The sequence below is a fragment of the Apteryx mantelli genome, unplaced genomic scaffold (genome assembly GCF_036417845.1).
Source record: "Apteryx mantelli isolate bAptMan1 unplaced genomic scaffold, bAptMan1.hap1 HAP1_SCAFFOLD_20, whole genome shotgun sequence".
Taxonomy (NCBI): Eukaryota; Metazoa; Chordata; class Aves; order Apterygiformes; family Apterygidae; genus Apteryx; species Apteryx mantelli.
Genome location: NW_027118553.1, coordinates 3,244,113 through 3,386,388, shown reverse-complemented (window position 1 = coordinate 3,386,388; position 142,276 = coordinate 3,244,113). Strand labels below are relative to the sequence as shown.

The window sequence follows — 142,276 nt, the reverse complement described above, 5'->3', positions numbered from 1 at the left end:
AAGCACAGCATTCAGGTGCTTCAAGCATACATAACTGAACAGGAAACTGAAAAAGGAAAGCTACTGATAGGAAGAGCTCTTTGGGGACATTTTCATGGCATCCAGCTGGTGTTGCAAGCTACCAAACTGGTGCCTATGCTGGACTGTTCTGTAACAGTGTCGTAAATGTAGCTTTCAATGAGAGTCCAAGAGCCTCCCACTGTACACGGACATGTGGAATATAAATGATAGTTGGTGCTGTCCTTTGGGCTTCATGGATGCTGGTGTCCAAGTCAGTCTGGAGCACAAGCAGCACAGCACAGGCAGGAAAGCTGAGGGCAGGCACTGTCAAAGCAGCCTGGTTATGAATCATAATTTCAAAGTTCATTTTGTAAGAGGTGACAACCTTCCACTTGTCTGAAGAGCTCCCCAGCTCACAGCCTGCTGTCTCATTTCCAGAGGCTCCTTCCAACCAGGTTCCTTGCTCAGGAAGATCAACAGCCATTGCCTGCAGGTGGTACCTCAAGCACACAAGCAGACAACCCTCTTGCAATGGAGAGAGGTTTATGAGCAGCATCTTCCAGCTCCCTGAGCTGACAGCAACCTCCTGACTGTTGAATTTGGAATGGAAACAATGGTCATGCACAACAGCATCATTTGATGTCATTCAGTCTAAAAGAAATGTGGATTTTCAGGCAGAAACAATAGGAAGCACATTAAAACCAGGCCACCTCCTTACCAGGAGTTCCACCTACCTCACTTGAATCAATGAATCCTAGGCGATTAAAGAAGTGAAAAGGTGCCGGTGTGCATCTTTCTTCAGGGGAGGTGGTGCTAGCAAACAGAGTGGACAGGCCCAGGGTAGGAGCTGCCAACTTCTCCAGAGCACCTATTCCTGCAGGCTCCAGGGGAGACCTTTGCCTGTAGCCTGGCTCTCCCGCTGTTTAGAGCCCTGGCCTCTATCATGCTGGGTGGCAATCAGCATTTCCAGAACAATAATCACAAAACAAGATGTTTAAAAATAAAGTTACCAAGGAAGACAAAGATATTAATGATTTTATCTTTTCTTTCCTCCCTACCCCCCCTCGCCCCCCTGGCTGCTGGTCCCCACCATGCTGGCTGGGCAAGTAATGGTTCTCACAGCACATCGCATGGGCGTTGGCCTGCCAAATGCAGGCAGGGCAAGGGGTCAGGTAGCCGATATGGGGGAGAATTACCACTTTCTCCCTCAGCACCCACCTGTCCAGATCCCTTCATCACCCCAACCCTCATTTTCGTGATGCCTAGAGTTCAAAAACATGGAGATCTCTACATTTGCCATGTTCAGCTGAAATTGGTCAACAGTTAGCAAAGAAGGTGGGAGGGGAGGAAGGAGCAGAACAGCATTTTTAGGCAAAAACTTAACATGGGCATTGAAACACAGGAGCTGTATGTAACAAACTGCAAATTGGATAGGCAAAGTTCCAGCATTATCACAAGTACATACACAATTTTTTTTGTGTTATTTCACTCATTCCAATGGTTTCATCTTTCCTTGTGTGCTGCCTTCTAATCCAGACTGCAAATAAACTCTCCAGTGATCTCGCTGTCGTGTTATGAAACACACTTGTGGGCAGCATTTCCTTTTTGCCACCACAGCACTGCAGCACCTTTGCTGGCTCAAGCCAAAGGTCCTGGAGACATAACTGAGTTCAGTAGGTCAGAAGATTTCCTGGCCAGCACAGTAAGAGCAATGGAGAAAAATAACTGGGACAACGTAACCTCACTTTTCAGCTGTGGGTTTGAATGACTTCCACATTGAAATATCAAAAGATTAACATAAGCTTTGTGGCCTACAGAGAAACAAATGCAGACATCGGTTCAAGTTTTCTCTTATGCTGCTTTAACAAACTCTTTCTCACTTTTGTTCCCACTACATAATTCACTACTGTTTTAACAATCCTGGAAGCCTGAAAGGCAAAGAGGGCCACGCAAATCCATGCAGATCTTTTATCTAAAAGGATAGACAACACATTTCCTTGGTCCCGAGTCACTTAAGGAATCGCATGGACTGAATCAGCGCACATTAATCTTTTGTGGATCTTTTTGGTGGAGGAAGAGGAGGCTGTGTCCTTCAACTTGGTCAGCAATAACAACGTACTTTATTGGTTCTCCAGGACCGAGTTTCATCTTCACGCTTACTTCTTCCATGTATTGATATAAACCTCCCTCCCTGACAAACTTTTCTTTCTCCTCTCCCACCCTCACTCTTACAACAGCCAAGGCTGTTTACAAGGACCTGTGGTGGAGTGCAACTACCTCCACCCCCATCTCGGGCCCAAAGTTCAGTGGAGCACAACTATCCCCTCTCTGCCCTTATCTTGGGCCCCAGCTGACCACAAATACCTGGCAGCGCCCAGGGCTGACCAGGAGGAGCTAGGCCATACTGGTTGCAACTGGTGAGGCCAGAAATGGGCATGAGATCAGCAAAAAGGGGGTATATTTTCCCCAACACAGCATGAGGTCAACAAAAAAAGGTACATCTCCGCACCAAATATTGTATGACCATGAGTCAAACTCCGTGCCCATAAATAGCGCTGCAGCCTAGAGCCCGTTGAGCTCTCCTGCACGGCAGCGGGCTGCACGGCGGTGAATCTCCCCTTGAGTTGGGACGCCTCTCGAGGTTACTCTCCGGGAGTTAAGAGAACCTCTGAAAAGAAACCGTTGGAGTGGTAAGAAACCGAGACTTGGGCACTAACAAATGTGCAGTAAGATTCATTCGCTGTGAGCACACTGTATCTCCATCTGCAATAAATCTCTTTGCAATAAACCCAGAGATGATGATGATAATAATAATAATAATAATAATAATAATAATAATAATAATAACCCCCCGTGACACACTCACCTGGAGGATGTCTGCAGAGGAGACCAAAGTAGAGTGGTGCCAGTCAACGTGCCCAAGCATGGGGCAGCCATCCAGAGGGACCTTGAAGGTCTGGAGGAATAGGCAGCATGCAATCATATGACATTCAGCAAAGATCAATGCCAAATCTCGCCCCCGGGAAGTAAGAACCTCTTGCAACAATACAGGCTGTGGACAGATTTCAGGCAGCAGCAAGGGCCGGCTGCTCCCAAAGGGACAGGGAGCCGGGAGTCAAACATGATGACAAGGCCAAAAAGGCAAGAGCTTCACCAGCCAGGGTCAAGCCCCACCAAAGCTCAGTGAGGCAAGCAGGGCAGACCTGGAGATGGTAGCCAGGTTCAGCCAAGACTCCAGATCACCAGGAAAGTTCTTGGTGTCAAGACAGCTCCGAGGTCAAGCTGGGATCACATCTTGGCAAATCAGGATCAGGTCCAATGACAGTAACTAGGGTCATACAAAGCCCCCTAATTGCAAGGCAAGTCTAAGGTAGAGCTAGAAAGTTAGGCTATGCTTTGGAGTCCAGATCAACAGGGTCCATGGGCAGGAACAGGCATACCTGCAATACAGCTGCAGGCAAGCCCACCTGCAACGTAGCTCCAGATGGGACTGAAGGCCCAGGCCTGAGCTTAGATGGGGTTTCTTGGACATGTGTGTGGAGGCTCGTGGTGAGGCTGGTCAGGGCCATGAAGCCCTGACAACAGCCTGGCCAGGAGCAGCTCTGCGGAAAAGGTCCTGGGGGTCCTGGTGCACGGCCAAGTGAACGTCAGCCAGCAGTGTGCCCTGGCAGCGAGGAAGGCAGCAGCTTCCAGGGCATGGCCAGGAGATTGAGGGAAGTGATCACCTGCCATCACTCAGTGCTCGCTAGACCACATCTAGATGCCACATCCAGTGTTGGGTCCCAAATAGAGGCAAGACAGTGACCAGCTGGAGCCAATTCAGTAGAAGGCCTTCAAGATGCTCAGGCAGCTGTCGCACAAACTTCTGTGTCCATGGGACCAGCCGCTCCTGCCCCTACAGCCAGGACAGAGGGCAAGGAGACTGCATCTCACGACAGGCAAGTCCAACAGGGCTGAGAGGAATCATGTCCGGTGGCAACTATTGCTGCAACAACAGGAGCAAAGGAGGCTCCTGGGAACCTCCAAGGTAAGAGGTGGACAGGAACCAGGAGGAAATATCCGTAGCTTTGCTCTCTTCAGCCCCTGACATGCCAGGCCGCTGTGCTCCTGAGAGACATTGGGGGGCCCTCTCCCCTCAAGCCTGGTACCTGAGGGGGACTCACCCCATCCCCAGGACAAGTCTCCATGGCTGGGAAGAAATGCTGGGTGCTCGACCTCTTCCTCCCCAGTGACCATCAGAGGAGGCCGGAGGGACCAGCTCAGGTAAGCAGGATTCTCTAAACCTGAGAGAATCAGGGAACAGAGAGTCGCATGCAGGGAGGTGAGGGGAATCCCATTTGTGGGATCTCTCCTGACTTTGAATCATGACTTTGGAGGAGGCCTGATGATTTCTCTGCCTCAGTTTGCTTTTCAAAGCAGCATGTCCCAGAGTTTGAGTGACCAGAGTTATGGGGAAAGCTGTATGCCAGGAAGTGTTCACAAAGTTTCCAGCAGCTCAGAAGTTTCAGTCTCCTTTGAGAGCCAATTCTGCACTGCTCACTCTCTGCAGTCCCTAGGGAGAGCCCAGCTGCAGCAGGAGCCTTCAGAGACTCGTTAGTGCTTTAGCCCTCAGGACATTCCAGAGGGCAGGGGACATTCAGGTGTTGTTGGACATGCACCCCACATGCTACTGGTAGAAGACAGCAAGGGCAGAGCAATGCCTGAGCCCTGGGTGGTGGTTTGCAGAGAGCTCGGGGAAGAGAAGGACGTGGTGGGGAAGAAGCAGAGGATGAGACCCCGACCTGGATCATCATTGCCCGGCACCATCAGTGCAGAGTTCAGCACGTCATCCTGAGTACTGCAGGTTTGTGCTGTGTCTTCTGAGTCAGGTCTGCTCCTTTTTAGCTGCTGAGATTTTGCATGGTGGCATCTATGGGTGAGAAAGGTGATGGGCATTTCCCTTCCTGGGAGTCTTCTCCTGCAGCTCCCTCTTCCCTCCACACATTTCTTCTGACTCCCTTGTTAGCTCGGCAGAGTCCTGGGGAGCTTGCCAGTCGGTGCAGAGTTAGAGTTTGTGCCTTTGCTGCCCTGAGCCAGCCCAGAGTCCTGCCGAGGGGCACCAACACCTCACCTGGGAGGTAGGATCCAGCAGAGGGCTGTGTTTCTCAAGCAGGAACGTTCCCTAGCCATGCCCCCAGGCATGTCGCAGGCATTTACCGCAAACAGGACGGGAACAATGCTCCTCCCTAACCTCACCCACCGCTCACCATTGAGACACCCATCCTGCGACACACTCACTGTCACAGTCTGAGCGAATGCTTTCTCTCCTCTAACTCCACTCCAAGCATGAAATGAGCACCTCCGCGGGACAGCTCACCTCTGTGGTTCTCCTAGGAGGGGCTTCTCTTTAGATGCCTGCTTTAACTCTCTGGAAAACCCCAGTTCCCTCCTTTCACTAGGCATGGAGGCCATAAAGGGAACACAAATGTAGTCAGAGAAGTGCCAGAATGTATGTTCTCTCTGACAGCAAAGTCCTTCATGATTCTTCTTTACAAGAAGGAAAGAATGAAGCAGATGTTCTTTCTTGTAGGTTGCCTTTCTGGCAAAAGAGGAATGAGGGACCTGTGGCGCTGCATGGAGAAAGGGGAATGGGACAATCATACATCACCAGTGGAGTTTATACTGCTGGGAATGGGCAATGTCCCCTCGCTCCAGACACTGCTCTTCCTCCTCTCGCTCATCATCTACTTGGTAACAATGGCTGCAAACATCCTCATAGTTCTGCTGGTGGTGGCAGACCGGCATCTGCACACCCCCATGTACTTCTTCCTGGGCAATCTGTCCTCCTTGGAGACCTGCTACAGCTCCACCATCCTCTCCCGCTTGCTGGCCAGCTTCCTGACAGGGGACAGCACCATCTCTGTTCACGGCTGTATGGCTCAGTTCTACTTCTTTGGCTATTTTTTAGTCAGTGAGTGTTACCTGCTGGCCATGATGTCCTATGAGCGGTACTTGGCCACCTGCCAGCCCCTGCTCTATGCCAGCCTCATGACCTGGAAGGTCTCTCTACAGCTGGCAGCAGCGTCTTGGCTAGTGGGATTCTTTACCTCTACGGTAGTCACTTCTTTTGTATCCCGTTTAAGGTTCTGTGGCCTCAAGGTAATTGACCACTTCTTCTGTGATTTTACCCCATTGCTAGAGGTTGCCTGCAGTGACACCAATGCAGCCAGACTGGTAACTTTCACACTAGCTGTCTTCAATCTAGTCTTCCCTTTCCTGTCCAACCTGGTCTCCTACGTGTGCATCATAGCTGCCATCCTGAGGATCCCATCCAGTGTGGGCAGGCAAAAGGGCTTCTCCACCTGCTCCTCTCACCTCATCGTTGTCACTGTTTTCTATGGCACCCTCATCATTGTCTACCTGATGCCCAGAACCCCCCAGCTGAGGCAGCTCAACAAAGTGTTCTCCTTCTTCTACACTGTCCTCACGCCCCTGGTCAATCCCCTCATCTACAGCCTGCAGAACAGGGAGGTCAGGGAAGCCCTGAAGAAAGCATTTAGGAAAGCTCTGGCTTGCACTCAGAGCTCATGCTAGGTGGTTGACACTGAGCACAAATCTCTCTCAGCTCTTTCACAAAGGCAAATGTAGGCTACCAGGGTCATCTTCAGAAAGTGCTTAGCATTGAGACTGCCTGTGGAGTGGCACAGGCATGAAAGGGAAAGATCCTTGGAGAAAAAGATTCTTATTTAGAAGCGAATGTGAAAAATGCCATGGCTCTGCATTTTCCTTCATAATAAAGAGATCGTGGCTTTATATATTTCAGTGGCTGAGAGCTTCAAGGTTTGTTTTGTTTTGTTTTGCTTTTCATTAAGAAGATAGATAGAAGAAGGAATTTGGAAAGACATGTGAGTGCCTTCCAGGTGCAAACATGGGGACGTCTTTCTTGCTGTGGCTCCCGGGGATGGGATCCATCTCCCTCAGTGTTGTCTATTTCCGGGGCCAGTATTCAGCTTTCAGCGAAGGTCCCCTTCCATTGCCCTTCCAGCAGAAAAATGGACCCTCTCCATTTTGGGGGCTTGTGATGGTGTGCTCCTTTCCCCCCCACTGATGTGCTCTTTCCCCCTCAACCTGACCTCCCTGTAAACAGCACAGGGACTAATTGAGCATGCGCCAACTAAGACCCATCTAGCGTGCAAATATGACTATGAGTCAATCGTCCCTCACTCCCCCCCCCCCCCCCATCAATAGCGGGCAGCCCAGAGCCCATTGAGCTCTCCTGCACAGCAGCGGGCTGCACTGCAGAATGTCCTCTTGAGCAGGGATGCCTCTCAAGGTTTCTCCTCAAGGTTGAGAGATTCCTGACCCGTGACAGATCCTTGGCAAGTGATTAATAGCATGCTGAACTTTTGTGAACTTCACGAAACTTTGCTGAGTTATACCTCTGATTAACCGTGCACATAATCCCCTAGACATAAACCGTTGACCAAGTCTGAGACTAGGATCAGATCCAGCCGCACCCAGGCTCCTCCGAGGGGGAGTTTGGAAAGCAAGGGGGTCCAGTCTGAACCTCATGACTCAATGGGAGGGTCCCCTTCACACATACTCCTTTAGACATGAACCATTGACCAAGTCTGAGACTAAGACTGGATCCAGCCACACCTAGGCTCCTCTCAGAAGCAGTTTAGAAAGCAAGGGGGTCCTTTCTGAACCTTGTGACTGAACGGGAGGGTCTCCGTTGCACATGCATCTGACCCTGTCCTTCATGCAGTAAATAACTGAGTGAACCTTGCCAATTGAACCTCATTAAATCATTCTTATTTATGATTGAACTTTGTTAAGTCGCTATCTTACCACAATAAACATAGTGCTGCTTCCCTCTTATGAGTGAAGTGCATCACTCCTTCGTGACAGGGCTTTATGTGTTACTCCCACCCAACCTCCCCTCTGGTCAGGCATGGCCTCAAGAACCAGCTGGAGATGCAGCAGATGGGCTGGCGAGGTAAGAGGCCATGGTTTCTCTGGTTGCAAGAGGAGCAGGAGAGGCTGGGGTGAGGTGGACAGTTCCTGTTTTGAAGGGCTAAAACAAGAGGTACAAGCAATGCCTTGGATCTCCCTCCCCTGCCACTAGGGACTCAGCAAACCCCCGCTCCATTTCTGTTCCCCTGGCTCCAGCTGCATTTCTGCTCCTTACTCCTCACCTTCTTTTAAGGAGATGGGGACAGCCATGCCTTGTCCAGTTCCTTTTCCCTTGGAGGAGCTGGCTTCCCTCCTGAGCCTTCTTTCCCTGCTGGAATGTCTTTAGCCACCTCTCCTCCAGAGCTCATGGTGGGGTGGGCTTTGGGGCCTGGTTGCCCACAGATCTCAACACCCTTAGCCAGAGGCATCTTAGGAGACAAAACTAGGCTGATGGCCTTGGCCACCAGGGCACACTGGTGACTCCTCTTCAGCTTGCTCACCAAGAGCCCCAGGTCCTCTTCTGCAAAGCTGTTCTCTCAACACTTGGCCCTTAGCGGACCCTTTGCATGAGGCTATTGGGGTTACTACACCCCGGGTGCAGGACACCACACTTACCTTAGCTGAATTTCAGGAGGCTCCTATAAGCCCCATTCTTCAGCATGTCGAGGTCCCTCTGAATAGCAGCCAGACCCTCCAGAGTATCAAGCAGTAGGTGACAGAGACTGGAACTCTCAGGTCACTGATGGTGGGCATTGAAGGAATCTCCCCAATATAACCCTGCAGAGGGTCAAGCTGACTCTGTCACTGATCACAGGGAGACAAAAGTATCCCATTAATTACGGGAATTGTAGTGCATGGGCCAAAGGCAGGGAGAGGAAGAGATGAAGCTGAATCAAAGAGGAGACAGTGTGAGAAAATGGAGAGGAGGGATGACGAAAGGGAGTAGTGCCATGTAAAAGTGCTGCTGCTCAATGCACTTGTCCAGCTGTGCCCTGCCCCCGGTTACTGCTCTGCTTGAAGGTGGGTGTGGTGTTTGCCTTTTTGCAGCCATCACTTCCACTTCCCGAGCATCATGACCTTTCCAAGATGAAGGTGAGCAACCCCACAAGGACATTCCCCTGCTCCCATGGACATGTGTGTGTGTGTCTAGTTTGCTCCAGTGCCTGAAAGCTCCCATGTCCTTTCTAGGAAGCCAGTATGCCAGGGTGCCTCTCTGAAGTGCCTGCACACTAGCACATGCAGCATGGGGAAAAAAAGAAAAGAAAAGGAAAAAAAAAAACAGGAGGAATTAGTCTGTGTGCAGTTACAGGGCTATGATCTCACTGGGATCGTGGGAATGTGGTGGGATAGCTCACACAACTGGAATGCTGTGATGGGTGGATTGAAGCTCTTTAGGAAGGACAGGCTGGGAAGGTGAGGAGGGGGAGCTGCCTTTGTGTGTGAGAGCAGCAAGGAGGCCTGGAGCTCTGCTGAGATGGGTGAGAGGCCAGCTGGGAACTTATGGGTCCAGATTAGTGGGCAGACCAGCATGGGTGACATGGTAGTGGGTGTCTGCTACAGATCACCACATCAGGAAAAAGAAATGGATGAGGCCTTCTTCAGGCAATTGGAAGAAGCCTCACTTTCACAGGCCCTGGTTCTCATGGGGGACATGAACCACCCTGATATCTGCTGGAGGGACAGTACAGCAGGGCACAAGCGGTTCAGGAGGTTTCTGGAGTGCACTGAAGGCAACTTTCTGACACGGGTGATTGAAGAGCCAACAAGGAGAGGAGCTGTGCTGGACCTCATGCTTACAAAGAAGGAAGATCTGTTTGGGGACGTGGTAGCTGGGGGCAGCCTTGGCTGCAGCAACCACAAGATGGTGCAGTTCAGGATCCTGAAAAGAGAGAGCAGGGCAAAAAGCAGAATCACAACCCTGGACTTAAGGAGAGCTGACTTTGGCCTTCTTGGAAGAGCCCCATGGGATATGGCCCTGGAGGGAAGAGGGGTCCAAGAGAGCAGGCTGATTTTGCAAGGATGCCCTACTCCAAAATCAAGAATGGTCCATCCCAAGAAGCAGGAAATGCTGCATAGGCAGCAGCAGGTCTGCATGGATGAACAAAGAGCTCCTGACAAAACTCAGGCATGAAAAGGAAGTGTACAAGAGCTGGAAGCAAGGACAGACAACCCAGGAGGAATACAGAGACATGGTCCGAGCATGCAGGGATTGGTTAGGAAACTGAAAGCCCACCTGGTGTTCAAACAGGATGTGAATGTTAAGGGGACAAAGAAAGGCTTCTGCAAGTACATAAGCAGGATGAAGGCCAGGGAAAATGTGGACCCGCTGCTAAATGTAGCAGAGGCCCTCCTGACAATATTGATTTCCTTCTTCACCTCAGGCTTTACTGGTAAGACCAGCCCTCAGGAAGCCAAGGCCCCTGAGATCAGAGGGCAGTCCGCAGCAATGAAAACTTTCCTTTGGTGGAAGAGGATCGGGTTAGGGAACACTGAAACAAACTGGACCTACGCAAGACCATGGGTGCCAATGGGATGCACCTGTGAGTGCTGATGGATCTTTGAAAGGTTGTGTTGCCTGGGAGAGGTTCCTGAGCACGAGAAGAAAGAAAATGCCACCCCTATCTTCAAGCAGAAGAAGAAGGAGGATCCAAGAAACCACAGGGAGTTCAGCCTCACCTTGATCCCTGGGAAGATGATGGAGCAACTAATCCTAGCTACTATTTCCAGACACATGAAGGACAGGAGGGTGACTCGGAGTAGTCAGCATGGATTTACAAAGGAGAAATCATGTTTAATTAGCTTTCTGTGATGAGGTGACTGGCTCGGTGGATGAGAGGAGAGCAATGGATGTTCTCTACCTTGACTTCAGTAAAGCTTTCAACACTGTTGCCCATAACATCCTCATATACTAGCAGATGAAGGATGGGCTAGATAAGTGGTCAATGAGGTGGACTGACAACTGGCTGAAGTACTGGGCTCAGAGGGTTGTCATCAGTGGCACAGAGTCCAGCTGGAGGCCAGCCACTAATGGTGTCCCCCAGGGACCAGTACTGGAGCCAATACTGTTTCTTCTCTTCTCCAGGCTAACCAGGCCCAGCTCTCTCAGCCTTTCCTCACAGGAGAGATGCTCCAGTCCCCTAATCATCTTTGTAGCCCTTTGCTGGACTCATTCCAGTAGTGCCATGTCTCTCTTGCACTGGGGAACCCAGAACTGGATACAGTACTCCACATGTGGCCTCACCAGGGCTGAGGAGAGGGGGAGAATCACCTCCCTCAACCTGCTGGCAACACTCTTCCTGATGCCCCCCCTAGGATACCATTGGCCTTCTTGGCCACAAGGGCACATTGCTGCCTCATGCTTAACTTGGTGTCCACCAGCACTCCCAGGTCCTTCTCCGCAGAGCTGCTTTCCAGCAGGGCAGCCCCCAACCTGTACTGCTGCATGGAGTTATTCCTCCCCAGGTGCAGGACCCTGCACTTGCCTTTGTTGAACTTCGGGAGGTTCCTCTCTGCCCAACTCTGCAGCCTGTCCAGGTCTCTCTGAATGGCAGCACAGCCCTCTGGTGTATCAGGCACTCCTGCCAGTTTTGCATCATCAGCCAACTTGCTGAGGGTGCACTCTGTCCCTTCATGCAGGTCACTGATGAATAAGCTTTCCTGATAGCTCTTGTGGGATGGAGGGCAGCAGGATTTGAGAGACCTCTCCCAGCCAAAGGGGAGATCCTGGGCACTCAGGCAAAGATTTCAGCCTGGGACCTTAAAGTACTGGGTGGCTGAAGACTATGAGATGCCTCCAGTGTGTGGCTCACAAGGGACCTGAGTCACATCACAGTCACCATTGAAGCACCCTCAGAAGCAGATCCCATAACATCTCACCTGAATGAGACCTGCAGTATTTCTCTGCTTTTCTCCCTAAACCTGAAACTTTCTTTTTAGCTCCTCAGCACTGGGAAGTGCACCTAGGTGTAGGAGGACCCTATATGCAAAATTTCATTGTGTTGAACTAAACCAAGTCCCCAGGGTGCTCCCTGCAAGCATCTGGATGGGCACAGATGGGCCTGGCCCTTCCTGTTCCTCCCAAGCATGTGGCTGTGATAACAGCCCTGCACACACTTCCTTGGCCAGGCACTTGGGGACACACAGCCAGCAGTGCTTATGGGAGTCCATCAGGACCATGCCTTCAGGATTGGCAAGGAGACCTGAGGCTCTTGTCACCCTGTTGGAGAGCAGCTGGCCGGTCAAAGGGCTGGAGGGAGGAGGGACAGGTCCCATGAATCACAAGGGGAAAGAGCTGACACATGCCTGGGGCCAGGGCACTGCTACTGCCTAGGCCCTCCCCCAGCTCCTGCGATGCCACTGCAGAAGCAAGCAAATCTTGGGGAAAAACCCTTCCCCACCTTCCAGAGAGTCAATGACAGGGTCACTTCTGGGTGAGAACATGACGGGCCAGCAGCAAGGACATGGCTGGGGATTGTGCTTGTGGGGTCACGTCTGCCTGAGGAAATGATAGGCCCAGGCACATGACTCAGATGTGGGCCTGTAAGGTCAGTGCCACTTCAGTACCTGATAGACAAGAACCAGGCACATGGCTTCAATGCTGACTGTGGGCTCACTTCTTTCTCTGCAGCTGATAGGCCATCAGCAGGCTCTTGGTGTAGGTTCCTGTGAAGTCACCTCTGCCTGTGCTGCTGTTAGGCCAGAAGCAGTTAATGGCTTCACTGTTGTCTGTGAGGTCAGTGATGCATGAAGAAATGACAGGCCACTGGCAGGCACAGGGTCAGGAAAGTGGCTGTGATGTCATTCGAATGTGAGAAGCTTGTAGACCAACAGCAGGAAGATGGCTGTGAAATGTATTGTGAGGTCACTTCTGCCTGAGCACCTGATAGGCAAGTAGCAGGAAGGTGCTTGGGATGTTGACTGTGAGGTCACTGCTGCTTCAGTACCTGATCTGCCAAAAGTGGGGACATGGTTCTGATGCTGAGAGTGAGCTCACGTCCTTCTCTATAGATCGCATGCCGTCAGCAGGCCCTTGCTTGCTGTCGGTTCATGTGAAGTCATCTCTGTCTGCTGCTGTTAGGCCAGAAGCAGGTTTATGGCTTGAGTGTAGGCTGTGAGGTCACTTCTGCCTGAGTCCCGGACAGGCCAGCAGCAGGAAGGGCATCAGCAAAGCAGCTGTGAGGTCACTTCAGTCTGAGCAGCTGAGCAGCAGCAAGAGGGCTGTGAAATGGCTGGTGAGGCCACTTCTGTCTCTGAAGCCAACAGGCCAGAAACGCGTTGGCCTTGCAGGGCTGTTCCCTGCTGGGCTGGGGCTCTCCAGGGAGGCCTGAGCCACCCCAGGCTGCACTGGGCAGGGGGGCTTGTGCCGGGATCCCGCTGCCATGGATCCAGCAGGGTGCCTGGAGTGCGTGGAATAGACTCATCACTGAGTTCATGCAAGGAGGGATTTGGATGGCTTCTTTGGGACTTTTTGGACACTGGAAGAAAGAGCCTGCTGTTGCATTTAGAAAGAAACACTTATCAGCTGGTGGAAATGAACTGCACGCAGCACAGAGCTATGAAACCACAGTTCCTGCCGTTGTGTGGAGAGTCTGTTGTTCTATACAACAGCTCTGTCATGAAATATATATATATATAATCAATATACACTCATATATACACACCTATATGTGGATATACATATATGCATATCACAGATATGTGTGTGTGTGTGTGTGTGTGTGTGTGTATTCTTTAAGTGTCTGGGAACTACAGAAGGCATTCCTGATCATCATCTATTTTTTTTCTTGGGAAAAGAGGTGTTTTCACCACTGGGGAAGTATACTTAGCCAAATGAGGATATTCAGGAGAGTTTTGCAGAGACTTGCACCGTCTAATGTGCTGCGTGTTAGGAGGAAGACTTAAGAATGTAGCGTGTTCCCATTAAATCACAAAATGCAAGAGAATGTATTTCAGCACTAATTTGGAAGCTGTACTAGTGCAAGTGAGGGATACGGACTATTCAGGGAAGTTAACCAACATCTCTTGTCTTTCAGGTGGTGTTAATCACATTTTAACAGAGGATGCAATGTGTAGTGATGAGGAATCACCTTCAGGGTTCTGAAGATGAATTGTCTCATCAAAAGCCTACTAGACAAGAGGAAACATTCCTTAACTCCAACAGGTAAATGTCTCTGTCCTTTGGATTCAAACTGCTGGGTCCTTGTAAACAGCCTTGGCTGTTTTAAGAGTGAGGGGATGGGAGAATAAAGAGTAGAGAAAAGCTGGTCATGGAGGGAAGGTTATATCAATACATGGAAGAAGTAAGCATGAAGCTGAAGCTCAGTACTGGAGTTCCAATAAAATACGTTGTTATTACTGACCAAAAGGAAGGACCGAGCCTCCACCAGAAAGATCCACAGACTCTTAGTCATGTTGACTTAAAACACAGCATTCCTGAAGTGACTCAAAACCAAGGAAATGTGTTGTCCATCCTTTTAGGTAAAATAAATAAATAAATAAATGAAATATGGGTTTGTGTAGCCAAACAGCTGGAGAGCCAGGCTACAGGCAAAGGTCTCCCCTGGAGCCTGCAGGAACAGGTGCTCTGGAGAAGTTGGCAGCTCCTACCCTGGGCCTGTCTGCTCTGTTTGCTAGCATCACCTCCCCTGAAGAAAGATGCACACCGGCACCTTTTCACTTCTTTAATCGCATAGGATTCATTGACCCAAGTGAGGTAGGTGGAGGGGGACCAGAACTGCCTGAGCGTTGATGAACTGATCAGACACACAGAGAAATGCATCCTGGGAAAGGATGCTTGGAACTCCTGGTAAGCAGGTGGCCTGGTTTTAATGTGCTTCCTGTTCTTTCTGCCTGAAAATCCACATTTCTTTTAGACTGAAGGACATCTAATGAAGATGTTGTGCATGGCCATAGCTTCCATTCCCAATTACACAGTCAGGATGTTGCTGTCAGCTCAGGGAGCTGGAAGATGCTGCTCCTAATCCTCTCTCCATGACAAGAGCTCCTGCTGGTCTCATTCAGACAGTGGTTTTTGTCTCTTCGTAAGACTCTGTAGCTCCCAGGAGGTGGTTCTGCATCAGCCTGACTGCAGTTCATGCCCTTCTCCTAGCTTCCTTTTTTGTAACGCTGCCTTTTTTTTTTTTTTTTTTTTTTTGCAGGAGGTGGGGGGAAGAAATGTGTTTCCTTTCTTTCATTGTACTTAAGAGGAACAGTTATTGTACACTTGTTGATGCATATAAACACTTCCTTTATTTGGGTACAGTTACCAAATATAAACAATGCCACAGCCTGAAATGCCCCATTGGAGGCACTAAAAGCATTTCAGCACTTCTGTTTGTACATCTGTGCCTTTTTCTTAAGGAGGAGAAAAATAAAGCATGAATAGACTTGGTGCTATTCTGTTCCTTTTTGCTTTTAGGCAGGAAATGGATTCTGTTCTTTGACATCCCTGTATTACAGCATCTGGACCTTTAGTGGAAGTACTTGAGAGCCATTAAAGCATGGACAGACATGTTACATGGTTGGATGCTCATCTGCCACATAAGACGATTATCTCCCTTTGGGTTATGTGATGGCTGCCTCTGTGGTCATCTACCAGCAATGTCTAGTCAGTGACCACATCTACTGCTAGCACTTTCCCCCTGGAGACCAGAACTGCCTAAGTGTTGCTTATCTGATCAGACACCCAGAGAAATGCATCCTGGGAAAGGATGCTTGCTGCTTTGGTCATGGGGTAGAGGCTTGTCTGCTTGTGTGCTTGAGGTACCACCTGCAGGCAATGGCCTTCGATCTTCCTGAACAAGGAACCTGGTCGGAAGGAGCCTCTGGAAATGAGACAGCAGGCTGTGAGCTGGGGAGCTCTTCAGACAGGCGGAAGGTTGTCACCTCTTACAAAATGAACTTGGAAATTATGACTCATAACCAGGCTCCTTTGACAGTGCCTGCCCTCAGCTTTCCTGCCTGTGCTGTGCTGCTTGTGTTCAATGCTGACTTGGACACCAGCATCCGGGAAGGCCAAAGGACAGCACCAACTATCATTTATATTCCACATGTCCATGTACAGTGGGAGGCTCTTGGAGTCTCATTGAAAGCTACATTTACTACACTGTTACAGAACAGTCCAGCATAGGCACCAGTTTGGTAGCTTGCAACACCAGCTGGATGCCATGCAAATCTCCCCAAAGAGCTATTCCTATCAGTAGCTTTCCTTTTTCGGTTTCCTACTCGGTTATGTATCCTTGAAGCACCTCAATGCTGTGCTTTCCCAAGCAAAAGGATACCATCATCACGAGGGCACCCTACCTGAATCTTCTAGAATTTGCTGCAGCAGAAAACAGTGAAAACATTTGTGCAGAGTATTTTCTGAGTCCAGATAGTCACTCAGACCCAGCCTTCCCCCCATTCTCCCACACACAAGCTTTTTAGACAGATGTATAATTTTGTCTGGGAGCATAATTCTGGTGATTTCAAGACAGTTATTTATATCTTGAGCCAAATGTATGCAATGTTTGCCACGTACAAGGCAATCAAGATCTGTTGACCAACAGTATGTCTTCTGACAGTCTGCCATTGCAAAAGATGGGTGTCACAGTGTTCGTAACAGGAATGGATTTAACATTTCAGTGCCTTAACTACAATATCAGTTCTTTCTTCATAAGGGCCAAATCCTTACAAATTAGGAATCTGAATTCCATCTTTTGTTTTGGTAACTTTGACCGATTTCCATCAGCAGACTTCAGTAGGAGTACATCCTCCACTTTCTAGACTTCTGGGAGTTGGCACTGAAGGAAGGTGTTTAAAAGATGAAGCAGGTTACACTTCTGGTGATGATGTTCTCCTGAATAGAGAAACACAAACCTTAATTGGATGTGTTTATCCTGCATCCTCTTCTGCAGAGCTGCTGCCCAGCTGGGCACTGCCCAGCCTGTATCACTGCAGGGTGTTGGTCTGCCCCAGGGACAGGACCTGGCATTTGATTTTTGAATTTAATAAAGTTCATAGCAACCCACTCCTCCTGCCTGCTGAGGTCCGTCTGGATGGCAGCCCTTGAGTTTATGACTGTTTTCCTGATTAAGTGCCATCTGCAAATATGATGAAAGTTGTGTTCTCTAGGTCACTGATGAATGTGTTAGACAGGACAGGTCCCAGTAGGGAATCCTGTGTGCTCCACCTGTCACTGGCTTCCAGGTAAAGCACCACTCATTCACAAAAGCCCTCTGAGCTTGATCATCCAACCAGCTTTTAACCCATCTGGTTGTCTGCCCAGCCTGTCATAATGCCCTATTAGTATACAAGAATATTCTTGGAGACAGTGTCAAACTCCTTGCTAAAATCATCGTAAATGACACCCACTGCTCCCCTCTCCTCACCAAGTACAGATCTTTTATCACAGAAGGCAATCAGGTGGGTCAGGAATCATTTCTCTGCACTAAATCCATGCTGGCGGTTCCCAGGCACCTTCTTCTCCTTCAGGTGCCCAGAAATGTGATGCAAGATGATTCACTCCATGAAACACTCCTCACCAAAGAGAGGCTGAACAGCCTGCAGCCCCCTGGGTTGTCCTTGTGGCCTTTTCTGATGATGGGCACAACATACTCCTTCTTCTGGTCACTGGGGCCTCCCCTGATCTCCACAACCTTTCAAAGAGGATAGAGACTAGTCTTGTTGTGAGAGCAGCCAGCCCTCTCAATGTCCTCAGGTGCAGCCCATCCAGTCCCATAGACGTGTATGGGTTGAGTTCTTGCAAGTCATCCCTCCCTCAGTCATCACCCAACATTGTTTGCTTTTTTTTCCCCCTCTGGACTCCTGACTAGGCACAACAGCCTAGAAGACCTTGTTGGTGAAGACTGAAGCCAAGAAGGCCTTGAGCTCCTCAGACCTATCTGCATCTGCTGATAATAGATCCCTTGCCGGATCCAGCAGTGAGCCAACATTTCCCTTTTTACTTTTTTCCTGTAAATGAACCTGTAGCAGCTCTTCTTCCTGCTCTTGATGTTCCCTGCAATGGGCAATCCTAGGGGAGCTTTGGCTTCCCTAACACCATCCCTTCTCACTGGACAATATTTCTAAATACCATCTTGCAGCCTCGCCTTCCTTCTGCTTCCTTATTGCCCTGGAGCTCAGTCCTGAGTTCCCAGTGTAGCCAAGCCGATCTCCCAAGATGTCTGCTAGTTTTACTGAGAACCACTATGGACTTTTTTTGTGCTTGCTGGGTGCTGTAATCAAAGACCTGCTGGCTTTCCTGAGCTGCTGGTTCATTCAGAACTGCCTCCCAAGGGATCCCCCACCAGTCCCCTCAACAGGCCCAAGTCTGCCCCTCCGAAGGCCAGGGTCTGTGCTCCACTACTATCCTTCCTCACTCCACTCAGGATCTGGAAATCTACTTTTTCTTCATCACTGGAGGCAAGGCAGACACTGACTGTACCATCCCTAATCAGTTCCTCCCTGTTTGAAGTTTTCAGATACAAAGAAGCATCACAAATCGTGCATTTGTGCTAAGAAGCTGTCCCTGATGCCCTCCAGAAACCTCCTGGCCTGCTTGCACTCTGCTGTTTGGCCTTCCAGTTCATGTCAGGGGGATTAAAGTCCCCCCGATAAGAACCAGGGTCTGTGATCCACAGAATTTCTCGCATTGCTTAAAGGGGACTGCATTCACCTCCCCTCCTTGATTGGGTGGTCTGTAACTCCCATTGCGATGTCACCCTTGTCACCCACAAGCTCGCACCCAAACCCTTGCCTCTCCCATGGAAGAGCTCCACATGTCTGAGCTGTCTCTTCACACAAAGGGGCATCCCCTTTCCTCATCTTCCCCATTGGTCTCTCCTGAAGAGTTTGTATCCTACCATCAGGGCTCTCCTATCGTGCAAGTGATCCCACCACACCTCAGTACTCTAGCAATGTTTCAGTCAGATTGGTCATGGTGCAACCTGTTATCAGGAGTCAAGGACACTGTGCGTGCGATGGCCCCACTTCAGAGCAGAGCAGAGCCATGCTGGCATAGATAGCAGGTGGCAATGTCATGGTGAATGGAGGTTCCCACTAAGAGAGCAAAGCCTGCAGGGCCCAAGGCCAGGGAGAAACAGAGCTGGGCTGTGCAGGAATGGCAGGAAAGGGGTTTGCTGCCTGAGCTGACTCTGCAGCGCCTTGGGGCCTGTGACAGAGGTGAACCAATGTCCAGGCAGGATGAGGTGCCAGTGAAGAAGTCCCTGTCCTGGACAGCCTGTGATCCAGTGACCCTGTGGACCTCCTTAGCACAGTCCCTGTTTATGTCATCTGGGGGTGAAAAGAGGGTCAAAGAGAAGAGAACTAGAAGGTTTCAAGAGTGCAGGGACATGAGTGGAGACCTTGGTGTGATGTGCCTCCCATTTATGCAGCATGCTTGAATGTGGGCAGTACAGACTGTGCCCGAAGGCAGAGGTAGGATTCATTTGTTTGGGCACAGGTAGGAAACGCAAGATGCCCTGGGGCACTTGCTCAGCACCACTCCAAACAGGCATGGCTTTCCTGTAGGGGCCATACTGTGTGTGCTAGAAACACGCACTTGTGCTGGACACCCCAGACATCTGACATGGCCCTGCCAGCCTTTTTTATGTCATTACATGTAGTGTCTGCACTGGATTACATTAGGATTTTGCACTGTAGGGATCTGCTTGTGTCACAGCTTCCTAGTGAGTGGTGCTCTAGCAGTATTAGGCATCTGGGGTCATTTGAGATGGCCAAGGAAATTCCCCACCTGGCCCCCACCTCATGCTCCAGAAGGATGTGGGTCTCTCAGTCGCTCCATCAGAGCAAGCAGACACTGGCACATGCCTTGGACCACCTCTGTCTCTTCAACTGTCCCCAGGTGTTTGTGTGGGAACAACTGACTCCCACCCTCCATCTCAGGTGATTATAACGTGAGCTTAGACAGGGATCTCACATGCAGACATCTATTTTGGGTACACTTTGACTTAGGCAAGGAGAATCCCACCTCCTTCTTTTTTTTGTGGAGTTCATGGGAGAGAGCTGAATCCCACTGCATCTTGGAGGCTTCTAAATAGGCATGTGATGCCCAGATTGACTCATCTGAATCAAAACCTGAACCATGGGGAAATGACCTCCCTTCTTGTCCTCGAGTAGCTTCCTGCCTAGTTAGGAGTGAGACGTTTCCATCTCTTGCAGATAACCATCCTGTGATGAGACTAATTGTAATGCTGGAATCAGTTTCCCTTCAGTGTTGAGGAAGAGACCAATGGTGATGATTTTAGTCTACTTCAGGGAACATTTCCCAGGAGGAGGGAGCACAAGGGACAGAGGAAGTCAGGACTTCAGCTGGGCCCCTGCTCCTGGGCAGGGCCAGGCTCCTGCAATGGAAGGAGCTCAGGGCAACCTGGCAGCACTGCTGAGAGACAGCTGTGTGCAGAGGCAGCTCCTCTGCAAAGGGCAGCAGGGCTCCAGGCACTGCCTGCTGCTGCTGCCATGAGATGAGAGAAGACAGCGAGAAGTGAAAGGCAGTGTGGAGTGGGAGGAGAGAGGAGAGCTCATTGTGGGAGGAATTTTCACAGCTCCTGACACAGTAAGTCTCTGGCTGCAGGGCAATGCTCCTGAGGTTCCTGGAGGGATCTTCTAAACCCATCCCATCCTATGACTGATAGATTCAGGCATGAATTCAGTGACCTCTGGTCTGTGAGAAACTTCATCAACCCCTTCAACCCCACCTCAGCCTACAGACAGCACTGGCAGCACCTTGACTTCTTTATAAGAGTTTTTCTGACCTGCTCTTTAGCACCTGTGAGAACAGAGATACCTGTGCCCAGTGCCCTGTCCTGGGTGGTTTCTGTAGGGCAGAATGGAGCCCACAGAGTGTGGGATGGGGTCTGTGAGCAGCAGCAAGGAAAAGATGTTGGGACAGAATAAGAGCTGGCAGCAGGGACAGTGCCGGGTGGCAGAGATGGGCAGGGAATGAGAGGGAACTGCGAAAAGAATCGTCATGGGAGAATGGATTTGAGCAAGTCTTGCTCAGTCCCTCCAATGCAGACAGCTTCTTCCGAACAAGCCCCCCATGTCTCTTCTCTGACCCAGCAGAGCGTCTGTCCTGACAGCCATGGAGTCCAGGGTCTGAGAGCGACTGCCCTGTGTTGTTACCGTCTGTGAGGCAGCATGCCCAGCTGGGTAAGGTGAGGGCTTTCCTGAGTGCCCATCTGCCCCTCTCTGCTTCCCTCCCTTGGCAGCAGGATCGTGGTGTTGCTCCTTGTTTCCCCTTCTGTCCATGCTGTTCCTGTTCTCTCGGGCTCCCTGGGGTTCAGGGTTTTCAGCTGCAGTTCAGACACCTGCCCTGCGAGTTGTGCAAGAGAGGGGTCTTCTTGGGAGTGAGGTGTCTGCAGCCCCCTTCTAGCCTCTGTGGCTGCAGGAAATGCAGTGTGTGGGGTTGGGAAATGAGCTGACTCTCCCTTAAGGAGAGCCCATCTTCAGTCCTAACGATCCTTTGACTGTTTCCCAGTGGTGTCCTGCCAGGCTGCAAGTGCCCTCCAGAAAGGCACTGCTGTCTCATAGCACCTCTGTGATATCTGAGAGACAAATGAAGAAGGTGCAGAGCTGCTGAGAGTATGGAGCTGGTGGTGGGAGGCTGTATATGGGCATCAGAAAGAGCCCTGTGTGTCCTTGGCTGGAAGGACAGTGTGGAGAGCTCCCTCAGGTGCCTGGAGAAATAGTAAGAAATTTGGAGATCTGCACTTCGAAACTGGATTCATCTGCTCTCAGCAGTGGCTGGATTCTTTCTAGGGCAACTTATGAGTGTCATCATCCCCCAGCTCAAAGAGATGCAAGCACAGGACAGCTGGGAACAAGACTAATATACAGACAAGCTGTCCTCACTCTGCAGAAAGGGACAGTGAATGCGTGTTTCTCAGGACTCAGCAGAAATGCTGAGAATTGCTGCCTTTGAGGATCACTCCCCAGGGGTGACAAGACCATCTAAAAAAAAATAAAAAAAAAATCCCCCAAACTCTGTTCCTCAAACCTCATTCTTTAGAATTGGGAGTGAAGATGCTGAAAAGCCCTTCCACATGCTGAATGGATTTCACCTGACAGAACCTGTGAACATCAGAGCTAGTCATCCCCATTCCCCTGTGCCCACTGCTTTACAGCCGGACTGACTCCTCTGGAGCTCATGGGCAGAGCTCCCTGCTCCTCACAGCACACTCAGCGAGCACAAACTGGAGCTCAAGCAAGGGAGCTGCACAAAGATCCTGTCAATAAAGAGAGAGGCAATGTGGGCAGTTGTAGGGGAACTGGAAGATTTGGCGGCTTTTTTGCTTGAAATGTCTCTCCTAACTTCTCAATGTCTTTTCTTCTTTGCACAGTCCCCCATGCCTGGAGATAGAAAAATGTTCAACAGCAGCTCCCTCAACGACTTCCTCCTCCTGGCATTTGCAGACACACGGGAGCTGCAGCTCTTGCACTTCTCACTCTTCCTGGGCATCTACCTGGCTGCCCTCCTGGGCAACGGCCTCATCATCACAGCCGTAGCCTGTGACCACCACCTCCACACCCCCATGTACTTCTTCCTCCTCAACCTCTCTGTTCTGGACCTTGGCTCCATCTCCACCATTGTCCCCAAATCCATGACCAATTCCCTGTGGGACACCAGGGCCATTTCCTACTCAGGATGTGCTACACAGGTCTTCCTGTATTTCTTCTTGTTTGGAGGAGAGTATTTTCTTCTCACAGTCATGGCCTATGACCGCTTTGTTGCCATCTGCAGACCCCTGCACTACGGGACCATCATGGGCACCAGAGCTTGTGTCAAAATGGCAGCAGCTGCCTGGGCAAGTGGTTTTCTCAGTGCTGTGCTACACACGGGGAACACATTTTCCATACCTCTCTGCCAAGGCAATGTCGTGGACCAGTTCTTCTGTGAAATCCCACAGATCCTCAAGCTCTCCTGCGCAGACTCCTACCTCAGGGAAGTTGGGCTTATTATGGTTACTGCCTGTTTAGACTTTGGGTGTTTCGTTTTCATTGTGCTGTCCTACGTGCAGATCTTCACTGCTGTGCTGAGGATCCCCTCTGAGCAGGGACGACACAAAGCCTTTTCCATGTGCCTGCCTCACCTGGCCGTGGTTTCCCTGTTTGTCAGCACTATCCTGTTTGCCTACCTGAAGCCCTCCTCCCTTTCTTCCCCAGCTCTGGATCTGCTGGTGGCTGTTCTGTACTCAGTGGTACCTCCAGCAGTGAACCCCCTCATCTACAGCATGAGGAACAAGGAGCTCAAAGATGCCCTGAGGAAAGTGATCTCTTGGACATTTTTCAGCGGTGGTAACATTGTCATTTCTCTCCACAAATGACTTCCACTGTATCCCAGACCAGGACTGTGCATTGTTTGTTCACTGTATTTTTATTATTACTTATTATTTTTCCTATTATTATTATTATTATTTGTTGCCATGTTGCTGCACAAATGCTTGGATTCTTTCCATCTTTACTGGGGCTGCTCTGTCTCACCTGATGCCTGTATAAAATTGTGTCTAATTAATAATAAGTCGGTCAGAGCTGCCTCCCTCACAGTATCTCTGTAATAAAATAGGTTCTACCCAGTGCAGTGCCTGAAGGCTGGGCTTTTCTTCCAAAGCTGGTGTCAAGAACAGGCCTAAGGAATTGCATGTCAAAAGGGCCTGCTGGGCAGCGTTGTCCATGGGTTTGGAAGCACAAAGCTCATAACCATGTTATGATCTCTTAGTGAACAAGGGCTGGATTTAGTACTTGCCCATCGCTGTCCAGTAGCAGCAGAGATGACTAATGTCATTGACATACTGAGGGCTGTCCCATATGTTAAGGCACAGTGTCAGGTGTCCATCCTTCTGGAGGGGAATCTGGAGGTGTCAGGAGAGCACAGGGCATCTCCTAGGACAGCATGTGCGTGGGGTGGGCAGTGAGAGGAGCTTCACACAGGGACAGGTCCTCCAAGGTGGAGTTCCCTAAAGGCAAAACACTAAACTGAGATATCTGTGGGCAAAGGAAGACTCTGCCATCCCAACAGAGGCAATAGGGACCCAGCTGACATGGAGAAGGGAGACTGGACAGTGATTCATATCACCCTCTGTGAAATACCAGGGGCAGGATCTAGAGGCACACCTGGTCACAAATAGTAACCTTGGAAATGCTCCATAGTGCCTCCAAGCACCTGCCATATCTGCAGACCCCTGGAGGGATTAGAGGCCCTCATCCCCATTTGGTTGGGTCTGCTTCCCATCCTGACCAGCACGGCCAGTGCAGAGTGACCCTGTGGCCCTGTGACTTCACAGCCCACTTGCTGTGCAGAGCAGCACCATCACCTTGGGGCCCTGCAGGAAAACAGGGTGTGGGTGTGGGAATGGCCAGCAAGATCAGAGGGGGGACTGGGAGAGATGAGAAGGAAATGGAACTGGGCTTGGAGAGAAAAATGCTGACATTTAATCCAAGGCGATGTTCAGAGTGTGGGTACATTAAAGCAAGCTCATGGTGTGGAGACAGAAGTCTTTGCTGTCCAAGCTCTCCACATGGTCTGGGAAGTGCCTGAAGAAGGATTAACCCTCCCCACCCTCCCAGCTCCTTGTGCCATCATCCCCCCTGACAGGTGGCACCAAAAGGAAGGCTGGGAGCCCTTGTGGGAGCTTGTGTTGAAGGAAGCAGCACCCAGGAGCCATATCAGTTTGCTGCTGTCCCTCAGGCCCTGTCCCCACCACATGTCCTTCAGATAATCTGTGTGTCTTCAGACACCCTGTGTGCTGGTCCACACCTCCAAAGTCACCCCCAGACAAGGCTCCATGCCCAGCTGGAGGACGGGGCATCCAGCTATGAGCCCTGGGAAGATGAACCCTCGCCTGGGTCCTCTGCAGGGCTGCCAGGGAGCATGCAGAGGAGGTCTTGGGGCCATCTACTGGGACCGTAGACCATCCTCCTCCCATGGGGGACTTCACACAGGGTCCGTCAGAACAAAGATGCAACCCAGCTTGTTGTTGCATGAACAAAGAGGAGAAACTGCCCCAGGAATCTCCTCCTAGACCTAGCCCCTCTTACCAGCCATTTCCAGCACTGGCCATTCCCCATGGTGCTGATGAGGGGTGATCTTGGAATGTGACCAGCTCTGTCTGCCTGCTGGGCTCAGCACCTGCATGGGGGAATGGCCATCCTTCCTGGCCTCTCTCCCAGGGCCCAGGCACCAGCAGACCCCAGAGCATGGTCGTCTTCTAACCCTGATGGGGGACAGGATGAGGGCTGGGCAGGCACTGGAGACTGATGGGAGGCTGCTGAACAGGAGGGCCATAGTGGCCAGGGCACCAAGGGCTGGGCCAGCGCAGGGATGAGGTGCAGATGGGAGCCACAACACTCCAGAAGCTCCCAAAAGTCGTGGAGGGGACTCACTGCTGTCAGCAGGGCTGGGGGTCTCTTGGGGGCTGCAGCCATCAGCACCACCTGCCAGGACTCCCAGACCCGGCACAGATGCTCAGTGCTCAGTACCAGAGTTTACGGTGCTCCCCGTCTCTTGTGTCACCATCCTCTCTCAGGAGCACTGCTGGGTGCATCACTCCCTGCCTGGGTGTGGGAAGGAGCTGCTGGAGCTTCTCTTCTCAGCCCTGCTGACCCCAGCTCTGCCTTGGTGTCAGCCCACAGGCTCTGCCCTGGGTCATGCTAGGTCTCCATACGCTCTCCTCTGAGACCATGTGGGGACCTGCAGCATGTATGTCTGCTTAGAGCTGGCCACCACGGCCCACCTGCATGGTCCCAGGAGATCCCAGCAAGGCTGTGCTTGGAGGTGAGGCTGTGATTGTCCTCGGTCAACATAGACAGAATGGTGTGGCTGGGGGCCAAGGGGAGGAAAGCACAAGGGACAAGTTTAAGAAAAAAATAATAATAATCACCATGATAGTGGAGCAGTAGTGGGGCAGGGACCAGGAGATCTTTAAAAACTCTCCTGGAGAAAGCACTTACCAACCTTATCTAACTGTAAAGTTAGACCATCTCAAAGCAGATCAAGGTGCTGGAGATCTTCAGCAGGAATCTCCAGGGCTGGAATTCAGAGCAGTATCCCTGCACCCCGGGGTGCTGTGTACCCGGGGCTGTGACTCTGCCTCCTGCGAGGGTCAGCACTCAGCCTGCCCGCGGAGCTCCCCACAGCACTGCAGGGCGAAGCTCTGGGTGGGAGGGGAAAACCACAGGAGGGCTGGTTCATTCTCCTGTTGAGAGGGTGCTGCGTGGATCAGGGCTGCTCTCAGCTCCAGCTCAGCCCCACGATATTTCCAAGAGGCCTTTTCTAGAGGACAGTCAAGGCAGGGACAGGGGTTACCTTAAACAGAAGGGGTCTCCTGAGTCGGTGCTTTCATTTTCCTCCTGTTTGCAGAGTGCTGGCAGGGAAAAGCCATGGGAGAGAGAAACAGCTCCCAGGAGGAAAAGCTCCGAGCAGTGAAGAAATGATCCGTGAATGAGAGGAAACTAGAACCATAAATGCTGTGGGAGGGGGAATTTGGAGACCTCCCTGTCATGCCCTTCAATGCAGACCTCTTCCTCTAAGCAAGCCCCCTGGGTCTCCTCTCCCACCCAGCACAGCCTCTGCCCTCAAGGCCAGGGGCTCCAGGGCATGAGCTGCATGCTCTAGCCTGAGCTGCAGCAGAGGAGAGGGGCATCTCTTCTGCAGCGTGCCCATCTTCCACTGTGTGACAAAGGGGCTGAGAGCGACTGTCCTTGTCTGTGCAGGTCTGGGAGGTGGTGTGCACAGCTGGATGAGGGGAAGGCTTTCCTGGCTGCCCATCTGTCTCTCGCTCCTTGCTTTCCCTGTGGTAGGAGCATCACAGTGTTGCTCCTTGCTTCTTCACCTCTCTGTGCTGGTCTGCTTCTTGCTCTTGTACCCTCTGGGCTGAAGGAGGGGGGTTCAGCTGCAGTTAAGGCATTGACCCTGTGGGTCCTGCCAGGAGTTGTCTTCATGGCAGTGGCATGTCCAAGTCCCCTTCCAACCTTCCAGGCAATACATTTCATCTGGTAGGGGAATGATCTCATTCTCCCTTAGAAGAAGCCCCATCTTTAGCCCTCTTGACTGTCTCTCTAGGGTGTCCCAACAGGCTGCAAGCTGCCTTCCAGAAGACCACAGCTCTCCCGTAACATATGTGTGATAGCTGAGAGTCCTTGTGCTGGTCATGTGAGTCAGAAACATCATCAAACGCTCTGAAGAGCTCTCCATAGCACTCTCTCCACATGTGGGCTGAGAGAGAAGAATCTGAAAAGCTTCACTTTGAAACGGAACCCCTCCCCTCTCAGGTCCATCCCGTTTCTTCTTAAAGTAATTTGTGAGTGTGACTGTCCTTTAGCTGGGAGAGTTGTGAACACAGGGCAGAGAGGGGCAAGACTCATGCACAGACCAGATCCCCTGACTCCGTACAAAGTCACCGTGAGCCCTTTTCCCTCTTGGGGTGCACAAGTGCTCATGCTGAGAGCAACTGAAATGCCAAAGATTTCTACGCCATCCAAGAAGGCTCCCAGGGTGTGATGGAGGCATCTGAAAACTGAAGAAATATAGAAACAGACCCCTCCACTGCAGCCCATTTTCTGGAGAAAATCACTGTTTACATGTTCACAGCCTTTCCACAAGACAGGTGGGTGTAATCTGCTGCAGGATGTGCACCTCAGAGCTAGTCACTTCCCAGTGCCACTACAGTGCCTGGAGAAAGAGGGAAGATGGTAAACTGACACGAGGACAGGGTCCATCTCATTGGGACAGAGGTGTCTGGAAAGGGTCGGGCCAGCCCCTGCCTTCACTGCACTGCTTCTCTCCCTTGGCAGGGTGGGAGCTGCTGTGATTGATCCAGAAACAGACACTTCTGTTGAGGAGGGCAAGATTTGGAGAGATGAATCCCTCAGAAGGATCTTCTCTTTTGGAGTCAGCTGCCATGAGTGCTGTATTTGTCTCTGACAAGGATAAAAAGAGACTATTGCCACTGAGTCATGGGACATAATGCCCTTCACTCAGCTCATGATGCCCATCCCCAGGGATGCCCACCAAATGCACAGGGCAGTCTGACATCTCCATTTGCACCCCCCAGCAGAGCAGGGCTGACTCCTGTGGAGCCCATGGGCAGCGGCCCCTGTGCTACACACGCAGCATGAGCCAGAAGTCAGGAAAGGGATCTGAATGAAGGCAAAGGGGAGAGGCAATGTGGGGGGGTGCTATGAGGAGTGGACTGCGTTTTGCTCAGAGAAACATGTTCTAACTTGTCAGTGCCTTTTCTTCCTTGGACTGTGCCCTGAACCAAGACAGAGCAAATGTCCAACAGCAGCTCCTTCAATGATTTCCTCCTCCTGGCATTTGCAGACACGAGGGAGCTGCAGCTCTTGCACTTCTCACTCTTCCTGGGCATCTACCTGACTGCCCTCCTGGGCAATGGCCTCATCATCACAGCCGTAGCCTGTGACCACCACCTCCACACCCCCATGTACTTCTTCCTCCTCCACCTCTCCGTCCTCGACATTGGCTCCATCTCCACCACTGTCCCCAAATCCATGGCCAATTCCCTCTGGAACACCAGGGCCATTTCCTACTCAGGATGTGCTGCCCAAGTATTTTTGTTTGTCTTCTTGTTTACAGGAGAGTTTTCTCTTCTCACTGTCATGGCCTATGACCGCTATGTTGCCATCTGCAGACCCCTGCACTACGGGACCATCATGGGCAGCAGAGCTTGTGTCAGAATGGCAGCAGCTGCGTGGGCCAGTGGTTTTCTGCATTCATTGGTGCACACTGCTCACACATTTTCCATACCACTCTGCCAAGGCAATGTCGTGGACCAGTTCTTCTGTGAAATTCCCCAGATCCTCAAGCTCTCCTGCTCAGATGCCTACCTCAGGGAATCTAGGCTTCTTTTGTTTAGTGCCTGTTTATTCTTTGGGTGTTTTGTTTTCATTGTGCTGTCCTATGTGCAGATCTTCACTGCTGTACTGAGGATGCCCTCTGAGCAGGGCCGGCACAAAGCCTTTTCCATGTGCCTGCCTCACCTGGCCGTGGTCTCCCTGTTTGTCAGCACAGTAATATTTGCCTACTTGAAGCCCCCCTCCATCTCTTCACCAGCTCTGGATCTGGTGCTGGCTGTTCTGTACACGGTGGTGCCTCCAACAGTGAACCCTCTGATCTACAGCATGAGGAACAAGGAGCTCAAGGATGCCCTGAGGAAAGTGGTTTTGTGGACATTTTTCAGCACTGGTAACATTGCCTTTGCTCTCCACAATTGAATCCCAGGGTATCCCAACCAGCCCTGAGCTTTGTTTGTTCACTTTATTTTTACTTTTATTGCTGTTATTATTATTTGTTATCATATTGCTACACAAATGCTTGGATTCATTCCACTTTTACTGAGACTGCTCTGTCTCACCTGGTACCCACAGAAAATTGTGTCTAATGCTGAATCAGAGCTGACTGCCTCGCAGTATCTCTGTAATAAAGTAGGTTCTTCCTGGTGCAGTGCCTGAAGGCTGTTTTTTTCTTCCCAAGCTGGTGTCAAGAAGAGGCCTAAGGAATTGCATGTCAAAAGGGCGTGCTGGGCAGAGTTGTCCATGGGTTTAGAAGCAAAAAGCTCCTAATCATGTAATGATCTCTTAGAGACCAAGGGCTGGATTTAGGACTCACCCATCACTGTCCAGTGACAGTGGAGATAATGAATTGTGAATGATGATGTGCACACCCAGGGCCGTTCCACATGTTAAAGCACAGTATCAGATGCCCGTCCTGCTGGAGGGGAATCTGGAGGTGCCAGGAGAGCTCTGGGAATCTCCTGGGACAGTGTGTACCTGGGGTGGGCAGTGAGTGGAGCCTCACAAAGGGAGAGGTACTCCAAGGTGGAGTCACCTAAGGGTAAAGTGCTAAACCCAGGTATCCGTGGGCAAAGGAGGGCTCTGCCATCCCAGCAGAGGCAGTGGGGACCCATCTGGCATGGGGAAGGGAGACTGGAGAGCGATTCATGTCGTGAATGTGATACCAGGGGCAAGATGTAGAGGCGCACCTAGACTCAACTAGTACCCTTGGAAGTGCTCCATAGTCCCTCCAAGCACCTGCCACATCCACAGTCCCTGGAGGGATTAGAGGCTGTGATCCCCATTTGGTTGGGTCTGCTTCCCACCCTGACCAGCATGGCCAGTGCAGAGTGACCCCATGGCCCTGTGGCCCCACAGCCCGCTCACTCTGCAGAGCAGCACCATCAGCTTGGGTCCATGCGGCAGAAGAGGGGAGGGGGTGTGGGAATGTCCGACGAGATCAGAGGAGGGATTGGGAGAGATGAGAAGGAAGTGGAACTGGCCTTGAAATTGCCGACCTTTAATGCAAGATGATGTTCAGAGTGTGGGCACACTGAAGTGAGCTCCCAGTGCAGAGCCAGAAGTCCTTGCTCTGCTGGCCCTCCACATGGCCTGGGAAGTGCCTGAAGAAGGATTAATGCTCCCCACCCTCCCAGCTCCTTGTGCCATCGTCCCTCATGACGGGTGGCACCAAAAAGAAATCTGGGAGCCCTTGTGGGGGGCTTGTGTTGAAGGAAGCAGCACCCAGGAGCCATATCAGTTTGCTGCTGTCCCTCAGGCCCTGTCCCCACCACATTTCCTTCAGACAATCTGTGTGTCTTCAGACACCCTGTGTGCTGGTCCTTACCCCAAATGTCACCCCCAGACAAGGCTCCATGCCCAGCTGGAGGACTGTGCATCTAGCTGTGAGCCGTGGAGGATGAGCCCTCTGCTGGGTCCTCTGCAGGGCTGGCAGCAAGCATGCAGAGGAGGTTCTGGGGCTGTCTACTGGGCCTGTGGACCATCCTCCTCCCATGGGGAGGCCTCATACAGGGTCTGTCAGAACAAAGATGCAGCCCAGCTTGTTGTTGCATGAACAGAGAGGAGAAACTGCCCCAGGAAACTCCTCACAGACCCAGCACCTCATGCCAGCCATTTCCAGCACTGGCCATTGCCCATGGTGCTGGTGAGGGGTGATCTTGGAATGTGACCAGCTCCATCTGCCTGCTGGGCTCAGCACTTGTGTAGGGGGGATGGCCATCCTGCCTGGACTCTCTGCTGGCTCAGTGCTCAGCAGACCCCAGCACATGGCCTTCTGCTAACCCTGGTGGGGGACAGGATGAGGGCTGGGCAGGGCTGGGGACTGGTGGGAGGCTGCCGGGCAGGAGGGCTTTGGGGGATGGGGCACTGAGGATTGTCATGGGGATCGTGCTAGGGGAGTGTTTCCCCACCCCTGAAAATACCCTCTCCTGTGTGGTGCCTGCACAGTGGGGCTGTGGGGCACATGCAGGGCAGCAGGGCTGGGTCAGCACAGAGATGGGGCGCAGATGGGAGACACAACACTCTAGAAGCTCCCGACGGTCATGCAGGGGACTCACTACTGCTAGACGGGTCGGGGGTCTCTCGGGGGATGCAGCCAGCAGCACTGCCTGCCAGGACCCCCAGATCCAGGACGGATGGTCGGTGTCAAGCACTGCAGCTCACACTGCGCCCCCGTCCTGTGTCATCGTCCTCTCTTAGGAACACTGCCGAGTGTGTCACTCCCTGCCCAGGTGTGGAGAGAAGCTGCTGGAGGTCTTCTCTTCCTATGGCTCCTGATCCCGGCTCTGCCCTGGTGTTGGCCCACAGGCTCTGCCCTGGGTCATGCTATGTCTCCATACGTTCTCCTCTGAGACCACATAGGGACCTTGAGCACATAGCTCTCCTTAGAGCTGGCCACCATGGCCCACCTGAATGGTCCCAGGAGATCCCAGCAAGGCTGTGCTTGGAGGTGAGGCTGTGATTGTCCTCGGTCAATGTAAATGGGATGGTCTGGCTGGGGGCCAAGGGGAGGAAAGCGCAAGAGACAACAAGGAGAAGATGAAGCAAAGTAAATTTCTAGTGAGTTTAAGGAAAAAACAAAGAAATGACCACGATAGCTGAGCAGCACTGGGGCAGGGGCCAGGAGATTTTTAAAAACTCTCCTGGAGAAAGCACTTACCAACCTGATCTAACTATAAACTCAGCCCAGCTCAGAGCAGATTGTGGTCCTGGAGATCTCCCAACCCAAATCCTCTAGGAGGAAGGGGCTAGGAAGTGGAGTCCTGGGCAGGGGACACTGCTGCGGGGTTGAGGTCTTGCTGCCATTTGTACTGCCCGGTCAAGCCTGAGCTCAGAGTCACACAGTGAGAGAGTTCATCCTCCAAAGGAGTCTCTCCTCCATGGGCAACAGGAGTCAAACCAGTGCTGGGAGACTGCAGAAAAATTCTCAGGAACATGCCAGGCATTCAGCCCCTTTGACTGCTGACGTGTCCCCAGGCCGGTGCTTTGCATCCTGGGTCTGAAGGGCTGAGAAATCGTTAGAGCCAGAGCAGATCGGAGTCCCACCTCCTGGGCTCATGGGTTACAGGGCATCAGCAGGGCTGTACTGGCTGCAGGGAGGGAATCACTGGCCAGGGCATGAGCAGATCCCCCTCTGCCTTCTCCTCTCTCTTCACTGCCCGGAACAGAGATCATGTTTCCCGTGTTGGCCCTTCCTGCCGGGCTGTATTCCCAGCCAGAGGGGATGCAGGCTTCCCACTGGGGAAATGCAGGAGAGCCCAGTCTCATCTAGAGGAGCAGGGTCCCACCACACCTGCTGGGTGGCCAGGGCTGCAGGCTGCACACCCCACTGTGCTCCCCGCACACCTCCTGCGTGGGGCTGCAGGGTACCCAGCAAGAAGGCAGGCATGCCTGGGGGTCTGGTGCCATTGGGGTGGTGGCCTTTGCACCAGCCTCTGTCTGTAAGGGACATGGAGCTTCTCCACCTCCATGTTAGTGGCAAAGTTAGTGTCCCAGCTTATTCTCTCTGGGGAGCTGAGGATTTAATTCTCTGGGGAAGGGGAAAAACAAAGCCTTTTTTCTGTGGGACTTATACCACCCTGTCAGCTCTCTACTGTCTTCTCCTGCTATATCACCCCAGAAGTCCTTTGGCAGGGGCATTTTTTGGTTTCTGACCCTCCATCTGACCCTGCTGTGAGCAGCAGGTTGCATACAGGCCTCCTGTGGTCCCTTCAAGCTGAATTCTCCTAAAAGCCTATGACCTCAATCCCAATTTCGAGCACAGAGCAAATGTTCCTGGGACAGGAGTCACCTGTGCTTTCTGGACCATTTAAAAGAAGGTGGTGAACACCTCCTCCTTCTTCCTCGTTGACTGTAAGAGTAGCCTGGGAGGCACTGCCTCAAACATATCTGCATTACCCCGAACTTCTTTGCATCCACCTTTAACCACAGAGAAGTCCACTGCCTGGATCCCCTCAATGGTGAGGGGAGAAATGCAGGCTTTTCTGCAGGGTGAGTTCTCTACCTCTGTAGTTGCACCTCTAGGGAGATGGTGCCATGCTGCCCTTTCTTTCTTGCCTGAAGCTCAGGCTGGATGGGGATGTGAATGTGGAGGTTGTCTGTCACTGCAGTGACCATGAGATGGTGGAGAGGTAGGAGGAACAACAGAATCACCACCCTGGACTGCAGCAGAGAGGATTTAATCTTGTTCAGGATCTGCTTGTCAGGACCCCACAGGTGACTGCCCTGGAGGGCAGAGGAGCCATGCAGCCCTCTTGGATCTCGGGGACAATGTCATCAAAGCACAGGAACACTCTAGTCTGCCGGAAAGTCCATCAGGGCCTGGCCTGGGGCTGACACGGATGAGCAGGGACTTTGTGATTTAGGACTTGAAAAGGCAGAAGGAAGTGCACAGAGGGCTGGAAGGGCAATGGGCTACCCAGGAAGAAGACACAGCCATTGCCTGTGGTGGAAGGGATGGAGTTAGGTAAGCCAAAGCTCAGCTGCAGCTGGAGCTGGAGGTGGAACTAGGAAGGGATGGGGAGGGCAACCAGAAGGGCTTCTGTAAGTACATGAAAAACACAAGGCAGGCAGCCAAGGAAAATATGGTCTCCCTGCTCAGTGGGGCAGGGGACGTAGTGACAAAGAGAGGGGAAAGGCTGAGGAGCTCATTGCCTCTTTTGCCTTGTCTTTTCCTGGTATTCTATACTGCCAGGCCTCCCTGGCCCCCAAGTCTATTGGCAGTATCTGTGTTAGCAAAGCCTCACCCATGGCAGAGGAAGATACTGCTGGGGAGGACTTTTGCCCAGTGGGCACACACAAGCCCATGGTAACGGATAGGAAGCACCCCAGGGTGCAGGGAGAGGTGTCTGCAGCCAGTGCAAAGCTGCTGTTGATCGTCAGGGTAATCAAGGAGGTTCCTAATGACTGGGAAAAGGCAGACATTGCACCCATTTTCCAGAAGGGCAAGAGGGAGGATCTGGGCAACGACAGGCTGGTCCTCTTCATCTCATTCCCTGGGAAGGGGATGGAGCAAATCCTCCTGGAAACCATCTCCAAGCCTATGAAGGACAAGGCCTGGAAGAGGCAGCATGGGTTGACCAAGGGGAAATGGAAACCATGCCTGACCAACCCGATTGCCTTCTGCCATCAGATGAATGGCTCTGTGCACAAGGGGAAAGCAGGGGATTTTGTGAAGCTTCCCTTTAGCAAGGCCTTTGACACAGTCCCTCATAGTCTCCTTATAGGCAAATTGTTGAGACCTGCCCTGGATCAATGGACCATAAGGCAGGTGGAAGTTTGGCTGGACCATCAGGCTGAAACACTGTGATCAGTGGTACAAGTTCCAAGCGGCAGCTGGTTAGTAGCGGCATCCCTCAGTGATCACCATGTGGGGCAGGACTGTTTAACATCTTGATGAATGGCCTGCACAGTGGATGGAGCACACTCTCAGCACCTTTGTGGACAAGGCATAAGTGGGGGGAGCCCCTGGGCAACCTCATCTAGTTCCCTCTGCATTGACCAGGGAGGCTGGGACTAGATGATGTCCAGAGGTCTCCCCCACCCTAAGTGCTGTGATTCAGTGCACCGTTCCCTGGAGAACTCTGTAAAGACAGAAGAGGCAGAGGAAGCAGAATGGACAGAGAAGCAGAAGAAGAGATCTGAAACGTGTACATTTAAATAAAGTAGTTCCTCAGAACAAATTTTCTCCATGCAGAGTAAATGCCAGCAAATGTATTTTCATGAATAATGTATCTCTCTCTATATATATGTTTACACTCGCATAGACAGACTAATTCCTGTAGTGCATGAACATGGTGCTGCCAATGAATAAGAAAGAAAAAAAATATTTGGCAATGGTAAAAACTGTGGGAAGTTTTGGAAATGAGGCTTTTTTTTTATCAATTACTGCATTGAAGATGTTTTAGAGACTCCTTTAAAACATTGCTTTAACACAGGTATGTTGAGATTTGTGCAAATTTGGCCATGGAAAATTGGAGCATTTCCTTGAAGCTGGTCACCCTGCTTTCCTTATCAGTCGAGGGAGCCCAACACCTCAGAGTGAGATGTGCTCTATGCAAAGAGTGAGGGGTGGCATGGACAGCCATGGGCAGGGAGTGGTCTTCTGAGCACCGGGCTCTGTGTGAGACACAACAATATCCTGTTTAGTGGTGTAGGCCTGATTATAACAGAAAAGTTTAGAAAAGGACATTAAAAATGAAACAAGAAAGAAATTAAGACAAAGATTGAAAGCAAAGAAATGCTTTGTTATACTTTCCAGCTTTTCATTTTTTTGTGTTCTTATTGTCTTTCCTGATTTGTTCTGTTTTAGCACACTAGTCTTTCGGGGAGATGATGCATTATCTTTTTGTGTGAAAAGGACAGTGATTTTCAGAACTGGGGTGGGATGCAGTCACAGGGTCATGGAGGGGTAGTGCCATTGCAGGTGCCCTGGTCCCCTCTGCCCAGTCTCCCTTTGCAGCTCCAAGGAGCTCTGTTCTCCCGCAGGTCCCCTGTGAGAGCTGCCAGGCCCAAGCAGGTCCCTCAGAGACACCGGAGCCTCTCCAAGTGCCACTGGGTGCTTGTGGTTGGAGACGTGAGCTCTGCCTGGAAAGGTGAAGAGCTGTTCTCAACATTTCAAAAATATGAACACCCTTTCATCATTTTGAATGATTGGCTAATTTTAATGTCAGTGTTTTCCTATGATGAAAGAGTGGGAATCTTCCGGAAGGGTATTAATCTGGGGAGAAGAAATATTGATTTGCCCTGGACCTTGTGTTTCTACTGCTCTGTCTGTGATGCTGTGGATGTAGTCTCAGTGATCTCTCACATATTTGCACATGCCCAGATTAATCTGATCATTTCTAAAGTCATCTTTGCATCAGACGGTCTGGGCATATGCACTTTCCACAGTTTTCTAGTCTTTGTCCTCCCCTTGCTCTTTAGCATTCAGGTACCTCTCAACACTCCAGTTGCTGCTTTAAGCTTGAGGGAGTCTATAGCTTGCCTCCTCTTTCAGGAGTCTCATTATCTCTTCAATCAATTCCTGCACTGTGCGTCTATCCAGCCTTTCGTATCTATTTGTGAAGAACATTTCAAGGAAGGTTATTTCTTGTAGACTGTGGACCTCACTGGAGGCACCTTGGACTTGACATACAGTTGAGGAGTGTGTTTTATTTCTTAGGACACTGGATCAAATTTATTTGTGTTTGATCGCAATTAAAGCAAAACCTTTTGTGTCTCTTTGCAGCTAGTTGTCTCAGGAAAGCAGGCAGGAATTGGTGCACATGAGCTGTAACATTCAGCTGCAGCCTTGAGTGGCAAAAGGTTAGATTTGAACAGGAGTGATCGAAGTCCCTAGTGGCTGATGATAGAAATGGCAGGGCTGGGGAGCTGGGGAGAAAGGTTGTCCATACACTGTCTGACCTCCAGGATGGTGCTTTTCCTACATGTCCAGACCTCATTAGGAGACACTCTGGATCAGTATCAGTTGGAGAAGGTGGATATCACTCTAGGTTGTAAGCTGAAAAATAAGGAAAACTTTGAAAGCACAAATCCATTTTTTTTTTTTTTGATGCTCATTGAAATCTTCCTCTTGTAAATACACTGCTGAAACCTCTCCAATTAGCCACAGCACAAGAATTGAAGAGCTGAAGAAAATTATGGGGAGAGGCATGGCTCCTTAGGGGGTTTTGCATTTTAATGACCCCTTGTGTGTCTTTGGTGCTGAGCCCATGAACCTCAGATGCTGAGAGGAGACTGAAGAAGCCTCTCAAGAAGTTTACGTCAGAAGCAAATCCCCAAGTTTCTTGGCGCGTTAATGGGTCCCACTGAGGGCCATTACCAACAAAGGCTCCCCAGGGGCTGATTAGAGCAGAAAGTTGCAGGCCCTGATTGCAGGTAGGCAAAGGCAATGTGAGGATGGCTGTGATGCCAAGTCAGCCTTGATGTGTGTTATCAAGCAGAATGAGCAAGACCCACAACCAGCCCCTGGGTAGGGTGATCCTTGTCCTCACATGTTGCTCAGAGCTCTTCCTGGGGGCAGTGTCAGGGTGGGGGGGGAGCACAATGCCTAATGCAGGACAACAATATGTCACCTCCTGGTCTCCATGGAGGTGAGGAGGCAGCAAGGCCACAGTGCTGTAAGGAAACCTCATCTTCTCGTAGGCCTCTGTGGCAGAGACACTAGCCATAGCAAAGGGGAACAAAGACCTCAGTTCTTTTGGAGGCTTTCACCGTTGGCATTGCTCTCAGTCATCTCCACCACAGGCTGTCCTATGCTGTCCCAAAGCTGCGTCTGTTTCCCTGCAGCCTGTAGACACCCAACCTGCTTCCCCACCTTGCTCTCACTGCAGGATCTCCCCACCTTTACTGACATCCCTCTGTCCTAGCTGGCTGTTCCTTGAAACACAAAGCCTGGGGCTGAGCATGGAGTCCCTCTGGGTGACCTGTTGCACCACAGCACTACCCTGCAAGTGACATTCTTGTTATGTGAAGTGCAGTCTGAACCTCTCAACATGCTCTTTCCCCTTCTCATGCTGCTTTCTACTACCAAGAAAAACCTCCATTATCTCTGAAACCACCCTGTCACAGGCAGTCACAGGTGACTACTGTATTGGCCTTAGCCTCCACTTCAGCAGGCTAAAGAAGCCCCAGGTCCCTCAGGCTCTCCGTACAGGCCATGTGCTTCAGGCCCCCAACGCCATCTTGGCAGACCTCCTCTGGACCCTCTCCAGTTGCTCCACATTCCTCCAGCACTGGACAGCCCACACTGGAACACACTGTTCCAGACATGTGGCCACAGCAGTGCTGAGTGGAGAGGGATAAGAACTGCCCTTGCCTGGGTGGCCACGCTCTTCCTAACACAGTCCTGTATGCAGCTGGCCTCATTTGTGGTGAGCATGCACCACTGGCTCATATGGCATCCCTCATAATGTCCAGGCCTTCTCCTTGGGGTCACTCCTCTGCTGGTCAGGACTCTGCCTGTCCTGATGCACGTGTTGTTCTGCCCTGCTGATGAGGTTTTCAAAGAGGACAGGATGTGGTGTAGACCCCTGCATACCCCACCTTTCCCTGGCTTCCTGGTCAAGCATGACACATTCATGAAACACCTCTGAGCTCCATCATCCAGCTATCTTTTTGCCCATCTAGATGTCTAAAGGACATCCACTACTCTCCTCTCCTCCACAAGTACAGCTCTTTCATCACAGAAGGCAATCAGGTGGGTCAGGAATGATTTACCTTCAGTAAATCCATGCTGACTGTTCCCAGGCACATGCTTCAGGATGTGCCCAGAAAGGTGATCAGAGAGGACTGGCTCCATGACACACTCCTCAGCAACATGAGGCTGAATGGCCTGCAGCTCCACAAGTTGTCCTTGTGGCCCTTTTGGAAGATGAGCTCAACATATTTCTTCTTCTGCTCATTGGGACCTCCCCTAATCTCCACAACCTTTCAAAAATCACACAGAACAGCCTTGCAGTCAGAGCAGCAAGCTCTCTGCATGTCCATGAATGCCAGCCATCCAGGCCCATAGACTTGTATGGGTTGGGTTCTAGAGACTTATGCACCATGGGCTGGTTTTCTCCTCAGGAGTCCTGACTCTAGGCACAACAGCTCAGGAGACCTTGTGGGTGAAGACTGAAGCCAGGAAGGACTTGATTTCCCCAGACCAACCTACATCCACTTTTGCTAGAATCCCCGCCCCTTTCAGTAGTGAGCCCACATTTCCTTGTTTATTCTTTTACTGTCACTGAAGCAGTAGCAGCTCTTCTTCCTGTCCTTCACATCCCCTGCAAGTGTCTCTATGCCAGGGGAGCTTTGGCTTCCTTAACACTATCCCGAATTTGCTGGACAATATTTCTAAATTCCTCCTTTGCAGCCTCTGCCCTCTTCCCCTATCCATATGCTGCCTTACTGCCCTGGAGCTCACGTGGGAGTTCCCTGTTTAGCCAAGCTAGTGTCCAGAGACGTCTACTGATTTTACAAACTGTTCATTATGGAGCATTCTTGTGCTTGACGGGTGCTGTCTTTAATGACCTGGGGGGTTTCCTGAACTCCTCTGCCCTTCAGAGCTGCCTCCCTAGGTCCATGCCATGGAAGAGCTCCGTACATGCAAGCTACCCCTTCACACATAGGGCATCCCCCTCCTCATCTTGCCTGGTGGTCTCTCCTGACGAACTTGCACCCTGCCATTGAAGGACTCCATCATGTGAGTGATCCCAGCACATCTCAGTTATTCCAACCATGTGGCACTCCTGTGACAGGCTGCATATGTTTGCATATATTTTGGCTTCAGCATCTCAGCTGTGGCACCGACTGAAGATTTGTCACAGGGAAACATGTTACGAAGGACCTCATGTATGCACAGGCTTTGATTGCAAGTGATGATGTGCTGGCATGGATAGCAGGTGGCAATGTAATGGTGAAAGGAGGTTCCCACTAAGAGAGCAAAGCCTGTAGTGCCCAAGGCCAGGGAGAAACAGAGCTGGGCCATGCAGGACTGGCAGGAGAGGGGTTGGTGGCCTGAGCTGACTCTGCAGCACCTTGGGGTCTGTGACGGATGTGAGCTGAACTCCAGGCAGGACAAGGTGCCAGTGAAGAAGACCCTGGGCCTGGGCAGCCTGTGATCTGGCCACCCTGAGGTCATCATTAGCCTAGTCCCTGTTCATATCATCTGGGGGGGTGAGAAGAGGCTCAGAGGGCAGAGAGCAAGAAGGGTTTGAGAGTGCAGAGACTAGAGTGGAGACCTTGGTGTGATGTGCCTCCCATTTATGCAGCATACATGGATGTAGATGGGATGGACTTTCCCTAAAGGCAGTGGTGGGATTCATTTGTTTTGGCAGAGGTAGGAAATCCAAGATGCCCTGCAGCACCTGCCCAGCGCCACTGCAAAGGGCGATTGTTTTCCTGTAGGTTCCAGGCTGTATCTACAAGACACATGTGGTTTTGCTGGACACCCCAGGCATCTGAAATGGCCCTGCAGGCCTTTTTCGATGTCTTTAAATCAAGTGTCTGCACTGAATTACATTAGCTCTTTGTAACATTGGGATCTTCATCTGTCTCAGCTTCCGAGTGAGTGGAAACTAGCTGTAGTAGGCATCTAGTGTTATTTCAGATGGCCAAAGAAATTCTCCACCTGGCCCCTAGCTGATGCTCCAGAAGGATGTGTGTCTCCCAGTTGCTCCATCAGAGCAAGCAGACACTGGCACATGCCTTGAACCACCGCTGTCTCTTCCAATGTCACCAGGTGTTTGCATGTGAGCAACTGACTCCCACCCTCCCTCTGCAGTGATTATAACTGAAGCTTAGACAAGGAGCTTGCATGCAGGCATCTCTGTTGTGCCCACTTCAGCTTGGGCAAGGGGAATCCCACCTCCTGTGAGTTTGTGTAGTTCATGAGAGTTAGCTGAATCCCACTGCATGCCAGGGGCTTCTAAATGGACATGAGATGCCCAAACTGACCCATCTGAATCAGCATCCAAACCATGGGAAAATGAGCTTCCTTCTTGGCCCTTTCTTCGTGTCCTGCCTGAGACGTGTGAATATGGATTTCCAAAGTGGGACATTTCGACCTCTTGTAGATAACCCTGCTGTGATGAAACAAGTGACAATGCTGTAATTGGTCTCTCTGCATTATTTAGAGAGGGAGCAATGGTGATTATTTTGGTTTACCTCAGGGAACATTTCCCAGGAGGATGGAGCGCACGGGACAGAAAAATTCATGCCCTCAGCTGGGCCACTGTTGCTGAGGGGGGCCAGGCTCATGGGATGGAGGGAGCTCATGGCAACCTGGCAGCACTGCCCAGAGACAGCTGTGTGCAGGAGCAGCTCCTCTGCAAAGAGCAATAGGACTTCAGGCACTGCCTGCTGCTGTTGACATGAGATGAGACACGACAGCGAGAAGTGAAAGGCAGTGTGGAGTGGGAGGACGGCTGACAGTGCTTTGTGGGAGAAATCTTCACAGCCCTTGTCACGGTAAATCTCTGGCTGCAGGGCAATGCTCCTGAGGTTCCTGGAGGAGTCTGCTAAACCCAAAACCTGCCATCCCACATTTGTTTTTTAAGGATGTCTCTCCCAGTTTTTCCTTTGCAGAGGAGAAAGAGGTGCATCAGAGCAGGGATCTGCTTCCACACCATCACAGGGATAGGTCATCCTGCTCCTTTTTCTTGGGGACAGCTGCAGGGGTGTGAAGCTGGGGTGTGCACACTTGTTTGCATGGACTGTAATTCAGAGCAGTGTCCCTGTGCCCCGGGTGCTGTGTGCCCAGGGCAGTGACTCTTCCACCTGTGAGGGTCAGCACTCAGCCTGCCCAGGGAGCTCCCCACAGCACTGTGGGGAGAAGCTCTGGGTGGGAGGAGAGACCCCCATCAGGGCAGGTTCATTCTGCTGCTGAGAGGGTGTTGCATGGGTCAGGGCTGCCCCCATCTCCAGCTCACTCTGAGGACATTTCTGGAGGGGCCTTTTCAAAAGGAAGGTCAAAGCAGGGGATACCTGGAAGAGAAGGAGCTGTCATGAGTCTGTGCTTTCAGTTCTTTTCTGTTTGGGTGGAGTGAAATGGGATTGGATCTGTCAGGTTTAGACAGGGCATGGAGGCTCCAAAACAGTGACACTGCGAGAGGAGCAGTTCTGGGAGGGACTCAGCAAATGCCTTCATCCACCGCTCAGCCTAAGGACAGAGCCAGCATCACCTTTCCAGCCTCAGCAAGGTTTCCCTCACCTGCTCCATACCACCTGCAAACACGGAGGAGACCATTGGCAGTTCCCAGCCCCTGGGAGGTTTCTGCAAGGCAGAGCTGAGCACCCAGTGGGTGGGATGGGGTCTGTGACCACTGAGAGGGGAGAGACGTGGGGACAGAGAAACAGCTCCCCACAGGGACGGCTCCAGGCAGCAGAGTCATGGTCAGAGTGTGAGAAAAATCTATCAACTCCAACGCCTCCTCTCCTCTCCCAGCCAGCACAGCCCTCTGCTCTCAAGGCTATGGCGTCCAGGGCAGGAGTCATTTCCTCAGCAGCCGGACCTCCAGGAGAGGAGACACTCCTGAGTGCCCCTCTGTCCCTCCCTGTCCCTGCCTCCCTGGGCACAAATATCATGGTATTACTCCATGTTTCCCACCTGCCCATGCTGCCCTTGTGCATCCCCTTGGACTCTCTGGGCAGGGGGGGTTTCTGATGCAGTTCAGACACTGATCCTGTGGTTCCTGCCATGCAGATGTGTCCTTGACAGTGAGGTGCCCAAGTGCCCCTCTAACCTGTGGGGTTCTGGGCAATGCAGTGTGGGGGTCTGGGAATGAGCCAATTCTCACTTCAGGACACCCCATCCTAAGGACATTCCGCCATTTCCCTGGGGTGTCTGGCTGGGCTGCAAGCTGCCCTCCACAAGGACACAGCTCTCCCATTGCAGCTGCGTGTTATCTAGGTGCCCCAGGCAGAAGCCACCTAGATCCTGAGGCCACGCTGAGACATGCTGCTGGGTGGCTGGATGTGGGCAGCTGGAAGAAGCCCGATGTGTTGGTGGCTAGAAGGGGAGGGCTGAGACCTCCCTCACATCCCCTCAGAAAGAGTGTTGATGGGCACTTTGCAAGTGCATTCCTCTGCTCTCCGTGGTGTCGTTCCTTTTTCGGGTAACATGAGTACAACTGTCCTCCAGCTCCTAGGTGCAAGCACAGGGCAGCTGGAAACAAGGCAGATGGACAGGCCAGCTCTGCTCCCTCTGCACTAAAGCCAGAGTGAATCCTTTTGCCTCTCCAGAATCACAGCTGCTCACTCTGAGTGCAGCAGCAATGCTGAGGATTTCTACCTCCAGGAATCCTTCTCCCGTGTGACAGGGTCAGCTGAAAGAAACAAAAAAAGCCTTAAAACACTTAATGACCCCACATTATTTAGAAGTGGGAGCGAAGATGCTGAAAATGCCTTCAACATTATGAGTGGATTAACTCTGACTGGAACTGGGAATATAACAGTTTAGTGACCCCTGTTCCCATGTCGGCAGTGCTGTAGGTCAGGGCTGACTCCTCTGGAGCCCATGGGCAGAGTCCCCTGCTCCTCACGGCAAACTCAGCCAGCACAAATTAGAGCTCGAGCCACAGAGCTCAAGGATGGTGCTGCTGAGATGGCGAGAGGTAATGTGTGTGTGTTTGGGGGAGGTTATGAGAAATTTTTGCTCAGAGAAGTCTGTCCTAACTTGTCAATGTGTCCTCTTCATCAGACAGTGCCCTGTGCCATAAAGGAGCAAATGTCAAACAGCAGCTCCCTCACCAAGTTCCTCCTGGCATTTGCAGACACACGGGAGCTGCAGCTCTTGCACTTCTCGCTCTTCCTGAGTATCTACCTGGCTGCCCTCCTGGGCAACGGCCTCATCATCACAGCTGTAGCCTGCGACCACCGCCTCCACACCCCCATGTACTTCTTCCTCCTCAACCTCTCCCTCCTTGACCTCGGCGCCATCTCTACCACTGTCCCCAAATACATGGCCAATTCCCTTTCTGACACCAGGGCCATTTCCTACTTCGGATGTGCTGCACAGCTCTTTTTCATTATCTCATTCCTTTTGGCAGAGTATTCTCTTCTCACAGTCATGGCCTATGACCGCTACGTTGCCGTCTGCAAGCCCCTGCACTACGAGACCCTCATGGGCAGCAGAGCTTGTGTCAGAATGGCAGCAGCTGCCTGGGGCAGCGGTTTTCTCAATGGTCTCCTGCACACTGCTAAGACATTTTCAATACCACTCTGCAAAGGCAATGTCCTGGAGCAGTTTTTCTGTGATGTTCCCCACATCCTCAAGCTCTCCTGCTCAGACTCCTACCTTGGGGAAGTTGGGCTTATTGCGGTTAGTGCCTGTTTAATGCTTGGGTGTATTGTTTTCATTGTGCTGTCCTACGTGCAGATCTTCACAGCTGTGCTGAGGATCCCCTCTGAGCAGGGCCGACACAAAGCCTTGTCCATGTGCCTGCCTCACCTGGCCGTGGTCTCCCTCTTTCTCAGCACTATAGTATATGCCTCCCTGAAGCCTTCTTCCCTCTCGTCGCCAGCTCTGGATCTGGTGCTGGCTGTTCTGTACACAGTGGTGCCTCCAGCCGTGAACCCCCTCATCTACAGCATGAGTGTTACAGGTAAACGCGACAAATTGACAACCACTCGGGCCGGGTTGCATAAATTCCAATTTAATAAAATAATTGAGCAAGTTACAAGTAAGCAAAACAGCGCTGGGCGGCCGGGGGAATCTCCTGCTCCACCAACGGCGCGCGCAATCCCCCCCTCACAGTCTCCTTATATGCAATTCCAGCTCCAGGTATATGTGGCACTTCCTGTAACTTCTGCGGTTGCGCCGGCTGTTGCTAGGGGGTCTTCTTCAGCCCTCTGCATTGTGAGTGGTGACCCTCAGGTCACGCATATATTTTACAACTTTCGAAGTCGTGCTATATTTCACAGTTGTGTGACATCGCCATCACCATATTAGGCTATCTAAACTAACATTGCCGCTTTGCTATCTCAACTCCCTTATCTCAGGCAGGGTACATGCCCCCACCACAGGATGTAGGATGTTCCCACAGATGTTTCCAAGGCTGTTTCTTACTTTGATGTAACCAATTAGCACACATCACAGTCCAGGATGTTTCAAGGCTGTTTCTCAATTTGATGTAACAAATTAGCACATATCACATGAGGAACAAGGAGCTCGAAGATGCCCTGAAGAAACTGGTTCAGTAGGTACAAAGTCAGCACCAATAACCATCCCACATGCATTCCCTCCAGACTTCCAGGATATTTGGCATCATACTTATGTGCTGGTCATGTCTGTCTTTCTTATTTTTCTCTGTTACATTCTCCTGAAAGAAAACATATTTTGCTTCATGCCACTTGTCCTCAGGAATCTCTCATTTGAATCTGACCCAGAGACCGTGTTGAAGCAGGTAGCCAGGCTTCCCCCTTCATCAGCAGAGACGGGGGAACCTCAGACCCCGCTTGTGTGAGCTCCCTAGAATGCCCCCAGAGCAATGAGGAGAGTTTCCCTTTGCAGTATCTCTTTCGGCAGTGTCTCTTTCGACACCAAGGGAGCTCAGGGGCATAGAGTCAGGCTGAGACAAGTACAGGTGGGGTGAGACTATGGGTCCTATGTCCATTAGGAGAGCTCAGCTCCCCTGGCCACGGTCAGGGTGTGATTTCACACTGCTCTTCTGCGAGGGTGGCAGCTGGCTGTCACTGTGGCAGGTCCCTTCCCTCTACAGAGCTCTAACACTCAAAGTGGAGTGGGAGTGGAGGGGAGGAGATTCTGGACAAAGCCTGTGGAAACAGACCCTCTGCTCCTCAGGACCATTGCCCCACGGCCACAGCAGGGATTTCCTTGCTGCAGTCTTTGTGTGGGGCCTGCAGCTTTCTTGGAGACACGTCCACCAACAGCAGCAGGACTTTCTCTTTTCAAGGCCTTTCAAGGCCTTTCCTTTTCTGGCCTTTTTTCAGAAGATGGAGTCAAAAATTCACCCAAAGAGATTGCATCATAAAAGGGCCTGCTGCTCTGCTTCTGATCTCCATGGGATGCAGGGGACAAGCTCAGAGTCTCCGTGTGATCTGTTTGGCACTGAGGGCTGGATCCTGGGTTCATCTGTTGGTGACCAGTGCCAGTGGAGCTGGTGAATGGTCTCTGAATTTCCTGCCTGAGGCTGTCCCACAGGTGACAGTGCTGATGAGAGATGCCCATCCTTCTGGAGGGGAATCAGAGCCCCCAGGAGAGCTCAGGGGATCTCCAGGGACAGCGTGTGCCTGGTGTGGGCAGTGAGTGGAGCCTCACAAAGTGAGGGACGGTCCACGGTGGAGTGACCAGAAGGTGAAGCACTAAATCCAGGTACGCATGGGGAAACGAGGGGTCTGCAATCCCCAGAGAGGCAGTGGGGAGCCAGGAGGCGCAGGGAAGGGGCACTGGAGAGTGATTCCTGCACCCTCAGTGAAACACCACAGGCTGGAGCTAGCACACACCTAGACACATCTCCTGCCATTGCAAACACCCTGGAGTCACTCTGAGCACTGCCCATGAGCACAGACATGCACCAGCAGTATCAGTGGTGTTTTGCCGTGTCTAGCTGGATCTGCTTCCTGCTGTGACCAGCATGGCCAGGGCCGAGTCAGGAGTCACCCCACGGCCTCATGACCCCACAGCTGCTCACTCTGCAGAGCAGCACTGCCAGTGGAGGGCACTGTGGGGAGCACAGGGCAGGGGTGCAGGAACAGAAAGGCTCTCTGGGGAGCAGGGATGTCCCAGGAGAGAAGCAGGGCAGCATTCAGAGATAGGAAATGAGAACGAGAAGCAGGTTTCCCTGTGCACCAGCTCAGGGCAGGCAGCTCTGTCCCCGGGGCAGCAGGAGCTGCTGGAGGGGCTGCAGGGCCAGGGCTTTTGTGCTGTGCTGGGCAGCGGGGTTGGCATGGAGGGGCTGCAGGCAGACAAGGAGGGGAATCTGCTGTACACAAGAGCAGGGAAGACAGAAAGTGACCGGCCTCATTGTGGGGCCTCTCTCCCCTGCTGGGGGCCTTGGGCCTGGCCTGAGTTACACTGTGGACATGGTTGTGCCTGGCCCTGCACCTCTTGGGTCCTGACCTGTCCCTGTCCCCATCCTGCTGACCTGACTCCCCATCTCTGCCTTGGACCTGCCTCCGAATACAGCCAAGAAACCCTTGGCAAGGGAAGCTGGGATCCAAGGAGATCCCAGAGAAGGCTGTAGGTACAAAAGGTGACCCTAAATCCATAGCAGCAGCTCTTTCCTGACAAGCAATTTAAAGGTGTGAGGAGAGCTTCAGATTTGAACCCTCTACCCAGGTAACACTGCGTGCAGAGTCTTAGCTGCATGAGAAGCAAAAGCAGTCACTTGGGATCTGATTTGATGATGCCCAGTCATGACAACAGGTCTTTCTGTGTCACAGCTTGACTGTTTATGAACCATTTGTGACTGGGTTCCTGCTACAAAGAGGATGTTGTTGAGAGCAGCAAGAGCGGGGCTGCTCCATGCAGGAAGTGGAGCTGGGAGCTGAGGGTGCCGGCAAGGCAGGCAGGGCAGGGAACCACCGACGAGAGGTGCTGTCCTGCAGTGCCCAGAAAAGAAGAGCAGAACAGTTTTGGGGATGGTAACAGGGGTCAGGCACAGTTCAGCGATGGCCAAACAAGATTGGAGGGCTCCAACCAGCCCTGCTTTGTGTGGGAGGTTGGACTGCAGACCTCCAGAGGTCCCTTCCCACCAACACTCCTCTGTGACTCCATGAATTCTTAGCCTCTGCTCTGGCACAGCTGGCACAGGGATGAGAGCACCTAGGGCAGGGCAGAATGAGTCTGGCTGGGAGAGCATCAGGGAGAAGATCCAAAGGTCTCTGGCTCAGCCCTGGGCTTTGGAAAACTTCCTCACGCACCCTGTGAGGCTCCATCTGCTTTTCCATCCTCTCTGTGCTCCCATCCCATCAGCCAAAGCAGAGTCCAGCATCTCCTGGGGACTCTCTTCCCCATGGGGAGGGGAAGAAGGGCCTTCACCAGCCACACTCTGCCTTTTCCACCCACAGCCTTTGCAGTTGCGTGTGCCTTGTCTGCCCACTTGCCTTCACCAGTCATGGCTGCACTGAAGCCCATGAAAATCCCGGTGTTCCTATCCTCGAGCGGGCATCCACCCTGAACCTGGAGCCTGGCCAGCCACAAAGGCATCACCCATCCAGTGTTGTGGTCATGCAGCCGAGGACAGGGGTCTTCGCCCCAATTTCCCTGCTCTTCCCCCTGCTCCCAGCACTGCTGCTGCTGTGCCCATGTCAAACCATCCTGCTACCAGACTGTCCCGGGGCCCAAGGCAGCTCCAGCTTCTCCAGGGCTGCGCTGGAGCCTTTCAGGAGTGGGCTGAGGTGGGGCTGGCACCAGAGATCTTGGACATGGAAAGGGCTGGGTTATCATTAAATGATCCCCCAGAGTCTGGGGGATCCGAGCACCCAGCCCCTGCCCAGCCCAGGCTGTGCCCCACGCAAGTTTTAGCAGACACCATGCTCTGGGATCTGCCGGGGTCTGGTGCAGAAGAGAGGCCGTGCAAGCTGGCCTTTTCCCCTCCATCGGGATATGGAGATCTGCAGGAGGACGGAGCTGGCCATGGACCACCCCACAGCTGGGGTGAGCAGCCAGTGCTGGAAAGGGGTGATGTGAGGGGCTGGTGTGGGACGATGGCCATGGGGCAGCTTCCCCAGTGTGTCCATGCAACACAGGGAACAACCTGGGCTCTTCTCTCCTGCACCCTCCATGTCCTGGTGCCTTTCCCAGGAGACCTGCATTTGCCCTGCCAGCACACAGCCGTGTGCTCCCACACTGCCGTTCACACCGAGTAGCTGAATGGCAGCATTTTTCCTCTCCCACAGCCATGTGTGCCTGTGCCAGGCTCAGGTATTTGGTGTGCATCTTCCAGGGGAAGGTAGCAGGTGGGGGAGGCTGCAAGAGATGGTGAGTACCCAAAGCAGTGGGTCCTGGGGTTGGGGAGATTATCTGCACCTGAGAAGTACCTCAGTGAGGCCATCATTTATAAATACTATCCAGGGCCACCTCCTCTGCCAGCTTAGAGATGCTGCTGGGTGAGAGCTGAAGCCACTCTAGGTTTCTAGGCGAGATATTTCTTCTGCAAAATTTGGGCTGTTTCCAACAGGAAAACCACTGCTGCCCCAGACTGCAGCCCCACGGAATGTGTCCCAGGACTGTGAACAGAAATTCACCTTCCAAGCATGCTGAAAATATGAAAATGCCCTCCAATCTCAAAGAGCTATGGGTGTCTCCTACGTCAAGACATCCCCTTTCCAACCATCTGTGCTACTTACAGCTACTTTCCCAGGAGCTGACGTCTCCAGCTGACAGGGACTTTGGTTTCTTCAGATTTCTTTCCATACCAGAGGCAGGGTCATGCAGTCTCCTTCAATCTCAGGTCAGGTAGGGTTTTCCCCCAATACACCTGGCAGGTGAGGAGGCCTCAAAGGGCAAGCCTGACTTGAAAGGTGGGGGAAGGCAGACAGCTGAGCCTGTCAAAGCCTGACCATCTCCTCCAGTGGTCACCAGCAACTGTGACATCAGAGAGTGTGACATCATAACTGGGAAAGCAGGTGAGCACATCAGGTGGGGCAGCACAGGCACAACTGCCTTGGAGGCCAATGGGCACCAACACACTTTTCCTTACTCTAGCAGGGGTGATGACTAGAAGAACTGCTTCAAAGCAGTTTCCTCCTAGAACAAGGAAAACTGCTTTTCTGTTACACCCAAGGCTGGAGGTGGTCATTTCTGCTGAATTTCATGACATCTGGCCACCTGCAGTCCTGCTCTTGGATCAGCTGGGGCTGGAGGTGGCTCCTCTGGCTTGTCTCTCAAGCAGACAAAGCTCACACCTGTGAGTTTTATGGCCAGCAGATCTCCTTTCCTTGTCAGCTCCTTGATCACCTGTGTCAGGCTGTTGTGGTCAATGCAATCCAGAAACCTCCTGGATGGCTTGTCCCTGTTGTGTTGTCCCTCCAGCCAGTCTTGGGGTGGTTAAGGTCCCCACTCATGAGGACCAGGGCTTACAAATGTGAGGCTTCTTCCAGTTGTCTGAAGAAGGCCTCGTCTGCTGTTCTTTCCTGATCAGGTGGCTGTAGCTGATGCGCAGCACAATGTCACCACCCACGTTGCTCTGCCCACTAGCCCTGACCCATAGGCTCTCAACTGGCTCATCATCCTTCCCAAGCAGAGCTCCCTTCATTCAAGCTGCTCTGCCACATGAAGGGCAACTCCCCCTCCTCACCTTGCCCGCCTGTCCTTCCTAAAGAGCCTGTGTCCATCCCTCGCAGCACTCCAGTCCTCTGAGCGATCCCACCACATCTCTGGGAGCCCAATGAGATCACAACTCTGCAGCAGCACACAGACCTCTCATGCCTCGTGTTTGCTCCCCATGCTGCATGCATTAGTGTCCGGGCACTTCAGAGAGGCACCAGCCATGCTCATTTCTCAGGAGGCTATGGGAGCTTCCCCTGTAAGGCTTTCCTGTAGGCACGTCCTTGTTTATGAGGATTCGCTTGGGGTGGGCCCCCTTCAGCCCTGGCTTGTGGATGACAGGGTCCTGACTGTTTATGCCACCCTGTACCCTTTCCTTGCCAACCTGCTCCACCACTTCCTCGCTTGACTCTTGGTCATCCTCTCCCTCCTGTCATTCCCAGTGTAACGCTCCCCTTACCACATTTGCTGGGCTGTCAGCAAAGATGCTCTTGCCCTGCTTGGTCAGCCTGACCCAATGTCTTCCAAGCAAAGATGGCCCCATGGTCATAAAACCAAAACCCTTTTGCTGACACCAGCTGTGCAACCAGTTGTTCACCCACAGGATCTGTTCTGATCTCCTCAAGCCCTTTGCCCTCAGCAGCAAGATTGAAGAGAAAACCACCTGGCTCCCAGATCCCCCAGTCATCGCCCCCAGAGCCTGGTAGTTGTGCTTGATGCTTTGCAGGTCTCCCCGGGCAGTGCCTTTGGTGCCCATGTGGATGAGCAGCACAGGATGATAGTGTGAGGGGCAGACGAGCCTCGGCTGCCTTCACCGATGGGCCTTCCCACTGTAACAGAAACGCCCTCACGATCATGATCCCAGCCAAGTCACCTTGACCTCCCCTCCCTCTTTTGTCCATCCAGGCCCTCACTGCTTCTGGCTTAGCTTTGTCATTTACTGCAGGTCCTAACAAACCTGCACACCTGCCTGCCTCCTCCCCATGGACTTCAGTGACACCACTAAACTCCCTGGCACCTTCATGCCCTTGGTGTCCCCCAGGAAAGCCTGCAAGCCCAAGGACACCTCGACACCTTCCCGTGTGGTTGGGGTTCAGGGCACTGTCCAAGGAGGAAAAGGTACTAACAAGTTAGAACAGGCTTCTCTGAGCAAAACCCAGTCCACTCCTCATAGCATCCTCCACATTGCCTCTCCCCTTTGCCTTCATTCAGCTCCCTTTCCTGACTTCTGGCTCATGCTGCGTGTGTAGCACAGGGGCCGCTGCCCATGGGCTCCACAGGAGTCAGCCCTGCTCTGCTGGGGGGTGCAAATGGAGATGTCAGACTGCCTTGTGCATTTGGTGGGCATCCCTGGGGATGGGCACCATGAGCTGAGTGAAGGGCATTATGTCCAGTGACTCAGTGGAAATAGTCTCTTTTTATCCTTGTCAGAGACAAATACAGCACTCATGGCAGCTGACTCCAAAAGAGAAGATCCTTCTGAGGGATGCATATCTCCAAATCTTGCCCTCCTCAACAGAAGTGTCTGTTTCTGGATCAATCACAGCAGCTCCCACCCTGCCAAGGGAGAGAAGCAGTGCAGTGAAGGCAGGGGCTGATCCGAACCTTCCCAGACATCTCTGTCCCAATGAGATGGACCCTGTCCTCGTGTCGGTTTACCATCTTCCCTCTTTCTCCAGGCACTGTAGTGGCACTGGGAAGTGACTAGCTCTGAGGTGCACATCCTGCAGCAGATTACACCCACCTGTCTTGTGGAAAGGCTGTGAACATGTAAACAGTGATTTTCTCCAGAAAATGGGCTGCAGTGGAGGGGTCTGTTTCTCTATTTCTTTAGTTTTCAGATGCCTCCATCACACCCTGGGAGCCTTCTTGGATGGCGTAGAAATCTTTGGCATTTCAGTTGCTCTCAGCATGAGCACTTGTGCACCCCAAGAGGGAAAAGGGCTCACGGTGACTTTGTACAGAGTCAGGGGATCTGGTCTGTGCATGAGTCTTGCCCCTCTCTGCCCTGTGTTCGCAACTCTCCCAGCTAAAGGACGATCACACTCACAAATTACTTTAAGAAAGAAACAGATGGAACTGAGAGGGGAGGGGTTCCGTTTCAAAGTGAAGCTTTCCAGATTCTTCTCTCTCAGCCCACACATGGAGAGAGTGCTATGGAGAGCTCTTCAGAGCATTTGATGATGTTTGTGACTCAAATGACCAGCACAAGGACTCTCAGCTATCACACATATGTTACAGGAGAGCTGTGGTCTTCTGGAGGGCAGCTTGCAGCCTGGCAGGACACCCAGGAGAGACAGTCAAGAGGGCTAGAGATGGGGCTTCTCCTTAAGGGAGAATGAGATCATTCCCCTACCAGATGAAATGTATTGCCTAGAAGGTTGGAAGGGGACTTGGACATGCCACTGCCATGAAGACAACTCCCGGCAGCACCCACAGGGTCAATGCCGTAACTGCAGCTGAACCCCCCTCTTTCAGCCCAGAGAGTACAAGAGCAAGAACCAGAGCAGCACAGAGAGGTGAAGAAGCAAGGAGCAACACTGTGATGCTCCTACCACAGGGAAAGCAAGGAGCGAGAGACAGATGGGCAGCCAGGAAAGCCTTCCCCTCACCCAGCTGTGTGCACAACCTCCCAGACCTGCACAGACAAGGACAGTTGTTCTCAGCCCCTTTGTCACACAGTGGGAGATGGGCACGCTGCAGGAGAGATGCCCCTCTCCTCTGCTGGAGCTCAGGCTAGAGCATGCAGCTCATGCCCTGGAGCCCCTGGCCTTGAGGGCAGAGGCTGTGCTGGGTGGGAGAGGAGACCCAGGGGGCTTGCTTAGAGGAAGAGGTCTGCACTGAAGGGCATGACAGGGAGGTCTCCAAATTCCCCCTCCCACAGCATTTATGGTTCTAGTTTCCTCTCATTCACGGATCATTTCTTCACTGCTCGGAGCTTTTCCTCCTGGGAGCTGTTTCTCTCTCCCATGGCTTTTCCCTGCCAGCACTCTGCAAACAGGAGGAAAATGAAAGCACCGACTCAGGAGACCCCTTCTGTTTAAGGTAACCCCTGTCCCTGCCTTGACTGTCCTCTAGAAAAGGCCTCTTGGAAATATCGTGGGGCTGAGCTGGAGCTGAGAGCAGCCCTGATCCACGCAGCACCCTCTCAACAGGAGAATGAACCAGCCCTCCTGTGGTTTTCCCCTCCCACCCAGAGCTTCGCCCTGCAGTGCTGTGGGGAGCTCCGCGGGCAGGCTGAGTGCTGACCCTCGCAGGAGGCAGAGTCACTGCCCCAGGCACACAGCACCCTGGGGTGCAGGGATCCTGCTCTGAATTCCAGCCCTGGAGATTCCTGCTGAAGATCTCCAGCACCATGATCTGCTTTGAGATGGCCTAACTTTACAGTTAGATCAGGTTGGTAAGTGCTTTCTCCAGGAGAGTTTTTAAAGATCTCCTGACCCCTGCCCCACTACTGCTCCACTCTCATGGTGACTATATATATATATCATTTTCCTTAAAATTGTCTCTTGTGCTTTCCTCCCCTTGGCCCCCAGCCACACCATTCTGTCTATGTTGACCGAGGACAATCACAGCCTCACCTCCAAGAACAGCCTTGCTGGGATCTCCTGGGACCACTCAGGTGGGCCATGGTGGCCAGCTCTAAGCAGACCTACATGCTGCAGGTCCCTACATGGTCTCAGAGGAGAGCGTATGGAGACACAGCATGACCCAGGGCAGAGCCTGTGGGCCAATGCCAGGGCAGAGTCAGCATTAGGAGGTGTGAGAAGAGAAGACCTCCAGCAGCTCCTTTCCACACCCAGGCAGGGAGTGACGCACCCAGCAGTGCTCCTGAGAGATGATGGTAACACAGGAGAGGTGGCACCATGAGCTGTGATGCTGGGCACCAACCAGCTGTCCTGGGTGTGCAGTTCTGGCAAGCAGTGCCAATGGCTGCAGCCCCTGAGAGACCCCCAACCCTGCTAGGAACAGTGAGGCCCCTCCATGACTGTCGAGAGCTTCCTGGAGTGTCATGACTCCCATCTGTGCCCCATCCCTGCACTGGCCCAGCCCTGCTGCCCTGCATGTGGCCCCACGGCCCCACTGCCCCACTGTACAGACACTGCACAGGAAAGGGTTTGTTCTGCAGTGGGGAAACATCCCCCCAGCATGGTCCCCATGACAGACCTCAGTGCCCTGTCCCGCAAGGACCTCCTGCCCAGCAGCCTCCCACCACTCCCCAGCCCCTGCCCAGCCCTGGCCCTGTCCCCCTGAGGTTAGCAGAAGGCCATGCTCTGGGGTCTGCTGGTGCCTGGGCCCAGGGACAGAGGCCAGGCAGGATGGCCAGCCCCCCCTACACAGGTGCTGAGCCCAGCAGGCAGATGGAGCTGGTCACATTCCAAGATCACCCCTCAACAGCACCATGGAGAATGGCCAGTGCTGGAAATGGCTGGTATGAGGGGCTGGGTCTGGAAGGAGTTTCCTGGGGCAGTTTCTCCTCTCTGCTCCTGCAGCAACAAGCTGGACTGGATCTTTGTTCTGACAGACCCTGTATGAGGGCCCCCACGGGAGGAGGATGGTCCACAGGCCCAGTAGATGGTCCCAGGACCTCCTCTGCATGCTCCCTGCCAGCCCTGCAGAGGACCTGGCAGAGGGCTCATCCTCCCTGGACTCACAGCTGGATTCCAGTCCTCCAGCTGGGCATGGAGCCTTGTCTGGGGGTGACTTTTGGGGTGAGGACCAACACACAGGGTGTCTGAAGACACACAGATTGTCTGAAGGAGATGTGCTGGGGACAGGGCCTGAGGGACAGCAGCAAACTCATATGGTTCCTGGGTTCTGCTTCCTTCAACACAAGCTCCCACAAGGGCTCCCAGCCTTCTTTTTGGTGCCACCCATCAGGATGGATGATGGCACAAGGAGCTGGGAGGGTGGGGAGCATTAATCCTTCTTAAGCCACTTCCATGCTATTTGGAGGGCCAGGACAACAAGGACTTCTGGCTCTGCACTGGGAGCTCACTTCAGTGTGCCCACACTCTGAACATTGTCTTGCATTAAAGGTCGGCAATTTCAAGGCCAGTTCCACTTCCTTCTCATCTCTCCCAATCCCTCCTCTGATCTCATTGGCCATTCCCACACCCCCTCCCCTCTTCTGCTGCAGGGCCCTGAGCTGATGGAGCTGCTCTGAAGAGTGAGCGGGCTGTGGGGCCACAGGGTGACTCTGCGCTGGTCAGGATGGGAAGCAGACCCAACCAAATGGGGGTCACAGCCTCTAATCCCTCCAGGGGACTGTGGATGTGGCAGGTGCTTGGAGGGACTAGGGAGCATTTCCAGAAGTACTAGTTGAGTCCAGGTGCACCTCTGCATCTTGCCCCTGGTATCACACTGATGACATGAATCACTCTCCAGTCTCCCTTCCCCATGACAGATGGGTCCCCACTGCCTCTGCTGGGATGGCAGAGTCCTGCTTTGCCCACGGATACCTGGGTTTAGCCCTTTACCCTTAGGTGTCTCCACCTTGGAGAACCTCTCCCTTTGTGAGGCTCCACTCACTGCCCACCCCAGGCACACACTGGCCCAGGAGATTCCCGGAGCTCGCCTGGCACCTCCAGATTCCCCTCCAGGAGGACGGGCATCTGACACTGTGCTTTAACGTGTGGAACAGCCCTGGGTTTGTACATCATCATTGACAATTCGTCATCTCTGCTGTCACTGGACAGTGATGGGTGAATCCTAAATCCAGCCCTTGGTCTCTAAGAGATCATAACATGATTAGGAGCTTTTTGCTTCTAAACCCATGCACAACTCTGCCCAGCAGGCCCTTTTGACATGCAATTCCTGAGGCCTCTTCTTGACACCAGCTTGGGAAGAAAAGCCCAGCCTTCAGGCACTGCACTGGGTAGGAGCCACTTTATTACAGAGATGCTGTGCGGAGTCAGCTCTGATGCAGCGTTAGAGACAATTTTATGTGGGTACCAGGTGAGACAGAGCAGTCTCAGTAAAAATGGAATGAATCCAAGCATTTGTGTAGCAATATGATAACAAATAACAATAACAACAATAATAATAACAGTAATAACACTAGTAATAGTCATAATAAAAATAATAATATAATATAATATAATAATAATAGTAAAAATAAAGTGAACAAACAAGGCTCAGGGTTGGTTGTGATACACTGGAATTCAATTGTGGAGAGCAAAGGCAATGTTACCACTGCTGAAAAATGTCCATGAAATTACTTTCCTCAGGGCGTCTTTGAGCTCCTTGTTCCTCATGTTGTAGATGAGGGGGTTCACTGCTGGAGGCACCACTGCGTACAGAACAGCCACCACCAGATCCATAGCTGTGGAAGAGAGGGAAGGGGGCTTCAGGTGGGCAAACAGGACAGTGCTGAGAAATAGGGAGACCACGGCCAAGTGAGGGAGGCACATGGAAAAGGCTTTGTGTCATCCCTGCTCAGAGGGGATCCTCAGCACAGCAGTGAAGAGCTGCACGTAGGACAGCACAATGAAAACAAAACAACCAAACGTTAAACAGGCAGTAACCACAGTAATCCCAACTTCCCTGAGGTAGGAGTCAGAGCAGGAAAGCTTGAGGATCTGTGGAATCTCACAGAAGAACTAGTCCACTGTGTTGCCTTGGCAGAGAGGTATTGAAAATGTGTTAGCAGTGTGCAGGAGAGCATTGAGAAAACTGCTGGCCCAGGCAGCTGCTGCCATTTTGACACAGGCTTTGCTGCTCATGATGGTCCCATAGTGCAGGGGTCTACAGATGGCAACAAAGCGGTCATAGGCCATGACTGTGAGAAGGGAATACTCTCCTCCAAACAAGAAGACAACCAGAAAGACCTGGGCAGCACATCCCAAGTAGGAAATGGCCCTGGTGTCCCTCAAAGAATTGGCCATGGATTTGGGGACAATGACGGACATGGAGCCAAGGTCGAGGAGGGAGAGCTTGAGGAGGAAGAAGTACATGGGGGTGTGGAGGTGGTGGTCACAGGCTACGGCTGTGATGATGAGGCCATTGCCCAGGAGGGCAGCCAGGTAGATGCCCAGGAAGAGCGAGAAGTGCAAGAGCTGCAGCTCCCGCATGTGCGCAAATGCCAGGAGGAGGAACTCGTTGAGGGAGCTGCTGTTGGACATTTGCTCCTTTGCAGCACAGGGGGAACTGTCCGAGGAAGAAGAGACATTGACAAGTTAGGGCAGACTTCTCCGAGCAAAAATTTCTCATAACCTTCCCCAAACACACACATATTCCTTCTCCCCATCTCAGCAGCACCATGGTTAGGCTCCGTGGCTTTATCTCTGGTTTGTGCTGGTCGAGTTTGATGTGAGGAGCAGGGACCTCTGCGCGTGGGCTCCAGAGGAGTCAGCCCTGACCTACAGCACTGCCGACATGGGAACAGGAGTGAATAAGCTGTTATATTCCCAGTTCCAGTCAGATTTCATCCACTCGTCAGTTGAAGGCATTTTCAGCATCTTCACTCCCACTTCTAAATAATGTGGGGTCATGAATAGTTTTAAGGCTGCTTTGGTTTCCTTTAGCTGACCCTGTCACACCTGAGGAGGATTCCTGGAGGTAGAAATCCTCAGCATTGCTGCTGCACTCAGAGTGAGCAGCTGTGGTTCTGGAGAGGCAAAAGGATTCACTCTGGCTTTAGTGCAGAGGGAGCAGAGCTGGCCTGTCCATCTGCCTTGTTTCCAGCTGCCCTGTGCTTGCACCTAGGAGCTGGAGGACAGTTGTACTCATGTTACCCGAAAAAGGAACGACACCACGGAGAGCAGAGGAATGCACTTGCAAAGTGCCCATCAGCACTCTTTCTGAGGGTACGTGAGGGAGGTCTCAGCCCTCCCCTTCTAGCCACCAACACATCAGGCTCCTTCCAGCTGCCCACATCCAGCCACCCAGCAGCATGTCTCAGCATGGCCTCAGGATCTAGGTGGCTTCTCCTTGGGGCACCTAGATAACACACAGCTGCAATGGGAGAGCTGTGTCCTTCTGGAGGGCAGCTTGCAGCCCAGCCAGACACCCCAGAGAAATGGCAGAATGTCCTAAGGATGGGGTGTCCTGATGAGAGACCTGGCTCGTTCCCACACCCCCAGACTCCTTTCCCCAGAGATCCACAGGTTAGAGGGGCACCTCACTGTCAAGGACATGTCTGCATGGCAGGAGCTGCAGGGTCGGTGTCTGAATTGCATCAGAAATCCCCCTGCCCAGAGAGTCCAAGGGGAAGCACAAGGGCAGCATGGACAGGTGGGAAACACGGAACAATACCATGATATTTGTGGCGAGGGAGGCAGGGACAGGGAGGGACAGAGGGGCACTCACGAGTGTCTCCTCTCCTGCACGTCCGGCTGCTGAGGAAACGACTCCTGCCCTGCACCCCACAGCCTTGAGAGCAAAGGGCTGTGCTGGCTGGGAGAGGAGAGGAGGCGTTTGCAGTTGATGGTTTCCTCTCACACTTTGAGCATGACTCTGCTGCCTGGAGCCGTCCCTGCAGGGAGCTGTTTCTCTCTCCCCATGTCTCTCCCCTGTCAGTGCTCACAGACCCCATCCCAGCCGCTGGGTGCTCAGCTCTGCCCTGCGGAAACCTCCCGGGGGCAGGACACTGCCTAGGGCACCTCCATGTCTGCAGGTGCTATGGAGCAGGTAAGAGAAACCTTGCTGAGGCTGGAAAGGTGATGCTGGCTCTGTCCTTAGGCTGAGGGGTGGATGAAGGCATTTGCTAGGTTGCTCCCAGAACTGTTCCTCCCTTAGTGTCAATGTCTCAGTCCCCTGTCTAATCCTGACAGATCCAATCCCATTTCACCCCACCCAAACAGAAAATAACTGAAAGCACAGACTCATGACAGCTCCTTCCCTTTCATGTATCCCCCACTTTGACCTTCCTTTTGAAAAGGCCCCTCCAGAAATGTCCTGGGAGTGAGCTGGAGCTGTGGGCAGCCCTAACCAACGCAGCACCCTCTCATCAGGATAATGAACCTGCCCTGATGGGGGTCTCTCCTCCCACCCAGAGCTTCTCCCCACAATGCTGTGGGGAGCTCCCCAGGCAGGCTGAGTACTAACTCTTGCAGGCAGCAGAGTCACTGTCCCGGGCACACAGCACCCTGGGGCACAGGGACACTGCTCTGAAGTACAGTCCATGCAGACAAGTGTGCACACCCCAGCTTCACACCCCTGCAGCTGTCCCCAAGAAAAAGGAGCAGGATGCCCTGTCCCTGTGACAGCGTGGAGGCAGATCCCTGCTCTGATGCACCTCTTTCTCCTCTGCAAAGCAAAAACTGGGAAAGACATCCTTAAAAAACAGATGTGGGATGGGAAGTGTTGGCTTTAGCAGACCCCTCCAGGAACCTCAGTAGCATTGCCCTGCAGCCAGAGATTTACCGTGACAAGGGCTGTGATGATTTCTCCCACAATGAACTGTCAGCCGTCCTCCCACTCCACACTGCCTTTCACTTCTCTCTGCCTTGTCTCGTCTCCTGGCAGCAGCAGCAGGCAGTGCCCAGAGCCCTGCTGCTCTTTGCAGAGGAGCTGCTCCTGCACACAGCTGTCTCTGGGCAGTGCTGCCAGGTTGCCATGAGCTCCCTCCATCCCATGAGCCTGGCCCCGCTCGGCAACAGTGGCCCAGCTGAAGGCATGAATTTTTCTGTCCCGTGCGCTCCATCCTCCTGGGAAATGTTCACTGCGGTAAACCAAAATAATCACCATTGCTCCCTCTCTAAATAACGCAGAGAGACCAATTACAGCATTGTCACTTGTTTCGTCAGAGCAGGGTTATCTACGAGAGGTAGAAACGTCTCACTTTGGAAATCCATATTCACACGTCTCAGGCAGGACACCTAGAAAGGGCCAAGAAGGAAGTTCATTTTCCCGTGGTTTGGATGCTGATTCAGATGGGTCAGTTTGGGCATCTCATGCCCATTTAGAAGCCCCTGGCATGCAGTGGGATTCAGCTAACTCTCATGAACTCCACAAACTCACAGGAGGTGGGATTCCCCTTGCCCAAGCTGAAGTGGGCACAACAGAGATGTCTGCACGTGAGCTCCTTGTCTAAGCTCTGGTTATAATCCCTGGAGCTGGAGGGTGGGAGTCAGTTGCTCACATGCAAACACCTGGTGACATTGGAAGAGACAGCGGTGGTCCAAGGCATGTGCCAGTGTCTGCTTGCTCTGATGGAGTGACTGTGAGACCCACATCCTTATGAAGCATCAGGCAGGGAGCAGGTGGGGAATTTCCTTGGCCATCTGAAATGACACTAGATGCCTACTACAACTACTGTTCCACTCACTCGGAAGCTGAGACAGATGAAGATCCCAATGTTACAAAGAGCTAATGTAATTCAGTGCAGACACTTGATTTAAAGACATCGAAAAAGGCCTGCAGGGCCATTTCAGATGCCTGGGGTGTCCAGCAAAACCACACGTATCTAGTAGATAAAGCATGGAACCTACAGGAAAATAATCGCCCTTTGCAGTGGCACTGGACAAGTGCTGCAGGGCATCTTCGATTTCCTGCCTGTGCCCAAACAACTGAATCCTGCCACTGCCTTTAGGCAAAGTCCATCCCATCTACATGCATGTGTGCTGCATAAATGGGAGGCACATCACACCAAGGTCTTTGCTCTAGTCTCTGCACTCTCATACCCTTCTTGCTCTCTGCCCTCTGAACCTCTTCTCACCCCCCCAGATGATATGAACAGAGACTGTGCTAATAATGTCCTCAGGGTTGCTGGATCACAGGCTGCCCAGGCCCAGGGACTTCTTCACTGGCACCTTATCCTGCCTGGAGATCAGCTCACTTCTGTCACAGACCCCAAGGTGCTGCAGAGTCAGATCAGGCAGCCAACCCCTCTCCTGGCATTCCTGCAAGGCCCAGCTCTGTTTCTCCCTGGCCTTGGGCACTACAGGCTTTGCTCTCTTAGTGGGAACCTCCTTTCACCATTACACCTCTTCACATGCTATCCATGCCAGCACATCATCACTTGCAATCAAAGCCTTTGCATATGTAAGGTCCTTGCTAAAATGTTTCCCTGTGACAAATCTTCAGTTGGCACTTCAGCGAGATGCTGAAGCCAAACTATGTGCAAATATATGCAGCCTGTCACAGGAGTGCCACATGGTTGGAATAACTGAGATGTGCTGGGATCACTCACATGATGGAGTCCTTCAATGGCAGGGTGCAAGTTCGTCAGGAGAGACCACCAGGCAAGATGAGGAGGGGGATGCCCTATGTGTGAAGGGGTAGCTTGCATGTATGGAGCTCTTCCATGGCATGGACCAAGGGAGGCAGCTCTGAAGGGCAGAGGAGCTCAGGAAAGCCCGCAGGCCTTTAAGGACAGCACCCGCCAAGCACAAGAATGCTCCATAACGAACAGTTTGTAAAATTAGTAGACATCTCTGGACCCCAGCTTGGCTAAACAGGGAACTCCCATGTGAGCTCCAGGGCAGTAAGGCAGCATATGGAAAGGGGAAGAAGGGCGAGGCTGCAAAGGAGGAATTTAGAAATATTGTCCAGCAAAGTCAGGATGGTGTTAAGGAAGCCAAAGCTCCCTTGGAATAGAGACACTGCTTCAGTGACAGTAAAAGAATAAACAAGGAAATATGGGCTCACTGCTGAATGTGGCAGGGATTCTAGCAAAAGTGGATGTAGCTAGGTCTGGGGAAGTCAAGTCCTTCCTGGCTTCAGTCTTCACCCACAAGGTCTCCTCAGCTGCTGTGCCTAGAGGCAGGACTCCTGAGGAGGAAACCAACCCACAGTGCCCATGTCTCTAGAAATGAACCCATAGAAGTCTATGGGACTGGATGGCTGGCATCCATGGACATGGAGAGAGCTGCCTGTTCTGACAGCAAGGCTGCTCTCTGTCATCTTTGAAAGGTTGTGGAGATCAGGGGAGGTCCCAAAGAACAGAAGAAGGAATATGTTGTGCCCATCTTCAAAAAAGGCCACAAGGACAACTTGTGGAGCTGCAGGCCATTCAGCCTCACATTGGTGAGGAGAGTGCCATGGAGCCAGGCCTCTTACATCACCTTTCTGGGCACATCATGAAGAATGTTCTTGGTAAAAATCAGCATGGATTTACTGAAGGTGAATCATTCCTGACACACCTGATTGCCTTCTGTGGTAAAAGACATGTACTTTTGGAGGAGAAGAGAGTAGTGGATGTCCAGGAGACATCCAGATGGGCAGAAAGCTGGTTGGATGATCAAGCTCAGAGTTTTTTCATGAATGGGTCATGCTTGACCAGGAAGCCAGGAAAGGTGGGGTATGCAGGGGTCTACTCCACATCCTGTCCTCTTTGAAAGGCTCCTCAGCGGGACAGAACAACCTGTGCATCAGGACAGGCAGAGACCTGACCGGCAGAGGAGTGACCCCGAGGAGAAAGCCCTGGATGTTATGAGGGGTGCCATATGAGCCAGTGGTGCATGCTCACCACAAATGAGGCCAGCTGCATACAGCACTGCATTAGGAAGAGCATGGCCACCAGGCAAGGGCAGTTCTTATCCCCCTCCACTCAGCACTGCTGTGGCCACATGTCTGGATTAGTGTGTCCCAGTGTGGGCTGCCCAGTGCTGGAGGAATGGGGTGCAACTGGAGAGGGTGCAGAGGAGGTCTGCCAAGATGAGGCTGGGGACCTGAAGCACATGGCCTGTATGGAGAGCCTGAGGGACCTGGGCTGCTTTAGCCTGGCGTAGTGGAGGCTAAGGCCAATACAGTAGTCACCTGTGACTGCCTGTGACAGGGTGGGTTCAGAGATGATGGAGCTTTTCTTGGTAGTGGGAAGCAGCATGAGAAGGGGAAAGAGCCACAAAGTGCATCTTGAGAGTTTCAGACTGCACTTCAGGTAACAAGAATGTCACTCGTAGGGTAGTGCTGTGGTGTAACAGGACACCTAGAGGGACTCCATGATCAGCCCCTGACTTTGTGATTCAAGGAGCAGCCAGCTAGGACAGATGGACATCACTTGAGGCAGAAAGATCCCAGGGTAAGAGCAAGGTGGGGAAGCAGGCTGGATGTCTACGGGCTGCAGGGAAATAGAAGCAGGTTTGTGACAGCATAGGACAGCCTGTGGTGGAGATGACAGAGGGCAATGCCAAGGCTGAAAGCCTCCAAAAGAACTGAGGTCTTTGTTCCCCTTTCCTATGGCTAGTGTCTCTGGCAATGAGGCCTATGAGAAGATGACGTTTCCTTACAGCACTGTGGCCTTGCTGCCTCTTCACCTCCATGGAGACCAGGAGGTGACATATTGTTGTCCTGCATTAGGCATTGTGCTCCCCCCCACCCTGACACTGCCCCCAGGAAGAGACATGAGCAAAGTGTGAGGAGAGGATCTCCCCACGCAGGGGCTGGCTGTGGGTCTTGGCCATTCTGCTTGATAACACACATCAAGGCTGACTTGGCATCACAGCCACCCTCACATTGCCTTTGCCTACCTGCAATCAGGGCCTCCAACTTTCTGCTCTAATCAGCCACCGGGGAGCTTTTGCTGATAACGGCCCTCAGTGGGACCTGTTAACGCTCCAAGAAACTTGGGATTTCCTTCTGACGTAAACTTCTTGAGAGGTTGCTTCAGTCTCCTCTCAGCATTGGAGGTTCATGGGCTCAGCACCAAAGACACCCAAGGGGTCATTAAGATGCAAAACCCCCTAAGGAGCCATGCCTCTCCCCATAATTTTCTTCAGCTCTTCAATTCTTGTGCTGTGGCTAATTGGAGAGGTTTCAGCAGTGTATTTACAAGAGGAAGATTTCAATGAGCATCAAAAAAAAAAAAAGGATTTCTTCTTTCAAAGTTTTCTTTATTTTTCAGCTTGCAAACTAGAGTGATATCCACCTTCTCCAACTGATATTGATCCAGAGTGTCTCCTAATGAAGTTGGGAAATGTAGGAAAAGCACCATCCTAGAGGTCAGACACTGTATGGACAACCTTCTCCCCAGCTCCCCAGGCCTGACATTTCCCTCATCAGCCACTGGGGACTTAGATCACGTTTGTTCAAATCAAATCTTTTGCCACTCAAGGCTGCAGCTGAATGTTACAGCTCATGTGCACCAATTCCCACCTGCTTTCCTTAGACAACTAGCTGCAAAGAGACACAGAAGGATTTGTCTTAATTGCCATCAAACACAAATAAACTTGATCTGGTGTCATAAGAAATAAAATACACTCCTCAACTGTATGTCAAGTCCAAGTTGCCCCCAGTGAGGTCCACAGTCTACAAGGAAAAACCTTCCTTGAAATGTTCTTCACAAATAGATAGGAAAGGCTGAATAGACACAATGAAGGAGTTGATTGAAGAGACAATTAGACTGCTGAAAGACACGGCAAGCTTCAGACTCCCTGAAGCTTAAAGCAGCAACTGGAGAGTTGGGAGGTATCTGAACAATAAAGAGCAAGGGGAGGAGGAAGACTAGAAAACTGTGGAAAGTGCACACGCCCAGATTTTCTGATGCAAAGCTGACTTCTGAAATGATCAATTTAATCAGGGCATGTGGAAATATGTGAGAGATCACTGAGACCACATCCACAGCATAACAGACAGAGCAGTGGAAACACAAGGTCAAGGGCAGATCAATATTTCTTCTCCCCAGATTAATACCCTTCCGGAAGATTCCCCCTATTTCCTCATAGGAAAACATTGACATTAAAATTAGCCAATCATTCAAAATGATGAAAGGCTGTTCACATTTTTGAAATGTTGAAAACAGTTCTTCACCTTTCCAGGCAGAGCTCAGCTGTCCAACCACAAGCACCCAGTGGCACTTGGAGAGGCTCCGGTGTCTCTGAGGCACCTGCCTGGGCCTGGCAGCTCTCACAGGGGACCTGCAAGGGACCAGAGCTCCTCGGAGCTGCAAAGGGAGACTGGGCAGAGGGGTCCAGGGCACCTGCAATGGCACCAGCCACCCATGACCCTGTGACTGCATCCCACCCCAGTTCTGAAAATCACTGTCCTTTTCACACAAAAAGATAATGCATCATCTCCCCGAAAGACTAGTGTGCTAAAACAGAACAAATCAAGAAAGACAATAAGAACACAAAAAAATGAAAAGCTGGAAAGTATAAGAAAGCATTTCTTTGCTTTCAAACTTTGTCTTAATTTCTTTCTTGTTTCATTTTTAATGTCCTTTTCTAAACTTTTCTGTTATAATCAGGCCTACACCACTAAACAGGATATCGTTGTGTCTCACACAGAGCCCAGTGCTCAGAAGACCACTCCCTGCCCATGGCTGTCCATGCCACCCCTCACTCTTTGCATAGAGCACATCTCACTCTGAGGTGTTGGGCTCCCTCGACTGATAAGGAAAGCAGGGTGACCAGCTTCAAGGAAATGCTCCAATTTTCCATGGCCAAATTTGCACAAATCTCAACATACCTGTGTTAAAGCAATGTTTTAAAGGAGTCTCTAAAACATCTTCAATGCAGTAATTGATAAAAAAAAAGCCTCATTTCCAAAACTTCACACAGTTTTTACCATTGCCAATTTTTTTTTTTTTCTTATCAATTGGCAGCACCATGTTCATGCACTACAGGAATTAGTCTGTCTATGTGAGCATACAAATATATATAGATACATTATTCATCAAAATACATTTGCTGACAATCCTCTGCATGGAGAAACTTTGTTCTGAGGAACTACTTCATTTAAATGGACATGTTTCAGATCTCTTCTTCTGCCTCTCTCTCCTTTCTTCTTCCTCTGCCTCTGCCGTCTTTACAGAGCTTTCCAGGGAACGGTGCACTGAATCACAGAGCTTGGGGTGGACGAGACCTCTGGATGTCGTCTAGTCCCAGCCACCCTGGTCAATGCAGAGGGAACTAGATGAGGTTGCCCAGGGGCTCCCCCCAGTCATGCATTGTCCACAAAGGTGCTGAGAGTGCGCTCCATCCACTGTGCAGGCCATTCATCAAGGTGTTAAACAGTCCTGCCCCACATGGTGATCACTGAGGGATGCTGCTAGTAACCAGCCGCCACTTGGAACTTGTACCACTGATCAAAGAGTTTCAGCCTTTTGGTCCAGACAATCTTCCACCTTCCCTCTGGCCAGTTCATCCAGGGCAGTTCTCAACAATTTGCCTCTAAGGAGACTCTGGGGGACTGTGTCCAAGGCCTTGCTAAAGTGAAGGTTCAGAAAATCCCCTGCTTTCCCCTTGTGCACAAAGCCATTTCTCTGATGGCAGAAGGCAACCAGGTTGCTCAGGCATGGTTTCCATTTCCCTTTGGTCAGCCCGTGCGGCCTCTTCCAGTCCTTCTCCTTCATATGCTTGGAGATGGTTTCCAGGAGGATTTGCTCCATCACCTTCCCAGGCACTGAGATGAAGAGGACCAGCCTGTTGTTGCCCAGATCCTCCCTCTTGCCCTTCTGCAAAATGGGTGCGATGTCTGCCTTTTCCCAGTCATCAGGAACCTCCCTGATTACCCTGACCTTTAAAAGATGATCAACAGCGGCGTTGCAATGACTCCAGCCATCTCTCCCTGCACCCTGGGGTGCTTCCTGTCTGGTCCCATGGACTTGTGTGTGCCCAGTTGACAAAAGTCCTCCCCAGCTGCATCTTCCTCTGCCATGGGTGAGGCTTTGCTAACACAGATGCTGCCAAAGGACTTGGGGGCCAGGGAGGCCTGGCAGTAGGCAACACCAGTAAAAGACAAGGTAAAAGAGGCAATGAGCTCCTCAGCCTTTCCCCTGTCTTGGTCACTAGGTCTCCTGCCCCACTGAGCAGGGAGACCACGTTTTCCTTGGCTGCCTGCCTTGTGCTGCCCATGTGCTTACAGAACCCTTCTGGTTGCCCTTCCTGTCTCTTCCTTGCTCCACCTCCAGCTCCAGCTCCAGCTGAGCTTTGGCTTGCCTAACTCCATCCCTCCCACCACACGCAATGGCTGTGTCTTCTTCCTGCATAGCCCGTTCCCCTTCCAGCCCTCTGTACACTTCCTTCTGCCTCTTTAAGTCCTAAATCTCAAAGTCCCTGCTCATCTCTGCCAACCTCAGGCCAGGCCCCGATGGACTTTCCTGCAGATTTTCCTGTGTTCTTGTACTTCAAGGACATTGTCCTTGATGATCCAAGAGAGCTCCATGGCTCCTCTGCTCTCCAGGACAGTCACCTGCGGGATGCTGACAAGCAGATCCTGAACAAGATGAAATCCTCTCTGCTGCAGTCCAGGGTGGTGATTCTGTTATTCCTCCTACCTCTCCACCATCTCAAGGTCACTGCAGTGACAGACAACCTCCACATTCACATCCCCATCCAGGCTGAGCTTCAGGCAGGAAAGAAAGGGCAGCATGGCACCATCTACCTAGAGGTGCAACTACAGAGGTAGAGAACTCAGCCTGCAGAAAAGCCTGCATTTCTCCCCTCACCACTGAGGGGATCCGGGCAATGGACTTCTATGTGGTTAAAGGTGGATGCAAAGAACTTCAGGGGTAATGTAGATATGCCTGAGGCAGTGCCTCCCAGGCTGCCTTACAGTCAACAAGGAAGGGGGGGGAGGTGTTCATCTGCCTTCTTTTAGATGGTCACATGAAGCACAAATTGCTCCTGTCCCAGGGACATTTGCTTTGTGCTTGAAATGGGGCCTGAGATCATAGGCTTTTAGGATAATTCAGGATGAAGGGATCACAGGAGGCCTGTAGTGCAACCTGCTGCTCACAGCAGGATCAGATGGAGGGTCAGAAACCCCAAAATGTCCCTGCCAAAGGACTTCTGGGGTGATAGAGCAGGAGAAGGTAGCAGCAGGTTGACAACGTAGTATAAGTCCCATGGACAAAAAGCTTTCCTTTTCCCTGTCTCCAGAGAATTAAATCCTCAGCTCTCCAGAGAGAAGAACCTGGCACACTAACTTTGCCACTAACATGAAGGCAGAGAAGCTCCTGAGTCCCTTACAGACAGAGGCTGGTGCAAAGGCCACCACCCCAATGGCAGCAGACCCCCAGGCATGCCTGCCTTCTTGCTGGGCACCCTCCAGCCCCAGGCAGGAGGTGTGTGGGGAACAGAGTGGGGTCTGCAGCCTGCAGCCCTGGGCACCCAGCAGGTGTGGTGGGACCCTGCTCCTCTAGATGAGACTGGGCTCTCCTGCATTTCCCCAGTGGGAAGCCTGTGTCCCTTCAAGCTGGGAATACAGCCCAGCAGAGAAGACCAACACAGGAAACATGATCTCTGTCCCAAGGTGTGAAGAGAGAGGGGAGGGCAGAGGGGGATCTGCTCATGCCCCGGGCACTGATTCCCTCCCTGCAGCCAGTACAGCCCTGCTGGTGCCCTGTAACCCATGAGCCCAGGAGGTGGGACTCCCATCTGCTCTGGCTGCAAAGATTTCTCAGCCCTTCAGACCCAGGATGCAAAGCACCAGTCTGGGGACACCTCAGCAGTCGAAGGGCCTGAATGCCTGGCATGTTCCTGAGAACTCTTCTGCAGTCTCCCAGCACTGCTTTGACTCCTGTTGTCCATGGAGCAGAGACTCCTTTGGAGGATGAACTCGCTCACTGTGTGACTCTGAGGACAGGGTGGATCAGGGAGTACAAATGCCAGCAAGGCCTCAACCCCACAACAGTGTCCCCTGCCCAGGACTCTACTTTCCAACTCCTTCCTCCTAGAAGATTTGGATTGGGAGGGACCACCAGAGATCTGCAGGACCACGATCTGCTCTGAGCTGGGCTAACTTGACAGTCAGATCAGGTTGGTAAGTGCTTTCTCCAGGAGTGTTTTTAAAGATCTTCTGGCCCCTGCCCCAGCGCTGCTCAGCTACCATGGTTGTTTCTTTTTTTTTTTTTCTTAAACTCATTTGAAATTGCCTTTCCTGCATCTTCTCCTTGTTGTGTCTTGTGCTTTTCTCCCCTTGGCCCCCAGCCAGACCATCCCATCTACTTTGACCAAGGACAATCACAACCTCACCTCCAAGCATGGCCTTGCTGGGATCTCCTGGGAGCATGCAGGCAAGCCGTGGTGGCCATCTCCAAGCAGAGGTATGTGTTGAACATCCCTGTGTGGTCTCAGAGGAGGGTGTACAGAGACATAACATGATCCAGGGCAGAGCCTGTGGGCCAACACCAGGGCAGAGCTGGGTTCAGCAGGCGTGAGAAGAGAAGACCTCCAGCATCTCCTCTCCACACCCAGGCAGGGAGTGACACACCCAGCGGTGCTCCTGAGAGAGGATGGTGATACAGGGCAGGGGACACTGTGAGCTGCGGTGCAGGGCACTGACCATCTGTGCTGGGTCTGGGAGTTGTGGCAGGTGGTGCCAGTGGCTCTGGCCCTTGAGAAACTTCCGACCCTGCTTGCAGCCGTGAGTCCACTCCACGACTGTGGGGAGCTTCCTGGAGTGTTGTGACTCCCATCTGCACCTCATTCCTGCACTGGCCCAGCCCTGCTGCCCTGCACTTGGCCCTATGGCCCCACTGTGCAGCCACTGCAAAGAACAAGTTGAGTTCTGGGATGGGGAAACATCTCCCCCAGCAGGATCCTCAGTGCCCTGTCCCCCAAGGCCCTCCTGTTCTGCAGCCTTCCACCAGTTCCCAGCCCCTGCCCAGCCCTGATACTGTCCCCCTGGGTTTAGCAGAAGGCCATGCTCTGGAGTCTGCTGGGGTCTGGGCACAGGGAGAGCCCAGGCAGGACTGGACATTCCCCCCATACAGGTGCTGAACCCAGCAGCCAGATGGAGCTGGTCACATTCCAAGATCACCCCTCACCAGCACCATGGAGAATGGCCAGTGCTGGAAATGGCTGGTACGAGGGCCTGGGTCTGGGAGGAGTTTCCTGGGGCAGTTTCTCCTCTCTGTTCATGCAACAACAAGCTGGGCTGCATCTTTGCACTGAGGCACCCTGTCTGAGGCCCGCCATGGGAGGAGGATGGCCTACAGGCCAAGCAGATGATCCCAGGACCTCCTCTGCATGCTCCCTGCCAGCCCTGCAGAGGACCCAGGAGAGGACTCATCCTCCCAGAACTCACAGCTGGATGCCCAGTCCTCCAGCTGGGCATGGAGCCTTGTCTGGGGGTGACATATGGGGTAAGGACCAGCACACAGGGTGGGCAAGATTGTCTGAAGGACATGTGCTGGGGACAGGGTGTGAGGGCAGCAGCTTTGGAGGAAGAACCCAGTCTTCAGGCACTGCGCCAGGAAGAACCTACTTTATTACAGAGATACTGTGAGGGAGTCAGCTCTGACCCAGTGTTGGACACAACTTTATATGGGTAACAGGTGAGACAGAGCAGTCTCAGTAAAAGTGGAATGAATCCAAGCAATTGTGTAGCAATATGAAAACACATAATAATAACAATAGTAATAATAGTCATAATAAAAATAAAGTGGACAAACAAAGCTCAGTCCTGGTATGGGACATAGGGGGAGTCATTTGTGAAGAGCAAAGGCAATGTTACCACTGCTGAAAAATGTCCATGAAATCACTTTCCTCAGGGCATCTTTGAGCTCCTTGTTCCTCATGCTGTAGATGAGGGGGTTCACTGCTGGAGGCACCACTGCGTACAGAACAGTCACCACGAGATCCAGAGCTGGGGAGGAGATGGAGGGGGGCTTCAGGTAAGCAAAAAATGCGGTGCTGATGAACAGGAAGACCACAGCCAGGTGAGGCAGGCACATGGAAAAGGCTTTGTGTCGTCCCTGCTCAGAGGGGATCCTCAGCACAGCAGTGAAGATCTGCACGTAGGACAGCACAATGAAAACAAAACATCCAAACGTTAAACAGGCAGTAAACACAAGAAGGCCAACTTCCCTGAGGTAGGAGTCTGAGCAGGAGAGCTTGAGGATCTGGGGAACTTTACAGAAGAACTGGTCCACTGTGTTGCCTTGGCAGCGTGGTATTGAAAATGTGTTCCCAGTGTGTAGCACAGCAGTGAGAAAACCACTGGCCCAGGCAGCTGCTGCCATTGTGACACAAGCTCTGGCGCCCATGATGGTCCCATAATGCAGGGGCTTGCAGATGGTAACATAGCGGTCATAGGCCATGACTGTGAGAAGAGAATATTCTCCTCCAAACAAGAAGAAAACCAGGAAGACCTGGGCAGCACATCCTGAGTAGGAAATGGCCCTGGTGTCCCTCAAAGAATTGGCCATGGATTTAGGGACAGTGGTAGATATGATGCCAAGGTCCAGAACAGAGAGGTTGAGGAGGAAGAAGTACATGGGGGTGTGGAGGTGGTGGTCACAGGCTACGGCTGTGATGATGAGGCTGTTGCCCAGGAGGGCAGCCAGGTAGATGCCCAGGAAGAGCGAGAAGTGCAAGAGCTGCAGCTCCCGTGTGTTTGCAAATGCGAGGAGGAGGAACTCGTTGAGGGAGCTGCTGTTGGACATTTTGCTCCCTCTGGGCATGGGGGACTGTGCAAAGAAGAAAAGACATTGAGAAGTTAGGAAAGACCTTTCAAGTAAAAAATCCCCCAAATTTTGCAGTTCTCATGCAACCCCCCACTTTGCCTCTCTCTTTACGGAGAGGATGTGTGTGCAGCTCCCTTGCTGGAGCTCCACTTTGCACTGGCAGAGTATGTTATGAGGAACAGGGACTTCTGCCCATGAGCTCCAGAGGAGTCAGTCCGGCTGTATAGTGGTGGGATACATGGGAATGGGGGTCACTAGCTCGGACAGTCACAGTTCCTGTCAGGTGAAATCCACTGGGCATGTGGAAGGGCTTTTCAGCATCTGCACCACCACTTCTAAAGAATGAGGGTTGAGGAACAGAGTTTGGGGGATTTTTTAAAAGTGTTTATTTTCTTTGAGATGCCCCTGTCACCCCTGCAGAGTGACCCTCAAAGGCAGCAATTCTCAGCATTTCTACTGTGAATCCTGAGAAAAATGGATTCCCTGTCACTTGGTGCAGAGTGAGGACAGCTTGTCTGTCTATTAGCCTTGTTCCCAGCTGTCATTTGCTCGCACACCTTGGAGCTGGGGGATGATCACTGCCATATGTTGCCCTAAAAAGAAACCAGCCCCTGCTGAGAGCAGACGAGTCCAGTTTCAAAACCGCAGATCTCCAACCATCTCTCCCTTTCTCAGGGCACCAGAGGGAGGTCTCCACACTCCCCTTCTAGCCAAGGACACACAGGGCTCTTTTCAGCTGCCCATATACAGTTCCCCAACACCATTTCCATACTCTCAGCATCTCTGCAGATTCCTCACGGGTCTCTTGGATGTCACAGAGATGCTATGAGGCAGCGGTGCCCTTCTGGAGGTAGCTCAAAGTCTGGCAGGACATGACAGGGAAATGGTCAAAGGATGTTAAGGGCTGAAGATGGGCTCTCCTTAAGGGAGAGTCAGCTCATTTCCGAACCCCACGGACAGCATTTCTTGGAGCCACACAGGTTAGAAAGGGGCTGGGAAAATGTCATTCCCAAGCAGACCCCTCTCATGCACAACTCACAGGGCAGGTGTCTGAACTGCAGCTGAAAACCCTGAACACCAGGGAGCCCGAGAGAACAGGAGCATCAGGGAGAGGAGGGGAAACAAGGAGCAACACCATGATCCTGACAGACGGGCACTCGGGAAAGCCCTCATCTTACCCACCTGGGCATGCCACCTCACAGACAGCATCATTTGCAAGGCAGTGACTCTCAGCCCCTTTGTCAGGCAGCATGAACTGGGCTCATAACAGGAGAGAGAGGCCCCTCTCCTCTGCTGGAGGTCTGGCTGCAGAGGAGGCGGCTCATGCCCTGGACCCTGTGGCTGTCAGGGCAGAGGCTCTACTAGGTGGGAGAGGAGACACAGGGGGAGCTTGCTCAGAGGAAAGTGTCTGCTTTGGAGGGACTGACTGTGACTTGCCCAAATCCATCATCCCATGATGATTCTGTTAGCAATTCCCTCTCCTTCCCTGCCCATTTTTGCTCCCTGGAGCTGTCCCTGACACCTGGAGCTTTCTCTGTCCCAACATTGTTTCCCTGTCGGTGCTCACAGACCCTGTCCCACCCTCTGTGTGCTCACTTCTGCCCTGCAGAAATCTTTCGGGACTGAGACCTGGGCAGGGGCATCTCTGTGCTTGCAGGTCCTAAGCAGCAGGTCACATAAACCCTGAGCAAGCCATGCAGGTGATGCTGGTGTTGCTGTAGGTGGAGGTGGGGTTGAAGGGGTTTGCTGACCTTTCTCACAGACCTATTGAACTCTGAGAGAGAAGGTTTGTGAGTCCCAGTCCCTTGACAAACCAGCAAACTCTGTCCTTTTTCCTCCCTGCCAAAATTAGGAAACTGAAAGCCCTGGAAGAAAAGCTCCTTCCCTTTCAAGTACCCTTTTTTCACCTTCCTCTGTGGTGCAAGGACACGGCTCTGAATCACAGCCCTGGGCAGACCTGTGTGCACGTCCCAGCTTCACAGCTCTGCAGCTGTCCTTGGGAGAAGGTAGCAGCATGCCCTGTCCCTGTGACGGTGTGGCAGGGAATCCCTGCTCTGAAGCATCTCCTTCTCCCCAACACTGGAGAAGCTGGGAGAGAGATCCGTAGAAAACTTATGAGTGATGGGATGGAATAGGTTGAGAAGAGCCCTCCAGGAACCTCAGTAGCATTGCCCTGCAGCCAGAGACTTACCGTGTTCAGGGCTGTGATGATTTCTCCCACAATGAACTGTCAGCCATCCTCCCACTCCACACTGCCTTTCACTTCTCTCTGTCGTGTCTCATCTCATGTCAGCAGCAGCAGGCAGCGCCCACAGCCCTGCTGCTCTTTGCAGAGGAGCTGCTCCTGCACACAGCTGCCTCTGGGCAGTGCTGTCAGGTTGCCATGAGCTCCTACCATCCCAGGAGCCTGGCCCTGCTCGGCAATAGTGGCCCAGCTGAAGACATGAATTTCTCTGTCCCTTGTGCTGCCTCCTCCTGGGAAATGTTCCCTGAGGTAAACCAAAATAATCACCTTTGGTCCCTCTCTAAACAATGCAGAGAGACCAGTTACAGCACTGTCACTTGTTTCATCAGAGGATGGTTATCTATGAGAGGTGGAAATGTCCCACCCTGGAAAGCCATATTCCCATGTCTTAACTGGGCAGGATACCTAGAAGAGGACAAGAAGGAAGCTCATTTTCTCATGGTTCAAGTCTTCATTCAGATGAGTCAGTCTGAGCATCTCATGCCCATTTAGAAGCCCCTGGGATGCAGTGGGATGCAGATCCTTCCCAGGAACTCCACAAAAACACTGGAGGTGGGATTCTCCTTGCGAAAACTGAAGTGAGCACAACACAGGTATGAGCTCCTTGTCTAAGCTCCCATTATAATCACTGGAGATGGAGGGTGGGAGTCAGTTACCTGGTGACAACTGGTGACAGTTGAAGAGACAGAGGTGGTCCAAGGCATGTGCCAGTGTCTGCTTACTCTGGTGGAGCGACTGTGAGACCCACATCCTTCTGGAGCATCAGGTGGGGGCCAAGTGGGATATTTCCTTGGCCAGCTGAAAGGACACTAGATGCCCACTACAACTAGAGCCCCACTCACTAGGAAGCTGAGACAGATGAAGATCCCAGTGTTACAAACAGCTGTTGTAGTCCAGTGCAGACACTTGATCTAATGACATAGAAATAGAAACTGCTGCTGGCCTATCTGGGACTCAGGCAGAAGGGACCTCACAATCCACACTGAAGCCATAAACGCGATTCTGGCCTATATCAGCAGCAGAGACAGAGGTGACTTTACCTGAACCTACAGCAACCGAGAGCCTGCTGATGACACATAACTTATGGAGAAGGAAGTGACCTCACCATCAGCATCAGAGCCTTGTCCCCACTTTTGGCCTATCAGGTACCCAGGCAGCAGGGACCTCACAATGAACATACCAGCCATGTGCCTGTCTCTGGCCTATCACCACCAGAGACTCTGGTGGCATCACAAGAACCTACATGAGCCAAGAGCCTCCTGTTGGCCTGTCAGCTCCAGGGAAAGAAGTGACCTCACAACCAGAATCGAAGCCATGTGCCTGCTGCTGGCCTATCAGCACTCAGGCAGAAGTGACCTGACAAGCACAAACCCCAGCCATGGCCCTGCTCCTGGTCATGTTCTCACACAGAAGTGACCCTGTCACTGGCTCCCAGGAATGTGGGGAAGGTCGTTCTCTGGGACTGGCTTGCTTCTGCAGTGGCTTCCCAGGAGCTGGCAGAGGGCCTAGGAGGTAGCAGTGCCCTGGCCACAGGCACCCATCAGCACCTTCACCTCACGAGCCATGGGACCAGTCCCTCCTCCCCCCAGTCCTCTGAGTGACTAGCTGCTCTCCTACAGCCTGACAAGAGCCTGAGGTCTCCCTGCCCAACTGGAGGGCATCCTCCTGATGGACTCCCGTAAGCACTGCTGCCTGCTTGTCCACAAGCGCCTGGCCTACGAACTGCAGGGCATTATCACAGCCCCAGGCAGTGCAGTGCCAGGAGGATCCCACCAAGCCTCTTCTTCCAGCACTTCCTCAAGCAACATGCTTTGGAGGAACAGGAATGGCCAGGTCCCATCTGCCCCCAACCAGTCAGATGCAGGGAGCACCCTGGGGACTTGGTTCAGTTCAATACAAAGAAATTCTGGGTGTAGCGACAGGGCTGGCAGTCACTGGTGCCTTCCCCACCACTCCAGGAGCTGAGACTGCTCCCCAGGGCTGAGGAGCTAAAAAGAAAGTTTTAGGTGCCCAGAGAAAGGTCGGGAAATACTGCAGGTCTCATTGAGGCCAGATGTTACAGGATCTGCTTCTGAGGGTGTTCCAATGGTGGCTGTGATGTGACTCAGGTCCCTTGTGAGCCACACATTGGAGGCATCTCGTCGTCTTCAGCCACCCAGGACTTCAAGGTCCCAGGCTGAAATCTTTCTTTGAGTGCCCAACAACTTCCCCTTGGCTGGAAGGGGTCTCTAAAATCTTGCTGCCCTCCATCCCATGAGGACTGTCAGGAAAAGACCCTCCTTTCCCCAGGTGCTACTGGTCATGGAAGAAACGGCCTTGCCAGAGAGGGGGTAAATCCACCTGCATTTGGAGATGTCTCCTGGTGGGACTCCTGGCCTGAATTCCCTTCTTTTTGATTCTTTTCTTCTTTCTTCCTCCACCTCTCCCACAGCAATTTATCTTACTCTGTGAGGTGTGTCATGAGCCCATGGCATGAGCAGAGGAGGCCATATCCAGCCCCAAGGGTCAGGGCTTGGGATCCTTGGGACCTTGGGAGGGTCATGGCCACTTGGCTTTTCCAGGCCTGTGCTGTGAGGTCTCACACACATAATTACTCTTTCAGTGGGCTCCCCAGGCTGCCCAGATTATCAGCGTGGCATTTCCCTGGACTCAGTTCTTGCTCCACAGTCCTGATGCAAGGCGAAAAATGGAGTTCAGGGCAGACTGAGATGTGACCAGAGGAAGTTTTACTGAAGAGCATAGAAGGCATCAAGAAGTTTATAATAACCCTCAGAACATTCAGTCCCAATCTTTTTTCTTTCAGACTAAAACCAGGCTTCATTCTGCAGCCACTGAAGACAATGGAAAGGGGTTTTGTTTTGGCTTCCCTCCTCACTGGTATCCTCCAGTATTGACCTCTGAAGAATGTTACGGTAACCGTTAGTCATGGATAGTCATGGACTTTGTACCACTCTTCACAGAATCACAGAATGGTTGAGGTTGAAAGAGACCTCTGGAGATCATCTAGTCCAACCCCCCTGCTCAAGCAGGGTCACCTAGAGCACATTGCACAGGATTGCATCCAGGCGCGTTTTGAATGTCTCCAGAGAAGGAGACTCCACAACCTCTCTGGGCAACCTGTTCCAGTGCTCTGTCACCCTCACAGTGAAAAAGTTTTTCCTCATGTTCAGATGGAAGTGTCTGTGTTTCAGTTTGTGCCCGTTGCCTCGCGTCCTGTCACTGGGCACCACTGAAAAGAGTCTGGTCCCATCCTCTTGACACCCTCCCTTCAGATACTTGTACACATTGATAAGATCTCCTCTCAGCCTTCTCTTCTCCAGGCTCAACAGGCCCAGCTCTCTCAGCCTTTCCTCATAAGAGAGATGCTCCAGTCCCCTCATCATCTTTCCAACTCCTTCTTTGTACAGGATTTGTGTTGGGAGGGACCACCAGAGATCTCCAGGACCACAATCTGCTCTGAGATGGGCTAATTTTAAAGTTAGGTCAGGTTGGTAGGTGCCTTCTCCAGGAGTGTTTTTAAAGATCTGCTGGCCCCTGCCCTAGGGCTGCTCAGCTACCATGGTTGTTTCTTTATTTTTTTGTTAAACTCCTTTGAAATTTCCCTCCCTTCATCTTCTCCTTGTTGTCTCTTATGCTTTCCTCCCCTTGGCCCCCAGCCACACCATCCCATCTACTTTGACCGAGGACAGTCACAGCCTCACCTCCAAGTACAGCCATACTGAGAACTCCTGGGAATACACAGGCAGGCCGTGGTGGCCAGCTCCGAGCAGAGCTATGTGTTGCAAGTCTCTACATGGTCTCAGAGGAGAGTGTATGGAGACAGAACATGACCCAGGGCAGAGCCTGTGGGCTGACACCAGGGCAGAGCTGGGGTCAGCAGGGGTGAGAAGAGACATCCAGCAGCTCCTCTCTATACCTGAACAGGGAGCGACGCACCTGGAGGTGCTCCTGAGAGATAATGGTGACACAGGAGAGGTGGCACCATGAGCTGTGATGCTGGGCACCAACCACCTGTCCTGGATCTGGAAGTCCTAGCAGGCAGTGCTGGTGGCTGCAGCCCCTGTGAGACACCCGACCCTGCTAGCAGCAGTGAGTCCCCTCCATGACCGTCGAGAGCTTCCTGGAGTGTCATGACTCCCATCTGCACCCCATCTCTGCACTGGCCCAGCCCTGCTGCCCTGCATGTGGCCCCACAGCCCCACTGCCCCACTGTACAGTCACTGCACAGGACAGAGTGTGTTCTAGGGTGGGGAAATCTGTCCCCATCATGGTTCCCATGACAGACCTCAGTGCCCCATTCCCTAAAGCCTCCTGCCTGGCAGCCTCCCACCAGTCCCCAGCCCTGCCCAGCCCTCATCCTGTCCCCCCAGGGTTAGCAGACGGCCATGCTCTGGGGTCTGCTGGTGCCTGGGCCTAGGGAGAGAGGCCAGGCAGGGCTGGATTTTCCCCCCATAGAGGTGCTGAGCCCAGCAAGCAGATGGAGCTGGTCACATTCCAAGATCACCACTCACCAGCACCATGGGGAATGGCCAGTGCTGGAAATGGCTGGTATGAAGGGCTGAGTCTGGGAGGAGTTTCCTGGGACAGTTTCTCCTCTCTGTTCATGCAACAACAAGCTGGGTTGCATCTTTGTTCTGACAGACCCTGTATGAAGGGCCCGATGGGAGGAGGATGGTCTACAGGCCCAGTAGACGGCCCCAGGACCTCCTCTGCATGCTCCCTGCCAGCCCTGCAGAGGACCCAGGAGAGGGCTCGTCCTCCCTGGACTCACAGCTGGATGCCCAGTACTCCAGCTGGGCATGGAGCCTTGTCTGGGGGAGACATCTGGGGTATGGACCAGCACACAGGGTGTCTGAAGACACACATTTTGTCTGAAGGGCATGTGCTGGGGACAGGGCCTGAGGGACAGCAGCAAACTGATATGGCTCCTGGGTGCTGCTTCCTTCAACACAAGCTCCCACAAGGGCTCCCAGCTTTCTTTTTGGTGCCACCCGTCAGGAGGGGTGATGGCACTAGGAGCTGGGAGGGTGGGGAGCATTAATGCTTCTTCAGGCACTTCCCAGGCCATGTGGAGGGCCAGCAGAGCAAGGACTTCTGGCTCTGCACTGGGAGCTCACTTCAGTGTGCCCACACTCTGAACATCGTCTTGCATGAAAGGAAGGCAATTTCAAGCCCAGTTCCACTTCCTTCTCATCTCTCCCAATCCCTCCTCTGATCTCATTGGCCATTCCCACACCCCAACCCCTCTTCTGCTGCAGGGCCCCGAGCTGATGGTGCTGCTCTGCAGAGTGAGCGGGCTGTGGGGCCACAGGGTCACTCTGCACTGACCGTGCTGGTCAGGGTGGGAAGCTGACCCAGCCAAGTGGGGATCACGGCCTCTAATCCCTCCAGGGACTGTGGATGTGGCAGGTGCTTGGAGGGACTATGGAGCATTTCCAAGGGCACTAGTTGAGTCCAGGTGCGCCTCTACATATTGCCCCTGGTATCACACTGACAACATGAATCGCTCTCCAGTCGCCCTTCCCCATGACAGATGGGTCCCCACTGCCTCTGCTGGGATGGCAGAGTCCTCCTTTGCCCATGGATATGTGGGTTTAGCACTTTACCTTTTGGTGACTCCACCTTGGAGGACCTCTCCCTTTATGAGGCTCTACTCTCTGCCCACCCCAGGCACACACTGTCCCAGGAGATTCCCGGAGCTCTTCTGGCACCTCCAGCTTCCCCTCCAGGAGGATGGACATCTGACACTGCACCTTAACATGTCAGACAGCTGTGGGCATGTAAATCTGTGACCATTCATCCCCTCCACTGTTACCGGACACTGATGGATGAATCCTAAATCCAGCCCTTGGTCTCTAAGGGATCATAACATGGTTATGAGCTTTTAGCTCCTGAATCCATGGAGAACCCTGTGCAAGAGGCCCTTCTGGGATGCAATTCCTTGGGGCTATTCTTGACAGCAGCTTTGGAGGAAGCCCAGCCTTCAGGCACTGCACCAGGAAAAAATGACTTTATTACAGAGATAGTGTGAGGGAGTCAGCTCTGACCCAGTGTTGGACACACTTTTATGTGGGCAACAGGGGAGACAGAGCCGTCTCAGTAAAAGTGGAATGAATCCAAGCATTTGTGCAGCAACATGATAACAAATACTACTACTAGTAGTAATAATAGTCATAATAAAAATAAAATGAATAAACAAAGCTCATTCCTGGTACGGGATACAGGGGGAGTCATTTGTGGAGAGAAATGGCAATGTTACCACTGCTGAAAAATGTCCATGAAATCACTTTCCTCAGGGCATCTTTGAGCTCCTTGTTCCTCATGCTGTAGATGAGGGGGTTCACTGCTGGAGGCAGCACTGTGTACAGAACAGCCACCACCAGATCCAGAGCTACGGAGGCGATGGAGGGGGGCTTCAGGTAGGCAAACAGGATAGTGCTGACACACAGGGAGACCACAGCCAGGTGAGGGAGGCACATGGAAAAGGCTTTGTGTCGTCCCTGCTCAGAGGGGATCCTCAGCACAGCAGTGAAGATCTTCACGTAGGACAGCACAATGAAAATGAAACACCCAAAGCCTAAACAAAGACTAATCACAAGAACCCCAACTTCCCTGAGGTAGGAGTCTGAGCAGGAGAGCCTGAGGATCTGGGGGATTTCACAGAAGAACTGGTCCACCACATTACCTTGGCAGAGTGGTATTGAAAATGTATTAGCAGCGTGCAGCACAGCATTGAGAAAACTACTGCCCCAGGCAGCTGCTGCCATTTTGACACAAGCTCTGCCACCCATGATGGTCCCATAGTGCAGGGGTCTACAGATGGCAATAAAGCGATCATAGGACATGATAGTGAGAAGAGAAAACTCTCCTCCAAACAAAAAGACAACCAGGAAGACCTGGGCAGCACAACCCAAGTAGGAAATGGCCCTGGTGTTGCTTAGAGAATTGATCATGGATTTGGGGACCGTGGTGGAGATGAAGCCATGGTCAAGGAGGGAGAGGTTGAGGAGGAAGAAGTACATGGGGGTGTGGAGGCGGTCGTCGCAGGCTACGGCTATGATGATGAGGCCGTTGCCCAGGAGGGCAGCCAGGTAGATGCCCAGGAAGAGCGAGAAGTGCAAGAGCTGCAGCTCCCGTGTGTCCGCGAATGCCAGGAGGAGGAATTCGTTGAAGGAGCTGCCGTTGGACATTTTGCTATATCCAGGCATGGGGTCCTGTCCGAAGAAGAAAAGACATTGAGAAGTTAGGAGAGATTTTTCAAGCAAAGAAACCCCCAAATGTTGCAGTTCTCATACACCCCCCCACATTGCCTCTCTCTTTACGGAGAGGATCTTTGTGCAGCTCCCTTGCTTGAGCTCCAGTTTGTGCTCACTAAGTGTGCTGCTGTGAGGGGCAGGGAGCTCTGCCGATGGGCTGCAGAGGAGTCTGTTCTGCTGTACAGTAGTGGGAATGGGGCAACGGGGGTGACTAGCTCTGACATTCACAGTTTCTGTCAGGTGAAATCCACCCGTCATGTAGAAAGGCTTTTCAGCATCTTCACTCTGAACTGTAAAGAATGAGGGTTGAGAAACAGAGTTTTGGGGATTTTTTAATATTCTTTATTTTCTTGTAGATGTCCTTGTCACCCCTGAGGAGTGTTCCTCGAGGGTAGAAATCCTTGGCAGGAAAAATGGATTCCCTGTCCTTTGCTGCAGAGTGAGGACAGCTAGTTTGTCTGTTAGTCTTGTTCCCAGCTGTCCTGTGCTTGCAACTCTTTGAGCTGAAGGACGATCACACTCATAGGTTGCCCCAGAAAGAAACGACCCCCTGCTGAGAGCAGATGAATCCAGTTTCAAAGTGCAGATCTCCAACCTTCTCTGACTTTCTCAGCGCACCAGAGGGAGGTCTCCACACTCCCCTTCTAGCCAAGGACACACGGGGCTCTTTTCAGATGCCCATATACTGCCTCCCACCACCAGCTCCATACTCTCAGCATCTCTGCACCTTCTTCATTTGTCTCTCAGATATCACAGAGGTGCTATGAGACAACTGTGCCTTTCTAGAGGGCAGGTTGCAGCCCAGCAGGACACCACAGGGAAACAGTCAAAGGACCGTTAGGACTGAAGACAGTGTCTCCTTAAGGGAGAGTCAGCTCACTTCCCAACCCCAGAGCTCCATAGATCAGAAGGGCCTGGGGGAACCTCATTCCTATGTAGACCCCTCTGTTGTGCAATTTGCAGCATCGATGTCTGAAGCCCACCCCTCAGAGCCTAAGATCAAGAAGAGGAGCAGCGTGGACAGGAAGAGAAACAAGGAGCAACCCCATGATCCTGCTGCCAAGAGAGGCAAGGAAAAAGAGAGACAGACAGGAACTCAGGAAAGCCTTAGCCAGCTGGGCATGCCACCTCGCAGACGACGACATCGCAGGGCAGTCACTCTCAGTCCCTTTGTCAGGCAGCATGAAATGGAACCGTGGCAAGAGAGAGGCCCCCTCTCCTCTGCTGGAGGTCTGGCTGCAGAGGAGAAGGCTCATGCCCTGGACCCCATATCTTTCAGGGCAGAGGCTCTGCTGGGTGGGAGAGGAGACACAGGGGGCTTGCTCAGAGGAAGATGTTGGCGTCAAAAGTACTGACCATGACTTGCCTAAATCCATTCTCCCACGATGGTTCTGCTGCCAGCTCCCTCTCATTCCCTGCCTATCTCTGCTGCCTGGAGCTGTCCCTGCTGGCAGCTCTTTCTTTGTCGCAACATTTTTTTCCTAGTCAGTGCTCCCAGACCCCTTCTCACCCTCCGTGTGCTCAGTTCTGCCCTGAGGAAACCTCCCAGGATGGAGCACTGTCCAGGGGCATCTCTGTTCATGCAGGTCCTAAGGAGCAGGTCACATAAACTCCTATGAGGCCACAAAGGTGATGCTAATGCTGTCTGTAGGCTAAGCTGAGGATAAAGCGGCTTGATGAGGGTTCTCACAGACCTATTAATCTTTGAGAGTGAAGGTTTAGGAGTCCCAGTTCCTTGCCAAAACAGAAATCTCTCCCTGCTAAAATTAGGGAGAAAACTGAAAGCACAGAAACCCAAAGCTCCTTCCCTTTGAAGTAGCCCTTCTCTTGATATTCCTCATGAAAAGACTCCTCAGACATCTCCTGTGCATGAGCTAGAGCTGTGAGCAGCCTTGATCCATGCAGCACCCTCTCGATGGGAGAATGAACCTGCCCTGCTGGGGGTCGCTCCTCTCACCCTGAGCTGTGTCCTGCAGTGCTGTAGGGAGTTCCCCAGGCAGGCTGAGTGCTGACCCTCACAGGTGGCAGAGTCACTGCTCTGAACTTCTCTAACTGCAGCCCTGCACAGACCTGAGCGCACACCCAGGCTTCACCCCCATGCAGCTGCCCCTGGGAGAAGGTAGCAGCATGCCTCTCCCTGGGATGGTGTGATAGAGCAGGGGACCCCTGCTCTAAAGCATCGCTTCCTCCTATGCACTAGAAGAACAGGGAGAGAAATTCTTAAAAAGCCTATCAGTCATGGGCTGGGCTGGGCTCAGAAGTCCCCTCCAGGCACCTTAGCAGAATTACCCTGCAGCCAGAGACTTACTGTGTAAAGGGCTGTGAAGATTTCTCCCGCAATGAGCTCTCCTCTGGCCTCCCACTCCACACTGCCTTCCACTTCTCTCTGCCTTCCCTCATCTTATGTCAGCAGCAGCAGGCAGTGCCTGGAGCCCTGCTGCTCTTTGCAGAGGAGCTGCTCCTGCACACAGCTGTCTCTGGGCAGTGCTGACAGGTTGCCATGAGCTCCTACCATCCCAGAAGCCTGGCCCCACTAGGCAACAGTGGCCCAGCTGAAGGCATGAATTTCTCTTTCCCTTGTGCTCCCCCCTCCTGCGAAATGTTCCCTGAAGTAAACTAAAATAATCACCGATGGTCCCTCCCTAAGCACTGAAGGAAGACTGATTCCAGCATTACAGTTAGTCTCATCAGAGGATGTTTATCTGCAAGAGGTGGAAACGTCCCACTCTGGAGCTCCCTATTCCCATCTCTGAACTAGGCAGGACACCTAGACGGGGACAAGAAGGGAGGTCATTCACCCATGGTTCAGATATTGATTCTGATGAGTCCATTGAAGCATCTTACACCAGGTTAGAAGCTCCTGGGCTGGAGTGGGATTCAGACCCCTCCCATGAACTCCACAGAAACACAGGAGCTGAGATTCCCCTTCTCCAAGCCAAAGTGAGCACAACATTGGTGTCTGCATGGGAGCTCCTTGTCTAAGCTCCCATTGTAATCACTGGAGATGGAGGGTGGAATTATTATCCCCCTCAACTTAGCACTGGTGTGGTCACATCCAGAAGAGTGTGTTCTAGTGTGGGCTGTCCAGTGCTGGAGCAATGGGGAGAAACTGGAGAGGGTCCAGAGGAGTCTGCCAATATGGGATTCTGGGCCTAAAGTGTATGGAGAGGCTGAGGGACCTGGGCTGCTTTAGCCTGGTGAAGTGGAGGCTAAGGCCAGTGCAGTAGCAGCATGTGACTGCTTGGAGGGTGGCTTCAGAGCTGATGGAGCTTTTCTTGTTAGCGGGAAAGAGCACAAAAAACGGGGAAATAAACTGCAGCTTGAAAGGTACAGACTGGACTTCAAGAAAAAGCAATGTCACTTGTGCTGCGGTGCAACAGGGCACCCAGAGGGAGTCTGTGACCAGCCCCTGGCTTTGTGTTTCAGCAAAAAGCAAGTGAGGGAAAAGAGACGTCAGTAAAGGCGGGGAGATCCCACAGTAAGAGCAAGGTGGGGAAGCAGATTGGGTGTCTACAGGCTGCAGGGAAAGAGGCACAGGAATGGCACAGCGTAGGACAGTTTGTGGTGGAGGCGACCAAGGGCAATGCCACAGCTGAAAGCCTCCAAAAGAACTGAGGTCTTTGTCCTCTTAGCTATGGCTGGTGTTTCTGCAACAGAGGCCTACGAGAAGATGATGTTTCTTTATTGCACCGGGTCTCATTGCCTCTTTACCTCCAAGGAGCCTGCGAGGTGCTGTATTGTTGTCCTGCACATGGCATTGTGCATCCCCACCTGCACGCTGCCCCCAGCAAGAGCTCTGAGCAATGCGTGATGGAAAGCATCACCCTAACCAGGAGCTGGTTGTCAGTGCCTGGTCACTCTGCTTGATAACACACATCAAGGTTGACTTGGCATCACAGACACCCTCACATTGCCTTTGCCTGCCTGCAATCAGGGCCTCCAACTTTCTGCTCTAATCAGCCCCTGGGGAGCCTTTGTTGGTAATGGCCCTCAGTGGGACCCATTAACGCGCCAAGAAACTTGGGGATTTGCTTCTGACGTAAACTTCTTGAGAGGTTGCTTCAGTCTCCTCTCAGCATCGGAGGTTCATGGACTCAGCACCAAATACACCCAAGGGGTCATTAAAATGCAAAACCCCCTAAGGAGCCATGCCTCTCCCCATAACTTTCTTCAGCTCTTCAATTCTTGTGCTGTGGCTAATTGGAGAGGTTTCAGCAGTGTATTTACAAGAGGAAGATTTCAATGACCACCTGAAAAAAAAAAAAGGATTTCTGCTTTTAAAGGTTTCCTTATTTTCAAGCTTATAACCTAGAGTGATATCTACCTTCTCCAACTGATATTGATCCAGAATGTCTCCTAATGAAGTCTGGACATGTAGGAAAAGCACCATCCTGGAGGTCAGACACTGTATGGACAACCTTCCTCCCCAGCTCCCCAGGCCTGACATTTCCCTCATCAGCCACTGGGGACTTAGAACACTCTTGTTCAAATTGAACCTTTTGCCACTCAAGGCTGCAGCTGAATGTTACAGCTCATGTGCACCAATTCCCACCTGCTTTCCTTAGACAACTAGCTGCAAACAGGCACAGAAGGATTTGTCTTAATCGCGATCAAACACAAATAAACTTGATCCAGTGTCATAAGAAGTAAAATACACTCCTCAACTGTATGTCAAGTCCAAGTTGCCTCCAGTGAGGTCCACAGTCTACAAGAAATAACCTTTCTTGAAATGTTCTTCACAAATAGATAAGAAAGGCTGGATAAAGACACAGTGAAGGAGTTGGTTGAAGAGACAATTAGACTGCTGAAAGACAAGGCAAGCTCCAGGCTCCCTGAAGCTCAAAGGAGCAACTGGAGTGTTAAGAGGTATCTGAATGAGAAAGAGTAAGGGGACAAGAAGGACTGGAAAACTATGGAAAGTGCATGTGCCCAGACCGTCTGACACAAAGTTCACTGTAGAAATGATCAGCTTAATCCGGGAATGTGGAAATAGATGAATGATTAGTGAGATTAAAATTACAGCATAACAGACAGAGCAGCGGTAACACAAGTTAATGGGCAGATCAACATGTCTTCTCCTGAGATTCATGCCCTTCCTCAAAATTTCCATTACATCATCATGGGAAAACACTGACATCTCATCAACATTATTAAGTCCTTTCAGCTGATGAAAATGTTCTCATTTATTTATTTTTTAAATGCTGAGAACAGTTCTTCACCCTTCCAGGCAGAGCTCAGGTGTCCAACCACAAGCACCCAGTGGCACTTGGAGAGGCCCCGGTGTCTCTGAGGCACCTGCCTGGCTCTGGCAGCTCTCCCAGAGGACCTGCGGGAGACCAGAGCCCCTTGGAGCTGCAGAGGGAGGCTGGGCACCAGAGGGGACCAGGGCACCTGTAATGGCACCAGCCGTCTGTGAACCTGTGACTGCATCCCACCCCAGTTCTAAAAATCTTTCCTTTTCAGAAAAAAAGATAATCCAGAATCAACTCCAGAAGACTAGTATACAGAAACAGAACAAATCAAGGAAGACAGTAAGAACACAAAAAAAGCTGGAAAGTATAACAAAGCATTTCCTTGCTTTCAATCTTTGTCTTAATTTCTTTCTTGTTTCAATTTTAATGTCATTTTCTAAACATTTCAGCTATAATCAGGCCTACACCACTAAACAGGATATTTGTGTGTCTCACACCGAGCCCAGTGCTCAGAAAAACACCCTTGCCCGATGCCTGTCCGTGCCACCCCTCACTCTTTGCACAGAGCATGTCACACTCTGAGGTGTCAGGCTCCCTCAACTGGTGAGGAAAGCAGGGTGACCAGCCTCATCTATTTTTGGGTGGCCAAATTTGCACAAATCTCAACAGACCCGTGTTAAAGCAATGTTTTAAAGGAGTCCCTAAAACACCTAGCTACACTCCCTTTTCCTTCCCTGCACGGTCAATGAAGTGCCACTTCATTTTAGGAGACAACAGGGAGGAGGTTGATCTCACCCCATGCCAGACCCAGTTGTCTGGACTTCCCTTTCTAGTCAATGGAGGGAAACAGGTTCCCTCAACTGAGTTGTTTTGAGATACATTTCCTAATGACAAGCTAAGGTCCCATACGAGCCACCTCCAAAATTTACAGCACCACATGGGAACACAGCTACTCCAGGGCATCTCAGGCAGCAACAGCCTCTCTATGTGGTCAAATGAATCAAGCCCCAAAAGGAGATTCTACTCCTAAGTTGAAACCTTCTCAAAACATAACTCAATGCAATAATTGACAAAAATCCTCCTTTCCAAAACTTCACACAATTTTTACCATTGCCAAATATGTTTTTGTTCTTAATAACTGCCAGCACCATGTTCGTGCACTACAGTAACCATGGCTATGAAGCATGGCAGGGACCAGGGTCCCAGATAAAGCTCTCTGGATGATGTGTGTTAAGGGCACATTGGCTCTTTTCTGGCGTACCATCTCTATCATAAGCATCACAGACCGAGAAACCTTGCTGAGGACTTCTAACAACAAAGAGCCTGCTTTGGTGCCTCAAGGAGGAAGGCTGCATCCTGCCCCAGATTGTCCTACATCCTGCTTCTACAAAATGAGTGACCCACAGGAGAAATCAGTTTGGAGGCTCACCAAAGCATCTCAGCTTGTGGCCACACTTTGTGCTGTTTCATCCCACATGACTTTGATCCTGTCTTTGAAAAATACCATATCCTAAACCAACCCCAAACCCCAGCTTCCCACACAGGTCTGCCCAGTGCAGAGACCTGACAGAAATGACCTTTCCAGGGTCCCCTTTTTCATATCTCACAGCCTCTGGCACCATCTGGGGATGTTCCTGAAGGATTTTTCAGCAAGTTTTGGAAAATAACTGGAGTGATGGGAGGTATCTGCTTTCCAGAACATGAGGGGAAATCTCTCAGCTCTCTCCCTGACTGTGCCATCTCCATGGCGGTGACCTACTGAGCCCCCACATGACACGAGCTGAGGTCACAGTGGGATGTGCCACATCACAGGAAGGTCTCCCCAGTGCCGCGGCAGTACCCTCACTTCCCTGCAATGGCCAGGAGCTGCTGAGCACTGCACTCCCCATCACTGCTCTTCACAGCCGCTCCATAGCAAGGATGGAGGACAGGAAGCAGTGGGACCATGATGGGACCCCTCACTGACAGGCAGAGGAGAAGGGACACTTTGGAGAGGAGTTTGGGTGATGAGACAGGAAGACTGTCCCTCCTCCCTGGCTGGACAGGCAATCCTAAGGCAAGGGGGTAAGAGAGATGGAGAACGGTTGGACAGAGACCGTCAGCCTGCACCACAGTTCCTTGTTCCCAGCACTCCTGCAGCTCTCCACCAACGGTAAGGGCTTTAAGAGTTCCTTCCTGAGGTCTCACACAGAGACAGTTAACTGCAAAAACGGCTGTGGGTCCTGAGCTGGGAGGATGACAGGACAGGGCTGCGGGCTGCCACAAGAGCCCTGCCTGAGGGTCCCGTCTGGCTCAGGGGACAGTGTGGCAGTCAGGACTCCTGGGTCCTGAGGCTGGGGCTGCCCTGAGCACCAAGGCTCCTGTGGGGATGGCTCTGTCCCCTTGTGGAGGGTGGGGGCAATCCATGGCCAGGTTTCCCTGGGAGTGGGTCCCCCTTTGGCATCTGCCTCTGGCAAGAAAGGGGTCCTGTGTCCTGCACCTGGGGTGTCCTGCAGCTCCCGTGGGGCTCTCAAGAGCCTGCTGGAAATGCCCATACAAGAAATGGATCCTTTACCTTGTAAAAACCCCACAATGTCTGCTCCTTTGGGAGAACCTCTGTTCCTTCCCCCTGGATCCCTTTATATTTCCAACTTGGCAAAGCATGTTTTGGGCTCAGAGATCTTGTCCTCAGATGGCCTCAGCCCCTGTCCTCCTGCAAATGGGGGTCAAACCTCTGCACCCAGAAGACAGCCTGTTGGGGAGAGCAGCTTGGGAACAGGTGGGGGTGCCATGGCCACCCCACAAGTCCCTGCTCACCTCAAGCATTTTTCTCTGAGCCATGGGGGGCAGTGCTGGGGGCAGTCCAGCAGGGCCATCTCCCCCAGCCCCCTCCCAGACACACACCTCCGCTGCCCAGCACCAGCAGGCCCAGAGCTGCTCTGCCCCTGGCTGCCCCGTGCCCCCAGGTCTCCTCAGCCCTCTGGAGTGACCTGCTGGGGCCCAGCCCGGCCCCGCAGAGAGCAGCTCCTGCCTGGCCACGGCCCAGCCCTGCCAGGTGCAGTGCGAGGACTGACGAGCCCTGGGGCAGCTGCGGGCAGGGGTCCAGGGCCCCACGGGCAACAGGTACCTGCCCTGCCCTGCCCTGGGGCAGCAGGACACTGCCCACGGGCTCTGCCGCCCCAGCCATGCCCAGGGCCCCCATGCCAGTGCCAGGGCTAGCACCAGCACAGGCCCCGGGGCTGCTCCCCCACGCCCGGAATGGCCCGCGAGTGCAGGGCAGCCAGGAGCTGGGGCAGAGTCCAGCCCCGGCGGGGCAGTGGCCACGCCCTGGGGTCCCACACTGCGTGGGCACACAGGGCCGCGCTGCCCCAAGGCCCCGCGACACCCCACAATGCCCCGCGCCACTGCCCACAACATGGCGCTCGACCATGGGGGGAGGGGAGGCAGCAGAGCTGGCCGCCAGGGCAGGAGGCTGCAATGTTTCCATGGCAACGCCCCCAGTGCTGCACTCCTATTGGCTGGAAAGAGGAAGGTGGGGCTGGATTTGACTGACAGCTCTGTCAGCCAATCAAAGTCCACCATATAGAAAGAAAAAAGTCGTGAAAGCAGGGCAGGAGCAAAGCCGTAGCGAGGGAGCAGGCGAGAGCGGGTGTGAGCGGGGCTGGTGGGGCTGTGGGCGCCTTCAGCTGCCGGCGGGTGCCCTCCTGCCGGGGCAGGGGCAGCGGTGCTGGCCCCGGGGCTGCTTTCTTGCAGGAGCTGCAGCAGGGGCTGGTGGGGCCGTGAGCACGGCACAGAGCGACCGGGGACAGAGCGGGCAGCTGCCCTGCAGCCAGACGTGGCGGCCTGCCGCGAGCAGCTGGGCCGGGGCGGCTGCTGGGGTTGGGGGCAGGAAGCTTAGCCACTGCCGGGGTTTGGAGACCCATGTTAAAGCATTTCCCTGAGCTGCTGCTGCCACCGCAGCCCCAGGTGCTGCTCGGAGCTGTGTTTGGGAGCTGCTGGGCAAAGTGTGAGCAGGCTGCTGGTGTCCTTGTGAGGGGCCCTTCCCAATGGTGTCTTTTGTTGTGAAAACAGCATTTCCGAGTGGCTCTGAGAGAGGCTGTCCCTGCATGTCACGCCGTGCCTTAGCTGTTGTTTTTGCTTCCTGCCTCTTGCTTTGTCCTGAGACCTGTGACCCTGGCAGCAGCCTGGGGGGTGTTTCCAGAGCAGCTGTGTAAGTGGGAGCTGTTTTGCTTGTCAAGGGCCTTGAAAGTGGCTGAATGGCCAGTGCTCCCACTTGCCGTTGTTCTTTCCATGCTCCTAGGTCAGGGTGAAGAGTTGCTGAATTGTGGCTCTGCTGGTTTCACCAGCTGAGATGCCCTGGCCTGAGTCCTTCCGTGTGTCTCCAATTGTCAGGGCATAAAACAGGAGAACGCTGGTTGTCCTGGATGTGTAGAGGATTTTCTGGGTTTGTTCAGCATTGGGGAAGGAACCAGACTTGTGAGTTGCGGGAAGGCTTCTCCCCTTGACTGGGACATGAAGCCCTGCTGTCTTCAGGTTCCTAATTGCTCATCCCATGAAATCATCTTTTTCAAAAATAGTTACTTGCAGGCCTTTTTCCAATTCCTAAGTTTTATGGTCTACGTGTAGAGACTACCTAGGCAAAAGCTAATCTTTTTTGGGGTAGTAACTGGTCCATACTGGGTGTTTTGCTGCACTCTGAGCATTGTGAAGCCACGAGGTGACTCAGGGAGGCTGTTCAGGAGCTGGCTGAGCCTTGGGGGAGGCAGGGGGAGGTGCAGGTGGCCAGAGCTGCAGGGACAAGGTGTGGGCAGTGAGGTCACTAGTGACTAAGAGAGCTGTGCCAGAAAATCACCAATGTCAAAGCAATTCTTTGTCAGTAGCTGACAGGCCAGCAGGAGGCACATGGCTCGGTATTGATTCTGAGGTCACTTCTGCCTGAGCACCTGATAGGCCAGCTGGAGGAAGAAGGCTTGGTTGTTGATTGTGAGGACACTTCTGAGCGCTGAACAGATTGGGTAGTAGCAGAGATGTGGCTGGAAAGGTGCTTGTGAGGTCATTTCTACCTGAGCAGTTGACAGGTCAGGCGAAGACACATGGCTTGCATGATGGTGGTGAGGTCACTTCTGGGTTTGTTGCATGTGCTCAGAGGAGGGATTGAGCCCTGCAGAGCTCCACAGCAGTACAGAAATGCAACTCCTTAATCAAGCAGAAGTCGATGTTCCCCATCATCTGACACACATTTTATTCCACTCCATCATGTTGAGTTACCACTACTATATTTAAAATGCGGATGATGTTCTCTGGTGAACATGGACCTGGAGTTTGACTTTCCACTTGTTGCTAAGTAGACACTTGCAGCCTCCTGCCGGTCAGCTAGGGAGTCCAGCTAGACTTTTGAGGCTGCTAAATGAATCTAGTGCTGGTGTGAGCAGACGTGTTAGTAATCTCTTATCTCCAGGGTGTGTGTGCTTTAGAAATTGCCCCTGTCAAAACAGCAGGGAGCTTGTGAGATTTTCCTGCCAGGTCTGAATGCTGTCTCTGTCTTTGAGGTGTCCACCTGCTTTTATGGCACATTTGGAACTGAAACACGTTAGAGGTCTCTGATTTTCTGTGCACGTATGCAGTCATTGGAGAATGGGTGCAAAGGCTGTTGGAGGAGACAGAAGGAATGTCACCCCCCAAAAAAGTAAGGGCCCCATTTTCAAAGAGATTTCTTGTTCAGAGAAGTTGAGGCCCAAGCGAGAGGCAAGAGCTGGCCTGACCAGCCCCTGGGAGAGCACTTGCTCTGTTTCTTGGAGGTGGGAAGTGAGCAGGCCCGGGGCTGTGAGTGGATGTTCAGAGGCAGTGCCTGTTGCTAGGCCTTGGAGGCCTAGGAGGGAATGGAAGGGCTGGAGAGCTGGGCTTTGTGTGTTGTGGGGCCCTTGGGGGTGCCCTGTGTGCTGGAAATTTTGGAGGTGGCTCGTATGGGACCTTAGCTTGTCATTTGGAAATGCTTCTCAAAACAACTCAGTTGAGACAACTTATTTCCCTGCATTGACTAGAAAGGGAAGTCCAGAGAGCTGGGTTAGGCAGAGACATCTGCACTGATGGGGTCTGGCCTGGGGTGAGATCAACCTCCTCCCTGTTGTCCCCCAAAATGAAGTCGCACTTCATTGACTGTGCAGGGAATGAAAAGGGAGTGTAGCTAGATGTTTTACGGACTCCTTTAAAATGTCATGGTAATACAGGTACGCTGAGATTTGTGCAAATTTGGCCACCCAAAAATAGATGAAGCTGGTCACCCTGCTTTCCTCACCAGTCGAGAGAACCCGACACTTCAGAGTGTGACGTGCTCTGTGCAAAGAGTGAAGAGTGGAACGGACAGCCCTGGGCACGGGGTGGTTTTCTGAGTGCTGGGCTCTGTGTGAGACACAAAAATATCTTTTTTAATGGTGCAGGCCTGATTATAAGAGAAATGTTTAGAAATGACATTAAAACTGAGACTAGAAGGAAATTAAGACAAAGATTTAAAGCAAGGAAATGCTTTGTTATACTTTCCAGCTTTTTTTTTGTGTGCTCTTATTGTCTTTCTTGATTTGTTCTGTTTCAGTCTGCTAGTCTTCTGGAGCGATTCCACATTATCTTTTTATCTGAAAAGGAAAGTGATTTTCAGAACTGGGGTGGGATGCAGTCACAGGGTCATGGAGGGCCGGTGCCTTTGCAAGTGCCCTGGTCCCCTCTAGTGCCCAGCCTCCCTCTGCAGCTCCGAGGGGCTCCGGTCTCCTGCACGTCTCCTGTGCGAGCTGTCAGGCCCAGGCAGGTGCCTCAGAGACACTGGGGCCTCTCCAAGTGCCACTGGGTGCTTGTGGTTGGACAGCTGAGCTCTGCCTGGAAAGGTGAAGAACTGTTTTCAACATTAAAATAGATATATATATGAGAACATTTTCATTAGCTGAAAGGACTGAATAATCAAATGTCAGTCTTTCCCATGATGATGTAATGGAAATTTTGAGGAAGGGCCTGAATCTCCAGAGAAGAAATGTTGATCTTCCCCTTAACTTGCGTTACCACTGCTCCATCTGTTATGCTGTAATTTTAACCTCACTAATCATTCACCTATTTCCACATTCCCGGATTACACTGGTCATTTCTACAGTGAAATTTGTATCAGACGGTATGGACATATGCACTTTCCATAGTTTTCCAGTCTTCCTCCTCCCCTTACTCTTTGTCATTCAGATACTTCTCAACTCTCTAGTTGCTGCTTTGAGCTTCAGGGAGTCTGAAGCTTGCCTCATCTTTCAGGAGTCTAATTGTCTCTTCAACCAACTCCTGCACTGTGTGTCTATCCAGCCTTTCCTATCTATTTGTGAAGAACAGTTCAAGGAAGGTTGCTCCTTGTAGACCGTGGACCTCACTGGAGACAACTTGGACTTGACATACAGTTGAGGAGTGTATTTTACTTCTTATGACACTGGATCAAGTTTATTTGTGTTTGATCGCAATTAAGACAAATCCTTCTGTGCCTGTTTGCAGCTCGTTGTCTAAGGAAAGCAGGTGGGAATTGGTGCACATGAGCTGTAACATTCAGCTGCAGCCTTGAGTGGCAAAAGGTTCGATTTGAACAAGAGTGATCGAAGTCCCCGGTGGCTGATGAGGGAAGTGGCAGGGTTGGGGAGGTGGGGAGGAATATTTTGCATGGATGTCTGACCTCCAGGATGGTGCTTTTCCTACATGTCCAGACTTCGTTAGGAGACACTCCGGATCAATAACAGTTGGAGAAGGTGAATATCACTCTAGGTTATAAGCTGAAAAATAAGGAAACCTTTAAAAGCAGAAATCCTTTTTTTTTTTTTCAGGTGGTCATTGAAATCTTCCTCTTGTAAATACACTGCTGAAACCTCTCCAATTAGCCACAGCACAAGAATTGAAGAGCTGAAGAAAATTATGGGGAGAGGCATGGCTCCTTAGGGGTTTTTGTATTTTAATGACCCTTCGGGTGTCTTTGGTGCTGAGTCCATGAACCTCCGATGCTGAGAGGAGACTGAAGAAATCTCTCAAGAAGTTTATGTCAGAAGCAAATCCCCAAGTTTCCTGGAGCGTTAACAGGTCCCACTGAGGGCCATTACCAACAAAGTCTCTCCAGGGGCTAATTAGAGCCAAAAGTTGTAGGCCCTGATTGCAGGTAGGCAAAGGCAATGTGAGGGTGGCTGTGATGCCAAGTTAACCTTGATGTGTCTTATCAAGCAGGATGGCCAAGAACCATAGCCAGCCCCTGCACTGGGAGATCCTTCTCCTCACACTTTTCTCTGGACTCTTCCTGGGGGCAGTGTTGGGGTGGGGGGGAGCACAATGTCAAGTGCAGGACAACGATACAGCACCTCCTGGTCTCCGTGGAGGTGAGGAGGCAGCAAGGCCACAGTGCTGTAAGGAAACGTCATCTTCTCATAGTCCTCTGTGGCAGAGACACTAGCCATAGGCAAGAGGACAAAGACCTCAGTTCTGTTGGAGGCTTTCAGCCTTGGCATTGCCCTCGGTCATCTCCACCACAGACTGTCCTATGCTGTTCCAAATCTGCACCTGTTTCCCTTCAGCCTGTAGACACCCAACCTGCTTCCCCACCTTGCTCTCACTGCAGCATCCCCCCACCTTTAGTGACATCCCACTGTCCTTGCTGGCTGCTCCTTGAAACAAAAGGCAAGGGGCTGATCACGGAGTCCCTCTGGGAGTCCTGTTGCACCACAGCACTACCCTATGAGTGACATTCTTGTTACCTGAAGTCCAGTCTGAACCTCTCAAGATGCACTTTCTGCCTCTTTCCCCTTCTCATGCTGCTTCCCACTACCAAGAAAAGCTCCTTCATCTCTGAAATCACCCTGTCACAGGCAGTCACAGGTGACTACTGCACTGGCCTTAGCTTCCACTTCAGCAGGCTAAAGAAGCCTCAGTCCCTCAGCCTCTCCATATGGGCCATGTGCTTCAGGCCCCCAACGCCATCTTGGCAGACCTCCTCTGGACCCTCTCCAGTTGCTCCACATTCCTCCAGCACAGGGCATACCACACTGGCACACACTGTTCCAGACATGTGGCCACACCAGGGGGATAAGAACTGCCCTTGCCTGGGTGGCCACGCTCTTCCTAATGCAGTCCTGTATGCAGCTGGCCTCATTTGTGGTGTGCATGCACCACTGGCTCATATGGCACCTGTCGTAATGTCCAGGGCCTTCTCCTCGGGGTCACTCCTCTGCCAGTCAGGTCTCTGCCTGTCCTGATGCACGTGTTGTTCTGTCCCACTGATGAGCCTTTCAAAGAGGACAGGATGTGGAGTAGACCCCTGCATACCCCACCTTTCTCTGGCTTCCTGGTCAAGCATGACCCATTCATGAAAGCCCTCTCAGCTCCATCATCCAATCAGCTTTTCACCCATCTGGATATCTCCTGGACATCCACTACTCTCTTCTCCACAAGTGCAGGCCTTTTACCACAGAAGGCAATCAGGTGGGTCAGGAATGATTTACTTTCAGTAAATCCATGCTGAATCCAGGCACCTTCTTCATGTGCCCAGAAAGGTGATTGCAGAGGTTTGGCTCCATGACACTCTCCTCAGTAACATAAGCCTGAATGCTCTGCAGCTCCCTGGGTTGTCCTTCTGGCCTTTTTTGAAGATGGGCACATATTCCTTCTTCTGTTCTTTGGGACCTCCCCTGATCTCCACAGTCTTTCAAAGATGACACGGAGCAGTCTTGCTGTCAGAGCAGCCAGCTCTCTCCATGTCCATGGATGCCAGCCATCCAGGCCCATAGACTTCTATGGGTTGAGTTCTAGAGACTTAGGCACTGTTAGTTTTCTCCTCAGGAGTCCTGACTCTAGGCACAACAGCTGAGGAGACCTTGTGGGTGAAGACTGAAGCCAGGAAGGACTTGACTTCCCCAGGCCTAGCTACATCCACTTTTGCTAGAATCCCTGCCCCAGTCAGCAGTGAGCCCACATTTCCTTGTTTATTCCTTTACTGTCACTGAAGCAGTAGCAGCTCTTCTTCCTGTCCTTCACATCCCCTGCAAGTGTCTCTATGCCAGGGGAGCTTTGGCTTCCTTAACACCATCCCGACTTTGCTGGACAATATTTCTAAATTCCTCCTTTGCAGCCTCGGCCTTCTTCCCCTTTCCGTATGCTGCCTGATTGCCCTGGGGCTCACATGGGAGTTCCCTGTTTAGCCAAGCTGGTGTCCAGAGATGTCTGTTAATTTTACAAACTGTTTGTTATGGAGGATTCTTGTGCTTGATGGGTGCTGTCCTTAAAGACCTGCTGGCTTTCCTGAGCTCCTCTGCCCTTCAGAGCTGCCTGTTACCAAGGACCTTAAGTACGAAAAGGCCCTGATTGCACATGGTGCCGTGCTGGCATGGATAGTAGGTGTCAATGTAATGGTGAAAGGAGGCTCCTACTGAGAGAGCAAACCCTGTAGTACCCGAGGCCAAGGAGGAACAGAGCTGGGCCATGCAGGAGTGGTAGGAGAGGGGTTGGTGGTCCAAGCTGACTCTGCAGCACCGCTGGGCCTGTGACAGACTTCTTGAACCAGTCTCCAGGAAGGACAAGGTGGCAGTGAAGAAGTCCCTGGGCCTGCGCAGCCTGTGATCCAGCCACCCTGAGGACATTGTTAGCCTAGTCCATGTTCATATTGGGGGGTGAGAAGAGATACAGAAGGAGGAGAGCTATAAGGGTTCTACAGTACAGAGATGTTGGTGTGATGTGCCGCCCATTTATGAATCACATTTGGATGCAGACAGTACAGACTTTGCCTAAAGGCAGTGGTGGGATTCCTTTGTTTGGGCACAGGCAGGAACCTGAGATGCCCTGAAGCACTTGCCCAACATGCAATCCAAAGGGGCATAGCTTTGCTGTAGGTGCCATGCTGTATCTACTAGAGAGACGTGGTTGTGCTGGACACCCCAGGCACCTGAAATGGCCCTGCCAGCCTATTTTATGTCATTAAATCATGTGTCTGCACTGAATTACATTAGCTGTTTTTAACACTGCGATCTGCCTGTGTCTTAGCTTACTAGTGAGATGAGCTCTAGTTGTAGTAGGCATCTAGTGTCCTTTTAGATGGCCAAGGAAATTCCCCACCTGGCCCCCAACTGATGCTCCAGAAGGATGTGGGTCTCACACTTCCTCCATCAGAGCAAGCAGAGACTGGCAGATGCCTGGACCACCTCTGTCTCTTCAACTGTCCCTATGTGTTTGTGTGTGAGCAACTGACTCCCACCCTCCAGCTCCAGGGATTACAATTGGAGCTTAGACAAGGAGGTCCCACGCAGACACCTCTGTTGTGCTCACTTTGGCTTGGTAAGGGGAATCCCACCTCCTGTGTGTTTGTAGGGTTCACGGGAGGAAAATGAATCCCACTACAGTTCAGGGGCTTCTAAGCTGGCATGACCTGCCCAGATTGATTCATCTGAATGAAAACCTGAACCATGTGTCCATGAGCTCCCCTCTTGTCGCCTCTAGGTGTCCTGCCTAGTTAAGAGATGGGAAGAGGGCCTTCCAGTGTGGGACATTTCCACCTTTGATAGATAGCCATCCTCTGATGAAATAAACTGCAATGTTGGAATTCTATTTCTCTCCACGCTTTAGAAAAGCACAATAGCTGGTTATTTTAGTCTACTTCAGTGAACATTTCCCAGGAGGAGGGAGCACAAGGGACAGAGAAAGTCAGGACTTCAGCTGGGCCCCTGCTCCTGAGTGGGGCCAGGCTTTGGGGACAGAGGGACCTCATGGTAACCTGGCAGCACTGCCCAGAGACAGCTGTGTGCAGGAGCAGCTCCTCTGCAAAGAGCAGCAGGGCTCCGGGCTCTGCCTGCTGCTGCTGACATGAGATGAGACAGGGCAGAGAGACACGGAAGGCAGTGTGGCATGGGAGGACAGAGGAGAGCTCACTGTGGGAGGAATCTTCACAGATCTTCATACAGTAAGTCTCTGGCTGTAGAGCAAGACTACTGAGCTTCCTGGAAAGATCTTCTGAATCCAGCTATCCCGTGAGTGGTAGGGTTTTAAAGGATCACTCTGCTGCCTTCTCCTTTGCAGAGGAGGAGGAGATGCTTCAGAGCAGGGATTTCCTGCCACACCATCACAGGGACAAGGGATCTTGCTCCCTTCTCTCAGAGATGGCTGCAGGGATGTGAAGCCAGGGAGTGCACCCAGGTCTGACCAGTGCTATGATTCAGAGCAGTGTCCGTGCACCCCACGGTGCTGTGTGCCTGGAACAGTGACTCTGCTGCCTGTGAGGGTCAGCACTCAGCCTGCCTGGGGAGCTCCCCACAGTGCTAGAGGGAGAAGCTCTGGGTGAGGAGGGGCCACCCCAAGGAGGGCAGGTTCATTCTCCGGCTGAGACGGTGCTGCGTGGGTCAGGGCTGCTCACAGCTCCAGCTCACCAGCAGGACATTTTGAGAGTGGTGTTCTCAAGAGGACTTGTCTCTGCATGGTGGGAATGGAAATGCAGCAGTCAGGTTTAAACAAGGGGCTAAGATCTTCACCATCACCCAGAAGGATGAATAGGTTTGCAGGTGCCTTCACCACTCCTCAGCCTACAGGCAGCACCAACATCACCTTGCCAGTCTCATCAGAGATTTTCTGGTCTGCTCTTTAACACCTGCAAACAGAGAGATGCTGCTGGGCAGTTTCCTGCTGCTTGGAGGTTTCTGCAGGGCAGAGCTGAGATGACAGTGGGTGGGATGGGACCTGTGTGGGGACAGAGGAACAGCTCCCAGCAAGGACATCTCCAAGCAGCAGAGAGATGGTCAGAGAGTGAGAGGAAACTGCTACCAGACACCTCATGTGAGGTCAGGGTGCAGGCGGTTCTCTGCCAGCCCCTGCAGTGCAGGTGCTTTCTCCTGAGCAAGCCGCCTTCATCTTTCCTCTGCCACCCAGCAGAGCCCTCTGCCCTCAAGGCCATGGGATATCGGACAGGAATTGCGTTTTTGGCAGCCAGAGCCCCAGAAGAGGAGAGGAGCAGCTCTCCTGCCACCTGCCCATTTCCTAAAACATGACAAAGGGGCTGAGAGCAACCACCCTGTGAAGTCTCCATCTGGGAGGTGGTGTGCACAGCTGGGTTAGGGGAAGACCTTCCTCAGTGTCCCTCTCTCCTTCTGTCTTTGCCATCCTAGACAAGCACCAAGGTGTTGCTCCTTGTTTCTCCCCGTGTCCGGGCCACTCTTGCTCTTGCTCTTGGGCTTTCTGGGGATGAAATTTGCTGCTACAGAGTCTGGCCCAGACCCTGTGGTTCCTGCCGCAGAGTTGTCTGCAATGGAGTGAGAGGATGAGGACCCCTTCTTGCCTTTGGGGCTCAAAGCAGCACAGTGCGTGGGGCTGGGGAATGAGCTGGCTGTCCTACAGGAGCCCCCACCTTTCAGACACTTCACCCTCCCTGGAGTGTGCTGCTGAGCTGTGTGCTGCCCTCGAGGAGGGCACAGCTCTTCTACTGGACATTCATGACAGCTGAATGCCCCATGCAGAAGGCACAGAGGTGCTAAGGAGATGAAAATGCTGCTGGGGGTGGCTGCATGTGGGCAGCTGAAATAAGCACTGTGTGTTTTTGCCTAGAAACTGGGTGTCAAAAGCTCCCTCAGTATCAGCACCACGTCACAGAGTCCTTCTTCTGATCATCGGAGCTATATGCTGTGTCCCACCCTCTCCATCACTCTTGGGACATCTGAACTGAGCGAGAGGTGAGTTTGCAGATCTGCGCTTTGCAAGTGGCCACCACTGTCAGCAGAGGCCAGTTTCCTTTAAGGGTAACTTGTGGTTGAGACTGTCCCCTAGCTGAGAAAGGTGCATGCCCAAGGCAGCTGGGAATGGGACTGATGTGGAGACCAGTGTGCCATCCCTGTCCTAGGGCACAGGGAGAGCTTTTGCCTCTCAGGACTCACTAGTCTTCACACGGAGAGCAGTGGAAAGGTTGCATATTCCTACCCTGCAGAGCAGACAAACAAACAAACAGAAAAGCCCCCAAAAGTGAAGCTGTTGCTTTTGTGGTCAAAATGCCTCAGAACTGGAGGTGAAGATGTTAAACCACCCTTCTGCCTTATAGCAGGACTGACCCCTCTGGAGTCTGTGGGCAGAGGCCCATGTTCCTCATGGCACATTCAACCAGCACAAATTGGAAGTCCAGACATGAGTAAAGCAGTGTGTGTGTGTGTGTGTGTGTGTGTGCGTGTGTGTTGGTAGGGGTGTCTGTGAGAGAGGGAAAGAGCTTTGAACAGAGAATTCCCTCCTGACTGGTCACTGTCTTTTCCTCCTTGGACAGTCCAAGGGAGCAAATGTCCAACAGCAGCTCCCTCAATGAGTTCCTTCTCCAGGCATTCACAGACAAGTGGGAGCTGCAGATCTTGCACTTCTTGCTCTTCCTGGGCATCTACCTGGCTGCCATCCTGGGCAACGGCCTCATCGTCACAGCTGTAGCCTACGACCACTGTCTCCACACCCCCATGTACTTCTTCCTCCTCAACCTCTCCCTCCTCGACATTGGCACCATCTCCACCACTGTCCCCAAATCCATGTCCCATTCCCTGTGGGATACCAGGGTCATTTCATACTCGGGATGTGCTGCCCAGATATTTTTTGTTGTCTTTTTTGTTTTGGCTGAGTATTGTCTTCTCACTGTCATGGCCTACGACCGCTACATTGCCATCTGCAGACCCCTGCACTATGGCACAATCATGAACATCAGAGCTTGTGCCAAAATGGCAGCAGCCGCCTGGGGTAGTGGTTTTCTCAGTGCTATTCTACACACTGCTAACACATTTTCCATACCACTCTGCAAAGGCAATGTCATGGACCAGTTCTTTTGTGAAATTCCCCAGATCCTTAAGCTCTCCTGCTCTAACTCCTACCTCAGGGAAGTTGGGGTTATTGTGGTTAGTGCCTGTTTAGACTTTGGGTGTTTTGTTTTCATTGTGCTGTCCTATGTGCAGATCTTCACTGCTGTGCTGAGGATCCCCTCTGAGCAGGGACGACACAAAGCCTTTTCCATGTGCCTGCCTCACCTGGCCGTGGTCTCCCTGTTTGTCAGCACCTCATTTTTTGCCTACCTGAAGCCCCCCTCCTTCTCCTCCTCAGCTGTGATTCTGGTGGTGGCTGTTCTGTACTCGATGGTGCCTCCAACAGTGAACCCCCTCATCTACAGCATGAGGAACAAGGAACTCAAGGACGCACTGAGGAAACTGGTTCGATGGGTACAATGTCAGCACCAATAACATCCCATGTGCAGCCACTCATCATTCACAGGGTATCTAGCATCAAGACTCTGTGTTGTTCATTTCTTTTATTTTCTTACTTTTCTCTGGTACATTCTTGTAAAAAGTAAAAAAAAAAAAAATTGTTTTGTGCCACTTCTCTCTCATTTGAATTTGACCCAGTGACCGTGTTGAAGCAGGAAGCCAGGCTTCCTCCTTCATCAGCAGAGATGGGAGAACCTCCGAGCCCGCTAGTCTAAGCTCCTTGGATACCTTCAGTGCAATGAGGAGAGTTTCCCTTTGCAGTGTCTCTTTTGGTGCTGACACCAAGGGAGCTCAGGGGCACAGAGTCAGGCTCAGATGAGTACAGGAGGGGTGACACCATGCATCCCATGTCCATTAGGAGAGCTCAGCACCCCTGGCCACAGTCAGGGTGTGATCTCACACTCCTCTCCTGCAAGGGTTGCCGCCAGGTGTCACCGTGGGCTGGTCCCTTCCCTCTACAGAGTTCCGACACACACAGTGGAGTGGGAGTGTAGGGGAGGAGAGTCTGGACGCAGCCTGTGGGGACAGACCCTCTGTTCCTCAGGACCGTCCCCACACTGCCACAGCTGGCATTTCCCCACTGCAGCCTTCACTTGGGGGCTGCAAATTTCCTGGAGACTCGTCCACCAACAGCAGCAGGACTTTCTCTTTTCAGGGTTTCTCTCCTCACTTCCTCACAGTCCTCCTCTGCTTTCATGTGTGTATATGGCCTCAGTGCTCTTGTAATGTGGTGTTTCCCTGTGCATTTCTGTGAGCTCGGGCAGGACCAGGCACTGGGCACCCTCATGCCAGGCCTGGCCTCCAGAATAACATTTCCATAATAAAAAGGGATCTCCCATCTGACATGCCTGAAGCCTGGCCTTTCTTCAGAAGATGGAGTCAAAATTATGCTTTAGGGATTGCATGACAAAGGGACCTGGTGTTCTACTTGGGTACTCCATGGGCTCTGGGGGATGAGCTCAGAGTCTCTGTGTGATCTGTTGGGGACTGAGGGCTGGATTCAGGGCTCATCTCTCAGTGACCAGTGCCAGTGGAGATGGTGAATGGTCTCTGAGTTACCTGCCCAGGGCTGTCCCACAGGTGACAGTGCGGATGACATAAGGCTATCCTTGTGGAGGGGAATCTGAGCCCCCAGGAGAGCATAGGGGATCTCCAGGTAGAGCATGTGCCTGGGGTGGGCAGTGAGTGGAGCATCACAAATTGAGGGATGGTCCACAGTGGAGTGACCAGAAGGTAGAGCACTAAATGCAGGTATGCTTGGGGAAACAAGGGCTCTGCAATCCCTGGAGAGACAGTGGGGACCCAGGAGGCCCAGGGAAGGGTGATTGGAGGGTGATTCCTGCACCCTCAGAGAAACAGCACAGGCTAGAGCTAGTGCACAACCACACACATCTCCTGCCATTGCTAATGTCCTGGGGTCAGCATAGTCCAGCATCGCCTGGGGACTCTCTTCCCCATGGGGAGGAGAGGGAGGGCCTTCACCAGCCCCACGCTGCCATTTCCATTCCCAGCCTTTGCAGTTGCGTGTGCCCGGGTCTGCCCTCTTGCCTTCCCCACAGTCAAAGCTGCACTGAAACCCATGAAAATCATGGCACTCCTACCCTTGAACTGACATCCACCCCGAACCTGGAGCCTGGCCAGCCACAGAGGCATCACTCATCCAGCGCCCTGGCTTTGCAGCTGAGGGCAGGGGTCTTCGCCCCAATTTCCCTGCTCCTCCCCCTGCTCCCAGCACCGCTGCTGCTGTGCCCATGTCAAACCCTCCTGCTGCCAGACTGTCCCAGGGCCTGAGGCAGCTCCAGCTCCCTCTAGGACTGCGCTGAAGCCTTTCGGGAGTGGGCTGAGGTGACGCTGGCACCAGAGACCTCGGAGATGAAAAGGGCTGGGTTATTATTGAATGACTATCAATTTACTACCTAAATGACTATCTATCTGGGGGATCTGAGCACCCAGCCTCTGCCCAGCCCAGGCTGTTCCCCATGCGGATTTAAGCAGACACCATGCTCTGGGATCATATTGAACTATGTTGCTGCATGAGTTATTGAGGAGACACGGGTGCGGACCCTCAAGCTCTGGGATTGCCTGCGCAAATGATAATTGGGAGAATGAAACCTCTGTCATGTGTAAGACAGAAGAAATCAGAGGCAACCAAAGAGATGGGAAAGGAAAAGGTGCTATATGTGCCATCTTAGGGGCCTCTTTACTAGCAGCCCAACAAGCCAATCGGACCCATCAAAAAACTAAGGAACAGTTACAAGAAAAGGTGCAGGGTGTGTAGATCTTGAAAGAGAACTGAAATTAGAGATAGAGAGAAATCAGAAATTACAAAACAAGTTAGAACTCGTCCTTTCGACAGCAAGGAAGCTCCCCACAGCAGCTCAGATTAGAAAGATGTCAGTGGAGGACCCAGACAATTGGGACAGAGGTATATGGGGAAACAGCAGTAGTTCGGAGGACGATGGTGATTTGTACCCTCCAGAACCCTCACCTCTGGATGTGCGGCCAGTTGTAAAAACTGAAACCATGACAGGACCCCATGGGGGTAACGCTAGAACCACAATTAGAACTATCCCATACTCGGGAGACGAGATGGGAAAACTGCAAGAGAAATACTGCAGACAACCTACAGAAATGGAAACCGAGTATTTGTGGCGGGTGTCCCTAACAGGAGGTGATCGCATAATACTAAGTGAAGAGGAGGCATCAGGATACTGGGGACCAGGAGTTTTCCTGATGGGTAGAGTTGGGAATCGCTCCCTCACCTCCTGAGTAGCCTATTGGGCAGGGGGACAAGACCAGAGGGACAGAGGAAAACCTTTGGGAATAGGTATAAATACCCATGGTGAGCTTACAGAAGCCACACAAAAGGCGGCTTGCGTACAGCAGATGTATGAAAGGGGAGCCTATGACATCCCCTTGCAAGCCCCGGTAAGCCCAAACAGCCTAACACCGTTAATACGGGGATTGCCTACAGTGTTAAAGCTGAAGCTACAAGCAGTATGAGATCACATTGCAGCTGCAGAGGCACACAGTCATAATAACCTCGATGCCCCCCCCATGCCAATACCAACATGGGTAGATACCTTGTTAGAAGTGCATTGAACAGCGCAAGAGATGGGGATGGATACCAAACCACGGGAAAAACGCATTAGACAGGCTACTGCCTCATATGCCCCAAGGAGAGGACATTTCCCCCCCAGGCAACACAATAAGGAAATAGGAACTGAACAGGAAGACAGGGAGAAACAAAACAGATTGTGGCAACGTGCCCTGGCATTAGGTGTCCCACAATCCATGCTACATAATCAGAAAACAGAGGACATAGAATAGATAGTGAGCAAATTGGAACAAGCGAAAAGGGGGACTCTGCTGTTGCCCCACCCGGCTAAAGAACTTGGATACTCCCAAACAGTACCTGGTGGAGCTCTGGAACAGCTAATATCAAGCTTTTGCAAACCTCCCCACACTGCCACCTAGTAAGATAACTAATGTTAAACAATACCCTCTAAAGATAACCAAATACCAGTTACCGCTAACTAGCCTTGTACCACAAACAATACTGAGCTACCCAAGATCTCCCATTGCAGTAGCTGAACCACTCACTGAAAAGTCTGAGCTAAATGCGGTATGGTTCACCGATGCCTCTTCACATAGGCTAGCCACGGGGTGGCAATACAAAGCAGTTGCCTTAGAAATAAGCACGGGCCGTACGATAATAGAAGAAGGCGATGGCAGTGCCCAAGTAGGAGAACTCAAGGCTGTCTGACTTGCCATAAGAAATGGAGCAACAACAGTGTATACCGATTCATATGCAGTATTCAAGGGGGCCACAGACTGGATAGGATTCTGGGAATGTAATAAATGGCAAATAAACAGGTGCCCAGTATGGCAGCAAGCAGACTGGGAAGAGTTGTTGGAAGAAGGAAGGAAACGGTCTATTGCGATAGGGTGGGTGAAAGCCCACAGCTCAGACAGAAGTCTGGCAGCTAAATGGAACGGGATAGTTGACAAGTTGTCGAGGGTAAGAGGAGTAACAGTAAGCGAAGTAGAGTGGGACAGAATAGGAGAATGGCTACATATACAGCGAGGACATTCAGGGGAGAAGGATTTAGTAAAAGAAAGTATAGCTCGAGGATGGCCCATAGATATAACAACTGCACGACGAATCATAACAGCCTGTGACAATAAAACTACCACAAATTGGAGTAGTCTCATTGACGTTGTCTAAACCCCAAGGACCCCATGTGTGGGAAGCGCTTGATGCCATGGGAAAAACACATCGAATCAGTTCTCAGTGGATAATTCCTGATTATTAACAACTTATCCCGAGGCACTCTGCCTCGAGGAAAATCTAAATGTGTTCTCTTATAGGATACCATGCGGAGACTCATGTTCCTACTCCAGACAGCCCTGGTGACAACATTGATCTCAAACCCATGGGGCAGCAAGTCAATATTTGGGAAAAGTTAGCTAGGGAAATACTAAATACTACTCACTTTTGTCTAGAAGGAGGAACTTCGGCGGCCCAAATTCACACCACTTGCACTATTGGGTTCCCTATACCCCTGGAGACGGTGCAAAACAAGTCAATACTAGCAAATTTCAATGTAACCAATACGTTTAGTCAAATGTCTTGATGGGGTTCTGCCACAACACGGTATAACAAAACAATGATAGAAATTAAGGTGAAAGGAATGTTTCCTGCGGTTGAGTGTGCTGTGATGGTAAACTGTACCAGCAAAACCCAAGCATGCCATAACTTTACAAAAGATGGGCCTTCTCTTAAATGGAGTCAAACAACCAGTGTAACCTATAACTACGCACATATTGTGCTCCCTACAGGAATATTTTGGCTATGCGGGGTAAAAGCTTACTCCTATATTCCAGCCAATGCTACTGGTGGCCCCTGTACTCTCGGTCGCTTGAGCAGAGCTCTATATGCCAAACAAACGAGAGCTGGAGGATATGACTAGAAATCAAACACGACATAGGAGGGAGGTCTCATCCCTCGACCCTGACTGCAACTCAGAAGTAATCTTATTCTCAGCATCACAAATTTCAGCCGCAGCATTCCTTACACCTGGGGCAGGAGTTGCTAGGAACTACCAAACTATAAAAAGAATCGCATGTTCTTTAGCTAAGACTATCAATGCTACTTCTGTTGCCCTATCAGCAATGCTCAAGGATATGCAAGCCCTGCGTGCTGGTGTGTTAGAAAACAGAGCAGCAATTGATTACCTTCTTTTACGACACAACCACGGATGTGAAGAGTTCAAAGGCATGTGTTGCTTTAACCTGAGCGACCGTTCGACCCTGATTGAAGGAAAGATCAACAACCTCAAACGCCTAGCCTTAGACATTAAAAAGCGAAACAACGATTGGTTACAAAACCTGTTCCAAGGATGGGGTTTGTCGGGATGGTTGCTATCACTGGTAAAGGGAGGGCTGCTGTGTTGGGAATATTAATATGCCTTCTATTGATATTACCATGTCTAGTGACGTGCCTACAAGGCGCCATGCAAAAGACAATCCAGCACATAATGTTTGTAGACAAACAAATGAGGCTTGACATTGATGAAGTAAGCCTATGGCCATCCTATGGTCTTGAATAAGGACCATCCGATAAAAGGGAGGAGCGTGTAATCGCAAGGCTGTGCCCTATCAGCATAGTGCTGATAGCGCTGAATAGTAGATGAAGCTATAACATAATGTGCTTTGTGCTATTAACGGTCTTTGGCCTATATTTGCTGTAGGACCTTGGTTAAAACGCATACTGATTCTAGGACTTACTGTGATTTCTATATGTTGCAATGTTAATCTGTGTGCCATGCTTAGTGAATTATTGACTGAAGTATGAAGCAAGTCATGACCCTGCAGATCCATACAGCCTTAGCCCCTCAGTTAGTAAAAGAAGGGGGAGATGTGGAGGGTCATGACAGGGTTAAGTTGGAGGAAAGTTGCACACCATGGGAAAAGGGGAACAGGGGAAACTGTTGCTAGCTCGAACAAAGAAGGGTCTGAACAGGGGCAAGTATACCCAAGGACACCGGTGCAGCTGGGAATGATACATCTTGAGAAAGTACAGATAAACCAGCAAAAGCCAGTGGGAACCAAGGCTAAGAACAAGTCAGCGTTTCTCCAACAAAGAAGCAAACAAGACATGATCGCTGCGTGCGTGATCGGTGTAATGATTGGCTACCTGTGACATAATCTGCATAATGGTTGGCTTAGCAAAGTGTATCTGTGAGTTGCTGAAGTAGCTAACTTTTTAGTATAAATATGTGTCAGAATAAACAATAAAGGTCTTAGGATGCAAACCCTCCTGAGTCCGTGCCATTCATCTGCCACAGGTCCCTGCTCTGTTCACCGCACACAGGTGGGTGTCTGGGGTGCCTGAGCGCCTCTGCAGTCACAGGAGGAACTTGGGTGCCTTCGAGCGGCTCGGTTGACCTGTGGAGCTACACTAGATAGGAGAACAAGGGGATACGGAGTGAGATAAGACTTCCACACTGGCTGTATGCAAAGATGAGAGAGGGTAATACCATCAGAAGAACCCACATGTAGGATGACATTGCCATTCTGGCCTCAGGGAAGAGCTCTCTTTTCAACAAAAAAATCCTTTTTTATTCCCACAGAAAAAGTTCTCATTTACCGGTCCACAGTTTTACTTACATTTATGAAATGAACCAGCCATGACTTTTTCACATTCTCTTCCAAATTAGACATAAGTAAACCCTCCAGCCCACCACTGTCTTCCCTACCTGCCCCACAGCCAGGCCACAGCCATTCTGGGGGGAACAGAGGCCTGGGAGACGCCCCCAGCTGGGAGCAGTGCCTCCAGTGATGCCTGGGGCTGGGGCAGGTACCTCATGGTAGCGATGGCCAACACAGCTTGCTGCAGTCCCGCGCTGGCCTGGGGGACATGGGGGTCCTCCCAGGCCACTATGGGGCAGCCAGGGAGCCCAGCGTCCTCCTCGCCACAGGCCTCCATGGGGCAGCTGGGGAGAATGTCCTTGTCCTCACCCCACACCTCCATGGGGTGGCTGGGGGGGGTCTCTCCACCATTCCGGGGCCAGGCCCAGATGGGACACAGAGAAACAGTGGGGAAAGGGGGTCCTTCACGGGGCAGTGGGGCCATGCCATGGGGCAGCTGAGGGAGCTCCCTGGGGAGATCCCAGCCACCTCCTCCCCATGCCCTGAGGGACCGTGGGGTGCCAGGCAACACCGTGGGGACCACGGGCGTCACAGTGTGGGAGGACGGGGGTCACAAAGGGCCCTGACATCACCCTGGCCAGCGTCTGCTGCAGCTCACTGCAGCAATGTGTCCCAGGGCTGGCTGGGGCTATGGAGGCTGCTCGTTAGCTAATTACACAAGTGTGACCCGTGAAGGGCCAACTCTGAGCTGGGAGCTCTGGTGTGGGTCCAAGATAGGGAGGTTGGGGGGTGCCCGTGTCCCCGAGCAGCCAGGGTGTTGGGGCACCAGAGGGCAGCTGGGACAGGGGCTGCTGTGGGGCAAACTGGGCTGGGGGGCTGGGTGTAAGGGGGCAGGCAGTTTTGGGGGGCGGGAGGTACCCGAGATCGGGAATCCATGTGGGGAGAGGAAGAGGACGGAGTCCCCAGCCGCCCCACAGTGGTGTGGGGCAGGGAAGGGGAAAGACCTTTCCTCTCGTCCCGCTTTTCCATGTCTTTGCCCCTGGAAAAGGCCGCGAGCCCACGCTGTGAATGTCCCCCCGGAGGCAGCTCTCGAGGGGCCCCAACAGCCCCACAGCCCTGCATGGCAGCCCTGCCCTGCCTATGTCAGCTGGCCAATCAGTTTGTGAATAGGAGGCAGTGAGCCAGTCAGTGTCTTCTGGGGTGGGATGTGCCCTGAGTGACATGCAGAGAGACCAATGGCATTGCCTGGCTGTCACCCCCATCCCTGGCCATGGTACATCCTGGCTGTCACCCCCATCCCTGGATGTAGTACATCCCGGCTGTCACCCAGTCCCGGCCGTGTGTCCCCGACCAATGACACCTCCAAGGGGGGAAGGCTCAGGGGGGACAGGCAGGGTGAGGTGCCCATGGAGCTCAGGGGAGAAGGTGGGAGGTGGCTCATTCACCACAGCTGGGGCACCCAGAGCTGACTGTGTCTCAACACAAAGGCACCAGAGGGTGGCCTGTGTGTTAGATGAGCAGCTGCACCTGCCGAGGGCATCAGCTGGTGCAAATGCTTCTTCCTGAGTTCTTCAAGAGTGTGAATGTCTCCCTGAGAGAACCAGGGCACCATGGGGGAAGTGTGTATGGGGCCCAGCCCAACACAGAGTGCAAAACCTGAACAACCACCAAAGGACTTTCAAAGAGAGCAACAGACCTGAGCTGCCTTCAACCCACACATTCCTTCCCGGTGACTGGGGATGCCCAGTGTTGTGACGTGAGCGTAGTATAGAGACCGGGAATGGGGATCACGTTGGGATTGGGATAGAACTGTATATTGCAACTGCTGTATTTTGCTGTATTTTGCACTTGTACTGTGATTCCAGCACATTGCTGTATCACTCTGCTAAATCAAAAATCCCCTGGGGTAACATCAGTTATCTTCAAAGTAAACTTTTTTATTGAATGTTGCACCCTCCGTGTGTGGAATATCTAGAAGAACCTGGTCAGAGAGTGTTGGACTCTGACACAAGAGAGGCCAAGTGAGCCTGGTCCTCCCCTCCCTGCCTTCCATCCATCCCAGCTGGCAAATGGCCTGAACCCCTGATACCAGCCGGGATTTTGGAGAGCTGAAAAGCATCTTGGGATCCTTGGAGAAGCCAAGCAAGAAGCAGCTATGGGATTACTGTGCTCTTCAAGGGCAGCTCACGCTGGCAGCAGAGCCTGGGGAACAGCCCCTGTATTGCTGAGCCGGACACCAGTGCCCCAGGAGCCCCAGGAGCCCCAGGACTGTCCTGATGGCTGTGGGAGCTGCAGGTGCTCCCAGCCCCTGGAAGCTGTGCCACCTCGTTGCCTGCTGAGGGATGGGAGGCCAAACCTGGGCTCTGAAGGCTGCAACTCTGGTCTTTTGTGTGTTTGAAGAGGGGGCAAATGATTTTCAGGCAAGCCACAGGTTTGAAGTGCGAATGTCCCATGCAGAGCAGGCAGCCAGCCTGCAAGGGGTCAGGGGACCTCCTGGCCTCTCCAGGCACCTCCTGTCTGGTTATCAGCATGTTCGAGGAGGCTGGAGGAAGCTTTACCACTGTTTCTGTTCAGCCATGCACCTTTTGACTCCTCTTCCCAGGGGCCCGTGAGCTCCTGGGGCTGGGGAGCGAGGGCAGCCCATACTGGTTGGACAAAGCCCTGACCCGGCTGCGCTGCATTGCTGCCAGCATCTCCCTGTAGTCCAGCTGTGGGGAGAAAGATGGGTGGGATGCAGGCAGCTGTGTTTGCACGTGTGGCCCCTGAAGGGCAGGAAACCCCAGCTCTGTTTCTAAGGCAAGAACACGGCTGGTCATTGCTGGGCTGAGCTCAGCCTGGAGCTGCTCTCTGCTTCTCAGCACTGAGCTCACCGTGACCGTGTGGGCCTTGGAGCATCCATGTGCCCCAGCTCTGCTCCAGGGGTCAGGAATAAATACCCTGCTGCTGCTGGAGGACCTCAGGGCTGGCTGTGTTGCCCCAGCTCCCCCTCCCCACATCCTTGTGCTCTCTGTGTGTGTCCTGTCTGCTGCCAGCCTCTCCCTCCAGCCCCATCACTCACCTCTCTGTGCTCCTGTGCACCCGGAGCCCGTCCGCGGGCTGGGAGCAGGCATTCGCCTCCCACTCCGTGGCCATCTCTACAAACCTCTGCCGGAGACTTGCCGTTCCGGCTCTGAGGGGAGCTGCTCCCTCCTGCCTGAGCCACTCTCCTCAGAGTGGGCACCTGGGGGACCTGACCAGGACAGGCACACGGTCACCATGGGGACACCAACCATCACAATGGCCTTGAGGGCATGATGTCACATCCATCACAAAACCCTGGTGGTCACCAAGGAGACTCCCAAGACCATGTCCTGATAATCCCCCATGGGGACCCCCCATCACAGTGCCTTGCTGCCCCCATGCAGATCCCTGTCTCTGTGTCTTTGCCTCTCTGGGTCCAGTTCCCGAGCCCAGCTCAGAGCTGGTTTCTGGGGAAAAGGAAGAACCTTCCTCTCCCCAGCTCTGGGCTCCCCTGTGCCTTGCCAAGACCACTGTTCTCCTTGGCTCCTTGGCTCCCCTGGCACTCACAGCCCCTGGGAAGGTCCTCACAGATGTGCTGGCCCAGGCTCACCATGGGAGGGCCTGGTCTTGCAGGACACCTCAGCAGAGGTCCTCACGCACAGCCTGGGAGAGCCCTAAGATGCAAAGGTGTGCCCAGGTGTGGGGAGCCCATGGTGGCAGCTGCTGGGGGCAGAAGGAGCATTTGGGGTTGCAGCACAGCTGTGTCAATCCCTGGGATGGTCAGCGAGGCCGTCCATGGCCAGGATGTCCATGCACAGCTCTTGCTTTGGCCCTCCACAGAGGCCAGGGAGGTGCTGCTGCACATAATGCCACAGCAGATGAGTTGAGACTCATGTCGCTGTTGCTCTGGAGGTGCCTGGGCAGCTAACCAGCCTGGGTAGAAACACCATGTGGGTGCAGGGCACTGTCAGAGGAAGCTCCCAGCAGTGGGTGGGGGTAGGACACTTTTGGGGGAAGCTCAAAGCAGGCAGGGGGAGTGGGGCACTCTCAGAGATGGTCACAACAGTGGCAGGTATCCAGGGCTGTTCTTCAGAGGGACCTTAACAGGACACTGGACCAGGGGCCCAGAGTCGTGGGGGCATCCATCCTTGGAGACAGTCGCACCTTGACGGCACCAGGCCCAGAGAAAACAGATTGGTGATGGGAGCTTTGCTTCCAGCTGGGAAACGCCTCCTGGGAAGCTGATGTGGTGGCCCTGCTCTCAGAACTGTGTCCCCACGAGTGTGGGGATCAGGTCCTGGCTGAGCTGCGGGGACTGTGTTTTTGCCCCGCTCTGTGGTCTGGTCTCCCATGGTGGGGAGAGGCAGAAAGTCTGGCCGATGTCTCTGTCTCTGCTCTTCTAAAAATCTCACTGAGCATTATCTCCCTGTGCTTAATGCAGGGCAGGGTCAGGGCACTGCTGGGGGAAGCTCACAGCATTTGGGGGTCAGGGCATTACTGAGGGAAGATCACAGCTATGGGGTGGTGTTGAGGTGTCCTTGGGCTTGCAGGGTTTCCTGGGGGACACCAAGGGCATGAAGGTGCCAGGGAGTTTAGTGGTGTCACTGAAATCCATGGGGAGTTTGCAGGAGGGCGTGCAGGTTTGTTAGGACCTGCAGGAAATGACAAAGCCCAGCTTGGAGCAGTGAGGGCCTGGAGGGATGAAAGAGGGTGTGGAGGTCAAGTTGACTTGTCTGGGATCATGATTGTGAGGACGTTTCTGTCGCAGTGGGAAGGCCTGTCAGTGAAGATGGCCGAGGCTTGTCTGCCCCTCACACTATCATCCTGTGCTGCTCATCCACGTGAGCACCAAAGGTATTGCCCAGGGAGACCTGCAAAGCATCAAGCACAACTACCTGGCTCTGGGGGCGATGACTGGTGGATCTGGGGCCCAGGTGGTTTTCTTTTCAATCTTGCTGGTGAGGGCCAAGGGCTTGAGGAGGTCGGGACAGATCCTGTGGGTGACCAACTGGTTGCACAGCTGGTGTCAGCAAAAGGGTTTTGGTTTTATGACCATGGGGCCCTCTTTGCTTGGAAGACATTGGGTCAGGCTGACCAAGCAGGGCTAGAGCATCTTTGCTGACAGCCCAGCAAACGTGGTAAGGGGAGCGTTACACTGGGAACGACAGGAGGGAGAGGATGACCAAGAGTCAAGTGAGGAAGTGGTGGACCACATTGGCAAGGAAAGGGTGCAGGGTGGCATAAACAGTTGGGACCCTGTCATCCACAAAGCAGGGCTGAAGGGGGCCCACCCCAAGTGAATCCTCATAAACAAGGACGTGCCTACAGGAAAGCATTACAGGGGAAGCTCTCATAGCCTTCCTGAGAAATGAGCATGGCTGGTGCCTCTCTGAAGTGCCCGGACATTAATGCATGCAGCATGGGGAGCCAACACGAGGCCTGAGAGTTCTGTGTGCTGCTGCAGAGTTGTGATCTCATTGGGCTCCCAGAGACATGGTGGGATCACTCAGAGGACTGGAGTGCTGCGAGGGATGGACACAGGCTCTTTAGGAAGGACAGGCAGGCAAGGCGAGGAGGGGGAGTTGCCCTTCATGTGGGAGAGCAGCTCAAATGAAGGGAGCTCTGCTTGGGATGGACGATGAGCCAGTTGAGAGCTATGGGTCAGGGCTAGCAGGCAGAGCAACATGGGTGACACTGCACTGGGGATCAGCTACAGACACCCAATCAGGAAAAAAACAGCAGACGAGGCCTTCTTCAGACAACTGGAAGAAGCCTCAAGTTTGTAAGCCCTGGTCCTCATGACTGGGGACCTGTCACAGGGGTGAAGGGGGGGGGAGAAGGTTATTGGTTATTAGTTATTATTATTATTATTTCTAGGTTTATTGCAAACAGATTTATTGAAGATGGAGATACAGTGTAGTCATAGCAAGCAAATCTTACTGCACATTTGTTAGTGCCCGAGTCTCGTTTTTTTTTTTTTTACCACTCCAACGGTTTCTTGTCAGAGGTTCTCTTAACTCCAGGAGAGTAACCTTGAGAGGCGTCCCAACTCAAGGGGAGATTCACCGCCGTGCAGACCGCTGCCATGCAGGAGAGCTCAACGGGCTCTAGGCTTCAGCACTATTTATGGACACGGAGTTTGACTCATGGTCATACAATATTTGGTGCGGAGATGTACCTTTTTTTGCTGATCTCATGCTGTGTTGGGGAAAATATCCCCCCTTTTTGCTGATCTCATGCCCATTTCTGGCCTCACCAGTTGCAACCAGTATGGCCTAGCTCCTCCTGCTCAGCCCTGGGCACTGTCAGTTATTTGCAGTTAGCTGGGGACTGAGATAAGGGCAGGGAGGGGATAGTTGTGCTCCACTACACTTTGGGCCCGAGATGGGAGGGGAGGTAGTTGTGCTCCACCACAGGTCCTTGTAAACAGCTTTGGCTGTTGTAAGAATGAGGGGTGGGAGAGGAGAGAGTAAAGAAAAGTTTGTCAGGGAGGGAGGTTTATATCAACACATGGAAGAAGTAAGCGTGAAGATGAAACTTGGTACTAGAGAACCAATAAAGTACATTGTTATTGCCGACCAAATTGAAGGACTCAGCCTCCTCTTCCTCCACCAAAAAGATCCACAAAAGATCAATGGGCACTGATTCAGTCCATGCTATTCCTTAAGTGACTCAAGACCAAGGAAGTGTGTCGTCTATCCTTTAAGGTAAAAAATCTGCATGGATTTGCGTGGCCCTCTTTGCCTTTCAGGCTTCCAGGATTGTTAAAACAGTAGTGAGTTATGTAGTGGGAACAAAAGTGAGAAAGGGTTTGTTAAAGCAGCATAAGAGGAAAACTTGAACCAATGTCTGCATTTGTTTCTCTGTAGGCCACAAAGCTTATGTTAATCTTTTGATATTTCAGTGTGGAAGTCATTCAAACCCACAGCTGAAAAGTGAGGTTACGTTGTCCCAGTTATTTTTCTCCATTGCTCTTACTGTGCTGGCCAGGAAATCTTCTGACCTACTGAACTCAGTTATGTCTCCAGGACCTTTGGCTTGAGCCAGCAAAGGTGCTGCAGTGCTGTGGTGGCAAAAATGAAATGCTGCCCACAACTGTGTTTCATAACACGACAGCGAGATCACTGGAGAGTTTATTTGCAGTCTGGGTTAGAAGGCAGTACACAAGGAAAGATGAAACCATCGGAATGAGTGAAATAACAAAAATAAATATCGTATACATACTTGTAATAATGCTGGAACTTTGCCTATCCAATTTGCAGTTATTTATATGCAGCTCCTGTGTTTCGATGCCCATGTTAAGTTTTTGCCTAAAAATGCTGTTCTGCTCCTTCCTCCCCTCCCACCTTCTTTGCTAACTGTTGACCAATTTCAGCTGAACACGGCAAATGTAGAGATCTCCATGTTTTTGAACTCTAGACATTATGAAAATGAGGGTTGGGGTGATGAAGGGATCTGGACAGGTGGGTGCTGAGGGAGAAAGTGATAATTCTCCCCCATATTGGCTACCTGACCCCTTGCCCTGCCTGCATTTGGCTGGCCAACGCCCATGTGATGTGCTGTGAGAACCATCACTTGCCCAGCCAGCATGGTGGGGACCAGCAGCCAGGGGGGCGAGAGGGGGTAGGGGGGAAAGAAAAGATAAAATCATTAATATCTTTGTCTTCCTTGGTAACTTTATTTCTGAACATCTTGTTTTCTGATTATTGTTCTAGAAATGCCGATTGCCACCCAGCATGGTACAGGCCAGGGCTCTAACCAGCTGGAGAGCCAGGCTACAGGCAAAGGTCTCCCCTGGAGCCTGCAGGAATAGGTGCTCTGGAGAAGTCGGCAGCTCCTACCCTGGGCCTGTCCGCTGTTTGCTAGCACCACCTCCCCTGAAGAAAGATGCACACCGGCACCTTTTCACTTCTTTAATCACCTAGGATTCATTGATTCAAGTGAGGTAGGTGGAACTCCTGGTAAGGAGGTGGCCTGCTTTTAATATGCTTCCTATCATTTCTACCTGAAAATCCACGTTTCTTTTCGATTGAAGGACATCAGACGATGCTGTTGTGCACGACTATGGTTTCCATTCCAAATTCAACAGTCAGGAGGTTGCTGTCAGCTCAGGGAGCTGGAAGATGCTGCTCATAAACCTCTCTCCATGGCAAGAGCTCCTGCTGACCTCATTGGGATTCAGACCGTGGTTTTCGTCTCCTCCTAAGACTCTGTAGTTCCCAGGAGGTGGCTCTGCATCAGCCTGTCTGCACTTCACACCTTTCTTCTAGCCTCCTTTTTTGTAATGCAGCCATTTTTCTGTTTTGTTTTGTTTTTTGTTTGTGGAAAGAAATATGTTTCCTATCTTTCACTGTACTTAAGAGGAATGGGTATAGGACACTTGTTGATTCATATAAACATTTTCTTTAGTTGGATACATTTACCAAATATAAACAGTGTTGCAGCTTGTAATGCCCCATTGGAGGCACTAAAAGGCTTTAAATATGTTTATTTGTACATCTGTGCCTTCTTCTTAAGGAGGAGAAAGTTAAAGCATGAACAGACTTGGTGCTGTTCTGTTCCTTTTTACTTTTAGGCAGGAAATCTGTCCTGTTGTTTGGCATCCCTCTATTACAGCATCTGGACCTTTAGTGGAAGCACTTGAGAGCCATTAAAGCATGGACAGACATGTTACGTGGTTGGATGCTCATCTACCACATAAGACGATTATCTCCCTTTGGGTTATGTGATGGTTGCCTCTGTGGTCATCTACCAGCAATGTCTAGTCAGTGCCCACATCTACTGCTAGCACTTTCCTCCTGGGGACCAGAACTGCCTGAGTGTTGGCCATCTGATCAGATGCCCAGAGAAATGCATCCTGGGAAAGGATGCTTGCTGCTTTGTTCATGGGGTGGAGGCTTGTCTGCTTGTGTGCTTGAGGTACCACCTGCAGGCAATGGCCTTTGATCTTCCTGAGCAAGGAACCTGCTCCAAAGGAGCCTCTGGAAATGAGACAGCAGGCTGTGAGCTGGGCAGCTTTTAAGACAGGCGGAAGTTTGTCACCTCTTATAAAATGAACTTTGAAATTATGACTCATAACCAGGCTCCTTTGACAGTGCCTGCCCTCAGCTTTCCTGCCTGTGCTGTGCTGCTTGTGTTCAATGCTGACTGGGACACCAGTATCCAGGAAGGCCAAAGGACAGCACCAACTATCATTTATATTCCACGTCCGTGTACAGTGGGAGGCTCTTGGACTCTCATTGAAAGCTACATTTACTACACTGTTACAGAAGGGTCCAGCATAGGCACCAGTTTGGTAGCTTGCAACACCAGCTGGATGCCGTGCAAATGTCCCCAAAGAGCTATTCCTATCAGTAGCTTTCCTTCTTCAGTTTCCTGTTCTGTTATGTATCCTCGAAGCACCTGAATGCTGTGCTTTCCCAAGCAAATGGATACCATCATCATGAGGGCACCCTACCTGAATCTTCTAGAATTTGCTGCGGCAGCGAACAGCACTGAAAACATTTGTGCAGAGTATTTTCTGAGTCCAGATAGTCACTCAGACCCAGCCTTCCCCCATTCCCCCCCCCCACAGGCTTAATAGACAGATGTATAATTTTGCCTGGGAGAATAATTCTGGCGGTTTCAAGATAGTTATTTCTATGTTGAGTCAAGTGTATGCAATGTATGCAAAGTGCAAGGCAATCAAGGTCTGTTTACCAACAGCATGCCTTCTGACAGTCTGCCATTGCAAAAGATAGGTGTCACAGTGTTTGTAGTAGAAATGGCTTTTGCATTTGAATGCCTTAACTACAATATCAGTTCTTTCTTCATAAGGGCCAAATCTCTACAGATTAGGAATCTGAATTCCATCTTGTGTTTTGGTCACTTTGGGAAGACAACTACACCAATTTCCATCAGCAGACTTCAGTCGGAGTACAACCTCCGCTTTCTAGACTTCTGAGAGTTGGCGTTGAAGGAAGGTGTTTACAAGATGAAGCAGGTTACTCTTCTGGTGATGATGCTTTCCTGAATACAGAAACACAAATCTTAACCGGATGTGCTTATTCCACATCCTTTTCTGCAGAGCTGCTGCCCAGCTGGGCACTGCCCAGCCTGTATCACTGCAGGGTGTTGGTCTGCCCCAGGGGCAGGACCTGGTGTTTGATTTTTGAATTTAATAAAGTTCATGGCAACCCATTCCTCCCACCTGCTGAGGTCCATCTGGATGGCAGCCCTTGAGCTTAGGACTGTTCTCCTGATGAGGTGCCATCTGCAAATGTGATGAGAGTTGTGTTCTGCAGGTCACTGATGAACGTGTTAGACAGGACAGGTCCCAGTATAGACCCCTGCGTACTCCGCCTGTCACTGTCTTCCGGGTAAAGCACCACTCATTCACAAAAGCCCTCTGAGCTCGATCATCCAACCAGCTTTTAACCCATCTGGTTGTCTGCGCAGCCTATCATAATGCCCTATTAGTATACAAGAATATTCTTGGAGACAGTGTCAAACTCCTTGCTAAAAATCATCATAAATGACACCCACTACTCCCCTCTCCTCACCAAGTACAGATCTTTTATCACAGAAGGCAATCAGGTTGTTCAGGAATCATTTCTCTGCACTAAATCCACGCTGACTGTTCCCAGGCACCTTCTTCTCCTTCAGGTACCCAGAAATGTGATGCAAGACGATTCACTCCATGAAACACTCCTCACCAAAGTGAGGCTGAACGGCCTGCAGCCCCCTGGGTTGTCCTTGTGGCCTTTTCTGATGATGGGCACAACATACTCCTTCTTCTGGTCATTGGGGCCTCCCCTGATCTCCACAACCTTTCAAAGAGGATAGAGACTGACCTTGTTGTGATAGCAGACAGCCCTCTCAATGTCCTTGGATGCAGCCCATCTTGTCCCATAGACTTGTATGGGTTGAGTTCTGGCAAGTCATCCCTCCCTCAGTCATCACCCAACACTGGTTGCTTCTTTTTTCCCCCTCTGGACTCCTGACTAGGCACAACAGCCTAGGAGACCTTGTTGGTGAAGACTGAAGCCAAGAAGGCCTTGAGCTCCTCACACCTATCTGCATCTGCTGATAATAGATTCCTTGCCTGATCCAGCAGTGAGCCAACATTTTCCTTTTTACTCTTTTACTGAAACTGAAGCTGTAGCAGCTCTTCTTCCTGCTCTTGATGTTCCCTGCAATGGGCAATTCTAGGGGAGCTCTGGCTTCCCTAACACCATCCCTTCTCGCTGGACAATATTTCTGGATACCATCTTTGCAGCCTCTCCTTCCTTCTGCTTCCTTATTGCCCTGGAGCTCAGTCCTGAGTTCCCAGTGTAGCCACGCCAATCTCCCAAGATGTCTACTAGTTCTACTGAGTACCACTATGGACCATTCTTGTGCTTGCTGGGTGCTGTCCTCAAAGACCCGCTGGCTTTCCTGAGCTGCTGGGCCCTTCAGAACTGCCTCCCATGGGATCCCCCACCAGTCCCCTCAACAGGCCCAAGTCTGCCCCTCTGAAGTCCAGGGTCTGTGCTCCTCTACTATCCTTCCTCACTCCACTCAGGAGCTGGAACTCTACTTTTTCATGGTCACTGGAGGCAAGGCAGACACTGACTGTACCATCCCTGATCAGTTCCTCCCAGTTTGAAGTTTTCAGAGACAAAGAAGCATCACAAATCATGCATTTGTGCTAAGAAGCTGTCCCTGATGCCCTCCAGAAACCTCCTGGCCTGCTTGCACTCTGCTGTTTGGCCTTCCAGTTCATGTCAGGGGGATTAAAGTCCTCCCGATAAGAACCAGGGTCTGTGATCCACAGACTTTCTCACATTGCTTAAAGGAGACTGCATCCACCTCCTCACCCTGATTGGGTGGTCTGTAACTCCCATTGCAATGTCACCCTTGTCACCCACAAGCTCGCACCCAAAGCCTTGCCTCTTCCATGGAAGAGCTCCACATGTCTGAGCTGTCCCTTCACACAAAGGACATCCCCTTTCCTCATCTTCCCTGTTGGTCTCTCCTGAAGAGTTTCTACCTTACCATCAGGGCTCTCCTATCGTGCAAGTGATCCCACCACATCTCAGTGCTCTAGCCATGTTTCTGTCAGATTGGTCATGGTGCAACCTGTTACCAGGAGCCAAGGACACTGTGTGTGCGATGGCCCTACTTCAGAGCAGAGCCATGCTGGTATACAAAGCAGGTGGCAATGTCATGGTGAAAGGAGGTTCCCACTAAGAGAGCAAAGCCTGCAGTGCCCAAGGCCAGGGAGAAACAGAGCTGGGCTGTGCAGGAATGGCAGGAAAGGGGTTTGCTGCCTGAGCTGACTCTGCAGCACCTTGGGGCCTGTGACGGAGGTGAACCAATGTCCAGGCATGATAAGGTGCCACTGAAGAAGTCCCTGGCCTGGACAGCCTGCGATCCAGTGACCCTGTGGACCTCCTTAGCACAGTCCCTGTTTATGTCATCTGGGGGAGAAAAGAGGGTCAGGGAGAAGAGAACTAGAAGGTCTTAAGAGCGTAGGGACATGAGTGGAGACCTTGGTGTGATGTGCCTCCCATTTATGCAGCACGCTTGGATGTGGGCAGTACAGACTGTGCCCGAAGGCAGAGGTAGGATTCATCTGTTTGGGCACAGGTAGGAAACGCAAGATGCCCTGGGGCACTTGCCCAGCACCACTCCAAACAGGCAGGGCTTTCCTGTAGGGGCCATACTGTATCTGCTAGAGACATGCAGTTGTGCTGGACACCCCAGACATCTGACATGGCCCTGCCAGCCTTTTTTTATGTCATTACATGCAGTGTCTGCACTGGATTACATCAGGATTTTGCACTGTAGGGATCTGCTTGTGTCACAGCTTCCTAGTGAGTGGTGCTCTAGCAGTATTAGGCATCTGGGGTCATTTGAGATGGCCAAGGAAATTCCCCACATGGCCCCCACCACATGCTCCAGAAGACTGTTGGCCTCACAGTCGCTCCATAAGAGGAAGTAGACACTGGCACATGTCTTGGACCACCTCTGTCTCCTCAACTCTCCCCAGGTGTTTTTATGTGAGCAACTGACTCCCACCCTCCATCTCAGGTGATTATAACGTGAGCTTAGACAGGGATCTCACATGCAGACATCTATTTTGGGTACACTTTGACTTAGGCAAGGAGAATCCCACCTCCTTCTTTTTTTTGTGGAGTTCATGGGAGAGAGCTGAATCCCACTGCATCTTGGAGGCTTCTAAATAGGCATGTGATGCCCAGATTGACTCATCTGAATCAAAACCTGAACCATGGGGAAATGACCTCCCTTCTTGTCCTCGAGTAGCTTCGTGCCTAGTTAGGAGTGAGACATTTCCATCTCTTGCAGATAACCATCCTGTGATGAGACTAATTGTAATGCTGGAATCAGTTTCCCTTCAGTGTTGAGGAAGAGACCAATGGTGATGATTTTAGTCTACTTCAGGGAACATTTCCCAGGAGGAGGGAGCACAAGGGACAGAGAAAGTCAGGACTTCAGCTGGGCCCCTGCTCCTGGGCAGGGCCAGGCTCCTGCAATGGAAGGAGCTCAGGGCAACCTGACAGCACTGCCCAGAGACAGCTGTGTCCAGAGGCAGCTCCTCTGCAAAGAGCATCAGGGCTCCAGGCTCTGCCTGCTGCTGCTGACATGAGATGAGAGAAGGCAGAGAGAAGTGAAAGGCAATGTGGATTGGGAGGCCAGAGGAGAGCTCATTGTGGGAGGAATCCTCACAGCTCCTGACACAGTAAGTCTCTGGCTGCAGGGCAATGCTCCTGAGGTTCCTGGAGGGATCTTCTAAACCCATCCCATCCTATGACTGACAGATTCAGTCATGAATTCAGTGACTTCTGGTCTGTGAGAAACTTCATCAACCCCCTTCAACCCCACCTCAGCCTACAGAGAGCACTGGCAGCACCTTGACTGCTTTATAAGTGTCTTTCTGACCTGCTCCTTAGGACCTGTGAGAACAGAGATACCTGTGCCCAGTGCCCTGTCCTGGGTGGTTTCTGTAGGGCAGAATGGAGCCCACAGAGGGTGGGATGGGGTCTGTGAGCAGCGGCAAGGAAAAGATGTTGGGACAGAGTAAGAGCTGGCAGCAGGGACAGCTCGAGGCAGCAGAGATGGGCAGGGAATGAGAGGGAACTGTGAACAGAATCGTCCTGGGAGAATGGATTTGAGCAAGTCTTGCTCAGTCCCTCCAATGCAGATAGCTTCTTCTGAGCAATCTTCCCATGTCTCTTCTCTGACCCAGCAGAGCATCTGCCCTGACAGCCATGGAGTCCAGGGTCTGAGAGAGACTGCCCTGCGTTGTCACCGTCTGTGAGGCAGCATGCCCATGTGGGTGAGGTGAGGGCTTTCCTGAGTGCCCATCTGCCCCTCTCTCCTTGCCTCCCTTGGCAGCAGGATCATGGGGTTGCTCTTTGTTACCCCTCCTCTCCATGCTGCTCCTGTTCTTCTCTCAGGCTCCCCAGGGTTCAGGGTTTTCAGCTGCAGCTCAGACACCTGCCCTGCGAGTTGTGCAAGAGAGGTGTCTGCTTGGGAGTGAGGTGTCTGCAGCCCCCTTCTAGCCTCTGTGGCTCCATGAAATGCTGTCTGTGGGGTTGGGAATTGAGCCGACTCTCCCTTAAGGAGAGCCCATCTTCAGTCCTAACAGTCCTTTGACTGTTTCCCTGTGGTGTCCTGCCAGGCTGAGAGCTGCCCTCCAGAAGGGCACTGCTGCCTCATAGCATCTCTGTGATGTCCAAGAGACCCATGAGGAATCTGCAGAGATGCTGAGAGTATTTAAATGGTGTTGGGAAACTGTATTTGGGCATCTGAAAAGAGCCCTGTGTGTCCTTGCCGAGAAGGGGAGTGTGGAGACCTCCCTCTGGTGCCCTGAGAAAGGCAGAGAAGGTTGGAGATCTGCGGTTTTGAAACTGGACTCGTCTGCTCTCAGCAGGGGCTGGTTTCTTTGTAGGGCAACATATGAGAGTGATCATCCCCCAGCTCCAAGGTGTGCGAGCAAATGACAGCTGGGAACAAGGCTAATAGACAGACAAGCTGTCCTCACTCTGCACCAAGCGACAGGGAATCCATTTTTCTCAGGATTCACAGTAGAAATGCTGAGAATTGCTGCCTTTGAGGATCACTCCCAAGCAGTGACAGGGGCATCTCAAAGAAAATAAACACTTTTAAAAAATCCCCCAAACTCTGTTCCTCAACCCTCATTCTTTAGAAGTGGTGGTGCAGATGCTGAAAAGCCCTTCCACATGCCCAGTGGATTTCACCTGACAGGAACTGTGACTGTCCGAGCTAGTGACCCCCATTCCCATGTATCCCACCACTATACAGCCGGACTGACTCCTCTGGAGCTCATGGGCAGAAGTCCCTGTTCCTCATAACATACTCTGCCAGTGCAAAGTGGAGCTCAAGCAAGGGAGCTGCACACACATCCTCTCCGTAAAGAGAGAGGCAAAGTGGGGGGTTGCATGAGAACTGCAACATTTGGGGGATTTTTTACTTGAAAGGTCTTTCCTAACTTCTCAATGTCTTTTCTTCTTTGGACAGTCCCCCATGCCCAGAGGGAGCAAAATGTCCAACAGCAGCTCCCTCAACGAGTTTCTCCTCCTCGCATTTGCAAACACACGGGAGCTGCAGCTCTTGCACTTCTCGCTCTTCCTGGGCATCTACCTGGCTGCCCCCCTGGGCAACGGCCTCATCATCACAGCCATAGCCTGTGACCACCTCCTCCACACCCCCATGTACTTCTTCCTCCTCAACCTCTCCCTCCTCGACATTGGTTCCATCTCCATCACTGTCCCCAAATCCATGGCCAATTCTCTGTGGGACACCAGGGCCATTTCCTACTCAGGATGTGCTGCTCAAGTCTTTCTGGTTCTCTTCTTGCTTGCAGGAGAGTATTTTCTTCTCACAGTCATGGCCTATGACCGCTTTGTGGCAATCTGCAGACCCCTGCACTACGGAACCCTTGTGGGCGGCAGAGCTTGTGTCAAAATGGCAGCAGCTGCCTGGGCCAGTGGTTTCCTCAATGCTGTGATGCACACTGCTAAAACATTTTCAATACCACTCTGCCAAGGCAACACAGTGGACCAGTTCTTCTGTGAAATCCCCCAGATCCTCAAGCTCTCCTGCTCTGACTCCTACCTCAGGGAAGTTGGGCTTATTGTGTTTAGTTTTTGTTTAGACTTTGGGTGTTTCATTTTCACTGTGGTGTCCTATGTGCAGATCTTCACTGCTGTGCTGAGGATCCCCTCTGAGCAGGGACGACACAAAACTTTTTCCATGTGCCTGCCTCACCTGGCCGTGGTCTCCCTGTTTATCAGCACTCTTGCAGTTGCCTACCTGAAGCCCCCTTCCCTCTCCTCCCCAGCTCTGGATCTGGTGGTGTCTGTTCTGTACGCAGTGGTGCCTCCAGCAGTGAACCCCCTCATCTACAGCATGAGGAACAAGGAGCTCAAAGACGCCCTGAGGAAACTGGTTCAGTAGGTACAATGGCAGCACCAATAACCATCCCATGTGCATCTGCTCCTCATTCCCAGGGTGTTTGGCAACATAGCTAGGTGTTGCTCATGTCTCTCTTTCTTACTTACATTTCTCTGTTACTTTCTCCTAAAAGAAATAAATATTTTGCTTTGTGTCACTTGTCCTCAGGAATCTCTCATTTGAATCTGATTGAGAGACTGTGTTGAAGCAGGAAGCCAGGCTTCTGCCTTCATCAGCAGAGATGGGATAACCTCCAAGCCCGCTAGTCTGAGCTCCTTGGATGCCTTCAGTGCAATGAGGAGAGTTTCTCTTTGCAGTGTCTCTTTTGGTGCTGACACCAAGGGAGCTCAGGGGCACAGAGTCAGACTGCGATGAGTACAGGCAGGGTGAGACCATGGGTCCCATGTCCTTTAGGAGAGCTCAGCTCCCTTGGCCACAGTCAGAGTATGATCTCACACCCCTCTCCTGTGAGGGTGGCGGCCGGCTGTCACCATGGACTGGTCTCTTCCCTCTACAGCATCCAACACTCAAAGCAGAAAGAGTGGAAAGGAGGAGAGTCTGGACAAAGTCTGCAGACCTATTGATCCCTCCCAGTACCACTGCAGAACTCTCCTTCAGTCACCTAAGCCTAAACCATCCTTTTCGATTTGTGCCCTGCCAAAGATACAGAACAAAATCAGAGCCTCAGGAGAGTGCCTTCCCTTTCAGGTAAGCCTGCCATGAGTGTCCTCTTGAAAGTCCCCTCCAGACATGTTCTGACGGTGAGCTAGAACTGTGAGCAGCCCTGACTCACGCAGCACCCTCTCAGCAGGAGAATGAACCTGCCCTGCCGGGGGTTACTCCTCCCACCCAGAGCTTCTCCCTGCAGTACTATGGGGAGCTCCTCGGGCAGGCTGAGTGCTGACCCTCACAGGAGGCAGAGCCACTGCCCCAGGCACACAGCACCCTGGGTCATAGGGACACTGCTCTGAAGTCCAGCCCTGGGCACACCTGTGTGCACTTCTTGGCTTCATACCCCTGCAGCCATCCCTGCCAGAAAGGAGCAAGATATCCTGTCCTTCTGACAGTGTTGCTGGGAATCCCTGCTCTGAAGCATCTCCTCCCCCACCTATGCACTGGAGGAACCAGGAGAGTGATCCTTAAAAAACCCTACCAGCCATGGGATGGGATGGGTTCAGAAGACCCCTCCAGGAATCTAAGTATCATTACCCTGCAGCCAGAGATTTACTGTGTCAAGGGCTGTGAAGATTTCTCCCACACTGACCTCTGCTCTGTCCTCCCACTCCACACTGCCTTTCACACATCTCATGTCAGCAGCAGCACGCAGTGTCCAGAGCCCGGCTACTCTTTGCAGAGGAGCTGCTGCTGGACACAGCTGTCTCTGGGAAGTGCTACGAGGTTGCCATGAGATCCCTGTATACCAGGAGCCTGGCCTCACTCAGGAACAGAGGCCCAGCTGAAGATGTGAATTTTTCTGTCCCTTGTGCTCCCTGCTCCTGCAAAATGTTCCCTGAAGTAGACTAAAATAATCACCAATGGTCCCTCTCTGAGCACTGAAGGAAGACTGATTCCAGCATTAAAATTTATTTCATTAGAGAATGGCTATCTGCAAGAGGTGGAAATGTCCCACTCTGGGAGCACCAGTTCCCCCCTCTTGACTAGGCAGGACACCTGGAAAGGGGCAAGAAGGGAGTTTTTTACCCATGGTTCAGGTGTTGATTCAGATGAGTCAATCTTGGCATTCATGCCACTTTCGAAGCCCCTGGGATGCAGTGGGATACAGATCCCTCCAATGAACTCCACAAACACACCAGAGGTGGGATTCCCCTTACCAAGCTGAAGTGAGCACAACAGAGGTGTCTGTGTGGGAGCTCCTTGTCTAAGCTGCCATTATAATCCCTGGAGATGGAGGCTGGGAGTCAGTTGCTCACACACAAAGACCTGGTGACAGTTGAAGAGACAGAGGTGGTCCCAGGCATGTGCCAGTGTCTGCTTGCTCTGATGGAGCGACTGTGAGACCTGCATCATCCTAGAGCATCAGGTGGGGGCCAGGTGGGGAATTTCCTTGGCCATCTGAAATGACACTAGATGCCTACTACAAGTAGAGGAAGCCATCACTCACTAGGAAGCTGAGACAGATGAAGATCCCAATGTTAAAAAGGCTGTTGTAGTTCAGTGCAGACACTTGATTTCATGACACACAAATAGGCTGGCAGGCCATTTCAGATGCCTGCGGTGTCCAGCACAACCACATGTCTCTAGCAGATACAGCATGGGACCTAACAGAAAACCGTGCCCCTTTGGAGTGATTGCTGGGCAAGTACCCCCGGGCATCTTGGGGTTCCTACATGTGCCCAGACAAATGACAAACTGCCTTTAGGGAAAGTCCATTCCGTCTACATCCATGTGTGCTGCATAAATGGGAGGTACATCACACCAAGGTCTTTGTTCTAGTTCCTGCACTCTCAAACGTTTCTAGCTCTTCTCGTCCTGAACATCTTCTCACCCCACCAGATGATATGAACAGGGACTAGGCTAATGATGACCTCAGGGTGGCTGGATCACAGGCTGCCCAGGCCCAGGGACTTCTTCACTGGCACCTTGTCCTGCCTGGAGATTGGTTCAAGAAGTCTGTCACAGGCCCCAAGGTGCCGCAGAGTCAGCTTGGGCAGCCAACCCCTCTCCTGGCATTCCTGCACAGCCCAGCTCTCTTTCTCCCTGGCCTTGGGCACTGCAGGCTTTGCTCTCTTAGTAGGAACCTCCTTTCACCATTACATTGCCACCTGCTATCCATAACAGACTGTCACCATGTGCTAACAAAGCCTTTGCATACGTTGGGTCCTTCGTAACAGGTTTCCCTGTGACAAATCTTCAGTCAATGCCACAGCTGAGGTCCTGATATCAAAATGTATGCAAACAAATGCAGCCTGGGGTGCAGGAGCAAATGGAGATGCACAAGCTGCCTGTCACAGAAGTGCCACATGGTTGGAATAACTGAGATGTGCTGGGATCACTCACATGACTGGGGTCCTTCAATGGCAGGGTGCAAGTTCTTCAGGAGAGACCACCAGGCAAGATGAGGAGGGGCATGCCCTATGTGCGAAGGGGTAGCCTGCATGTATGGAGCTCTTCCATGGCATGGACCAAGGGAGGCAGCTCTGAAGGGCAGAGGAGCTCAGGAAAGCCCGCAGGCCTTTAAGGACAGCACCCAATAAACACAAGAATGCTCCATAATGAACAGTTTGTAAGATTAGTAGACATCTCTGGACACTAGCTTGGCTAAACAGGGAACTCCCACATGAGCTCCAGGGCAATCAGGCAGCATACGGAAAGGGGAAGAAGGGTGAGGCTGCAAAGGAGGAATTTAGAAATATTGTCCAGCAAAGTCGGGATGGTGTTAAGGGAGCCAAAGCTCCCCTGGGACAGAGACACTTGCAGGGGATGTGAAGGACAGGAAGAAGAGCTGCTACTGCTTCAGTGACAGTAAAGGAATAAAAAAGGAAATGTGGGCTCACCGCTGACTGGGGCAGGGATTCTAGCAAAAGCAGATGTAGCTAAGTCTGGGGAAGTCAAGTCCTTCCTGGCTTCAGTCTTCACCCACAAGGTCTCCTGAGCTGTTGTGCCTAGAGTCAGGACTCCTCAGGAGGAAACCAACCCACAGTGCCCATGTCTCTAGAAATGAACCCATAGAAGTCTATGGGACTGGATGGCTGGCATCCATGGACATGGAGAGAGCTGGCTGCTCTGACAGCAAGGCTGCTCTCTGTCATTTTTGAAAGGTTGTGGAGATTAGGGGAGGTCCCAATGAGCAGAAGAAGGAATATGTTGTGCTCGTCTTCAAAAAAGGCCACAAGAACAACCTGGGGAGCTGCAGAGCATTCAGCCTCATGTTGCTGAGGAGTGTGTCATGGAGCCAGTCCTCTCTGATCACCATTCTGGGCACATGAAGAAGGTGCCTGGGAACAGTCAGCATGGATTTATTGAAGGTAAATCATTCCTGACCCACCTGATTGCCTTCTCTGATGAAAGACCTGCACTTGTGGAGGAGAGGAGAGTAGTGGATGTCCAGTAGACATCCAGATGGGCAAAAAGCTGGCTAGATGATTGAGCTGAGAGGGGTTTCATGAATGGGTCATGCTTGACCAGGAAGCCAGGGAAAGGTGGGGTATGCAGGGGTCTACCCCACATCCTGTCCTCTTTGAAAAGCTCTTCAATAGGGCAGAACAACACGTGCATCAGGACAGGCAGAGACCTGACTGGCAGAGGAGTGACACCGAGGAGAAGGCCCTTCCACTCAGCACTGGTGTGGCCACATGTCTGGAACAGTGTGTCCCAGTGTGGGCTGTCCAGTGCTGGAGGAATGGGGAGCAACTGGAGAGGGTCCAGAGGAGGTCTGCCAAGATGGGGTTGGGGGCCTGAACCACATGGCCTGTATGGAGAGGTTGAGGGACCTGGGCATCTTTAGCCTGCTGAAGGGGAGGCTAAGGCCAATACAGTAGTCACCTGTGACAGGGTGGTTTCAGAGATGATGGAGCTTTTCTTGGTAGTAGGAAGCAGCATGAGAAGGGGAAAGAGACACAAAGTGCATCTTGAGAGGTTCACACTGCACTTCAGGTAACAAGAATGTCACTCGTAGGGTAGTGCTGTGGTGCAAGAGGACACCCAGAGGGACTCCGTGATCAGCCCCTTGCCTTTTGTTTCAAGGAACAGCCAGCAAGGACAGAGGGATGTCAGTAAAGGTGGGGAGACCCTGCAGTGAGAGCAAGGTGGGGAAGCAGGTTGGGTGTCTACAGGCTGCAGGGAAACAGGTGCAGCTTTGGGACAACATAGGACAGCCTGTGGTGGAGATGACAGAGGGCAAAGCCAAGGCTGAAAGCCTCCAACAGAACTGAGGTCTTTGTCCTCTTTGCTATGGCTAGTGTCTCTGCCACCGAGGACTACGAGAAGATGACATTTCCTTACAGCACTGTGGCCTTGCTGCCTCCTCACCTCCACAGAGCCCAGGAGGTGCTGTATCGTTGCCCTGCACTTGGCATTGTGCTCCCCCCCACCCTGACACTGCCCCCAGGAAGAGCCCTGAGCAACATGTGAGGGAAATGTTCCCCCCACGCAGGGGCTGGCTGTGGGTCTTGGCCATTCTGCTTAATAACACACATCAAGGTTGACTTGGCATCACAGCCACCCTCACATTGCCTTTGCCTACCTGCAATCAGGGCCTCCAGCGTTCAGCTCTACTCAGCCACCAGGGAGCTCTTGTTGATAATGGCCCTCAGTGGGACCCATTAACGCTCCAAGAAACTTGGGGATTTCCTTCTGACGTAAACTTCTTGAGAGGTTTCTTCAGTCTCCTCTCAGCACCTGAGGTTCATGGGCTCAGCACCAAAGACACCCAAGGGGACATTAAAATGCCAAAACCCCTAAGGAGCCATGCCTCTCCCCATAATTTTCTTCAGCTCTTCAATTCTTGTGCTGTGGCTAATTGGAGGGGTTTCAGCAGCGTATTTACAAGAGGAAGATTTCAATGAGCATCAAAAAAAAAAAAAAGGGATTTCTGCTTTTAAAGTTTTCTTTATTTTTCAGCCTACAAACTAGAGTGATATCCACCTTCTCCAACTGATATTGATCCAGAGTGTCTCCTAATGAAGTCTGGACATGGAGGAAAAGCACCATCCTGGAGGTCAGACAGCCATGGAAATTATTGCTCCCCACCTCCCCAGCGCTGCCACTTCTCCCATCAGCCACTGGGGACGTAGATCACTCTTGTTCAAATCTAACCTTTTTCCACTCAAGGCTGCAGCTGAATGTTACAGCTCATGTGCACCAATTCCCACCTGCTTTCCTGAGAAAACTAGCTGCAAACAGGCACAGAAGAAATTTGTCTTAATTGTGATCAAACACAAATAAACTTGATCCAATGTCATAAGAAGTAAAATGCACTCCTCAACTGTATGTCAAGTCCAAGTTGCCGCCAGTGATGTGCACAGTCTACAAGGAATAGCCTTCCTTGAAATGTTCTTCACAAATAGATAGGAAAGGCTGGATAAACACACAGTGAAGGAGTTGATTGAAGAGACAATTAGACTCCTGAAAGACAAGGCAAGCTTCAGACTCCCTGAAGCTCAAAGCAGCAACTAGAGATTTGAGAAATATCTAAATTGTAAAGGGTAAGGGGGAGGAGGAAGACTGGGAAACTATGGAAAGTGCATATGTCCACACTGTCTGATGCAAAGTTGACTTTAGAAATGATCAGTTTAATCAGGGCATGTGGAACCATGTGAAAGATTGGTGAGTTTAAAACCACAGCATAACAGAGAGAGCTGTGGCAACGCAAGTTAAAGGGCAGATCAAGATTTCTTCTCCTGAGACTCACACCTTTCCTCAAAATTTCCATTATGTCATCATGGGAAAACACTGACATTTTATTAACATTATTCAGTCCTTTCAGCTGACGAAAGTGGGCTCATGTATTTCTTTTTTTGAAGGTTGAAAACAGTTCTTTACCTTTCCAGGCAGAGCTCACGTGTCCAACCACAAGCACCCAGTGGCACTGGGAGAGGTCCCAGTGTCTGAGGCACCTGCCTGGGCCCGGCAGCTCTCACAGGGGACCTGCAGGAGACCAGAGCCCCTCGGAGCTGCAGAGGGAGGCTGGGCAGAGGGGACCAGGGCACCTGCAATGGCACCAGCCACCCATGACCCTGTGACTGCATCCCACCCCAGTTCCGAAAATCACTTTCCTTTTCACACAAAAAGATAATGCATAATCACTCTGGAAGACTAGTAGACTGAAACAGAATAAATCGAGAAAGACAATAAGAGCACAAAAAAAGCTGGAAAGTATAACAGCGTTTCCTTGCTTTAAATCTTTTTCTTAATTTCCGTCTAGTCTCAGTTTTAATGTCGTTTTCTAAACTCTTCTCTTATAATCAGGCCTGAAGCATTAAAAAAGATATTTCTGTGTCTCACACAGAGCCCAGTGCTCAGAAGACCACCCCCTGCCCAGGGCTGTCCGTGCCACTCATCACTCTTTGCACAGAGGACGTCACACTCTGAGGTGTCAGGCTATCTCGACTGGTGAGGAAAGCAGAGTGACCAGCTTCAACTATTTTTGCATAGCCAAATTTGCACAAATCTCATCATAACTGTGTTACTGTGACCTTTTAAAGGAGTCCTTAAAACACCTAGCCACACTCCCTTTTCATTCCCTCCACAGTCAATGAAGTGCCACTTCATTTTGGGGGACAACAGGGAGGAGGCTGATCTCACCCCATGCCAGACCCCATCAGTGCAGATGTCTCTGGCTAACCCAGCTGTCTGGACTTCCCTTTCTAGTCAATGCAGGGAAAGAAGTTGTCTCAACTGTGTTGTTTTCAGATACATTTCCTAATGACAAGCTAAGGTCCCATACGAGCCACCTCCAAAATTTCCAGCACCACATGGGAACACAGCTACTCCAGGGCATCTCAGGCAGCAACAGCCTCTCTATGTGGTCAAATGAATCAAGCCACAAAAGATTCTAGTCCTAAGTTGAAATCGTTTCAACAAATAACTCCATGCAATAATTGACAAAAATCCTCATTTCCAAAACTTCACACAGTTTTTACCATTGCCAAATATGTTTTCTTTCTTAATAATTGGTGGCACCATGTTCATGCACTACAGTAACCATGGTTATGAAGCATGGTAGGGACCAGGGTCCCAGATAAAGCTCTCAGGATGATGTGTGTTAAGGGCACATTTGCTCTTTTCTGGCTTATCATCTCTATTGTAAGCACCACAGACCGAGAAACCTTGCTGAGGACTTCTAAAACCAAAGACCCTGCTTTGGTGCCTCAAGGGGGAAGGCTGCGTCCTGCCCCAGATTGTCCTACATCCTCCTTCTACAAAAAGAGCAAACCACAGGAGAAATCAGTTTTGAGGCTCACCAAAGTCTCAACTTGTGACCACACTTTGTGCTGTTTCATCCCACATGACTTTGATCCTGTCTTTAAAAAATGCCAAATCCCAAACCAACCCCAAAGGCCTAGATTCCCACACAGCTCTGCCCAGTGCAGAGACCTGACAGTGCAGGGGCACAGACATGTCCTCTCCAGGGCTCCCTTTTTCATATCTCACAGGCTCTGGCACCATCTGGAGATGTTCATGAAGGATTTATCAGCAAGATTTTGAAAATAACTGGGGTGACAGGACGTTGCTGCTTTCCAGAACATGAGGGGAAATCTCTCAGCTCTCTCTCTGGCTGCTCCATCTCCATGGCAGTGATGTACTAAGCCCCCACATGACACGAGCTGAAGTCACAGTGGGATGTGCCACATCACAGGGAGGTCTCCCCAGTGCTGCGGCAGCGCCCTCACTTCCCTGCGAGGCCCGGGAGCTGCTGAGCACTGTTCAGGAGCTCCCCACTGCTGCTCTTCAGAGCCACTCCATGGCAAGGATGGGGGACAGGAGGCAGCGGGGCCCTGATGGGGCCCCTCACTGATAGGCAAAGGAGAAGGGACACACCGGAGAGGAGTTTTGGGTGACAAGATGGGAAGACCGTCCCCCCTCCCCGGCTGGGGAGGCAATCTGAGGGCAAGGGCGTAAGAGAGATGGAGAACTGCTGGACCAAGACCATCAGCCTGCACCACAGTTCCTTGTTCCCAACACTCCTGCGGCTCTCCACCAAGGGTAAGGGCTTTAAGAGTTCCTTCCTGAGGTGTCGCACAGAGACAGTTCACTGCAAAAATGGCTGTGGATCCTGAGCTGGGAGGATGACTGGACAGAGCTGGGGGCTGCCACAAGAGCCCTGCCTGAAGGTCCCATGTGGCTCAGGGGACAGTGTGGCAGCCAGGACTCCTGGGTCCTGGCGATGGAGCTGCCCTGAGCCCCAAGGATCCTGTGGGGCTGGCTCCATCCCCTGGTGGAGGGTGGGGGGCAATCCATGGCCAGGTTGACCTGGGAGTGGGTCCCCCTTTGGCATCTGGCTCTGGCACGAAAGGGGTCCTGCACCCTGGACCTGGGGTGTCCTGCAGCTCCTGTGGGGCTCTCAAGAGCCTGCTGGAAATGCCCATATAGGAAATGAAACCTTCACCTTGTAATAACCCCAAGGTGTCTGCTCCTTTAGGAGAACCTCTGATCCTTCCCCATGGCTCCTTTTACGCTTCCAACTTGGCAGAGCATGGTTTGGCCTCAGAGATCTCATCCTCAGATGGCCTCAGACCCTTTCCTCCTGCAAATGGGGGTCAAACCTCTGCACCCAAAAGACAGCCTGTTTGGGAGAGCAGCTTGGGAACAGGTGGGGGTGCCATGGCCACCCCACAAGTCCCTGCTGACCCCAAGCATTTTTCTCTGAGCTGTGGGGGGCAGTGCTGGGGGCAGTCCAGCAGGGCCATCTCCCCCAGCCCCCTCCCGGACACACACCTTCGCTGCTCAGCACTGGCAGGCCCAGAGCTGCTCTGTCCCTGGCTGCCCCGTGCCCCCAGGGCTCCTCAGCCCTCCGCAGCGACGCGCAAGGGCCCAGCCCAGCCCCACACAGAGCAGCCCCTGCCTGGCTGCATCCCAGACCTGCCAGGTGCAGTGCAAGGGCTGCTGAGCCCCAGGGCTGCCGCGGGCAGGGGGCTGGGGACCCAGGGGGAAGAGGACACTGCCCTGCCCTGCCCTGCGCTGGGGGCAGCAGGATGCTGCCCGCGGGCTCCGGCGCCCCAGCCATGCCCAGAGTCCCCGCGCCAGACCCAGGGCTGGTACCAGCACAGGCCCCGGGGCTGCTCCCCTGTACCTCCCACGGCCCCCAGGCACAGGGCAGCCAGGAGCCCCGCAGGGCCCCTGAGGCAGAGCCCAGCCCAGGCAGGGCAGTGGCCACACCCCGGGGCCGCACACTTCTCAGGCACACGGGGCCGCACTGTCCCCAGGCCCTGCGATGCCCCGCGACAACCCGTGATGCCGCTCACAAGATGGTGCCCAACCGCGGAGGGAGGGGGCAGAGCTGGATGCCAGGGCAGGTGTCTGCAATGTTTCCACGGCAACGCCCCCAGTGCTGCACGTCTATTGGCTGGGAAGAGGAGGGCAGGGATGGGTTTGAATGACAGCTCTGTCAGCCAATTGGACTCCACCATATAGAAAAAAAAAATAAGTGAAAGCACAGCAGGAGCAAATCCCGAGCGAGGGAGTGGGCAGGAGCGGGTGTGAGCAGGGCTGGCGGGGCTGCGGGTACCTTCACCTACCGGCGGGTGCCCTCCCGCCGGGGCGGGGGCAGCGGTGCTGGCCCCGGGGCTGCTTTCCTGCAGGAGCTGCAGCAGGGGTTGGTGGGGCCGTGAGCACGGCACAGAGCAACCGGGGACAGAGCGGGCAGCTGCCCTGCAGCCAGACGTGGCAGCCTGCCCCGAGCAGCTGGGCCGGAGCAGCTGCTGGGGTTGGGGGACAGGAACCTTTGCCCCTGCTGGGCGTTGGAGAGCCATGTTGAAGCGTTTCCCTGAGCTGCTGCTGCCACCGCAGCCCCAGGTGCTGCTCCGAGGTGCGTTTGGGAGCTGCTGGGCAAAGTGTGAGCAGGCTGCTGGTGTCCTTGCGAGGGGCCCTTCTCAATGGTGTCTTTTGTTGTGAAAACGGCATTTCTGAGTGGCTCTGAGAGAAGCTGTCCCCGCATGTCACGCCGTGCCTTAGCCATTGTTTTTCCTCCAAGCCTCTTGATTCCCCCCGAGACCTCTGACCCTGGCAGCAGCGTGAAGGGTGTTTCCAGAGCAGCTCTAAGTGTGAGCTGTTTTGCTTGTGAAGGGTCTTGAAAGTGTCTGAACGGCCAGTGCTCCCACTTGCCGTTGTTATTTCCATGCTCCTAGGTCAGGGTGAAGAGTTGCTGACTTGTGGCTCTGCTGGTTTCACCAACTGAGATGCCCTGGCCTGAGTCCTTCCGTGTGTATCCAATTGTCAGGGCATAAAACAGGAGAATGGTGGTTGTCCTGGATGTGTAGAGGGTTTGCTGGGTTTGTTCAGCATTGGGGAAGGAACCCGACTTCTGAGCTGTGGGAAGGCTTCTCCCTCTGACTGGGACATGAGGCCCTGCTGTCTTCAGCTTCATAATTGCTCGTCCCATGAAATCATCTTTTTCAAAACTGTTGCCAATAGTTACTTGCAGGCCTTTTTGCAATTCCTAATTTTATGGTCTAGGTGTAGAGACTACCTGGGCAAAAGCTAATCTTCTTTTGGCCTAGTAATTGGTCTGTGGGTGTTTTGCTGCACTCTGAGCATTGTGAAGCCACAAGGTGAATCAGGGAGGCCGTTCAGGAACTGGCCCAACCTTGGGGGAGGCAGGGGGAGCTGCAGGCAGCAACAGCCACATGGTCAGGTTGTGGGTAGTGAGGTCACTGGTGACTAAGAGAGCTATGCCAGAAAATCACCAATGTCAAAGCAATTCTTTGTCAGTAGCTGATAGGCCAGCAGGAGGCAAATGGCTCGGCTGTTGGTTCTGAGGTCACTTCTGCCTGAGCACCTGATAGGCCAGCTGGAGGAAGAAGGCTTGCCTGTTGTTGTGAGGTCACTTCTGAGTGATGAACTGATTGGAGAGCAGCAGAGATGTGGCTGGAAAGGTGCTTGTGAGGTCATTTCTCCCTGAGCAGTTGGTAGGGCAGTAGCAGGTACGTGGTTGGGATATGAGCTTTTGCGATCGCTTCTGCCTGAGCAGCTGATAGGTCAGCATTTGGCGCATGGCAGGGGAAGTTGTAGTGAGATAACTTCTGTCTGAGAGGTTTATAGGCCAGTGTCAGAGACATGGCTGTGAAGGTGACTGTGAGGTCATGTCTTTCTGAGTCCCTGATAGGCCAGCAGCAGGCAGCTAGGCGTGGACGTTGATCGTGAGGTCTCTTTTGTCAGAGTCCCTGATAGGCCAGCAGTAGTTTGTGGCTGGGGAAGTTATTTGGAGATAACTTCTGTCTCTGAAGCCCACAGGCCATCAGCAGGCATGTGGTGGGGGTATGCACTTGTGAGGTCACCTCTATGTGAGCAGCTGACAGGTCCGGAGAAGACGCATAGCTTGGATGGTGGTGGTGAGGTCACTTCTGGTTTTGTTGCATGTGCTCAGAGGAGGGATTGAGCCCTGCAGAGCTCCACAGCAATACAGAAATGCAACTCCTTAATCAAGCAGATGTTCGCCATCATCTGGCACACATTTTATTCCACTCCATCATCATGAGTTACTACTGCTACATTTAAAATGCGGATGATGTTCTGTGGTGAACATGGACATGGAGTTTGCCTTTCCACTTGTTGCTAAGTAGAAGCTTGCAGCCTCCTCCCGGTCAGCTAGGGAGTCCAGCTAGACTTTTGAGGCTGCTAAATGAATGTAGTGGTGGTGTGAGCAGTGGTGTTAGTAATGTCTTATTGCCAGGGTGTGTGTGCTTTAGAAGTTCCCTCTGCCAAAAAAGCAGGAGGGAGCTTGTGAGATTTTCCTGCCAGGTCTGAATGCTGTCTCTGTCTTTGAGGTGTCCACCTGCTTTTCTGACACATTTGGAACTGTAACATGTTAGAGGTCTCTGATTTTCTGTCCACGTATGCAGTCGTTGGAGAATGGGTGCAAAGGCTGTTGGAGCAGACAGAAGGAATGTCACCCTCCCACCCAAAAGGTATGGGCCACATTTTCAAAGAGATTTCTTGTTCAGAGAAGTTGAGGCACAAGCGAGAGGCAGGAGCTGGCCTGACCAGCCCCTGTGAGAGTACTTCTTCTCTGTGTCCTGGAGGTGGGAAGTGAGCAGGCTCAGGGCTGTGAGTGGCTGTTCAGAGGCCGTGCCTGTTGCAAGGCCTTGGAGGACTAGAAGGGAATGGAAGGTCTGGAGAGTTGGGCTTTGTGTGTTCTGGGGCACTTGGGGGTGCGCTGTGTGCTGCCATGTGTGGTGCTGTGGCCTGTGTGTCGCTGATGCAGAGGCGCGTGTTGGCTGCCAACCCTCTGTGAGTTGCGGGGGTAGCAGCATGTCACAGTGTGGGGTGCCCTGTGGTGGAGCTGGGTGGTGGCCCCAGTGTTTTGCTGCTCAGCTTGGGAGGAGGTGTCTGGAGAGAGCAGTGCTCTGCTCCCAGAGCCCAGCCTGCCATCACGGTGTCCTTCTGGCAGACCTGGGTGAGGACTGTTGGTGAGCGTGTTGCCTCCTTGGAGCATCGTGGTGCAAGCCAGGGCTGCTGGCAGTTTGGTGGTTTCTGTCAGCTGAGGTTCAGGCTTGCAGTTTCGGAAGGTCTTGATGCTTCTGTGACTCTTTAGGATTTTGCTGACTCCCCAGGAGAAAGTTCTCTTCTTCCTCCTTAAAGGCTTTCTGTTGCATCTGGACCCTCATTGCATCTTCCCATCCCAGACCCTAATCCATTGTGATCCCTCAGAGAGATGGGTAGTTAATCCAAGCAGTCAGAGGCATTTCTCCACTTTGTGCCTACACAGACCTTTGCAGATAGGGGAGATGCCACCTCACGAGAAGCCAGGCCTCTGAGGGTGATGGGTGGCTCTGAGACACCTGTCATTGGTGAGCGTTTAAGGTGGCATCTCCAAAGACACTGGTGCCTTTGGAAGGAGTCTCAGAATAGCAGATTCTTTGAGGCTGCAATGGGGGAGACGTGGAAGTAGGGATCCAACGCCCTGCTCAAGGCAGATCCCAGCAGATGAGTTATCTTGGGGCCTTTTCCAGGGAAGTTTTGATCAGGCTCTCACCAATACAGCTCAGCACGGAGGGGAGACATTTGCCCCTGCCTGTTGCAACTCTGTAAGGCCAGCAGAACTGACAGTAACACTCCGATTCTTTCTTGCTTTCTTTCTAGGTTGCTCCACTCCTGGAGGTTCCCAGTGCAGTCCTAGAGTCCCTGAGGGTGGAGGCAGGATGCCAGGGTGTGTCCCTGTGCCTGTCAACATTTTTGCCAGCATCGTGAGCCCTCTGTGAAAGCAGCTGCAAGTGACTGAGAAGAGGCTACCTATGGATACAAAGGCTTCCATAAATGCGCCTGGCTTCCGTGGGTGACTTGGGGTGTGGGTTCACCTCCTGGTACCTCTGCTGTGCTGCAAATTCTGCATCCCACAACTGCTGTTACTGCCAGCCCGCTCAGCAAATGCTGTTGTGTCCCCTCCTTTTCCTAGAAGGTTGTGGTGCCATATAGGACGAGTCCAAGACCCTTATAATAAATGCCCGCATGTTTTGAGTGCCTTTGTGTGAGTGCCACAAAGCCTCCGTAGCTTGACCTGAGGAAGTGTCACAGCTCTTGGGTTCCTGGCTCTGTGAGGGGTGAAGATGTGCCCAGGGCCAGGTTGCCCGTGGCACCCAGCCCTCAGTGCTCTGTGAAGCCAGCTGTGGAGCCCGGACTGCTGCTGCAGAGGCTACGCAGGCAGGACAGCTGGCATTTCAGCAGACCTCCAGTGTGGGGCTGTCTCATTGCTTGGGCCTCATGTCAAAGCCTCTGCACCCTTTTTCCCTTCCGCGGGGCTCCTTGTCCAAGTAACTAAAGGAAAGGAACCAAGGTTACTTTGGGCCTTCCGGACTCTCAGCTGTTTCTGCATTGTATCTGTAACCTTTCTTTTACTAAACAAAATCCCCATCCCCCCATCCCAAGCTGGAGGTTCCTGAGGGGATGGAGGTGGAAAGCAGCAGCCTGCTGTGCCCAAAGAAAGCATGATCCTTCCCTCTGAAAAGAGCAGTATCTCCCAAGGAGCCAGCTCTGTGCCTGCCTGATCTTGTGCTGCTCATTTGCACAGGCCTTGTGAGCCTAGAGTGCCTTGGCCACCTTGTGGTGTCACCACAAGAGCTTTGCTGTGTGTCTGGGCTGAGGAGCCAAGGGAAGGCAGCGAGCAGAGCAGTGGCTGGGGAGTGTGCAAGAGGCGAGTGTCCTGCATCCAACTCTTCTTGGTGGCACCTGGTTGTATTGAGCAGAAGAGGCAGCTCTGTGTGGCAGAGACAGTGTGTTTGTAGACTAGGGGGCAGAGCAGAGGTCTGGCGTCAGGCTGATGCCTGGTGCAGTGCTGAGCTGATCTGACAGTGTCAGCAACCCTTTGCAGTGCAGCTGCTCCCCCAGCTGGTCTCTGTCCCTAGAAATGCACCAGAAATGGAAGTGGCATCCTGCTGTCATTGTGTAGGTGCTGCAGAGCAAAGGCTCCCAGCTGGGACTTGATGGTACTAAAGGAAAAGCAAGACCAATTGTTCCCTTTTGTGATTTGTGCGCAGGGTGACAGAGTGGAGCTGTCGCATGACCTGGAGAGAGTCTTGCCAGGAGATGAAAGGTGTTTGCAGAAGACTGTTCTGTACGGAGCGCTAACAGTGTAATCAAGGGACATGCAAGTGGCCCAGGTGAGCTTCTCCTCTCCTCTCACTTCAGCCTCAGCACCTGACAGACCAGCTCAATGCATATTGCTGATGTTTGTGTTTGTGAAGTCATTCGGGCTCAGTATCTGCTAGGCCACCAGCAGACACATTGCTTCTTTTTGTACAGGTGCAGGAGCACCTGGTAGAGCAGCAGTATGGAGATTAGTGCTGTTGGTGCTTCTGGGGATGGTGTGCCTCAGTCTGTGCTAGGCAAGGAGCATGCACGTGGCTTCAATGCAGACTGTGAGGTCACTTTTTTTTCAGTATTGAGAGGCCAGTGGTGGGCACATGGCTGCTGTTTGTGGTTGTGAGGTCATTCTTGCCTTCCTATATACTAGGCTAGCAGATGGCACATGGCTTTGATGAAACCTGTGAAGTCACTACATCCTTGGAATGGGATAGGCAAGCAGCAAGCAACTTCCTTTGGTACACACTGTTAGGCCAGTTCTGAATCTATAAATGACAGGCAACAAGGAAACACGATATCACTGTTTGCGATTCTGAGGTCACTTGAGGCTCAGTGCCTGCTAGGCCAGTGCTAGGCCCATGGCTGCTGTTTGTGGTTGTGAGGTCACTTGTGGCTCAGTGCCTGCTAGGCCACTGCTAGGCCCATGGCTGGTGTTTGTGGTTGTGAGGTCAGTGGTGGCTCAGTGCCTGATAGGCCAGTGCTAGGCCCATGGCTGCTGTTTGTGGTTGTGAGGTCAGTGGTGGCTCAGTGCCTGATAGGCCAGTGCTGGGTGCGTGGTTGCTGTTTGTGGTTGTGAGGTCAGTTGTGTCTCAGTGCCTGATAGGCCAGTGCTAGGCCCATGGCTGCTGTTTGTGGTTCTGAGGTCACTTGTGCCTCAGTGCCTGATAGGCCAGTGCTAGGCCCATGGCTGCTGTTGGTGGTTGTGATGTCACTTGTGTCTCAGTGCCTGATAGGCCAGTGCTAGGTGCCTGGTTTCTGTTTCTGATTGTGAGGTCACTTCTGGCTCAGTGCCTGATAGGCCAGTGCTAGAACCATGGCTGCTGTTTGTGGTTGTGAGGTCGGTGGTGGCTCGGTGCCTGCTAGGTCAGTGCTAGGCCCATGGGTGCTGTTTGTGGTTGTTAGGTCACTTGTGGCTCAGTGCCTAATAGGCCAGTGCTAGGTGCCTGGGTGCTGTTTGTGGTTGTGAGGTCGGTGGTGGCTCAGTGCCTGCTAGGCCAGTGCTAGGCCCATGGGTGCTGTTTGTGGTTGTTAGGTCACTTGTGCCTCAGTGCCTAATAGGCCAGTGCTAGGTGCCTGGCTGCTGTTTGTGGTTTTGAGGTGAGTTGTGGCTCAGTACCTGCTAGGACAGTGCTAGGTGCCTGGCTGCTGTTGGTGGTTGTGATGTCACTTGTGTCTCAGTGCCTGCTAGGCCAGTGCTAGGTGCCTGGGTGCTGTTTGTGGTTGTGATGTCACTTGTGGCTCAGTGCCTGCTAGGCCAGTGCTAGGTGCCTGGGTGCTGTTGGTGGTTGTGATGTCACTTGTGGCTCAGTGCCTGCTAGGCCAGTGCTAGGTGCCTGGGTGCTGTTTGTGGTTGTGAAGTCACTTGTGGCTCAGTGCCTGCTAGGCCAGTGCTAGGCCCATGGCTGCTGTTTGTGGTTGTGAGGTCAGTGGTGGCTCAGTGCCTGCTAGGCCAGTGCTAGGTGCCTGGCTGCTGTTTGTGGTTTTGAGGTGAGTTGTGGCTCAGTACCTGCTAGGACAGTGCTAGGTGCCTGGCTGCTGTTGGTGGTTGTGATGTCACTTGTGGCTCAGTGCCTGCTAGGCCAGTGCTAGGTGCCTGGGTGCTGTTTGTGGTTGTGAAGTCACTTGTGGCTCAGTGCCTGCTAGGCCAGTGCTAGGCCCATGGCTGCTGTTTGTGGTTGTGAGGTCAGTGGTGGCTCAGTGCCTGCTAGGCCAGTGCTAGGTGCGTGGCTGCTGTTTGTGGTTGTGAGGTCAGTGGTGGCTCAGTGCCTGCTAGGCCAGTGCTAGGTGCGTGGCTGCTGTTTGTGGTTGTGAGGTCGGTGGTGGCTCAGTGCCTGATAGGCCAGTGCTAGGTGCGTGGCTGCTGTTTGTGGTTGTGAGGTCAGTGGTGGCTCAGTGCCTGATAGGCCAGTGCTAGGCCCATGGCTGCTGTTTGTGGTTGTGAGGTCACATCTGGCTCAGTGCCTGATAGGCCAGTGCTAGGTGCGTGGCTGCTGTTTGTGGTTGTGAGGTCAGTGGTGGCTCAGTGCCTGCTAGGCCAGTGCTAGGCCCATGGCTGCTCTTTGTGGTTGTGAGGTCACGTCTGGCTCAGTGCCTGCTAGGCCAGTGCTAGGTGCGTGGCTGCTGTTTGTGGTTGTGAGGTCAGTGGTGGCTCAGTGCCTGATAGGCCAGTGGTAGGCCCATGGCTGCTGTTGGTGGTTGTGAGGTCACGTCTGGCTCAGTGCCTGCTAGGCCAGTGCTAGGTGCCTGGTTTCTGTTTCTGATTGTGAGGTCACTTCTGGCTCAGTGCCTGATAGGCCAGTGCTAGGTGCGTGGCTGCTGTTTGTGGTTGTGAGGTCACTTGTGGCTCAGTGCCTGCTAGGCCAGTGCTAGGCCCATGGCTGCTGTTTGTGGTTTTCAGGTGAGTTGTGGCTCAGTACCTGATAGGACAGTACTAGGCGCATGGGTGCTGTTTGTGATTTTGAGGTCAGTGGTGGCTCAGTGCCTGATAGGGCAGTGCTAGGCCCATAGCTGCTGT

The 142,276-nt window shown here is 52.2% G+C and overlaps 2 protein-coding genes across 2 annotated transcripts; both read left to right on the top strand.

The window, feature by feature from the left end:
- Window positions 1–5,592: 5,592 nt before the first annotated feature.
- Window positions 5,593–6,573, top strand: LOC136995976 (olfactory receptor 5AP2-like). The gene has a single exon (XM_067316971.1). It carries the CDS (start codon window positions 5,593–5,595, stop codon window positions 6,571–6,573), a length of 981 nt encoding a protein of 326 aa, XP_067173072.1.
- A 21,648-nt stretch (window positions 6,574–28,221) lies between these two features.
- On the top strand, window positions 28,222–101,387 carry LOC136995975 (olfactory receptor 14J1-like; the record flags this gene model as incomplete). The annotated part of the gene is made up of 4 exons (XM_067316970.1): window positions 28,222–29,106; window positions 99,497–99,621; window positions 100,200–100,654; window positions 101,311–101,387. Coding segments are annotated over 4 exons (1,542 nt in total), but the record flags the coding sequence as incomplete, so codon positions are not given.
- Between the last annotated feature and the right edge of the window lie 40,889 nt (window positions 101,388–142,276).

Excerpts from the sequence above, each read along its gene's own strand:
- LOC136995976 (XM_067316971.1), top strand. The coding sequence starts at position 5,593 with ATGAGGGACCTGTGGCGCTGCATGGAGAAAGGGGAATGGGACAATCAT.